The 144,179-nt window shown below is 45.8% G+C and overlaps 1 protein-coding gene across 1 annotated transcript; it reads right to left on the bottom strand.

Annotated features, from left to right (window-relative positions):
* Nucleotides 1–30,136: 30,136 nt before the first annotated feature.
* Nucleotides 30,137–141,980, bottom strand: LOC144827583 (uncharacterized). The gene is made up of 2 exons (XM_078685837.1): nucleotides 141,870–141,980; nucleotides 30,137–36,263 (listed from the first exon to the last, which is right to left on the bottom strand). The coding sequence occupies exons 1-2, from the start codon at nucleotides 141,955–141,957 to the stop codon at nucleotides 33,433–33,435; spliced, it is 2,919 nt and encodes a 972-aa protein (XP_078541963.1). The 5' UTR covers nucleotides 141,958–141,980; the 3' UTR covers nucleotides 30,137–33,432.
* Nucleotides 141,981–144,179: the final 2,199 nt, after the last annotated feature.

Below are 144,179 nucleotides of genomic sequence, written 5' to 3'. Positions count from 1 at the left end.
TCATCAGGCCTTTTGTGGGAAGCCTTTCCAGCAGTCGCCCTCTGGGACAGGTCCTTCAGGGTAGGGTTTCTGCACTCAAGCCTGCTCCTGGGGCCTTTGCGGTGTCTCCTCGGGTTGCTTCTGCTCTTCAGGCCTCATCGATCTTTCGTCCACAAGAGGATACTGTTACTACACGTGCGTGTCGGTTGCCTAGGTTACTCTGATCCAACTTACTTAGGCACCGCCCACCTCTGCGGTTGAGTATTTCTGTTTATTTTTTTGTCCATCTACAAAACGAATAAAACATTGCATGTTTTGCACAGTGATGCATCTGTGCTCAGTTGCGTTGTTCACTTTTCTCACAGTAGGTATAATATGCATGAAGGAGCACGCCCCCTTCTCGGAAAATAGTTCTTCGGTGTAAGAGTCTGACCTTGTGGGCTTCTGAATACTGGTTCTCTGGTTACACGTTCAATTATTCCCAGGTAGAGGTCATGCGTCTGTCTGCCAGTCTTTTACATTTCTAACTCAACTTTTTTCTAAGTTAGACTGGGGGGCGTATTTACGAGAAAGAAGCGCAGCGCAGTGAGTCACCTTGCCTCGCTACGTGACTGGGAAAGGTCTGGAATGTGTCATATTCAAAAGAATACAGCGCATTCCTGCCTTTTCCCCTGCACTGGTGTCGTGGCTGCCTGGCGCCAATGCAACCACCCTGGCACTGCAAGGGTGCCTGTGTTGCATGCAGGATAGTTTTTGTGCACAAAAACAATCCAGATTGGCATATTTGTCTACACGCGAGTGCTGTGGAATGCAGCATGTATAGAAAGAGGAAGTAACGAGGAGAAATAAGGATTTTTCTCCTCATTTTTCAGCCATACAAACCCTTTAGGTGCATCCTAAATCCTGCATAAATTGTGTGCTATAGTCAAGGAAGGCCAATTTCTAAAAGTGAATGACACTGTGAACTAAAAATGTGAGGGGACCTGAGGAGGAGTGGTTTCTCAGCTGCAATGCTTAATTTCCAAAAATAAATAAATAAGTGCAGTGGCCAAACCTTTTTCGAAGGAGACAATCACTGGTAGTGACGAACACCGGGGTTGCCACACACCAAGGGGTATATTTACTAATGTTTCACGCAATGTAGAGCAGCAAGAAGATTTGCTGCGCTGTGTTGAGTGTAACAGAGAGAATAGAAATGTGCCACATCTACCAAGATATGACACACTTCTGCTCACTCCTAGCACTGGTGCTCTGTGAGCTGCCTAGCACCAACGTAGACACCCTTGCGTCTGCGTTATAGGCAGGATAGTTTTGTGCAGGAAGGCATGCCTTCCCGCACAAAAACAATCCGTAGATGCTATTTCCTCTTCCTATGTGTGATGCAGAATGCATCACCCAAAGAAAGTGGAAGTAACACGGAGAAATACAGATATTTCTCCTCGTTACGCCTCCCTGTGGTAAGCATAGGATTTTGGTGTAATCTAAGGTTACTACCTTTAGTAAGTCTAGGATTATGTAAAATTCCATGGGTGGATGCACAGGAACACCTGTGCTTCACCCATGGAACGCCTACAACTATGACATGTAATGCAACGCAGTGCAAGCCGATGCGTAGTGTTACATTATTTTACAAAGTCACGAAAGGCAACACAAATCACCCCTTGCTTGGCCATTAAATCTGAATTAAGGAGTTGTGCTGCCTTTGCGTCACCTTGTGTGAAGCACGAACAAAGCGCCTTGTTGATAAATCTGCCTCAAGTGTAGATTCTAACTCATGCCTCATTCTTTCACCACCCTACAGTTCCTGGGCCCATTTCACACATCATTTGTAATGAGTATATGTGACTTACTTTTGCAGTACTCTTGGCTTACTAATAAACTCGAGCAGTACGCCAGGAATACTACAAGAAAACCTCTGTGAATCACAACCCCCCCTATATTTTCTCCTTATCTCACTTTTGCAGGTTTTTTTCATCCCTGTGTCTTCTCCATTTGTCACTGCTTTCTTATCTTCATCTTTCATTTTTTTTATCTCTCTTGCTTGTTCTGAGTCAAAGTCTGATGATGTGAAATAAGTCATAGGCCCTACAAATGAGGGCCAGTGGTGCACACCAACAGCCAGAGGATTACCGGTGAGGTGTCCCCCAGGCAGTGTGAGAATTGGCACTGATGCCACAGGCTCTCCCGCCAGCTGATTTGCTGTGAATCGGCTGCATGGATGCCAGGATAGAAAGGGGCAGATTTAGAAGCCCCTTGCGCCTCTTTTACGCCGCCGTTGCGTCACTTTTGTGACGCAGCGGCGGCGCAAAAGATGCACCATGGTGCGGGGTATTTACAACGTGATGCATCTGAGAGATGCGTCACGTTGTAAAGCCCTGCGCCACATGAAACCTGTGTCAGGTTTCATGTGGGCGTTTCCACGAAGGGGGGGGCGTTCCGTCGCAGGAACGCCCCTGAAAAGTGACTCAGTGAAATCTACAAGATTTCACTGAGTCACTTTACCAACGCTAATGCGTCAAAGCCCTGCGCCTGCTTGAAGCAGGCGTAAGGCTTGACGCACCACGTTAACAGATAGGCCAAGTTGGAAAAGTGCTGGAGTTGCGTGCCGCATGCAACACAACTTCAGCACTGCGCCAACTTCACGCCCTAGATGCAACACGCATCTGTTTATTCCTGCGGAATGGTGCGCCGCATTATAAATGCATAAAACACAGTTGATGGACAGAATGTAGAACAATGTCATACATTCACCCCAGTACAAGGATCTGGGCCTAAATCCATCGTTTTTTTGCACTCCACACCACCCTGGGTTAGACACTGGCTATATGCAAATCAGCTCTGACCCTGTGCCTCATGGGAACAGTCCAGTCCGAACTACCAAGCTATGTCTTTCCCAGACCGGAATCAAGCATCCAAGGACCGGTTTCTGGCTATCGCCTTCATTCAGCCTGGATAGCTTGACTCCAGTGGTGTGGAGAGCCTGGGACTCACGTCTGACCATACCCAGCCCACTCGGGGTGAAAATTGCAAAAAACAAAGTTGATGGACAGAATGTAGAACAATGTCATACATTCACCCCAGTACAAGGATCTGGGCCTAAATCCATCGTTTGTTTGCACTCCACACCACCCTGGGTTAGACACTGGCTATATGCAAATCAGCTCTGACCCTGTGCCTCATGGGAACAGTCCAGTCCGAACTACCAAGCCATGTCTTTCCCAGACCGTAATCAAGCATCCAAGGACCGGTTTCTGGCTATCAGCCTTCATTCAGCCTGGATAGCTTGACTCCAGTGGTGTGGAGAGCCTGGGACTCACGTCTGAGCATACCCAGCCCACTCGGGGTGAAAATTGCAAAAAACACAGTTGATGGACAGAATGTAGAACAATGTCATACATTCACCCCAGTACAAGGATCTGGGCCTAAAGCCATCGTTTTTTTGCACTCCACACCACCCTGGGTTAGACACTGGCTATATGCAAATCAGCTCTGACCCTGTGCCTCATGGGAACAGTCCAGTCCGAACTACCAAGCCATGTCTTTCCCAGACCGGAATCAAGCATCCAAGGACCGGTTTCTGGCTATCAGCCTTCATTCAGCCTGGATAGCTTGACTCCAGTGGTGTGGAGAGCCTGGGACTCACGTCTGAGCATACCCAGCCCACTCGGGGTGAAAATTGCAAAAAACACAGTTGATGGACAGAATGTAGAACAATGTCATATATTCACCCCAGTACAAGGATCTGGGCCTAAATCCATCGTTTTTTTGCACTCCACACCACCCTGGGTTAGACACTGGCTATATGCAAATCAGCTCTGACCCTGTGCCTCATAGGAACAGTCCAGTCCGAACTACCAAGCCATGTCTTTCCCAGACCGGAATCAAGCATCCAAGGACCGGTTTCTGGATATCAGCCTTCATCAGCATGGATAGCTTGACTCCAGTGGTGTGGAGAGCCTGGGACTCACGTCTGAGCATACCCAGCCCACTCGGGGTAAAAATTGCAAAAAACACAGTTGACGGACAGAATGTAGAACAATGTCATACATTCACCCCAGTACAAGGATCTGGGCCTAAATCCATCGTTTTGTTTGCACTCCACACCACCCTGGGTTAGACACTGGCTTTGGACTGGACTGTTCCCATGAGGCACAGGGTCAGAGCTGATTTGCATATAGCCAGCATTATAAATGCAAAAAACACAGTTGATGGACAGAATGTAGAACAATGTCATACATTCACCCCAGTACAAGGATCTGGGCCTAAATCCATCGTTTTTTTGCACTCCACACCACCCTGGGTTAGACACTGGCTATATGCAAATCAGCTCTGACCCTGTGCCTCATGGGAACAGTCCAGTCCAAACTACCAAGCCATGTCTTTCCCAGACCGGAATCAAGCATCCAAGGACCGGTTTCTGGCTATCAGCCTTCATTCAGCCGGGATAGCATGACTCCAGTGGTGTGGAGAGCCTGGGACTCACGTCTGACCATACCCAGCCCACTCGGGGTGAAAATTGCAAAAAACAAAGTTGATGGACAGAATGTAGAACAATGTCATACATTCACCCCAGTACAAGGATCTGGGCCTAAATCCATCGTTTGTTTGCACTCCACACCACCCTGGGTTAGACACTGGCTATATGCAAATCAGCTCTGACCCTGTGCCTCATGGAAACAGTCCAGTCCGAACTACCAAGCCATGTCTTTCCCAGACCGGAATCAAGCATCCAAGGACCGGTTTCTGGCTATCAGCCTTCATTCAGCCTGGATAGCTTGACTCCAGTGGTGTGGAGAGCCTGGGACTCACGTCTGAGCATACCCAGCCCACTCGGGGTGAAAATTGCAAAAAACACAGTTGATGGACAGAATGTAGAACAATGTCATACATTCACCCCAGTACAAGGATCTGGGCCTAAAGCCATCGTTTTTTTGCACTCCACACCACCCTGGGTTAGACACTGGCTATATGCAAATCAGCTCTGACCCTGTGCCTCATGGGAACAGTCCAGTCCGAACTACCAAGCCATGTCTTTCCCAGACCGGAATCAAGCATCCAAGGACCGGTTTCTGGCTATCAGCCTTCATTCAGCCTGGATAGCTTGACTCCAGTGGTGTGGAGAGCCTGGGACTCACGTCTGAGCATACCCAGCCCACTCGGGGTGAAAATTGCAAAAAACACAGTTGATGGACAGAATGTAGAACAATGTCATATATTCACCCCAGTACAAGGATCTGGGCCTAAATCCATCGTTTTTTTGCACTCCACACCACCCTGGGTTAGACACTGGCTATATGCAAATCAGCTCTGACCCTGTGCCTCATGGGAACAGTCCAGTCCGAACTACCAAGCCATGTCTTTCCCAGACCGGAATCAAGCATCCAAGGACCGGTTTCTGGCTATCAGCCTTCATCAGCATGGATAGCTTGACTCCAGTGGTGTGGAGAGCCTGGGACTCACGTCTGAGCATACCCAGCCCACTCGGGGTAAAAATTGCAAAAAACACAGTTGACGGACAGAATGTAGAACAATGTCATACATTCACCCCAGTACAAGGATCTGGGCCTAAATCCATCGTTTTTTGCACTCCACACCACCCTGGGTTAGACACTGGCTTTGGACTGGACTGTTCCCATGAGGCACAGGGTCAGAGCTGATTTGCATATAGCCAGTGTCTAACCCAGGGTGGTGTGGAGTGCAAAAAAACGATGGATTTAGGCCCAGATCCTTGTACTGGGGTGAATGTATGACATTGTTCTACATTCTGTCCATCAACTGTGTTTTTTGCAATTTTCACCCCGAGTGGGCTGGGTATGCTCAGACGTGAGTCCCAGGCTCTCCACACCACTGGAGTCAAGCTATACAGGCTGATGAAGGCTGATAGCCAGAAACCGGTCCTTGGATGCTTGATTCCGGTCTGGGAAAGACATGGCTTGGTAGTTTGGACTGGACTGTTCCCATGAGGCACAGGGTCGGAGCTGATTTGCATATAGCCAGTGTCTAACCCAGGGTGGTGTGGAGTGCAAAAAAACGATGGATTTAGGCCCAGATCCTTGTACTGGGGTGAATGTATGACATTGGTCTACATTCTGTCCATCAACTGTGTTTTTTGCAATTTTCACCCCGAGTGGGCTGGGTATGCTCAGACGCGAGTCCCAGGCTCTCCACACCACTGGAGTCAAGCTATCCAGGCTGATGAAGGCTGATAGCCAGAAACCGGTCCTTGGATGCTTGATTCCGGTCTGGGAAAGACATGGCTTGGTAGTTTGGACTGGACTGTTCCCATGAGGCACAGGGTCGGAGCTGATTTGCATATAGCCAGTGTCTAACCCAGGGTGGTGTGGAGTGCAAAAAAACGATGGATTTAGGCCCAGATCCTTGTACTGGGGTGAATGTATGACATTGGTCTACATTCTGTCCATCAACTGTGTTTTTTGCAATTTTCACCCCGAGTGGGCTGGGTATGCTCAGACGCGAGTCCCAGGCTCTCCACACCACTGGAGTCAAGCTATCCAGGCTGATGAAGGCTGATAGCCAGAAACCGGTCCTTGGATGCTTGATTCCGGTCTGGGAAAGACATGGCTTGGTAGTTTGGACTGGACTGTTCCCATGAGGCACAGGGTCGGAGCTGATTTGCATATAGCCAGTGTCTAACCCAGGGTGGTGTGGAGTGCAAAAAAACGATGGATTTAGGCCCAGATCCTTGTACTGGGGTGAATGTATGACATTGGTCTACATTCTGTCCATCAACTGTGTTTTTTGCAATTTTCACCCCGAGTTGGCTGGGTATGCTCAGACGCGAGTCCCAGGCTCTCCACACCACTGGAGCCAAGCTATCCAGGCTGATGAAGGCTGATAGCCAGAAACCGGTCCTTGGATGCTTGATTCCGGTCTAGGAAAGACATGGCTCGGTAGTTTGGACTGGACTGTTCCCATGAGGCACAGGGTCAGAGCTGATTTGCATATAGCCAGTGTCTAACCCAGGGTGGTGTGGAGTGCAAAAAAACGATGGATTTAGGCCCAGATCCTTGTACTGGGGTGAATGTATGACATTGTTCTACATTCTGTCCATCAACTGTGTTTTTTGCAATTTTCACCCCGAGTGGGCTGGGTATGCTCAGACGTGAGTCCCAGGCTCTCCACACCACTGGAGTCAAGCTATCCAGGCTGAATGAAGGCTGATAGCCAGAAACCGGTCCTTGGATGCTTGATTCCGGTCTGGGAAAGACATGGCTTGGTAGTTTGGACTGGACTGTTCCCATGAGGCACAGGGTCAGAGCTGATTTGCATATAGCCAGTGTCCAACCCAGGGTGGTGTGGAGTGCAAAAAAACGATGGATTTAGGCCCAGATCCTTGTACTGGGGTGAATGTATGACATTGTTCTACATTCTGTCAATCAACTGTGTTTTCTGCATTATAAATGCGGCGCATCATCGGTGGCGCAAGGATAAACTTGCCTGCCGCATCTTTCCTGGCGCATCTCTGCTGATTTGCAGAGATGCGTCAGGCAACATAAATCTGCCCCATAGTGAGTAGTGCTTGGGCCAGAAAAACATGGGTGCTGCAGACAACAGCAACACTTGTTTTACTTCCAGTGAGTTTGCTGACCCTAATTTTAGGAATTTTGAGAATGACCTAACTGCTGAAGGGAGACACTTGCAAAGGGTTTTTTTTAAGTCGTGTATTTGAGTGAGACAAGATATTGTATTTGGAAAATGTTTGCATTTTGTAATTTATGGGAAGAGCGATGGTTTCACCGTAGAGTGTGGAATGGATTGTGAGCTGGTTTACCTACGAGAATGAGGGACCAGCTCACAAAGATGTTCCTACGAATAGGTATGACTTACACTTGTTGTACTCCTAGCTTATTCCTAAATTCTAGGAACAAGCCTGGAGTACACATGAGGTACTTCTGGTGAACTCAGGATTCCAGGAATAAACCAGCAATACTACAAGAGTAAATCACAGCAAGAGCTTTGTGAATCGGGCCCTAAATGTGTTAGTAGAGCCTGTGGAGAAAGTGTCATCAAGTTACATATTAGTTGATGGAAATGTCAGGTTTACACGATAATGGGTCTAGATTGCAGCAATAACTTATCCGCTTGTTTCTATCACACTAAAATAACATTCACACTGCATCTTTGTAATATTGTGCCATTTCTCACAATATAGTTGGTGGAAATACAACTACCCCAGAGTATAAATAGAAATATCCACCTTAAAAATGTCCATATCGATTGGGTGTGTTTTCATTAAAAAAAACTGAATGAAATTTCCAGCAGAGCATGGTAAATTTATATTCTATCTAGGTATATCCAGCTTTCTCATTTTTGTATACCTTGATTTGCCAGCTCAAAGTACTGTGTCCTTGGGTATCTAAAAAAAAAATGTCACCTTTAAAAAAAAAAAATATATATATAGACTTCGTGAGATGGCACAAAACTCTTCCTACAAGTGGAGTCAACGAAGAATATAGAAAGCTTAGCCCAATGGCCATGTCAAATTTAAAGGCTATGCCTCAGTGACTCCACAAAGCAGGGCCTGCAAACAGAGAATAATGACGATCAGGAAAGTTCATCCACTTCTTAAACTTCCCAAACCAAATCCTATAGAAAAACACCCAGAACTTCAGTACAAGGTAAACTCAGGAAACGTGTTAAATAAAATCAGTTTGCTATCCTTTATAACTTATCTACAGTTCATCAACACTCATATCAACAAAATCACAAGGTCATATTTATGGATCATGAAGCTACTACAAAAGGTAATACAAATGCAAGCAAAGAGGGGCGTGGCTAGCCAGCCAAGATGGTGGTTGACTGAAGCCTGAGCTCCGGTGCTGCCTGGGGGCAAAATCCTGATATCTGCCGACTGGAGGGCCAACAACACCCACTGTGGGTCGGATCCTGTTGCGGAGACCCCCCGGAGACCCCGACGAGAAGCTGGCCGAAATCACGAGCGGTGGAGTCCCCCGTTGACGTCCGGGCCTACTGAGGCCTACTACCAGGGGAGAAGCCGGGGAGTAAAGTGAGGGCTGGACCCGGAGTTGCCCAGGTGTACGAAAATGGTCCCGGGCCTCGCGGACGCCGGAACAAACGCGGACTGCTGGGCGGCTGCCGTCGTGTGGGGCGGTGGACCGACACATTGATAGCGGCAGTCGAGGCACGGGAGAAGGACGGCACTGGAAAGCTGGCCCTGGCAGTCGGAGAGAGTCCTGGATTATAACGTGCACCGGGCCGGCTGGGGATCGAGCCTGGCAGCGCTTAAGAGGGCTCCGAGAGCGGGCTGAGGAGAGTGAGGCCCTTACAGTTAGTGCCTTGATGAGAGCGGTCCCTGCACCTACAGATTGACGGTGAGGAGGCTGGATTCCTTACCTGAGGGGGCTGCCTACTCCACCTCCCCCCGTATGTCCTCACCTCACTGGATTCCCTTCTCTCGCTGCCCCTGACTGGCCCCAGAGACTGGCAAGGAAGGTCGTGTGGCAACTGCCGGGGTACATCGGGACAGGCCTCCCCATGATCGGATATTGAACGGTGGGTGAGTCTGGGACAGGAAACTGCGGCTGGAGGGCCTAAGAAACGTGAGATTGCGGCGAGAGACGGCGTGGGGGCCCCTATAGCGACATGCTGTTTGAGGCTGCGGAGGGCTGGTCAGCAACCGGCCGAACTGGCCATGGGCCGCAAAGGGGTAAAGACGCAGGACAGCAGGGAGGACCTGGCAGGGGTGCGGCCTGCCCCGGCCACGGAGAATGGCGGGGCCTCATCCGGAATTGGTGGGTCGACCATTGCTGAGGGACAACAACCGGACAAACTGGACCTGATCTTGAAAGAAATCAGAGATTCCAGGACAGCAATGGAGCGGCAACTTGGGACCCTCACTACCAACCTGTCGCTGCTGAGGGCTGACCATGGCAAGCTGGCTGACAAGGTCAAAGACCAGGGACTGGCGATCGCCGACCTCACTCCGACGGTACAGGACCACACGACGTCGATTCAGCGGCTGCAGAAACAAGTAACGTCATTACTGGACTGCGCGGAGGATGCGGAAGGCCGCAACCGCCGCAACAATATTCGCGTTATTGGCCTTACGGAGCGCTGTGAGGGGATACATGCGGCGGAATTCATGGAACAATGGTTCCGGGACAATATTGCTGCAGAAGGCTTATCAGCACACTTCTGTGTGGAAAGAGCACACCGCATCCCCACTGGGAGACCTAAACCTGGACGCCCACCTCGCCCCCTGATAGTACGACTACTGAATTACCGGGACCGGGATGCCCTCCTCCAAAAAGTGAGAGAGAAATCTTTCATACAATATGAGAACTGCCGCATGTCTCTTTACCCGGATTACACCAACCTAGTGCAAAAGCAACGCTCGTCATATCAGGAGGTGAAAAAGAGACTTCAAAAGGCCACGCTCACATACGAGCTATTGTTCCCAGCCCGGTTGAAGATTGTGTATGACAAAAAGACGCATTTCTTTGAGAGTCCGGCGGACGCAGAGGAGTGGCTGGACGTAATGGATATTGATGGCGGCCCTGAGACCACCTGGAATACGACCACCGACGGCGCAGGAAAAGGTCGGGGTTCGACTGGAGGAGGCACCAACGCCCTGGGACGGAGACCCGTGAATCGCGGCCCATTGAAGGAGAAACAACGGGAAGTAGAAAAGAGAACTTCCCTTGGCAAACACACTAATATCCTCATACACATGTGTTATTATAGAAAACTGTCTACGTTGCAATCTATCCACACACAAATTGTAAAAACAAATTTTTCCATTTATTCTTTTAAAAAGGTGTTATTACTTGATTACACAATTATTGAACCATATAAAAACAATTTATCATAGTCACAGGACACTTCAACAATATGTTGTTGTTACAGTACAGCATTAAATACAATTCATTAGCACAATTTAATACATTCAAATGAATTAAAGAAAGAGCAGTAATCAACATTTTTGCACTACAATGTGAACAGGGAAAAGAATCACATTAAGGAAGAGACAGAAAAAGACATCAGATTTAGTCATAAGAGTTACACATCTGAAAACCTCGTATTTTTGGATCTACACCTAGGCCTAATATTTTCTAGACTTCCAGGTTAGATTGGTTCTCTTGATTGTGTGTTTGCTGCGTCGACGCGTTTCGATGGCTATTTATTGATATGCTGCCATCTTTTTCAAGACTACGTGATTCGTCTCCCTATTGGGCTGGGCACTGGATGGTTGCCACTGTTAAAATATATTCCTAAGAACAAATAATATACTGTCAGAGTCTGAACATCAGAATGATTCTCACTTCATAAGACTTTTTATACTACATTCTTAATGAGGATTTTGATTTTTTTTAAAAACACAAAAAAACACATCGTTATCTTTTTCCTGTACTCTTATAATTTTACTTTGCCCATGGGGTTCCTTCTTATGGCTCTACCTCCATGTCTTTAAAGTCCCCCCCAGAGATTGTGTTTATATGTCATCAAAGGGATGTCTCTCTTCATACCCATACTAATTTTTTCAGGGGATTACATGAGAACCTCATTGTTCCTCAACTTAGTCTAGTCAAATACCCTTCGGCCCCTTCGGTTATAGAAGCATTATATACAAATATCCCACAGGATGACACCATTGCTGTTATATCCTCCATCTTGGAAGAGGTAGACCTACAGGGTGGTAACAAGGAATTTATTATGGGATGCGTTGAGCTAGTTCTAAAGAATAATATCTTTTTGTTTAAGGAAAGCCTGTATAAGCAGGTCAAAGGGACCAGCATGGGGGCCACTTGTGCCCCCAGCCTGGCATGTCTCTACGTTCCAAACTTTGAACAGAGACACATCTACAACGAGATGGCACCCTTTTTTGAGAACATAACCCACTGGCACCGTTTCATAGACGATATCATTTTCGTGTGCCAGTGAGGATTTGGTCTCTTTTTTGGAGTGGTTGAATTTGGGGGATAAAAACCTTAAGTTCACCGCCCATTATAGTGACAGTAGCGTTGATTTTCTAGATATAAAAATAAAAGAACTAGATGGCAAATTAAATGTAGAACTCTTCACCAAACCAACGGATAAAAACAGTCTGCTTGAGTACCGCAGCAATCACCCACGTTCCCAAAAGGACAATATTCCTTTAGGTGAATTTTTAAGACTTAGGCGCAATTGCACAACTTTGGAGGATTTTTATTTTCATGCTGACATAATGGAGAAGAAATTGCGCAAAAGAGGCTATCCCAAAAAATTGGTGAAACAATCGTTAAAAAGAGCTAGATTCTATAATAGAGATGCCCTGCTAGACACCAACAGACAAAAACCGAATAAAACAGATAACAGAATAGTTTTTGTAAGCTAATATTCAGGTCTAAGTAATAGAATTAAAAATATCGTAAACCGAAACTGGAAAATCTTAAACAATGAATTAGAGACACCAATGCCCAAGCCACTTTTCTCCTTCAGACGCAATAAGACTTTGCGCACTGCCCTGGTACACACGTACAATAATCAAGCCTCTATATCCCAATCCACTCTTACTGGAGAAGGACGGGCAGTTGGCAACTACAGATGCTCAATCTGTCCAAACTGTATGGAAGGCAAAACTTTGAACTTCGATGGCAAAATTATGACCCCAAAAAACTTGACCAACTGTAGAAGCAAAAGTGTAATCTACCTCATAATCTGCCCATGCGGGCTGGGTTATGTAGGTGAGACAGGGAGAGAACTGAGCATAAGATTACTAGAACATAGATCAGCTATCAAGAATAAAAAGGAAAATGCTACACTCACAGAGCACTTCTTAACAAGTAATCATGACTGTAACCAATTTTCATGGTTCATTTTAGAGAAAGTCAGTATAAGTAGAAGGGGAGGTAACTTAGAAGCCCTGAGGAAGAAACGTGAACAATGGTTCATATGCCACCTTGATACCGTCAAGCGAGGCCTGAACTCCAGAGAGGACTGGATGTCAATAGTTATAAATAACTAGCAGTTAATAAATTGGGGAATTCTCCAACGTGACATCAAAACACTGTATACAACTAATAATGTGACATCCAAACACTGTATACAACTAATATAGTAGAAAAGAGAAATATGCTTCAGTGTTTAATTGATGTCCGGCTGTTATGTTAAAAAAAATATATATTTTTATAATTGTCTGCCCATATACAAGAGAATAGTAGAGAATAGTAGCCATGAGTAGATAAACAAACAACTAATAAACATAAAAACAACAACTATATAAATTGAAGACTGGTCTTTAAATCTACAAAGCTAAGATGGGATTGGTCCGGTCTGGACAAATATAGGTGACATGTACTGACATCAGTTGAATAACAGAAAATGAAGAGATGCGCTCTGATCCGACCTGTCAGATCGGATAATAAATCAATTTGGCAACGGTATTAATGTAGGGATAACTATCGGATAACACCGGAGATCGGTAAAAGCCGCGGTCTAATTTGATTGCGAGGCTTGAACCGCAAACACGTAAACGAAAACGAGGCTTGGAACTCGCGGTGCAGCGTAAACGGAAAGAAAGAAAAAAATACAAACTAATTGCCAAACAGTATAAAGTAGTGGATTCAGCTGTGGAACAAGAATAGGCAGCCAATGATAAAGCTGCAAGATAAGTTGAAATACGGGGAGCGGCAGGGTCGATTATTTTTTGTTCGCCGCCGCAACAGAGACGCAGGACGACTGCCGGAGAAGGGAGTGGAATGCGAGCCTGTAGAAAATAGCCGGTAAGATAACTTGTCCACCCCGACCCTAGTTACAAATACATAGGTGGTCAACTCGATTATTAAAAATACCCTACATTCTATTTATATTGCTCTTTTAGGGAGAAGACTGCATATTTAAGGCTATCTAGAGACCCGATATCACCATAAGAAGCTTGTTTTTGATACCACCTCCTATAGGGAGTTTGATCTAATGTAATGAGGTAAGAAGCGGGGCCTGTACTGGGCAACCTGAAGGGTAGGCTCCCTGAAAAACGACGTTGCTAATAAAAACCTATAAATGCATATTTCAGAATATAAACCGGGAGGCATTTTATCACAACGGACATCCCTGATAAAAGAATTAAAGTCCGTCAGAGAGAGTACTACTCAAGAAGACCATACTGACACTAGTGGTAAGAAATAAAGAATATTGCCTCCTTTTTATAATCCTTATGGTAAATTAGGAAGTATAATACATAATATAAAATATAGGTTTCAGAAAAACGGTTGATGAAGCAATCGAACATTAAAGACAGGCGGACTTGATGAATCTTCGTTTTTATCATAAGGTACCTGTTCTATTAAAAACTACATCTTAATAGAAATGCTTAGTAATGGAACAATATTAGAGAACTAATACCCTGATTTTCCCCTTAAGATTGACGACCTGAGAGGTAATAGACATCCAGAGTTAAGAGGATGCAAACAAATCATTAGAACCCTAACTGTCATGTGAACAGGTAAAAAGAGAAAAACGTGATTCTCCTACAATTCTAGTAATAAAGGCCCCCGGGTTGGCATGTTAAAAAACCGAAGGGGCCGAAGGGTATTTGACTAGACTAAGTTGAGGAACAATGAGGTTCTCATGTAATCCCCTGAAAAAATTAGTATGGGTATGAAGAGAGACATCCCTTTGATGACATATAAACACAATCTCTGGGGGGGACTTTAAAGACATGGAGGTAGAGCCATAAGAAGGAACCCCATGGGCAAAGTAAAATTATAAGAGTACAGGAAAAAGATAACAATGTGTTTTTTTGTGTTTTTAAAAAAAATCAAAATCATCATTAAGAATGTAGTATAAAAAGTCTTATGAAGTGAGAATGATTCTGATGTTCAGACTCTGACAGTATATTATTTGTTCTCAGGAATATATTTTAACAGTGGCAACCATCCAGTGCCCAGCCCAATAGGAGAGACGAATCACGTAGTCTTGAAAAAGATGGCAGCATATCAATAAATAGCCATCGAAACGCGTCGATGCAGCAAACACACAATCAGGAGAACCAATCTAACCTGGAAGTCTAGAAAATATTAGGCCTAGGTGTAGATCAGAAAATACGAGGTCCTCAGATGTGTAACTCTTATGACTAAATCTGATGTCTTTTTCTGTCTCTTCCTTAATGTGATTCTTTTCCCTGTTCACATTGTAGTGCAAAAATGTTGATTACTGCTCTTTCTTTAATTCATTTGAATGTATAAAATTGTGTTAATGAATTGTTTTTAATGCTGTACTGTAACAACGACATATTGTTGAAGTGTCCTGTGACTATGATAAATTGTTTTTATATGGTTCAATAATTGTGTAATCAAGTAATAACACCTTTTTAAAAGAATAAATGGAAAAATTTGTTTTTACAATTTGTGTGTGGATAGATTGCAACGTAGACAGTTCTCTATAATAACACGTGTATGAGGATATTAGTGTGTTTGCCAAGGGAAGTTCTCTTTTCTACTGTTTGAAGTACTCCATTCCCCTAGTATACAAGGGGTCTCTCTCAAAAACTTATACAGAAACAACGGGAAGAACAGCTAGACTTGGTCGAACTGGTGGGCAGTTTTCGGGAGGAGCAGAAGAAAATCAGCACGGACACGGAGGACAGCACAATTCACTCTGACTCGGAACATAGTTCACACAGTCACGCTGAGGGCGGCGGACGACTTGTTGGACAATTGAAAAACTGAGATGACTGGTCTGCACTGGGCGGACCGCTTGATGACATTCAGTATCCTTTTGATGATAAATAATCTCTACTTGTACCCTTGAGATGCAGGGGGAATCCGGGGGGGCTGGGAACTGTAATTACTTGTGTCTGGGGGGTGGGACTCCCCTCTTAGAGGTGGAGGATTGGAGGTGAGGTCTTCCTGGTAAGTTTCCCCTCTATACGCTCATATGCCCCCTGCTACAAAAGGACCTCCATATGGCAACAAAGGACAGCATCCTGGAATGATTGCCCCAGGGCAGGTACACCGTAGAGCTCACGGCACCCAACAGGGCAGTTAAGATGACGAGAGCAGCGCTAGGCCACCCCCCCACTGGCGAATGCAAGTGTGTTTGGTTCATTATGTTTATAATTTTCATGTTCGGCTCAGCACCGTTACAATGCTGCGCCAAGTTAGTTCTGTTCAGGGAAGGGAACGCAGGGGTCTCCAGGTTGAAACTCACTAAATATAACCGAAAAGTCCTACTGACACTCAGGATTCAGTTAGAAGGAGATTATGGCTGAAAGATCGGGAACATATACATTTTCCACCTGGAATGTGCGCGGGCTTGGTGCAATACAGAAAAGGCACCGAATCCACGCGTTCTTACTTAGACAACACGCACAGATCACATTTTTGCAGGATTCGCACCTAACGACAGCGGAGGCGCAGACACTGAGGAAGCGTTGGAGGGGTACTATATATTCCACAACCTATTCTGCCTTCTCCAGAGGGGCAACCATCTGGGTCCGATATGGGACACCCTTTGTAGAGATAGAAAGGAGAGTAGATGATCAAGGGAGATACATAATGGTAAAGGGAACGCTAGATGGTATTCTGTTAGTTATAGGCAGTATATACGCTCCGAACTTCGACCAAGAGACGTACCTGGGTAAGGTAAGCAGAGAGTTGTCAGACTGGGCTGACATCCCATGGATACTGGGAGTAGACTGGAATATGATATTAGACGTAGATCTAGATAGGTCACACCCCCCCTTCAATCGGCTGGGGTCACAAAACTGACGGAGGTGTTTGAGGCCTGGGCTGCGGGCTGGGGACTAGTGGATGCGTGGCAGGGGTTACACCCGACCCATAGGAGTATTCGTACTATTCCCCTGTACATAACTTGCACACATGAATAGATAGGTTTCTGTGCTCCGGTTCCTTAGTGGCGAAGACCGGCAGTATGGAATATTTAGCCAAAACTTTCTCTGACCATAGACCACTGACACTTGACCTCCTCTGGGGCAGAGTACCGTCCCCGGTGCCTACCTGGAGACTCGACCCACGACTCTTGGAGGACGGCCCTTTTCGGACGTCCCTGTCCGATACCCTAAACAGTTATTTTCTCGAAAATTGGGATTCTGCGACGTCCAACTTGGTGGTGTGGGATGCTATGAAGGTGGTAGTGAGGGGGGCCGCCATAGGACAACTGGTAGGGGCCCGGCAAGAAATCCATAAGAGACTCTGTGAGGTCGAGAACCGACTGAAAACACTGGAAAGAGAGGCCGGTATAGACCCTGAGAAGCGGGAGGAGCTGCAAGCAGGGAATATCGGCCATGCGGAAATTCTGGAAACATTGCGGGTCATTGACCATAGGGAATATCTAAGACGACAACACGCTGAAGCGGACAGATCCGGTACCTTGCTAGCCCGTCTGGTGCGAGATCGCCCGGATACTCCGGTGATTACCCGGATACGCAGTGGTGAGGGCAGCATAGTCCACACGCAGTCCGAGATCAATGGGGCGTTTCACGCCCACCTGCAAGCATTATACGCTCCCTTCCCCACGGAGGACCGGGAGCGAGTGGCAGAGTTCCTACGGGATATACCTTTTCCGACCCTATCTGAGGATGCTCGGAAAGACGTTAATGGTCCCATAACACAGTGGGAAATTCGGGTCGCCATACGGTCCCTGAATCGAAACAAAACGCCAGGCATGGACGGGTTGCCAGTTGAGTTCTATCAGACCTACTCAGACATCCTAGTACCTGTCCTAGAAAAGATATATAAGGTGGCGTTTGAGGAGGGTCGACTGCCCATATCTACGATGCAAGCCCTAGTTATATCGATACCAAAGCCAGGGAGAGACACACTCGAACTGATGAACTACAGACCCCTGTCCATGCTCTCAACAGAATACAAGATCCTCAGTAGGGCCATAGCCTTGCGGATACAACCCCACCTCTCTGATTTGGTACACCCGGACCAGTGTGGTTTTCTCTCGGGAAGGAGTACATCCCAAAATACGCGTAGACTTCATGCCCTTATGGCTGCTAGACCACAGGAACATCCCCGGGCGGGCTGTATAACGCTGGACCTGAAACAGGCGTTCGACTCCCTGTCGTGGACGTTCATGTTTGAAACGCTGCGGCACTTTGGCTTCCCAGACCCTTTGTTGAAATGGGTGAGATTACTCCACGTGGACCCCTCGGCTCGTGCACGTACTGGCCGCTATATATCGGATAGCTACCCCATTTACAGGGGCACCCGACAGGGCTGTCCCCTGTCTCCGATCTTGTTTGTTTTTGCACTAGAGCCCTTAGCCATAACCCTTCGGACCCATGGAGAACGGAGGGGTATATCAATAGGAGGAACACATCACCTCATATCTATATATGCGGACGACATCTTATTGTATCTTTGCGACCTGGAAGAGGATCCTACTGAAATGGCGGACGTGTTTCGCCGGTTTGAAGAAGAGTCCGGATTAGCCATTAATCCAGGAAAATCTAATGATTTTTACTTTAGAGACCAGCCGCGCCCCCCCCCCCCCTCCTTCACTTTGGGGGATACAAAATCCCAGTGGCCCAGACTACTTTCAAATACCTGGGCATACAGGTGTACAGAAAGCCGGAGGATCAGATTGAGGGTAATATACGGAGAGCCATTACTGGCCTGCGCAGCAGTGTGGGGTTCTGGACGTCCCTACCCCTATCCACTATGGGCAGAATCGCCATTTCAAAGATGGTCATGCTCCCCCGCATGCTATATTATTTCGTCAATCTGCCAGTCATTCTCCCACAACAGATATTTACCACGCTGAACACGATCTTGGTGACCCTCATCTGGGGCACGGGGCGTAGACGTATCAGTCTACGGCAGTTACAGCTGGGGACTAGATTAGGAGGCCTAGGAGCGCCTGATCTCAGAGGGTACTATTACGCCAGTCAACTCCAGTGGCTTGCACGATGGGTAGCGGGAGGGAACCTCCACGAAATAGACTTCACGGCTGACCGGTTGGCGCGTGGAGAATTACACTCTTTATTGCTGCCTAGGGGCCGAATCCCCCCGGACTGCCACCCCCTTTTGAACACGGCCCTATTGTGCTGGAGGAAGGTGCTGGCATACACCTCAAATACAGCGCCTTTTGCGGAGAATATTCCCCTGTTAGGTATCCCATCAACGCAGGGCAGACTTACGCAGTACAGGTTACGACCTTGGGCAGAGGCTGGAGTGGAGGATGTAGGTGCCTTCTTCGGGGACGACGTCCTGATGGATCACAAATCCTTCCTGCGGGTCACGGGTGCTCCCCAGAGACTGTACCTGCTGCACGCAGCGGTGTTTCATTACATAAGACGCACCTGGGCCCCGCGGAGGCTTCAACCCACGAGGCATGAACTGGTCCACTTGCTATACCACATGGGAACGGGGGGCCACCTAGTGCGATGGCTATACCTGGGGATCAGGGAACACGCTGCAATCCCACTCAACACACTCAGAGACGCATGGACACAGGACATGGGAGAGGTGATGACAGATAAAGCTTGGTTGACGATACTCGAGCATCCCAGGAGGGTGTCGAGGAATGTCAAATTCAAATTCATACAGGTCATGGTACTACATAGGGCGTATCTTACCCCACAGAGACTACATAGAATGTTCCCCGACTACCCCCACTGCTGTTCACACTGTAAAGCGGATTAAACCGGCTTCCTTCATATGGTATGGGCATGTCCACACCTGAGTAGTTATTGGGGAGGAATATGTCAGACACTGCGCTCCGTGACCTCCCTTCCAGTCCCTGAGGATGCATTATATTGCCTGGTGGGATCCCGGAAAAGATCTAAAAAACTAAAAGCTAAGTTGAAATTCCTGGATCTAGCCCTGTTATTAGCGATAAGGGTCCTTACGATGAGATGGAAATCTCCTAGAATGCCCAGGGTATCTATATGGCAGTCTGAGATGCTGAAGTGGGGCAGGGTGGAGAGTGCTGAGTTGAGACGGGAGGAGATGAGGGGGCAAAGGAAGTATCCTATAGCGCAGGATTGGGAGGTTATGTTGTTGGAACTGGAGGAGACGGAGATGGCAATTTCACCGACGGAGGGGATGTGAATGGTAGAATGGTACTGGGCCTGCTGACGTGTTGGCAACCATTGCCCGCTGGCGCAGGGGTGTTGTACCTGAGACACTAATTAGTGCTGTGTTGGCCGGACTCATTGTGATGGAGTGTCATAGTATGGACTAAGTTTGATCAGGTACGGAGACGGGGTGGGTGTCATGGGGATGGGGGAGGATCGGGGGTTGTTGATCCTTTAGTTTGTTGATAATTAAACTTGTAGCAGAAACACTGAGCAATGTACCACTGAACGTGCAAGAGCGCATATAGGGGAAGGTTACGGTGTAATTTACTCCTGTATTCCTTTTTCTGTGACAATTATACCACGTTGGACTTGTACATAACCGCACTGATGGGATGGGAAGAAAATGTGGAAAAGACTGTAGTATGGAATGTGAATGATATGACAGCTTGGTGCCAATATTGTACAGTTGCGAATAAAGAGTTAAAAAAAAAAATGCAAGCAAACAATATTGCAAGATATAAAATTTTAATGTTTTTGGGGAAAATAGTACCTAAAAGCACAAAGCTCCACTAACTCGCAGTCATCTGGTCGCACTAGACCGGCGGAAAGTCATAAGTTCCGGCTAACCGTAATGGAGTGCGGGTCAAATACAGGGACCAGGCTAGTCCCTTCAAAAAATTACCATCTAAGTCTAACACGAAGAGTTCAGTTGAATTGGAGGAGGCTGTGAGGTGGAGGCTGAGCGTTGTGGACGATTGTCGCTGCAGTGCAAACAACAGGCCAGGAGTTGCGAATGGTCATTGCTGTAGCTATGCATTGATGGTCGTCATGGGCTGTCCTTGCTTTTGCGTAAAGTGCACGTCTCGCGCTGTCGGTCTCCACGGCAGTCGTCGTTGGCGGGAACAGCATGTCTCACCAGTACTTTGTGTTGGTGGTCATCGCAGGTGGCAGAGTCTTGGCACAAAGTGGACTGTTCATTAAACACAAAGGGCCAAAACTTCAGGCGTTTCACTTTTACTTTCACAGTCCTCCTACTGTAACCTCCAAAGGTCCAGGAAAGTTCTGTTGAGAGGCTCTGGAAGTCCAATATTTATATCTGGTGCAGTCTTTGCATTGAGGGACTCCTTGTTCTACTCCTACATCTGGTGCTGTAAAGTTCTTCCCCTGTGAAGGCTCCAAACTGTCTGGGGGTGACAAAAGGCAGGACAGGTCTGGTATTATTTTCCTTTGTGCATGCAGGAGGCAAAGCCCTTTGAAGTGTAAGTGGGGATGGGTACAGCCCATCCTATGTCATCCTGTCAGGAAGACTCATCATGTTGAAACCTAGGCCATCTATGTGCCACTGTCTGGAAAGAATACACAAACCCCAACAGCATAGCCATTCACAGTCATGTGACCCAGGACAATGGCAGAAGTCACCGATGGGTGAGACAAGATAATGCCAACTTTCTAAAAGTGTCACTTTCAGAATTGTTACTTAAAATGCGATGTCAGCATTTCAATGCAAACAGTGAGTGTAAACAGCATATCTCTATTTGCTCCCAATCCACATTTAGCACAGTTAGCACTTTTAAAATGTAATAAGGTAACCCAGTGTTAGTCGATGGAAGCGATAGACCTTACCACAGTGAAACTTGACTTTATGATTTTTTTCACTGCCAGGACAAGTAAAACATAAGTACACCTGTCCTACTTATAATGCACCCTGTCCTGTGAGACTTTAGGGCCTAGCTTTGGGTTCACCTTTAAGTATTAAAAAGGAAGGTGTAGGCCTGGCTGAAGGTTTATTTAAACAGGGTAAAATGGCAGGTTAAAACCCCATACACTGGCTGCAGTGGCAAGCCTGAGACATGTTTTACAGTGCTACTTTAGTGGGTGGCAAATGACTGCTGCAGGCCCACTAGTACCATTTACTTTACAGGTCCTGGGTATTTGTGGTGCCATTTACTATGGGCTTACAAGTAAACAATATGTGCCAATCAGGTGTAGGTCAATTTTACCGTGTTTTAGGGAGTGAGCACAAAACAATTTAGCACTGGTTGGCACTGGTAAAATGCACACAGTCCTAAAGCCAACAAAAACAAATTCAGCACATAGGAGGGATGAAGGAAGATGAAGGGATGGGGAGAGGATGTGGCCTCATGGCTAGACCTGGTGACTTTGGAGCTGGGGAACCAGGTTCGAGCCTCAGCGTCGGCTCAGCATCCTGTGATTCTGGGAAAACTACTAAATCGCCCGTGCCTACCAAACAATGAATGTGTCCTTGTGTAACCAAAAAATGAATGTGTCCTTGTGTAACGTATCTGGGGCTCATGGAAAGTGCTCCAATACCTTCGGATCGAGTTTGTGCTATATGAATCTGCACAAAAAAGGAAAGCGTTTGGGGGAATAACACGCCAAGTATGTCAGGTCCAAAAGAGGCCATGCATTTTTTCAAAAAAGCAAGTGATTGTCAGAGTATTTCAAGCCAGGATAGTCATCATTAAGGAGATGCTCACTCCCAGTCTCACGTGGCTACATTTTGGAACTGCCACCCGGTGCAGCAGTGTACAGCACAGAGGAATAGCTGGATGATGTAATCTCAGTTTGCTTTACAGAAGCATTGTGCCTTTATGCTAGAGTGCCAAAGCACATTGCCTTAAAGTACAACATCTATTGTTTCTGAAAGTCAGTGGAGACCCGGGGGATGATGCAGAACAGAGTTTTCATGCAAAGCAGAATAGATGGCACTGGGCAATATGAAGGTGGGAATATGAAAGTCAACATATTTCTCTATAATAAAGACTCCATCCATTTTAAGGGTATACTCCTGATCCTACTAAGCTCACAGAAGCAGCTGGCAGGAACTGTGTCTCTGACAGTGTTGAAAGTTGATGGTAAATCAAGCCGGCTCTGAGCCCTGCCACCATCTGCTGCCAGTCTGGATGGATAAATGAGGTAAGACTCAACTAAATAATTTGCCATTGCCTCGGATTCACTTGAGATTTATTCAACAGTGGGATTACCGTTGCCTTTTTGGGTTTCGCCTGCCGAAGGCTGCGCTCTGCGCAGCTTTTCGGCGCAGGTGAAATCCTTTGTTGACAATAAGGACTTCGGGAACGTCCCCCGGCTCTCATTGGCTAGCTCCATAAATGGAGGCTAGCCATTGGGTGCCGGATCTGTCCGTCAAGGCCGGACCAGATTCGGGGGCGTTCCCGAGATTTTTTCCCTGGGCGGAGTTACGTTTTTTCCCGTTCCCTCCCCTTTCACTGAAAGTGATTTCAGATGCGCTGTCCATTCCCGCCCCCTCCGTGTGCCTCCCCGCCCCCCCTCGCTGTCCTGTGCACGTTTCCCACCTCCCTCCCGCCGTCCGTGTCCTCTCCCGCCCCCCTCCCGCCGTCCGTGTCCTCTCCCGCCCCCCTCCCGCCGTCCGTGTTCTCTCCCGCCCCCCGTGTCCTCGTAGGTGCTTGTTTTTTTTGGGAGTCGGCCTGTTTTCTTCTTTTGACAAGTGTTTGTTGTTGGAGTTGGCTGCAAGATTTGAGTATCAGGTAAGGAGCATTTTAGTTGTAAATGTGTTTTCACTTTGTAAGTTTACGTATTTTCCTGTTTTAGCTCTTACTGTATTTTTTTTCTGTTTCCTTTGTAGGTTCGGCGGTGTCATGTGTGCTTGGCTCGTAAGTTCCGTAGTAAGCTTTGGCTCCGCGTTCCCAGGAAGCGATCAGGAAGCAATCAGGTAAGGAGCATTTTGATTACAAATGTGCTTTCAGTTTGTAAGTTTATCTGTCGGGCGGACTGTTATGTTATTTTTGTGGGGGGGTGACATTTCTTTGAATTGGTATTTTAAATTGCTTTTTTGACGAAAGTGCTCTTGCTGTTACGTTATGGGTGGGGCGCGCTTCTCCGGTAAGCAGTTACACGACGCGATCAGGTAAGCAGCATTTAATTTTGTTTAAAAATGTGCTTTCAGTTTGTAAGTTTACCTGTCGGGCGGACTGTTATGTTATTTTTGTGGGGGGGTGACATTTATTTGAATCGGTATTTTAAATTGCTTTTTTGACGAAAGTGCTCTTGATGTTACGTTATGGGTGGGGCACGCTTCTCCGGTAAGCAGTTACACGACGCGATCAGGTAAGCAGCATTTTGGTTTATAACTGTGTTTTGACTTTGTTTACTTATGTTGCCGTTTCAGCTCTTAATGTATTTTTTCTGTTTCCTTTGTAGGTTCGGCGGTGTCATAAATGTGTTTTCACTTTGTAAGTTTACGTATTTTCCCGTTTTAGCTCTTACTGTATTTTTTCTGTTTCCTTTGTAGGTTCGGCGGTGTCATGTGAGCTGTTGTGTGCTTGGCTCGTAAGTTCCGTAGTAAGCTTTGGCTCCGCGTTCCCACGAAGCGATCAGGTAAGGAGCATTTTAATTACAAATGTGAGCATTTAATTTTGCTTAAAAATGTGCTTTCACTTTGTAAGTTTACCTGTCGGCCGAACTGTTATGTTATTTTTGTGGGTGGGGGGGGGTGGGGGGGGGGGGGTACATTTCTTTGAATTGGTATTTTAAATTGCTTTTTTGACGAAAGTGCTCTTGATCTCTCTGTACTTGCCCTCTCTGGAAAACACCCTCTTTGCACACGCCCTCTTTACTCATGCCTTCTCTTCACTTGCCCTCTCTACAGATGGACCTGTGCAGAGAGATCATATGGAGAGAGGCATGTGCAGAGGCTGTGTGCAGTGATGGCGCATGTCGAGAGGGCATATGCAAAGAGGAGAGGACAAGATACAGAGGTAGTGTAGGAATGAGAAAGTGCAAGAAGTTCTTTACAGGCCATTGTCTTAATATGATGTTTATGAGCGCAATATTCATAAAAAATGTATTGCTTGTTTTGCTTGCGCTTGTTATCTTTTACTAACACTATCATTTATTTACACAGGAGCAAAAAAACGTTAAACCATTTGAGACAGCTGCACCATCACCTACACATCTTAAAACTTTGTTCAGTGAACACGGTACGTTTATAATAACAAATGTTTGTTTACTTTACGCATTCTTCTTTGTATTACTTGCTGTCTGTCCTAGGCATTATTTACTGCATAATTGCACAAAAACTTTCACTCATGATGCTAACTTAAAGTATTGTTTGTGAGTGAGGTCTGCACTAGTAAGGTCGCATTTAGAAGGAGAGATAACCAGCCTAAAGGTAAGGAAAACATGTAACAAACACTTTGTTCTACATTTCTCACACTCTTGCCTTCACTCTCCATCTACCTCCACATTTTATCTTCACTCTCTATCCTGCACTCTATCTTTCCTTTTCACACTCTTGCTCCTGCCTGCTCTCCTTTTTTCCTGTCGTCCCTATCCCTTCTGCTTTCTTTCACTCTATTCCTTCTGTCCTCCTTCTTTCTCTCTTCTGCCATCCCTCTCTTCTGCCTTCTTACTCCCTCCTGCCCTCCCTTTCCAGCTCTCTCTTCTGTTTTTTTCCTCCATCTCTCTTGTTCTCTCCTTTCTGTTTCAATGTCTTCTTTTTACCCTACCTTTCAATCTCTCTTCCTTTTGACCTCCTTCTATATCTCTCACACTCCTGGCTTCACTCTACATCTACCTCCCCTTTTTCTCCTCACTTTCTATCCTTCACTCTTTATCTTTTCTTTTCACGCTCTTGGCCACCTTCCTGCACTCCTTTCTTCATATCCCCTCCCTTTCAATCTCTCTTCCTTTTGACCTCCCTCGATATCTCTCTCACTCCTGGCTTCACTCTACACCTACCTCCATATTTTCTCCTCACTTCCATCCTACACTCTTTCTGCCTCATCCCTCTGTCTCTCCTATCTTCACTCTCTCTTAGGCTCTCCTCTCTCCTTTAGCCTTTCTACTTTCTTCTCCTTCTTGCCTTCACTCTCCATCTACCCCCCATATTCTCATCACTCTCTATCCTGCACTGCTTACCTATTTTTTCACTCTCTCTTGCTCCTGTCCTCTTTACTGCTCTCCTTCTTTTTTGTTCTTCTTATCCCTTAGGCCTTCTCTCGCACTATTTCCTCTGCCCTCCCTCTTGCTCTCTCTTCTGCCATCTATATCTCTTCTTCCGCCCTCCCTTTCCACCTCTCTTATGATCTTTCACCTTCTTATCCTCCATCTCTCTCTTGTTATCTCTCCTTACTGTTTCAATCTCTCTTCCTTTTGCCCTTCCTCTACATCTCTCACACTCCTGCTATCCTGCACTCTCTTCATTTTGACTTCTTCCTCAATATCTTATTTCTCTCTCCTTGGTTTCAATGTCTCTTCCTTTCGCCCTCCCTCTACATCTCTCACACTCCTGCCTTTCACTCTCCATCTACATCCACATTTTCTATTCACTTTCTATCCCGCACTCCTTATCTTTTCTTTTCACACTCTCTTGCTTCTGCCCTCCTTCCTGCTCTATTCTTTCCTGCCCTCCCTATCTCTTCTGCCTTCTCTCACTCTATTACCTCTGCCCTTCTCTCTTCTGTTATCTCTCTCTTCTGCCTTTTTAGTCTCTACTGCCCTCCCTTTCCATCTCTCTTTCACCTTCTTGTCCTCCATCTCTCTCCTCCTCCTCTAGCCCTCCTTCTCCTTTCCGCCCTCCCTCTCTTACCTGCCGCCCTCTCCTTTCTGCCATTCTCACACTTTCCTATCTTCCCTCATGCCCGACAGGTAAACTTACAAAGTGAAAGCACATTTGTAAACAAAATGCTCCTTACCTGATTGCTTCTGCACAGGTCCATGTGTAAAGGGCAAGTGAAGAGAATGCATGAGTAAAGAGGGTGTGTGCAGAGAAAGTGTTTTGCAGAGAAAGCAAGTACAAAGAGATCAAGTGCAAATACTGTATGTTTAAGAGGGCATGTATAGAGGCTATACGTTGACAAGTGTTAATAATAAGAAAGTGAGTGCAGGTGAAAAATCTGCAAACTGCAATGGTGTTGCTTAGGTGAGGCACTGTCAACTTTTACACAACTTTTATTTCCTTTTTTCTGTTTACATTACGATACTAATACCTTTGTCTATCTCCCTTCTGTGGTAAATAAATAAATAATACCCTATTTTTGACTAGACTTATAACATAACAGATAGCTCAATAAATAAGAGTCAAGATTCGAGGTAGTAGGAGTTTCTGCAGGTTTATTACAGCATAAGGACAGGATCAGGACAACCTGCATAGGATGACCCAGCAGCTGCTGGGGCTGGGTCTGGGATGAGCGCGCTAACATTCAATAACAAAACACAGGCATATATACATAGCGCGAACACATAGCATTACATTGCAGTAGGCGTAGCAGTAGGTGGAGCAGAAGGCGTGACGCGTAGCAGTCGCGAGAGATAACAGTAAAAGTGGGTGTAACTGGGAGTTTACTTAGACATGTGATGCAAAACGTAACAGAATATGTCATGAATGGGCGGACACATAGGAGGGGGCTACCTAAGGAGCCGGGACCTCTAACCTAATGGTGCGCGAAAACTGGCAATGACGTATTACTAGGAGAAACTGGGAGCTACGAACTCTGTGCTAGGAGCAGAGACTAGAGTCTGGAGGGTCGGAGCGACATGTACCTAAACCCTATCTGGTATCTGATGTTTAGGGAACATGTTGATATAAACTAGAAGTCATGAGGGGAAAAGCTAACTTGACTCTAAGACTGGACCATGCATTATTCTACATGTAGTGCGTGATGAATATTAAATGACCATTAAATACAGTATTTCTCTAACGTGGAGACGAGAAGGCTAGACAATGACGGAAACTATTGATGCAGTTCAGTAGCTTAGGAATGCAGAGGAGGAGGACTGAACTGATAGCTGGAACTATAACATACTTTTGGCAGACTCAGAGGCAGAGCCGGGCTGCACCGGGCACTGCGAGGCAGGAAGTAAGTGAAGGGTCGAGGATACAGGTGGGGGCTGTATCGCTCCTCAGCGAGGCTTTCAGGAGACAGGAGCTGAATCTGTGGTCCGGGCCCTTTTGAGGCCTAGAAACGGGGACTTTATAATGGAGTAACGTGCACACTGGGAAACGTGGCAACATTACTTTACATAGGCCTGGTATTCGTAGTATTCACGAGGACTGGAAACTAACATACTAGAGGTGGACACAACTGGAATTGCGTCTTTAATCAGAAATGGGGAATAACATATGCATATTGATCATGCATACATAACATATGATGGATGAGGCGTAGGGACACAGAACATGGCAAAATTTACTTTTCCACATTCCCTTCTTGTCACTACGTTTCCATCAGGAAACATCAATTTTCATGATACCGTCTATCATTTCATACAGTACCATTTGCTCGTCTCGAATTATCTTGGAACGGGATTTAGAACGGGGCTTGGGACTAGGAATACAAGAGGTAGCACACATGCTGCAAATCGCAGGGCCACATTGTATACAGAGGCAGCAGCTAAATATGATCGCTACTGCAATACCTAGAAAGGACAGGACTTTCCATCCCCAGGCGGAAATTATATTCCAGAACCAACCGGACCATGTCCAGGTGCCTGGATCTTGATGTAACAGATGGGCAATTTTATGAAGTCTGGTTATAGCTGAATAAACAGACGGCGCGTTATTTGGAATGAAAATGCAGCAACTAGATCCGATGACTCTACAGGCCCCGCCCCTATCGGCCAGTATGACGTCAAGGACGAGACGATTTTGCAAAACGACAAATCTCATAGCAGATTGTTCTTCGGTTAAGTTACCTAGAGCAGAGGCAGTCTCATTTACTACAGCTTCAAGGGTTCTGGTTAACCTACGGATCAGTTTACTATTTACAATTGTACCTAAATAAGGGAAAACACCTTTATCTATATCAATGAATTGCTCTGCGGCAGTTTCAGTATAATCGACAATCGGGAGATTTCTCTTGTGTCTAGTGTGTACTAGGAAGGAATTCCTATGATAGTCAGGTGGGGCTAGAAAAACAGGTGGCAGTAGGAAGGCAATGTAACAGGTTCCCTCCCAATCGAGGGGCAGACGAACATATGCGGTTTGACCACAAACAAAATAAGAATGACGTGAAGCTTTGAAAATAGATTTCCCACTGTCACTATACTTGATAACAGTAGTACATTCACTATGACCTACATGTATGGAACCATAATTACGGACACATAATTCGCCTTTGACTGGCAGTACTGAAATAGCAGGTAAGTCTGGAGTAGTATCAGACTGAACATTCAGGACCATGAAATTCGACGAATAATTTCCTAAGTTATATACTTCATTTTCTAAATCTAAACCTGTTCTGTGGGGGAGACCTTGCTTGTCTGGGAAACATGTACTGTTAAGAAAAGACATATCTGTTGAGGATGACGTTAACGTGGACCATGCTCCACACGAACCATTATGTGAGAATGGATAAGGAAAAAGTGGCAGAACTCCCTTCGGTGTCTGAAAAGGGGGGAGTCGACCACACACCCAACAATTAGTGGCATTGCTGGTCTGGTGTGAATAATGTAACATACGGATGAATGTGTTGTTGCACATAGCGAGGCGGTAAGAATATTCGTGAGGAGGCAGATCACTAAACGTGTGTTCTACTGTAGCATTAGCAGACATATTTACATGAGGAACTGGGAAACACAGATAGAAAGCATAGCTGGTGCAGGAAATCATTATGCTGATGAATAATACGAAACTCAGAAAAACGATACATTTGATTGAGCTTTGACTGACTCTCTCACTATGGGGGTCTATTTTATACATGTCAGAAACAGTCTAACCGTTTCACCTAGGGGAGGACTTATACAATCAAACTGGCTGACTTATTAGACCTGAGCTTTTGCTTATACTCCTGTTGCGGAGTTTTCTCTAACAAGGGAGGGGTTGTAATAATGTCTTGTGCGGGACAGTCCTTAAAAACAATGTTCTGGCAATCTTTCGAATCCTGGAAATCCTTGGAAATGTTTTTGGAGACTGGTTTCGATCCTTTGAAAAGTTTTACATGAGAAAGGTGGACCCACCCCTTCCTGCCTTCCAACTTGACGGCAGTACGGGTGGTCAAGAGGACCTGACGTGGCTCCTTCCAACGTGGTTCCAGCGGACTTGATCTGTCGAAATTTCTGATCATCACTAGGGAGCCTGGAACGATTTCATGCGGTGCCACCTCGGTATTGTCTGGAAATGCGGCAGCAACCTGTGAACGACATGAGTTGAGGGCAGACATCAAGGAAGCTAGGTAATCTGTCAGCATATTACATGAAACATCGGTAATACTTCGGGGTCTAGGAGTACCCCACATGTTAGGGGGGCGGCCGAAAACGACCTCATACGGGGACAGACCTGATCTGGAATGTGCGACCATGCGCATGTAAAACAGAGCGACTGGCAAAGCTACTAACCAGTCCACACCCTTGTCTTTACAGACTTTTGCAATGCGGATTTTCAGAGTCTGATTATGTCTCTCTACGAGACCGGCTGCTTCAGGATGGCGTACACAATGGAACTTCCACTGGTACCCTAACAAAAGGGAAACATGTTTCATGAGTTCAGATGAGAATGGCTGGCCGTTATCAGAATATACGACTCTAGGGAGTCCATATCTAGGGAAAAATTCACGAACCAACTGCTTGGCAGTGGTCGCGGCTGTGTAATCTGGGACTGGATATGCTTCTGTCCATCTGGACAAAGCGCATACAACTACAAGGACATACTTGAAACCTCGACATCGCTCCATTTGAATATAATCCATCTGGAGGACCTCAAAAGGGTGGTCAGGGGGCTGGAAACCACCTTGTTCCACCGGGACACTTTTACCTGGATTAAACTGACAACATATCATACAGGTACGGACTTTCTGCTTGGCTGCAGCTCGTAAATGCTTGTTGAACCAAATGTTCTGGATACTGTCTAACATAGCTTTTTCTCCTAAATGTGCTGGACTATGTGCGGTATTGATAATGACTTGAACCATAGAATCGGGGAGAAACCATGTGGCTCTACCCTTCGTTAACCATCCTTGATCTGTCTGGACCCCTCCTTGTACAGACCATTTCTTGATTTCATCGGGAGTAGCATGTGACTGGATATCTATGACATCTTGAGTAGGGTCCTTGACTGTCATGCATGTAATCGGATCTGGAATATGTGTCATGTTAACTGAAATGTCTGGAGTCTGTGCTGTAAGCTTGGCTGTGCGGTCTGCTAGATCATTACCTTGGGAAATAATGTCAGTAACTTTCGTATGTGCTTTACATTTCATGATAGCAATGGATGTCGGTAAATGTATGGCATCTAACAGGGCTTGAATAAGGAGACCATGCTGAATCTTGGTTCCATGAGAAGTCATAAAACCTCTCTCCTGCCAGAGCACTCCGAAGTCGTGTACAACTCCGAATGCATAACGTGAATCTGTGTAAACATTAACCTTCAGGTTCTTGGCATGTATACAGGCTTGTGTCAGAGCGACTAGCTCTGCTGCTTGAGCGGACAGAGTGTCAATACGGTGTGTTTCAATTACTTCAGTGTCAGTAGTCACTGCATACGCGGCTACTAGTTCTCCTGTACTAGTTCTCATACATGAACCATCCACATAAAGTGTCAGGTCAGGATCTGGTAACGGAATATCTGTCAGGTCTTGTCTTGGCTTTGTCATAATGTTAACTACTTCCACACAGTCATGTGTGTCTGGATTTGAACTAACTGATGGTAACAGTGTAGCAGGATTCAGGACGTTGCAGCGTCTAATTTCTATGTGTGGCTGGAACAGTGTCAATTCATAACCTGTTAAACGTGCAATTGTCAAGTGCTGAGTTTGTGTTCGGTTTAAAAGAACTTCTACTGAATGTGGGACTTGTACTGTCAGGGAATGTCCTAAAACTATGGAATCACTTTGTCTGATAGCTAGTGCTGTGGCTGCAACTGACTTGAGGCACGCAGGCAACGCCTGGGCGACTGGATCTAATGTGCTCGAGAAATAAGCACAGGGTTTGTACTGTCCTGCTTGATCTTGTGTGAGAACAGATAATGCTGTACCTTCACGTTCTGTAACGAAAAGTGTAAAAGGCTTACTGTAGTTCGGTGTAGCTAGAACTGGAGCTTGGCATAGGGCTTTCTTTAACTCGTTGAAACTAAGTGTATGTTCAGATGTCCAAGGGAGGACAGTCGATACGGCTGCCTCCTGTGTCGTTAACTGTATCAGTGGCTTGGCTAGAAATGCATACTGGGGAATCCATTGTCTACAATAAGAAGTAAGGCCGATAAAAGCACGTACCTCCTTCTGGGTTCTGGGCTGGGGAAGACTCGCTATTAACTGGATACGGTCGGGTGTCAACTGCCTACCCCTCTTGGACAGCAAGTGTCCTAAGTATACCACTTGCTGGACACAGAATTGAAGCTTCGAAGGTGACACCTTGTGCCCCATCTCGGCTAGAAAATACAGGACTGTAAGGGATGCTCGCTCGCAAGCACGTTCAGAACGGGCTGTGATCAGTAGATCATCGACATACTGGAGCAGGGCAGTGTCAGTTGGCATGTGAATATTGTCTAGTTGTCTCTTGAGTGCTTGACTGTAAATACTAGGGCTTTCTGTAAAACCTTGAGGAGCGCGTGTGAACATATAGCTCCTTCCATTTAAACAAAATCCGAAAAGAAACTGGCTGTCTGGATGAATGGGAACACTAAAAAATGCATTCTTGAGATCTATGACAGTGAAAAACATGGCTTCGGAATCAATGGCGGTTAACAGGGAAGAAATGTCTGGGACAACTGGGTACTGTGGAATAATACATTTATTAAGCTCTCGTAAATCAATCACTAATCGATATACTGGGGGTGCATTTGGATCAGTACGTTTCATGACTGGAATGATCGGAGAATTACATACATTGGAGTCAGTTTCTACAACTACTCCCTGAGCCATGAGCTCGTCAATAATTTTGGATAAGGCTGCTACAGCCTCAGGTGGCAATCTGTACTGTCTGATTCGTGGTAACACTACACCTGGTTTGAGAGTCACACGGTAGGGTGTGATTTGCATATAACCTACATCAGTTGGACCTTGCGCCCATAAATGCTGCGGAACATTAGACAATCTGGAATCAAAATCTCGTAATACATAGTGACCCTTAAAGTCACGTAGGAACAGACGTATTCCCTCTGGGGAACAGCAAATAACTGCACCTAATTCTTTCAGTGTCTTAATGCCTAATAGATTTTCTGGACATGACTTAGTAAGTATCAGATCAGTAGTACGGGACAATGGACCTACTTCTAGAGTAACTGGCTTTGATATCTCATTAACTATTGGTTTTCCTGAAAATCCAAGGGAGACATTTCTTGAGCCTGAGAGCGGAGCCCCTGGAACTTCGGCGTGACTAATTGTGGTCCTACTTGCCCCTGTATCGATCAAAAACTTTCTGTCTTTCCCTAGTACTTGACTATGAACATAGGGACCTTCTTGGTCTACAGGTATCTCGATGAGAGGCAAGCCTACCTCCCTCTCTAGGCTGTTTCATGAATATGACTGGTACTCTGGATACTCAGACTGTGCATACTGGTACATCTGTGATGTAACATGCTGTGTTGCAGCAATAGGCTGCGGTACTGTAACTGTCTGTTGTGCATTCTGTGGCTGAGGAGTCTGTGAAACTTGTTCTTGTCTAGGCGGACGTGGTCTTTCTTTAGTCTTACCAGTAGCTATGTTATGTTTCAGAACTGCACACTCGTTTATAAAATGACCTGGCTGTTTACAATAATTGCAGTTCCCTCTAACGGGAGCTGCAGGATGACTGGCTTGATTCGGACCCCTCTTCTGACTGTCTTGAGGAATAGATTGTGCAACTAGCACTTTCATTTTCGTGTCTTTCATACGTTTTCTTTCGTGTTCTTGCTCTTCCCTAATTCTATTCTGGTGATACTGGAGCATCTGGAGCATCTGGGACGGGGTGTTTGCTTGCCAGGTGCTTTCGACTTTCAAAACTCGATTTTTAATTTGTGGACTTGAATTCTCGACTAATTTGGTAACAAAAAGGTGAGGGTATGACTCACTACTTGTCTTGAGACCACTGTTAATACTAAAACATTTTTCAAATCTAGAATAAAAATCACTAATATCTTCATCTTGTTTCTGTTTACAGGCTGAGATTGCATCCCAGTCTTCTTTCCTAGTTGTCAATAATCTGGGTAAAACTTGAATCAATAATTCTGGTAATTCTTTACATTTATCTCCAAGACCGGTACCTGGTACTCGTGCCTTATCTTCAGCTTCTAGAGCTGTCCAATCGATCTTTTTCTCTCCCACCTCCCATTCTTTTTCCTTTAACTTTTCATACACCCCTGCGGGTAGCAGAACTTTTAACATTTTAATGATATCTGGGTAGGTGTATTCTCCCATACGGAGCATGTCTTTTAATTCTCTATGGAACCCCGCTGGATCTTTGTCATGACAGGGAATTAATTTTTTCATTTCAAGAAGTTCCATCTTTGAAATCGGAGTGTATACAAACACTCGTTGCATTACGCCACCCGCCCCTTGGACTGGGTGGACTTCTCGTAGCGGATTCTGTCTGTCTATGTAAAATGGTTTACTTTCTGGGGGTGAGACATGAACAAAATGCGGGTTCAGGAACGTTCTATATTTGTGGCGCTGTTCTAGAATGACGCTAATTAAATCGGTACCTAGACCTCTCCATCTGTACTGGAGTAACTCGTTCAGAATATCGTGCAACGGACCTGGATCAGAGTGTTGACCCTCATACAAAGTAATGAGGTGCTGGATCATATACGTACCCACCAGTCGTTGCTCGGCTGGGGGCAGTTTCAGAAACATTTGTGCCACTATTTCGTCTGGAAAAGTGGTAGAATCAGTAATCCATCGGACTGCTGATCGGGCTAGTTCTTGTTCATGCATGGTACTTAATTCACTGTAACCGACTCGTGATTTCAGAATGTGATCGGTAGCTTGAAATACTTGTTCTAGAGAACCTTGTTCTGGTGCTGGATGATGAAAAATAGACTTGGGTTCTGGACGTAAATGGCGATCTGGAAATCTGGATTTTCCTACATACGCTATTCTGGCGGAATTCTCGTTCTCTTCCTCTTCAGGATCAGAGATACTTTCTTTCTCGCTTACTTGTGCTGCTTTACGCTGTTCGTGTAACCTTATTATTTCTTTACGAATTTTCTTGTACATACTCTCCATAGCACTAATGGTCTTGTGCTTACCCTCGGCTATATTATCACTCCACCTTGTCAGGATTCTCATTTCGGCGGGATCTTTAGACGGGTAATCTTGTTCTCTTATTAGACAATTGATCAGGAACTTTAATATCATGAGCTGAATCTCGGCTTTCCTTTGAGACATAATCTCGCCAATACTTTCTGGATCATCCCCTGTACGGATGAAACGATATATTCTGTCTAGATCTTCTTTCATATTCGGTAAGGTGACTAGATACTCGGTCACCCTTCTTACGCGTACGGAATATAAAACCATATTATACTCGCCTGGGACTGTGTCATAGACACATTCGGCAAGGGCTTGTCTGATTTCTGTGACAGACTTATTACTTTTAGGAGTACGCTGTGATGCTTGAGCATGTAATTCGAGTGCTGATAAACGCTTGTGTGGCGGCGGGGTTTGAGGAGGACCTCCTCCTGCGGCCCCTAGACTAGAATCGTCGACTGACATTCTTCGTGCTTGCAGGGTCGGTAATTGTAACGTGGGCTGGACTTGTATGGCAGGCTGACCCGGGGGTACCGTAACAGGTACTCCGGTGTCTGGAGGAGCGGGAAGTGCCTGATTTACAGGGACTGGCGGAGCGCGGACAGGATTTGCATATTCTGGAACTGTGTCGTCCAAATAGGACGAAATAAAAATATCAGCTGCGGTCGGTTTGTGACGTAGCTTGGTCGGAACTAATGGTGGCGGGAAATTACTGAGTGCCTCTGGGGTCGCTTTTGGCAAGCCTTCGGCAATGAGAGGATACATACCCTTAATGAGGGCATGCCTCTGTCTGTCTGACTGTTCGGCTTTGACTTGTTCACCTATCTCGATTAATTCTCTTTCTTGGGCTCGTTCCTGGGATTCTCTACTTAACTCTGACTTTCTGACCTCCTTTTCAGTTCTTCTATGCGCTTCCTTGCGCCATAACTCGATGGCATCTTTCTGTGACTGTCTGGCTTTCTTTTTCCATAATGCTTCTTCTACTCGCATGATACATTCGGCATCCCATGTACCCGATACGGGCCATCTATACTTTTCTTCTAACTGTTTGGTATACTCTACCCATAAATCTAGATACAATATGGCGCTTATGCCATGCTTCTGATACATAAAGTGACCTGGACTGTCCCTAGGCGGAACAGGAACTGCTGCTTCCAGCAGACCCTTTCTAGTTTTTAACTGACGTAACTTGGAAAAGAGCGGCATTCTAAACTTGAATCGGAACACAATACAGTACACGAAAAACAATAACAATTGGGAAAACAATTCAGGCATACCACGACATTGAAAATACATTAAACAACATTATAAATAACAGTTCGAACAGAATACTACCTGAAAAAACTGAAAACAGAAACAGAACAGAATTCTCGAGAACGGAACAGACTAGAGTTACTGGATGCACTGCTATAACAGTACGGAACATACCGGTCCCATAAAGGAACGCATCAAGACCCGTATCCACCTAGGTGAACACTTCGTTTGTGGGCTTGGGTACCACCAACCCACGGACCAGGAGTCAATTTAGACTGACCCTGTCTAGATACTACCACAGCAATGGTACTCACCGGGCAGCACGGAACGGAAGGCCTTGGACTGGACTGGATTGACGACGAACTTCGGACTTCGGACTTCAGTTACGGGTGGGCCTCCGGATACCTCGGACCTTGGACTCTCGGCTTGGGCTCTGGTCGGGACTCGCCGCGTTCCTCCACCGTCTCGTTCGGATGCTGGACCGCCTCCTCCGTCTCCTCCGTGGGCCTGAGGGATACTTGGAGCAGAAATATCTGCCAGTGCACGGTATGGTTCCGTCACGACTGCAGAGGGTCAGGGGGTCGGCGTGGCTTCACCGACGCGTGGGGAAAGGGCAAGTCCCTGTTCGGGCGCCATTATGTGGTAAATAAATAAATAATACCCTATTTTTGACTAGACTTATAACATAACAGATAGCTCAATAAATAAGAGTCAAGATTCGAGGTAGTAGGAGTTTCTGCAGGTTTATTACAGCATAAGGACAGGATCAGGACAACCTGCATAGGATGACCCAGCAGCTGCTGGGGCTGGGTCTGGGATGAGCGCGCTAACATTCAATAACAAAACACAGGCATATATACATAGCGCGAACACATAGCATTACATTGCAGTAGGCGTAGCAGTAGGTGGAGCAGAAGGCGTGACGCGTAGCAGTCGCGAGAGATAACAGTAAAAGTGGGTGTAACTGGGAGTTTACTTAGACATGTGATGCAAAACGTAACAGAATATGTCATGAATGGGCGGACACATAGGAGGGGGCTACCTAAGGAGCCGGGACCTCTAACCTAATGGTGCGCGAAAACTGGCAATGACGTATTACTAGGAGAAACTGGGAGCTACGAACTCTGTGCTAGGAGCAGAGACTAGAGTCTGGAGGGTCGGAGCGACATGTACCTAAACCCTATCTGGTATCTGATGTTTAGGGAACATGTTGATATAAACTAGAAGTCATGAGGGGAAAAGCTAACTTGACTCTAAGACTGGACCATGCATTATTCTACATGTAGTGCGTGATGAATATTAAATGACCATTAAATACAGTATTTCTCTAACGTGGAGACGAGAAGGCTAGACAATGACGGAAACTATTGATGCAGTTCAGTAGCTTAGGAATGCAGAGGAGGAGGACTGAACTGATAGCTGGAACTATAACATACTTTTGGCAGACTCAGAGGCAGAGCCGGGCTGCACCGGGCACTGCGAGGCAGGAAGTAAGTGAAGGGTCGAGGATACAGGTGGGGGCTGTATCGCTCCTCAGCGAGGCTTTCAGGAGACAGGAGCTGAATCTGTGGTCCGGGCCCTTTTGAGGCCTAGAAACGGGGACTTTATAATGGAATAACGTGCACACTGGGAAACGTGGCAACATTACTTTACATAGGCCTGGTATTCGTAGTATTCACGAGGACTGGAAACTAACATACTAGAGGTGGACACAACTGGAATTGCGTCTTTAATCAGAAATGGGGAATAACATATGCATATTGATCATGCATACATAACATATGATGGATGAGGCGTAGGGACACAGAACATGGCAAAATTTACTTTTCCACACTTCTATCCTCTCTTTCTTGCCCTACATCCCTCCTTCTCACTCCCTCCCCCTCTCTCCCACTCTGTCTCCCTTTCCACCTCTCTTTTCCCTTATTATCCTCAATCTCTTTTTTCTCTCCTTTGTTTCAATCTTTCTTTTGTCCTCTCTCTACATCTCTCACACCCCTGCCTTACAGCCTCCATCTACATTCCCATTTTTTTCCTCACTCTTTATCCTGCACTCTTTATCTTTTCTTTCCACACTCTCTCGCTCCTGCCTTCCTTCCTGCTCTATTCTTTCCTGGCCTCTCTATCCCTTTTGCCTTTTCTCACTCTATTACATCTGCCCTCCTTCTTGCTCTCTCTCTTCGGTTATCCCTCTCTTCTGCCTTCTTAGTCTCTACTGCCCTCCCTTTCCACCTCTCTTCTGCTCTCTTTCACTTTATTGTCTTCAATCTCTTATTTCTCTCTCCTTGGTTTCAATGTCTCTTCCTTTCGCCCTCCCTCTACATCTCACACTCCTGCCTTTCACTCTCCATCTACATCCCCATTTTCTCCTCACTCTCTATCCTGTACTCCTTATCTTTTCTTTTCACACTCTCTCGCTTCTGCCCTCCTTCCTGCTCTATTCTTCTTTCCTGGCCTCCCTATCTCTTCTGCCTTCTCTCATTCTATTACCTCTGCCCTTCTCTCTTCTGTTATCCCTCTCTTCTGCCTTCTTAGTTTCTACTGCCCTCCCTTTCCACCTCTCTCTCTCTCTCTCTCCTGCTCTTTCACCTTCTTGTCCTCCATCTCTCCTCCTCTAGTCCTCCTTCTCCTTCCCGCACTCCCTCTTACATGCCGCCCTCTCCTTTCTGCCTTTCTCACACCCTCCTACCTTCCCTCATGCCCTCACACTCTTTCATACCCTCATTCTCTATCCTGCACTTGCTTCCTTTTGACCTTTCTTCTTTATTACTCCTGCCCTCTTTCATGCCCTCCCTTTTATTTCTGTCCTCTCTCTTGCTCTCCCACGCTTTTCTGTCCTCCCACTAATTCTTGCACTTTCTCATTCCTACACTACCTCTGTATCCTGTCCTCTCCTCTTTGCATATGCCCTCTCAACATGCGCTATCACTGCACACAGCCTCTCTACACATGGCCTCTCTGCACGTGCCTCTCTCCATATGATCTCTCTGCACAGATCCATGTGTAGAGAGGGCAAGTGAAAAGAAGGCATGAGTAAAGAGGGTGTGTGCAGAGAGGGTGTTTTCCGGACAGGGCAAGTACAGAGAGATCAAGTGCAAATAGTGCATGTTTGAAAGGGCATGTGTAGAGGCTATAAGTTGACCAGTGCTTATGATGAGAAAGTGAGAGCAGGTGAGAAAAAATCTGCTAACTCCAATGGTGTTCCTTATGTGATGAGAACAAATATGCAAACTCCAATGGTGTTGCTTACGTGAGGCACTGTCAACTTTTTCACAACTTTTTGTTCACTTTTTTTTTTGTCTACATTACTACACTAATACCTGCCTCCTCTCTTCCTTCTACCCTCTCTCTTTCTTGCCCTACATCCTTCCTTCTCACTCCCTCCCTTTCCCACTCTCTACCTCTGTATCCTGTCCTCTCCTCTTTGCATATGCCCTCTCAACATGCGCTATCACTGCACACAGCCTCTCTACACACGGCCTCTCTGCACGTGCCTCTCTCCATATGATCTCTCTGCACAGGTCCATGTGTAGAGAGGGCAAGTGAAGAGAAGGCATGAGTAAAGAGGGCGTGTGCAGAGAGGGTGTTTTCCGAACAGGGCAAGTACAGAGAGATCAAGTGCAAATCGTGCATGTTTGAAAGGGCATGTGTAGAGGCTATAAGTTGACCAGTGCTTATGATGAGAAAGTGAGTGCAGGTGACAACAAATCTGCACGCTCCAATGGTGTTCCTTATGTGATGAGAACAAATCTGCAAACTCCAATGGTGTTGCTTTCCTGAGGCACTGTCAACTTTTTCATGCATTTTTTTCCTCTTTCTGTCTACATTACTACACTAATATCTGCCCCCTCTCTCCCTTCTACCCTCTCTCTTTCTTGCCCTACATCCTTCCTTCTCACTCACTCCCTTTCCCCTCTCTCCCACTCTCTCCCTTTCCACCTCTCTTCTGCTCTCTTTCACTTTATTGTCCTCAATATCTTTTTTCTCTCTCCTTTGTTTCAATCTCACTTCCTTTCGCCCTCTCTCTACATCTCTCACACTCCTGCCTTTCACTCTCCATCTACATCCACATTTTCTACTCACTTTCTATCCCCCACTCCTTATCTTTTCTTTCAACACTCTCGCTTCTGCCCTCCTTTCTGCTCTATTCTTTCCTGCCCTCCCTATCTCTTCTGCCTTCTCTCACTCTATTACCTCTGACCTTCTCTCTTCTGTTATCTCTCTCTTCTGCCTTTTTAGTCTCTACTGCCCTCCCTTTCCATCTCTTTCACCTTCTTGTCCTCCATCTCTCTCCTCCTCCTCTAGCCCTCCTTCTCCTTTCCGCCCTCCCTCTCTTACCTGCCGCCCTCTCTCCCACTCTGTTCTGCTCTCTTACTTATGCCCTTCCTCTCTTTCTTGCCCCCTCTTTCTTCTGCACTCATCATCTACCCTCTCTCGGCCTTTCTTGCTCTTCCTCTCTCTTCTGCCGCTGTCTCCTGCCCTCCCCCTCCTTCCTGACCATACTCTCTTTGGCCTTCCCTTCTTTCCTCAATCTACATCCCTCCCCCTTCCTTTTTGACTTCTCTCCTACTCCTACACACCCACCCCCTCCATCCTGCCCTCACTCTCCCTCCTGTCCTCTCTCTCATTCTTTCCTTCTCCCTTCCTCCACAATCTCTCTTAAATTCCATCTCTATCACTTATTCTCTTGCTCTCAATCTCCGTGTCTCTCCCTCTTGCCCTCTCTCATTTATCTTCACTTTCTATCTTGCCCTCTCATAGTGCATAGGGAGTGCAGAGTGCATAGTGACTGCAAAAAAAGTGCATAGATTGCAGAGTGCATAGGTAATGCAGAATGCATACAAAGTGCAGAGTGCATAGGGAGTACAGAGAGAGTGCGAAATACAGAAAACATAGAAAGTGCAGAGTGCATAGGCAGTGCAGAGTGCATAAGGAGTGCATAGACAGTGCACAGAGAGTGCATAGAGTACAAAGTGCTGCATAGGGAGTGCAGAGTGCATAGGAAGTGCATGATGAGTGCATAGGAAGTGCAGAGTGCATACAGAGTGCTGTATAGGGAGTGCACAGTGCATAGGGAGTGCATAGGAAGTGGAAAGTGCAGAGTACATAGAGAGTACAGAGTGCATACAGAGTGCTGCATAGGGAGTACAGAGTGCATAGGGAGTGCAGAGTGCATAGGGAGTGCATAGGAAGTGCAGAGTGCATAGGGAATGCAGACTGCATAAAGAGTGCAGAGTGCATAGGGAGTGCAGAGTGCATAGGGAGTGCAGAGTGACTGCAAAAAGAATAATGGCAATGTAAATGACAATGCCATTTACTTATCTGTTTTAAAAACAAAAACAGATAAACAAAATTTAGGCATATACAATGCCAATAACTCAAACTTTTCCAAAGGCGAAACCATTGCATTGTAAATGCTTGTTTGTATTTTGCCAGGGCACATCCCTTGTATAAAATTTCTTAGAGGGTTTACTATTATTGACAGAAGGACAAGCAGCTTAAAGATTTGACTGTTTTGCTCTTTTGAACTAGTGTAATTATTTGGTGCCCCATAATTTTGGTGAATGTGGAAAAGGTGGTGCCCCATAAATAATCTTGGTGAATGTGGAAAAGGTGGTGCCCCATAAATAATCTTGGTGAATGTGGAAAAGGTGGTGCCCCATAAATAATCTTGGTGAATGTGGAAAAGGTGGCTGTGCTTTCCTCTACCCAATTCTCTCTAGTGGCTCTAAAGCCATTCTGGTCATACTCCTTATTCTACTGCGCCCCAAGTTATAAATGTTCCCCATTCCATATCAGCTAGAAAAACAGGTAATTTGCTTTCAGCAATTCCCTTAAAACACATTTGTTCTAGTAATTTCTTCCTCAATTCCTGAGCTTCGAATCTATTCCAATATATTTCCGTTGTCTCACTTCGGTCCTGCAATAAAATGCCACGCGCTGATGAATGATGGTGCATGTAATGAGGCCTTTCAAGGAAATATTCAGCGTGCTACGCTAAAACGGCATACTGTATAGCATAATCTCTGTTTCAATCTGAATTTCACATTGCGGAAGCATTGTGTCCAGTTTATCTCGACAAAGATCTTCTAAACCTCATGCTCGTCACTAAAGATAATTCTACAAATTGTATTTAACCACGAGCTAGATTTAGATCTATGAATAGTGGGGAACTCTCACCCCCTGACCAAGAGCAGCTATAATTATCTAGTAAAAAAAAGAAAATAGTATTTACCTTTGGTCGAATTACAATACAGAAATTAAAAACCACCGGAAATAATATTTCACACAGACCTTACAAGTTCTCATCATGGTGGTGAGGAGCTTAGAGTCAGCACACCTTGACATTGCACAATATACATTTGGGGGCATATGTATGACAAACCCGTTTTGCGAGTTCTTAATAGCAATTTTTTGCGAAGCACTATTAAGGACTCACAAAAAGGAATGTATGTAGGAATCTCAATAATAATTGCAATTGCTTAATATTCCTTAATTGCGGATCGCAAACTGCGATTAGCAAATAAGGAATACTTTCCCATTCATTCCTATGGGCCTAGTGGCCTATAGGAATGAATGGGAAGACATTCGCAATTTGCGAGTACCCATTAAATACTCGCAAATTGTGAATGCAATTTCAAGGGTGGAAGGGAGTCTAAAGGACACCCTGTTGCACCCCTGAAATATGTTTGTGTGCACATGTGGTGCACATACATGCCAATAGGCATGCAATTCCCTATTTTGCTATGCTAGGCTTGATACATCTGGCCCTTAGATCCGAGACTACATAACCTCCCTTACTCAAACTGTAGAGAAGAATAAACTAAATGCACTTTAGAAGCATCCTAAAAGTGGATTTTACCAGAATGGGATGCAACAGAGGCTTTTTTTTTAGATGACAGTAGTAACTGAGGAAGGTCAGCTAGGAGGCATGTCTCACATATGGAGAGTTTTTAGTTAACAGTGAATTACTGCTACCATATAGTCTTTTGAACCATTGAGGGGAAAAATCATAAAAAAATATGTGACTGATATCCCAACAAACAAGAGCTGTGGCTCCAGTGTTTACAGTGCGAGTGCAACATTGTAGCCTGCCTGAACTCCATAGCTGCTGAGGCTTTATAACCCCAGTGCTGAACCCTTTCTTGGCTATTTGGGGTACTTCATGGTTAGGCCTCCATAACTGTTTTTCTCAAAAAAGGTATCCATGCCAAATGAGCGTTCTTTTTTCCAATATCCAGAGAATTCTAAACGTATCGAGAGTTTTATGATTCCCTTGAAAGGGACCGAGAAAATAGGCAAAATGTAGCTACATTTTTTGTGAAAGATGGGAAAGAAGTGCTCTAAAAAAAGTTTGTTTTTTACTGAATAATGGCATCAACAAAAGGTTTGCTATGCTAAAGTCACCCTCTTTCCAGCTTTCAGAAACATGCAGAATGGAATTAAAAAAAAAATATTTATATATTTGTATCACAGTTTTGGTATTTTTCAAAGAGGTAGCCCATTTTTCCCATTTTTTGAGCTTACAACCTACTTCCATTTTGTGGTGGAAACAGGTGTTAATCCCATAGGTGATTCACAAAAGCTATAGATTTCTAAAAGGTAGACAAAGTTCTGAATTCAGCAAGAGGTCATATGTGTAGACCCTCTAGGTTTGCCCAAGGAAACTAACTGTTGAAATAAAAAACACATGGAAAAAATGGTCATTTGTGAAACTGTTTCATCAGTTTAATAAAAAAAAGTATTCCTTTTTTCCAAATGCAGTGCAACAATTCAACAAGCAAACACTTGTCGAAGTTCCCAAAATTACATAGCCGGTTTCGCCATGTACACAGTAAATATTATATAGGACACATGCTCTCTTCTTACGAAAAAGAACGAGCCACACGCAGGTGCATCAGGAGAATCCCTTTTATTTGTAAATCAAAGCGTCGGCATGACGCGTTTCGTCGGAATGACTTTCTCAAATGCCGCTTTGCCGCTTTCAAAATTCTGATTCCCAAATGTCCACATTAAGTACTCAGAAGCCCTGTTACGATTGGGCAGGGCGTCTCAGCAGGTAGAGGGAGGTGTGTCCAAGGACTCGCTACTCCGAGTCAAGCAGTAAATTCGACGCAGGTGCTCCCCCAGTGGGCTGTGTCTGCTTCTTCTCCACTCCGCCTAAACCTGATGCAGGCAAAAGAGATTCTCCTACACCTTCACCCCGCCGCAGACCCCATGCTCCAACTTGCTGGCATCACATAAGTAAGTGACGCTTCGTCGTGTAGTCACGATTCCAAAGGTTTGGACAAATTAAAGTCTGGTGAGAGAGGCGGTTCGGCGGTTCCCAAGTCCATTAGGCATACCAACAAGCTGCCACATTTGCCGCCGAACGACTTCTGGGGTGGGGGCTCAAAAGTGCGCTGTGGCTACGCACTAAAATATAGGACACATACTCTCTTCTTACGAAAAAGAACGAGCCACACGCAGGTGCATCAGGAGAATCCCTTTTATTTGTAAATCAAAGCGTCGGCATGACGCGTTTCGTCGGAATGACTTTCTCAAATGCCGCTTTGCCGCTTTCAAAATTCTGATTCCCAAATGTCCACATTAAGTACTCAGAAGCCCTGTTACGATTGGGCAGGGCGTCTCAGCAGGTAGAGGGAGGTGTGTCCAAGGACTCGCTACTCCGAGTCAAGCAGTAAATTTGACGCAGGTGCTCCCCCAGTGGGCTGTGTCTGCTTCTTCTCCACTCCGCCTAAACCTGATGCAGGCAAAAGAGATTCTCCTACACCTTCACCCCGCCGCAGACCCCATGCTCCAACTTGCTGGCATCACATAAGTAAGTGACGCTTCGTCGTGTAGTCACGATTCCAAAGGTTTGGTAAATATTATATCTGTAACTTTTGGTCCCGATGGCCTATTTACAAAAGCAATATGCTATTACATCTGGTAAACCCTTTAGGTTGTGGGTATATATAGCCTTTGTAGGTTGTAGAGGAGCCTGAGGTCCGAGCCAACAACTGAGCTGCACCATACAATGTTTTTTCATTGTGTACCAAGTATAGACCAATACATGTGGTGAAATATGTAGAATAAAAAAAAGTGAGTATCAAGGAAATCCCTGTAATTCTGAAATGGGCACCAGACATGGAGTTTTGGAGCAGTGGCCATTTATACACATCTGAATTTGTGGGTACCCATACTAGCAAATAATTTAGAGGACATTTTTCAAATTGTTTTTCTTACATACTCATGAAAAATCTTAAGTCAGGCTCACCCTTCGATCTTTGTCCAGCAAAAGTACTGTCTTCCATAGCAGAAGTGATCAACCCGGTAGTTAACCCAATTTTAAACACCGCACTGCGAGAGGGGATTATGCCACAAACATTGAAACATGCTACAATCCTCCCTCTTTTAAAGAAACCCACGGCAGACCCCGAGGTCACCAGTAACTACAGGCCTATTGCCCTCCTGCCCTTTTTCTCCAAGTCTTGGAGAAATATGTCAATGAAGTTACCATGAAATATGCGGAGGCCAATCATCTCCTGCACTCGAGCCAATCGGGCTTTAGAGCCAACTTCAGCACGGAAACTGCCTTGTTAGAAGTTGTTGAGACAATAAAAGCCACATTGGATAGAGGAGGTACCGCGGTCTTGGTGCTGTTAGACCTCTCCGCTGCCTTCGATACCGTCCCCCACAAGAGACTTCTGCAAAGACTTGAGGAGGGCGGGATCGGAGGCACGGTATTGAAATGGTTTACGTCCTTTTAAGTAACCGTTCACAAACAATCTGGTCACCTCCTTTCACCGCTCAAATCCCCCCCACCCGAACGTTTGGGTTCCGCAGGGCTCTATTCTGAGCCCTACATTATTTAATGTGTATATGGCCCCCCTTGCCCTTCTCACTGAGAAGAACGGCGCTAAAATAGTATTGTACGCGGACGACACTCAACTGCTGTTCACGTGCAAGAAGGGTATTGAATTAAATGGGACTAGGATAAACAACTGCCTCTCGGAGGTTTTTTCTTGGTTCAGTCGAAACCAATTGAAGTCTAACTCTGATAAATCAGAGATCATTTTTTTCAGCTCTCGCCCATATGAAGCTTGGCTTACCTGGTTGCCACCAGACATGTCCCCTCCCTCGTCTGCTGTTACTATCGTGAAAAACTTGAGGGTTAAATTGGATGCTGCCCTTTCTATGGAGGCGCAAGTCCAATCAGTGGCTGGGGCCTGTTTCGGGACGCTGAAAATGCTGAAGAATTTTCTTCCCCTACTTCCAGTCTCCCATAGGAAAACAGTTGTCCAGGCCCTCGTGGTGTCGATACTGGACTATGTCAACTTTATGTATTTGGGACTACCGGAGTACTTACTCGGCCGACTACAGATGATTCAAAACATGGCGGCCAGGGCCATCTTTTTGACTAGACCTAGGACTCGTACGTCTCATCTCCTGTCCTCACTTCATTGGCTTCCCGTGTGGAAAAAAAATCATTTTAAAGCTCTAGTCCTGGTTTTCAAAGCTTTTCATAAGATTGGTGGCCCCTACCTAAGGGAAAGATTTCAGCCTTATACACCACAGCGCACCTTGAGGTTCTCTACCCAGCACCTGATCTCTACTCCTAAGGTCCTGCTCTCCTGGGTTGGGGGAAGATCCTTTCAAGCAGTAGCATCTCGACTTTGGAATAGCCTCCCTCTCCCTCTGAGACAGATCCCGGACCTCCTGACTTTCAGGCGGAATCTAAAAACATGGCTTTTCCAGCTCTAGGCCTATCTGATTCTGTGGGGAGGGCGGTTTTCTGTTTGCCGTTATGTGGTCTTTTGCTCTTAGCGCCGGGACACTCTTGGGAGTAGCGGCGCGCTTTATAAATACCAGATAACATAATATAACATACTGGCTTACATTTGGAAGGCACAATGTAATCAAATCCAATTGGTAATAACAAATGTTCTACTAGTCTATGTTCCCACATGTTTTCCAATAAAAATTGTACCTCACTTGTCTGTGTAGGCCTGGTACTCCCGATAGGAGACAGGTCAAAAAGCAACATGGACACGTTACATTTTTCCACAAAAAACAGACCCTTTTTTTGCAATGTTGGTTGCCGTGGACTTTGGCCCTAGCTCAGTCAACACCTAGTAAACATAGCAAACCTGTACATTAAAAAAAACTATACAACTAAGGGAGTCCAGGGTGGGATGACTTGCATGGCTCTCATCAGGTTTACCCATAATCCTTTGCAAACCTTTAACTTTGGCCAAAACATTTTCCTAACATTTCTGTAATGGAATGTTCTGGAATCTACGGGAAGCCATAAATTCCCTTCCAACCAGCATTCTCTCAAGTCTCTTGATAAATAAACCTATCTCACTTGTATAAGTATGCTTCATGCCCACGAAAGTAAAGGGCACCAAATGCAATGTGGATGGGAAATGCCATTAACAGCGTAGTCGGAACCACACGTGCCATAAAAAGGCAAGAGTTACGACACTTGTCTTTACCATGCATATGCCTTTACCACGCATATTCCTCACCAAGCATGCCTTTACAATTATTTCCATTGTAAAGGCGGTAAAGGCATATGCGTGGTAAAGGGAGTCAGCGCTCTGGACTTGGATCAAATGGGCGGGGGAGTGGGAGGTGTTGGAGACTTCCTGCCCAAACTTCCTGCTTCCTTCCTTCCTGCCTGTGGCTTGTGAGTAGTTTTATGGTTAGAGTTGGGATCGGGGTAGTTATCAGGGCTGGGGGCTGGGTTTTAGGGCTCAGGGCAGGGGGTTAGGATAGTTATTAGGGTTGAGAGCAGGTTTTAGGGCTCAGGGCGGGGGCTGGGAACTTTTTTAGAGGCGGGTTGGGGTAGTTTTTAGGGCTGGGCTAGGTTTTAGGACTTACAGCGAGGGGCTGGAGTAATTGAAGGTATGGGGTTGGGGTTGTTTTAAGGGCTGGGGGGGCGGGGTTTTTGGCACAGGACATGAGGCTTGGGTGTAACCTTTAATACTCATTTACCTTTACCAATTTTCTTTAGAATGAAATTAGTTGTAAAGACACACGTGGTAAGTACACAGTTGTGGTAAAGATGACATTGTTAAGGCATGCGAAGTAATCACATGCATGGTTCCGTCATACAACCAACATAGGCACATCAATTCTTTTAATCGAAAACTGTGTTTTTTTTTGCAATGTCAGTATCTGTGGATTTTGTGTCCTAGTGTCGGCAGCACCTAATGAAGCCTAGCACACCTGTACACTTTTGAAAACTAGACACCTAGGGGAATCTAGGGTGGGGTGACATTTGTGGCTCTCATCAGCTTTTCTTACCTAGAAGCCCTTGCAAACCTCAAACTTTGACAAAAATCACACATTTTTCTCACATTTCTGTGAGAAAAAGTTCTGGAATCTGCAGGGAGCCACACATTTCCTACCATCCTGAGTTCCCACAGGTCTCCTGATAAGAACGTTATCTCACTTATGTGGGTGGTTCAAGAGACCACCACACAAAAGGGACTATGTTGAGAGAAAAGCGATAGGGGTAGCTGCTGTATTTGGGGCCATGCTGTTGCACCACCCATGCACATCTACCAACCACAGACATTTTTGAAAACTAGACAATCAAGGGATTGCAGGGTGGTGTGCCTTGCCTGGATCCCATGAGATTTTCATACCTACAATGCTGTGTAAACCTCAAACTTCCCATAGAATTACACATTTTACTTAAATTTCTCTGATGAAAACTTACGGAATTAGCAGGAATCCACAACATTTCTACCACCTAGCATAGCCTCACTTGTGCCAATAACAACGCTACCCTACTTGTGTGACTGGGTCTAGTGGCTGCGATAAAAAATAGATCAAACCGCTGTCAATGTGAGCCCCACTATGGGACTCCCACTTGACCCAGGTTTGGTCCATCCCTTTAGTGGTCACAAGGCCCAGCCACACAAGTGGGGCAGCGTTTTTAGTGGGGTAAGTGGGGGAACGCTGGGTGGTAGAAATTTTCTGGATCTCTGCAGATTCTTGTTTTTTTAATATTTATTTTTATTGATTATAGAAAAATAAACAAGGCATAAACAAAATACAGAGTGCTGTTACGAGCATGAGGCCAGACAGTGAATAAGATAAAAATCAACATTACATGTAGGGGGGGTTCATAGGGGCAAACAATAATTCAAAATTACAATCAGGGAATGTAGGGCTAGGGAGACATCGGAGTATCAATATGATCTATCATTGGGGGAGTGCATATATCTCCTCGGTAAGCGTTCCACAATCCCCACACACTCTGCCATTTCCGCTGACGGCCCCGGGCCACATATACAGTTTTTTCATGAAACATGCACCAGTCCATGTTTTCTTTCCAAAGTTCGACCTGAGGTGGCCTGTGCGAGCCCCACAGTTGCGCAATGTCACGTTTTGCTATCATGGCACCCAGGGTCGCCCATCGAGTTTGAGCCACATTATAATCCGTGGGCTCCCAGACGTTCAAGAGACAGCGCCTGGCTTCCGGCAGGAGAGAGACACCCGTGACTTCTTTCATCACCTCATACACTCCGTTCCAATAAGCAACAATCTCAGGACATTCCCAAAGAATATGAAGAAACGTCCCCACCGAGCCACAGCCCCGCTTGCAGAGCCCCTCCTCAGAAAAACCCATACAGACCAGACGGGGGCCAGTGACATAGACCCTATGCAGAATCTTAAGTTGGACCAGGCGAAGTCTCGCAGGGATCCCAATCTCCTTAGGCGAGGAGACAGCGGACTGCCAGTCCTCATCATCTAATTCGAGACCGTCTTGGACCCATCGGTCACGTAGTGGCAGCAGGAGATCTGACCTGTCATTAATCAGCTTTTTGTACACCAGGGAGATTGTACTGTCTGGAATGTGACCATCTAGCAATCTATCCTCCAGCGGGGCCGATTCGGGAACCGATTCACCGCTAGTGAAAACCGACATCAAAGCATGACGGATCTGGATATATCGAAAATATTCAGAGTCACTCAGCTCAAATTCCGTTTTTAAAGCATCAAAAGACTTCACCTGTCCCTTAACCCACAAATCTCCCACCTTGTTAATTCCAATGAGATCCCACTTTTCGAACCCCTTGGATTTCCACAAATTGCCGAGCCTCTCAGAGTCAAAGAGTGGGGTCGCAAGAGTCAGTCGGCCCTTCCAGCCCAGTGAGGCGGTAGCATCGGGCCACACACGGACGGCTGTTCTAGTCGGCCCAGACAATGACCTGATCACCGATGTTGAGTATAGTGCTCTATAGTAGTTACCCCCTGGAAGCAACAGTTTATCCAGCGCGAATGCAGGGTTCAGTGCAGGGCCATACATACCATGATTGATGGCCCCAAGTTGGGACGCCCAATAATACCTTCTGATGTCCGGGAGGGCGATGCCCCCGTCGTACCACGGAAGTGTTAATTTTGCCAGAGCAATACGTGGTCGGCCATCCCATATCAATTTCCTCTGAAGGCCCTCAATCTTACGAAAGTAACTGGCGGGGACCACATCTATCGTGTTTTGGAGCGCATATAAGAACCGAGGGAGGGACATCATCTTAAATAGGGCAGCGCGCCCAAGCGGGGAGAGTGGGAGCCTATGCCAACCCGAGACATCACGCTGTAGCCCAGCCAGGGGCGGGAGAAGATTGCGTTCGTATCTAGCTACTGGGTCCGCGGTAATCCAAATACCCAAATACTGAAATCCCGCCTGTGTCACCTGAATGGGGGCATTTACGTGGAGGAAGGGGCGGGTCACCCGAGATCACGTATAGGTAGGACTTCGCCCAATTAATCATCAAACCAGAGTTTCTACCGAAGGAGGCTAGGACATCACAGAAGACCATCAAGGATTTCCGGGGCGAAATCAGATATAACAGAATATCGTCCGCATAAAGCGAAATACGATCTTCGTGTTCAGGGGACCACCGAATTCCCCTGATAGATGGCTCCCAACGAACCCAGGCGGCTAAGGGCTCCAGGGCCAAGGCGAACAGAAGGGGTGAAAGCGGGCATCCCCGACGGGTGCCGCGCCCAAGACCGAATTGAACCGAAACTTGACCATTCACCACCACCTGCGCCAGGGGGTCCTCATAAAGAAGACGTACCCATCCTATAAACCCGGTACCAAAACCCAAAGATACGGCCACTCGATAGTATCGAAAGCCATCGTGGCATCCAAGGACGCCAAAATGGCCGGTTCACGCAAGGACGTCGCCCTCGCGAGAACTCCAGGAAGCCTTCTGAGGTTCAGGACGGTATTCCGGTGCGGAATAAAGCCGGATTGATCCGGTTGAACGAGGTCACTAAGGACCGTAATCAATCGGTTCGCAAGAACCTTAGCCAGAATTTTTGGCTCGCCATTCAGGAGCGATATAGGCCGATAAGACCCACACTTATCTCTTGGTTTCCCTTCCTTATGAATAACGACAATTGTCGCCAGCCGCTGGTCCCGAGGGAGAGTGCCACATTTACGAGATTCCAAAAACATATCTCTCAAATAGGGGGCTATCTTATCAGGTCGCAACTTATACAGTTCTATCGGCAATCCGTTCCGTCCCATGGCCTTACCAGAACGCAAGGAACGAATTGCGATGGCAACCTCGTCCGCGGTTAGAGCAGAGTCCATAAGAACCCTATCTTCTTCAGTAAGCTTGGAGAGGGTTATGTCTCGCAACAATAAGTGGGAGTCCTCTTCGGTCTGTCCGAAACAGGAGAATACACAGTTTTAAAGTGGTCTGCAAAGCACTCAACAATCTTAATCGGATCAGACACCCGTGCACCACAAGCCATCTCAATCTCAGGCACCACACGATTAACTCTCTCTTTTTTGTCCAGCCATGCAATCAATTTCCCTGCCTTATCTCCCACATCATAAAGACGGCCCTGTTGCTCACGGAACATAGTCTTGGCCGCCTCCGTGGCCAACGCCTTGTAATTTAATTGTTTTAATCGCAATAGATGCGTGTTGGCGTGGGTAGGGTCTTGCTCCAGAACCAACTCGAGGTCTGCTATTTCCGTTTCAATCTTAACTACGGCCTCATCTCTTTGTTTTTTGACACCTGAGATCAGCGACAAAGCCTGCCCCCTCAAAACCGTCTTAAAGGCCTCCCAAAGCGATATTGCAGACGTCACGGAACCCTCATTTTCCAGGAAGTATAAGTCAAGTGATTTTATCAAGTCAGACCGTGTTTTAGGATTGCGAAGGTACCAGGGATTAATTGGCGCGACTCTCCCCTCTGAACCCAGGGAGAGGTCAAGTCGGAGCCAAACAGGAGAGTGGTCAGAAATTCCTCTAGCCATGTGCCTGACGTCAGCCACAGTTGCCGCTTGCGCGGCAGGTACCAAGACATAGTCAATTCTCGAAAGACTACCATGTGCACCAGAGTGAAATATATACTGTCGCTGAGAGGGGTGCAACAAGCGCCAGCAATCAGCCAGGCCCAAAGTACCAATAAAATCGTGTAGCCAGCTCTGTGAGCCCTTAAGGTCTCTCTGTGGGTGTCTATCAAAGGTACCCGAGACAACCGCATTAAAGTCACCACCCAGTATCAATGGTCCCACAGGGAGATCTAGGAGAGTCCGCCCTAGGTCCGCAAAGGTAGTAGATTGCAACCCGGGGGGAACATAGACTGATACCAGGGACAACGTCTTACCCTCCCAACGGCCAGTAAGAACAACATAGCGGCCTCTATCATCCAGTATCGTGGTGTCGATCTCTAAGGGAAATGAAGTCTTAATGAGTATCCCAACTCCTCGGGAGCCCGAGGAGAACCCCGCATGAGCAACCAAATGGTAACCCCTCCTATTCATTGCTTGACACTTGTTTCCGACCAAATAGGTCTCCTGAAGCAAGACCACATCAGGGGAATGACGTTTAATCAACTGCAGCACTATACCCCGCTTGATCCTATCCCCAAACCCATTCACATTCCAACTCAAAAGTTTCAGCCCCCTACCCCCCATCCCAGACAATGCGGATATTCCAGCCAGACGCAACAGTCAGCACTCGAACCAGACATGTAAACGATGCATTGCCTTGCAAAAACAAAACTCCAAAAACAAACAACCCCCTCCTCCCCCCAACCACATCCCGTTACAACACCCGCCACCCTGCACCCCTACGTAAGAACAGAAAGCCACCCCAACCTGCAGTGTGCCTGTCGCCCCCACATCCCAACTAAGCTACGGAAAGTCTAAGTAGAGGAGGAAAACGAGCCACCGATTCCCCCCACCCCTCCTCAAGTGTCTCGGTGAATCTTACTGCACAGTCAACGAATCATAGATCAAAGTCTGCAGGAGCCCAGGAGCCAAACAAACGTAAAGGAGTCATTCTTGATCCGGCGTTCCGCCCTCAGCCCCACCGCTCTGCCCGTCCTGCGGGTGGTGGGCCAGAAGTGTCTCAAGCCAGTCGGCCACCACTTCTGGTCGGTCGAAAAAATAAGTTCGCTCAGCGTGTTCAATGCGCAGTTTAGCCGGAAAAAGCATGGCATATTTGAGTCCCATCTCACGGAGCCTCCTCTTCACCCCCAGAAATCCAAGCCTTTGCTTCTGGACTGCCTGAGTAAAGTCAGGGTAGAAGCTGATGGTAGTGTTCTCAAACTTCGTGGGTTCACTCAAACGCGAGGCCTGTAGGATAGCATCCCTGTCACGAAAATTGAAGATCTGGGCGATAATAGGCCGCGGAGGGGCCCCGGTCGTATGCCTCCCACCAGGGACTCTGTGGGCACGTTCCACAGTGAAAAAGTTACTGAGCCCTTTGGGGGCGAGGTGGTTAGTGATCAAGTTCTCAACAAAGAGATCTGTCGCAGAATCTTCGCCTGTTCCGGAACACCTATGATGCGAACGTTATTCCGCCTAGACCTTCCTTCGAAATTCTCCAGGCGACGCACAAGGAAATCCCTAGAGGCCCTCAAATTGCGGATCTCCGTCTGAATCTCAACGACATCATCCGTCCGGGCGGAGGTTTTAATATCAAGTGATTTGACCTTCTCATTGGTTTTCGTTAGGTCCATGCGTATCAAATTCACATCTATGGCAACAGTGTCGAGTTTATGAGCCAGTGTTTCCATCTGTTTGCCAAGAGACGATCGGATCCCATCAATGGCGACCATCACGTCCTGCAAGGTGGGGTCTGCCATCAGGGTCGAGGATTCCTTTGTTCCCTCGGGCGCCTTACTCGTCCCACCGGGTGATACTTTCGCCTGAGCATAACGATCCATGTTGTTGGTTTGGGTGTAGCCACCTCGCCGAGTGGTTTTGGACCTCTGCTTGTCCCCCTCTGGCTTGACAGCCATGTCGAGGAGCCGTGAAGACGGTTATAACAAAGGCCAGATGGCGACGACACACAGGAGCCAAGTAGCAGGCCACACCCAATATACAGACGAGGTCGAAGAAAATGGTTCACCAATTCACCAACGAGGAATCCGAAATTGATCCAAGGGTGCAGTGCCAGAGTCGCCCTGAAGTCATACAGCTCGTAGATGTTCACACTGGAGCGCTGGCCAAACCGCCACGGCAGGAGATTGGAAACTGCTCATGTGGGATCGTCTCATCTGGCGAAAACGGAAGTGAAAGTAGGCCATCCGGTCTTCTCCTTCACAGCTGGCCGATGTTGTTCAACTGCATCTCGGGCACCACACATACCTCGCTGCCGGGCATCGCGGAGGCAGAAGGCCGCAACTCCCAATCGGCACAACTTCGGCACCCCGGGTCCGATTCGAGTTCTGATTGCAGTGTTCGCGTCTACCGTGGTTTGTTTTCACGGAGACGTATAGAGAAGTCAGGATTAGCTGCAGGATATATGCCGGAGGTTGCGAGGGTCTCGGGAGCCCTAAGCTCACGCGGCCATGTTGGTTGCGCGCGAAGCTCCTCCCGATCTCTGCAGATTCTTGAAGATTAGGTCACAGAAATGCAAGACAAGTTTGCGATTTTAAGCAAAGTTTGAGGTTTGAAGGCATTGTGGTTAAGAAAACGTTGAGGGATCCATGTGAAGCACACCACCCTGGACATTCTTTAAAGTCTAGTTTTCAGAAAGTCTAGGTCTTGTAGTTTTCCCCAGGTAGCAGTATACCAAAGCTGAAGTGCAGCCATTTGCCATGGCAAATGGGATGATATTATGGTTTAGACCCACTCTCCTAGCCCATTTGGAAAAACAAAACTCAAAATAGTCAGTAGTACTTTCGTTTGTCATTGGAATAGGTAGTTTTAGTCCGCAGGGGAACAGAAAGACTGTGGAGCCTGATGTCAGGATGGGCCAGATTCACCCCATATTTTATATAAAACAAACAGTCCTGCCACCCAGTGGGTTTTCAGCTCCTCCTCTGGGCAAATTGGGTGTAAACCCCTCTCTGCCCCGTGGGTAGGCCATAATACTGGTTTGTCTCTTTTGGGATGGGGAAATGGCCCAATGTCAGACTGCTAAGCCCACACCCAAGCCCCAAATACATGATCCCTGGTGTCTAGTGGGTTTCTACACCCCAGGGCAGTTTTGGGGCAAACTCCCCAATTGCGACAAATGTCCTACCAGCCCCCAGGAGTGGCAGAAATACACTATTTCTTCTTCTGGGCTGAGGTACGGTTTAATGCCAGGGTAGGGCCTTTTGTTTGTTTTGGCACCAATTTGAATTCTCTGGTGTCTAACGGGCTTTCTTCCCCCCACAAGGGCCAATTGAGGGCAAACCTCCTGTCTGCTTCTAAGGGTGGGGTGGGGAGCTCAGAAAGACTTGTCGGTCCCTTTTGCGGGTGGAGTTGTGGCCAATTCTAGAGTGCAACGTCCACACCAATTTCTTTGACCCAAATGTAAACGTCGTGGTGTCTAGTGGGCTTTCTTCTCCCCCACCCCCCCTGCGGGGGCAGATTTGGGGCAACCTCCCCATATTGAGACACATTGTCCATCTGCCTGGGGGGGGCAAAAACAATATTACCCCTTCTGGGGTGAGGGTATGACTCAATGCCAAGGTAGACTGCTCCCTCCTTTTGCGTGTTTAGAAGCCTTTTTGAATCCCATTGGTATTTAAAGGGCTTTCTGCCTCCCACAGGAGCAAATGGTGGAACAAATCCTGTGTCTGCCTGTGGGGATAGAGGGAGCAGAATGACTGTTTTATCCTTTTTGAGAGGGGGTGTGGCCAGTTCTAAAGTGCTATGTCCATGTCTATTTCTTAAGCCTCAAATGCAAAATCACTGGTGTCTAGTGGGCTTAATGCCCCCTCAGGCCAGAATTGGGGTTGCTACTCCTATTCACTTGTCAGATAATACAATTACTTAACAGAGAGTGACTAACCTGTGATAACCAGCCGGCAGGAGCAATGCATGATGCTCGTCTTTCCATACCCACTGATGCTCAACCAAGCAAGTTGTACACAACACTCATTCTGGAAGAACACCAAGGTGATTGGGACGAAAAAAGATAATAGCCAACTGCTGACTGTATGACTGCTTCCATGTATCACCTTTTAGTCTCGTCTGCCATTTGCCACTCAGTTTGTGTGTGCCTGTTACTTCACATGATAATCTGTTAAAACATTAGTACTTTCTCTTCTGTTTTTTTCTTCATTAAAATTAAACTAGTCTCTGGATTTGGCACACGCTGCATGGGTTCTTTAATGTCTGTCTCTGGTTAGCGCAGGTTGCATGATTCACCAAATAATAATTAAATACTCTGTAAATAAAAAAGTATCTTGCATTTTTGCCCACTGAGGGCCCGATTCACAGAATAAACTTAAGACTAAATCCTAAACTTACTACTATTTGGTATTCACAGAATGCACTTACTACTTTCGGGATTCACAGAGTGAACTTACTACTTTCGGGATTCACAGAATAAACGTACTACTTTCGGTATACACAGAATAGATTTAAGACTACTAACTCTAAGTCCGAACTCGGGCCGTAAATTCCGGCCCGGAGGTGGAGCTTCCGGCTTGGGGGCGGAGCTTCCGGCCTGGAGGCGGAGCTTCCGGCCCGGAGTCAGAGCTTGCGGCCCAGAGTTGGAGATTTCAGCATGGCAAAAATCCCCACCTCCGAGCCGGAAGCTCCGCCTCCAAACCGCAAGCTCCGCCTCCGGGCCGCAAGCTCCGTCCCCAAGCCGGAAGCTCCGCCTCCGGGCCGGAATTTACGGCCCGAGTTCGGACTTAGAGTTAGTAGTCTTAAATCTATTCTGTGAATACCGAAAGTAGTAAGTTTATTCTGTGAATCCCGAAAGTAGTAAGTGCATTCTGTGAATACCAAATAGTAGTAAGTTTAGGATTTAGTCTTAAATTCATTCTGTGAATCGGGCCCTAAGTTTGTTTACTGATGCTTAATCATGATTCGGTCCTTTGTCTCAAATTCCTGACTTGCATGTGCGCATGAAGGAGGTAAACATTAAATGTACTTAGGTTTCTCTTGTCTCCTTTATCTCTTGCAGATTGTTGAGAACTCTCTCCAGGAAGCACAGGGTATTTAAACCCTCCTGAAATTAAAGATGGCTGCCACTATCGCATGGCTGTTTTCAGAACCTTTTGGCTTGTTTTAGAACATTCTACTTGCAGAAGCGGGCCGTGGAGGGAGTTACGGTGGGGCAGGGAGGCGGGGAGGGGGAGGGGCGGGGTGGAGGGTGCTAAAAACAGGCATATGGATCATTGCAGGTAAGTACACAATGTAATTAATAAAACGAAATTCGTAGCGCGCACTGCATGGCAAAAAGCAATGCTCCCTCCACGGCCCGCGGCTGTCTACTTGTTCCAGATGGATTGCCATGTGCTGCCAATGTCTATTTACTCGCTTGTTCCAGAACCTTCTAGAATGTTCCTGAACCTTCTGGCTTGTCCCTGAATCTTCTGGATTATTCCAAATAGATTGCAATGTGCTTTCAAAGTCTATTTATAAGTGATTAGTTGGTAACTTTGTTTTCTTTTACCAACAGTCTAAAATTATGTTTGTTTGTTTGTTACAGTTTTATTACATTTTAACATTTGTGAATCCCCCCCCTGCCTTCAAAGCTTTGGTAACCATATTTTTTTATCTCCACGAACATTCCCAAAAAGATAAACCTGCTGGGATGTTCTGTTAAAGACCTGATGCTGTAAACTGGATGGTCATGGCATCACCATCTGGGAGCGGGGAGAGTCTATTGGGTCCCGAGTAGGGGTGGTAAATAGGCCCATGCAGGGGTGGGCCACTCGCCCCATAAAATACTGGTCCCTGGTGACTAGTGGACTTTCTTCCGGGTTGGGGGCAGATTGGCAGAAAGACTTACATTTTTCAGGGAGGTGTAAAGGGTCACAAGCCCTGGCCTTAGGGGATGCTCCTCCCAAATCCCTTGTGTCTAGAAGATGGATCCCTGCTTGGGGATTGCTCTCCAGTGGCGATCCTCAAGCAGGGATCCACTGGGCTGAGATAGCATTGGAAAGGGTAGTTTCTTCTCTTTCCAACCATACCACTCCCAAAGCTATCAGTGCCTGAGGAGTTTAGATATGCCACACCAAATGGGCCAAGTCACCAAAAAATTCCCAGTGACTAGAGGGGTCCGCCAAGGATGTGTCCTTGCCCCCACTCTTTTTCTCCTTTTTATTAATAGAGTTGTTGGATATTTTATGGACACTCCTACAGACGCTCCTAGCCTAGGTGGTATGAAGGTTCCGCTCTTAATCTTTGCGGACGACACGCTTTTACTTTCCAAAACCCAAAAGGGGCTACAATTGGCACTTAACAAATTTATAGAATTTTGTGATGCCAACGACTTACAGGTTAACACAAGCAAAACCAAGTTTATGGTTTTTACTAAGAATAGACCAAGATTGGGGCAAGTTAATCTTAATGGGGTAAATTTGGAACAGGTAAAAGAAATGACTTACCTGGGGGTGGTTTTAGACCATAGATTAAGATGGTCTGCTCAGCTGGACGCATTGTCATTAAAATTTTCACAGCTGAGTGGGACACTGGTCAAGGAGCAGAGATCTTCTTTAACAAAGAGAGTGAGCCCAGCACTCAAAATATATAATATTAAGATTAGATCGGCGATTGTTTACGGAGCTGACCTATGGGGTTATGTTAACTTGTCCCAACTCGAGAAAATACAAAATAAATTTTTAAGGAACTTGGTGGGTCTTCCTCAATCGACCCCTATGCTCCCTCTAATGTTGGACCTGGGTTGCTATCCAATAGAGGAACTAGCCAAATTGAGAATTTTATTACTATGGAGGAGAATATGGGTAACTCCGGAACTGGTTACCTTTGCTGAGGGAATAGAGGACCTTAGAAGAATAGTGGGTAGCGGCAATCTCCCTTGGTTCAAAGCGGTTAAATCCACCCTGTCAGATATGGGCCTTTTCCAGCTATGGTCCGACCCCAGGTCTAGCAAGTTCCCCGGGAAAAAGGATCTTAAAGACAAATTTTGGGCCGCATACAGAAATAGGCTGATTATGGAATATAGTTCATCAACCCTTTCTGGTAGATTTTTGAGCCATAAGGTGGATACAGTCTTGGAGAGCTACTGGGATGCAATAACAAAGAGCCTTGATAGAAAACTTTTTCATCAATTTAGAGCAGGAACATTACCCTTGAAATCGTTCACTCACAAATGGAGGGGGGGTGTAGGGAACTTTTGTCCATGGTGTCAAGCCCAAAATGAATCTTTGGGTCATTTATTTTTTGTATGCACCGCATATGCCGCCCCACGGAAAAAATGGCTAAAACCAATTTGTCGAATGCTTAAGACCAGAGGGGCCGATGATGCCCTAAGGTCGTTAGCAATTGTCACAGCACTCCCAGTGGCCATATCAGTAGCCACATTTTTAGGCTGGTCTTGGCTAATCAGAGGTAGATATTATGATAGCCCAGTGATGTACCGTGCATTATGTAATTCATGTCCTATGTTGGTTTTAATGTTATACTGTGTTTTATTCTGTGTGGTCTTTTATGGTTTATTTTTACCGAAATAAAGACTTATGAAACTGAAAAAAAAACTGATATGCCACACCATAACCAAATGCACTGAAACTAAAACAAGCCCATCGGATCGTTTAACTGTCACTACTTGCAAAAATGTTGTCAGCGCATTGATTGTCATTTTAGAAGAGAAAAAACTCAGCCTGCTCGGGAAGCCCTTCCAGAGCAGCCCAAGCTAAAAATAAATTAAATGAATCCTTCTGGTGCTTATAGCCCTCCGCAGGCCAATGGCCCACAGATGCACTGGGGAGGGAGTGTGAAAGTCATTGTCCGCAACCCACACATAAAGGATTAAGTACACCAAAAACTAGAAATAAAGCAGGATGGTTCCCATAATGCTGGGTCAAGTGAGATGAATATAGTAGTACTGTGCAGCACATGAGTGGTGTACCTGCGCTGTATGTGTTCCTGGAAAAAGTACAATACTTTGATAAGGCAGTACTATGCAGTGTGTGCATGGTGAATGCATGAGCTAGTTGTCTGTGTAAGTGGGAGGGTACAATACATAAAGGATATAGAGCTATGCGGTGAATATATGGTAAATGCCTTTGCTGGATGTATGTGTTACTAACAGTGGTGCAACCATGAAGGATACAGTGATGTGCAATGTATGTAGGTTGAATACATGTACTGGATATATGTTTGCCTATGAGTGGTACAGGACATGAAGAATACAGAGATGTGCAGTGCCTGTAGGCACTGGATGTAGGGTTATGGGTTCCATTTTGTGAGACCCAGGCCTGTTTGTTAAAACATAAGGCGGTAGATGAATCCCTTCAGACAGATTTGTGAATTGTTGCATTCCTTTAAGTTGGGTGGGACACACACTGATGAGAGGGGAGCCAGGCTTCCCCAGTACAACTCAAAGGTTGTTCTTTGATTCAGTGTGAGGTCACAAGGAAGGGGCCTGGGCACATCTCAGTAAGGAGATGAGGCTGGTATGAAAATTATAAACAGTAGGGCCTAGGCCCTTGGATAACCATTTGATATTCATATCACTGTGGTTCTCATCCAAGTGTGCACTCTAGTCACTGCCATGGCCTACATTGCGGGGCTATCAGCTTTGGAGTCACTCCTGCTGTGACAGATTGCTTTTAGGAGGAAGAAAAAGGCAGAGTGGGAACTTCAAAAGAAACAGCACCCCAGCATAAACTTCAAAGACACAGTTTCAAATTCATATTTGTCGAATGCACTATAAGAAAGGGAACGTGAGACCTTCAGTATTATCTGCAAGGCAGCCAGACGGGCTTTGTAAGGCAGGGAAGCTCTGCAAGACTTTTGCCTGTGATCAGGACTAGGGGGCCAGGCTTGCTGGTATCCCTTCTGGGTGAGGGGACATTACCCAGGGAATCCAAGACTACCGTCTCTGGAGCCTGGGGCAGCAGCGCCTGCCTGCTTTCCAAGACCAGTGTACCCAATGAGGAAGGGGAGAGCATTGGAGGGAGCAAGGTTCATTGTGCAGGATAAAGTCAGCAATCCCTGGATGCCAGAGGAGGTTTCCCACGATTTGACTGCTGCACTGATCGTGTTGTTGTCGGTATATAGGATAATGTTACTGACCCCCGTATGCCAGAGGAGGGCCGCTGTGAATTGACTGCTGCACTGATTGGGTTATTGCCTGTGTGCAGGACAAAGTCATTGACCCCCGAATGCCGGAGGAGGGACGCCATGAATCAGCTGCTGCACCGATCAGGTCCTTTTCCATGTGCAGGACAAAGACAACGACCCCCACATGCCAGAGGAGGGCCTCCATGAATTAAGCCATGTGAAGCACTGCATCAATCCGGCCCGAGGCCATGAATAGTGCCAAGCCGGCAACCCTGTATGGCAGTGCGAGACACCACGAAAAGACTGCCATGTGGTAAGGGCCGTAACCGTGTGCAGTAGTGGGCCATGTCCCTGTATGTCAGGAGGAGCCGCCACCAAGGACTTCACTGTGCCAATCGGGCTGAAGCCCATGTACTGTGAGGATACGGTGGTCCCATATGCCAGAGGCATCAAAAGGGGCAACTTGATCTGCAACCCCACAAAGAACATCCAGTTGCTTCAGGAGGACAACCGCATGTGAGGAACTCTGCACCTGCTGAGTGCAACCCGCCAGGGCAGCATGCAGCCTACTCACCTGAATCCAGCTGCTGCTTCTCCAAGCACCCGCAGATGGGGTCCGCTCAGGAACTCCGGACTCTTCATGCCTGCAGTTAAGAATGATTTTGGGCCAATCCGCTCAGTGGGATCTTGCTGCTAGTTAGTGCTGCAGCGCTGGAACACGGTTGCCTTTAGAGTCAAAATGGACTTCAGACAGGGACTACCAGTGAGGCTTACCCTGGATGTTGCCTATAGTGAATGGGGAATACCACGATCGCTAGAAGAAAGGAGATAGTGAGACCGAGGAGGGAAAAGCTTAAAGAAGCACAAGAGCCTCAACCTGAGGGAACTGTGTGGTTGTGTGTGCATGTCGTATTTTTTCTTTGTGTTGATAGCAATCAAAATCAAATACTTCTCTTTTCCTATAAAGTGAATATTTGGCTGGACAATTATTTATTGCTGCTGCTGCACCCATTTTGAGTTGTGAGCCTGTATCTACTTCCCTGCATCCACCTCCCCCTGAGGGAGCCTAGAACTGTTTGGACTACGCTGTGCTGACAGTCAAATGCAGAAGGGGTACTGGTCCTGTTCTCAGAATCCATAGGAGGTCGGCCCCCGGGACTTCAAGAGTAAAAGGCTTCAACCACCATGAATGGGCATAGTAACCCCTAAATACCTCATGGCCCTCTGAAAGGGGTTCTGACAGTAGCAACCTTGAATGTGTTGTGTAATAAAATTGTGACTGCGTAAAACTCAAAAAAATATCACAGAAAAAGATTTACATCTGTGCATGTGGATTTCTGTTAGAACATAATGCTCACACAAGAGATCCAATTTCTAACAGTGGCAAAACGTGTTCATAGTTTGAGCTATTTATTATTACTTTTTTGTTGAAGTCTCCAGATTATGCAGCAGATGATGGATTATGTGCAAAATGCCACAGCTGCAAACTTGCATAATTCTAGTGGCCCAGCTTATGACCAATGCATTGGAGGACAAACTTGAGCCACTGTTTCACCAGGCAGCACCAATCATTTTGCCTGTGTAATATAAGAGACTTATAGGTTTCAAAAGGACCCTTGCTGTTACTGCCATCATTTGGGAACTCTTCCTGGTGCTACAATTGATTTGTGGAAACAATAAATCCCCAACTGTGAGTTGTGCGTAATTACTTGTTTCTCATTACAGAGAGATCACCAGTATTGATCTAAATCCAGCCATGGAGATGAAAGCCTCCTTTTTAGAACCAAAGGGCTTGGATCAGGTGCTTCACTTAATATGTTGCTCTTCCAAAAGACTGCGTTCCAGCCCTACAATCTCGCCACAAGGTCACCACTGAAGTGTCACATATGTAGGTCACTGTACCAGAACATATAAGAATCATGCATGTTAATTGATGTGCCACAATGTGCTGGATTGTGTGTCCTGATATTTACCACAACTTGACATTGCTACAGTACTGTCACTTTCTTTTCATCTGAATAGGCTATGTTGTGGCTGGCAAACATGGTTGGATGTGGTAAATCCATAGGTGCAGGAAGTAGGCATGCGAAGGGTGGGGTGCTGCAGAACCCACAAAATCTTGAAATAGTCATGCTGGAGTTCAGAATGTGAATGAGCAATAAAGATTCCTTTACATTTTGTCTTCATCTTTTACATTTTCTATGTGTTCATAGACAGAGGTCACACGTCAGGCTAGGTCTTCTGACAAATTGCTGCTTACTCTTTTAATATGGAGGTTAGTGTTTATATTTCTTTTGCAGACTACAGAGGTAGATGATTTTGTAAAGTGATCTAATCTTGCTAGGGAACAGGGAGTGTGAAAGGAAAGAATGTCAGTTTTTTTTGTTAACAGACCACATCATTTAAATATCTGTAGATCAACTGCAGAAATATTTCAAAATATATTAGCAGTTAAAAAGCACACATGAAGCAATAATTTTTACATTTTGAAATATGTTGCCAACAGGACCAGCCTTGGGCATGGGTGAGCTGGGAATAGGCCCAGGGTTCACATTTTCCGAGGGGTGGAGAAGGAAGCTGCCTGACTTAATGTTATACAAACAGCAGCTCGTCCATCCCACTTGGTCTCAATCGGGTCCCGTTAAAGACTTTGTAATCAGTCCTTAACGTGCCTTAGCATAATTGTTAGCCCCCATATACCCACTTCCCTCCTCCCATCTTCCTTCACAGCACGACTCCACAACAAACAACACATTTTCTGTCCACCCGGGGCGCTGTCCTGGTCAATTCCATTTAGAGCCGGCCTTGGGTGTAAAGAAAGATTATAACAGGATCGCAACAAATCAAAACACTTTTTTTTGTAGTGTGCAAAAGAAATATATTTGTTGAAATATTCTTTCTACACATTATCGTTAGAGTGCTATCTAGTTTTATCAGTAAAATTGCATGTTAGTGCTAATTCTGTGTCTATTTCAATGGAAATGTGCTGTCTGTAAATGTCCGTGTGCTACCACACCATGCTTTAGTTATGTATTTCCAACAGTGTGCTCCAAAGTGCACTGACATACCATACCCTTAACACTCTCCTGCTGCATGGGCGTGGCTCATTTGCTACATTTGTTCTTGGCATGATGCTAAGAATATTCACAATCCCTATGTCTTCAATGATGGCAGCATCCCACCATGAAAAAATTTTCAGCACCACTGGGTAAATCCAACTGGCATAGCAAGGAGGAATAGTGAACCATTACTTACTGGTAATCTTCATTTCCTCAATTAAAGTCCTCGTCATCCCAGTCATTACTGTATGAGGCGGTCCCGCCTCCCCAAAGGCACTTAACACAGTAGTCTTTTTTTTTAATTCTGCTGAACAAAGCCCCCTCCCACCTGCCTCCATGCCTGCTAGTAACAAGACCAGACAACCAACAGAGGGGGGAGGGAGGGGACATGACTGGGACAAGGAGGACCTTAATTGGGGTAATGAAGATTACTGGCAAGTGATGGTTCATTCATTCATAAAGTCTTTATTTCGATGTACATATCATAAAAGACAAACATATTTAAAAAGTGTGAACATGCCAAATTTCATATCGATAACAGCGTAGCTCAGGAGGAGATTTGTTCGATCAGTTAGTCCATCCATTAAAAAATAATTTAGCTTAAGAACTCAATTAAAAAAACATTCATATAAAAGCACAAAAGGTAATCCAGGGTCAAAATACATTGCATTACAGAATAGATTTATAGCTACAAAATATATATAAATATTTTATTAATAAAAAGAACAAGATCTTAGTTTAGGCTTAATTTACGCGCACGGATTACCCACATCCAGTGTAAGAATTTGGCGACAGCAATGGCTACAGGTTCTGAACAATTAGTTTTTAAGATTCTTAGTGCCTCAGTACCTGTGGTAATGCCCATCTGCAAACAAATAGGCTTCAACCATGTATACCTTGGGTACTTGAAATCTGGGCAAATAAACAGAATATGTGCTACACTTTCTGGCTGAGATGGAAAGAATGGACAACTTGGATTATTGTTAGCATGCCATTTAGCAATAAAGGAATTTACAGGGAGCGTTCCAACCCTAAATTAGTGGTACCGTTTCCTGTCACCGGGAAGCGTGATAAAATCCCAGTATCCCTCATAGGCAGCTTCGTGTTTGAGCTCCAAGAAGTCTTTTGAGAGCGAAGGGCTGGTACTATTCCTAAACCTTCTCAAAGAGACCATTGACCAATATAACTCTCTAAAAACCTTTCTAGGCGGAAAGTAATTAGCAGTAGGATTCTCCCACAGGGAACTCAAGCCCATGGCAGTGTAGACCGCCCTTGCCTCACTCATCCAAGGAATTCTGTGGGCACTATCAGCATCTCTAACTTCGAGGAATACCCAAACATACTGGGAGAGCTCTGGAGTTACCCACAGTCTCCTCCAGTATGCCACTGGTCTATAACAAGCTATATCCTCAAATCGTTGGCAACCCAAATCATAAAGGAGGGGCAGTAAGGGGGTTGAAGATGGAAGGCCAGTTATACCCCTCAAAAACTTGTTTTGGGCGCTCGTTAGTGATGCTAAATTGCTAAACCCCCACAGCTCTGCTCCATAAAGAAATGACGCGCTGATTTTAGTGCCATAGATTTTCAGCGCTGGGGCGATAGGTTGTGTGGATGAGAAATGAAGCTCCTGCTAGTTGTGCGTGTTTGATAACCAGATGGTTAATGTGGGGTTTTCAATCAAGTTTTGAGCCCAGGGTTATACCAAGGTAAGAAAAGACTTGGGTCTGCTCTAACAAAGCCTCCCTCTTACTAGCTTGTGCTTGTGAAGCAACATAAACTCAGTCTTACTCACATTAATGGTAAGACTATAATCCTTGCAGAATACCTCGAAACGCTCTATGGCCTTCTGAAGGCCTTGTTGGGTTTTAGAGATTAACAAGGTATCATCTGCAAACATTAGCAGAGGGATCAGTTTGCCATCCAACTCAGGGACATCAGTGGGATGGTTCTCAAAATACTGGATCACCCTGTTAATAGACAGCGAGAAGAGTGTTGGTGCTAGTACACATCCTTGGCGTACCCCCCTGGATATGGGAAACCTGTCTGTTACTTTCCCTTGCTGACCCCGTCGAACTTGTTCAAAATAAGCGTTGTGAAGTTTGGTTTGAAAAAAACAGTGCATCCAGTGGCATACCCTGATCTGCAAAGACACTCCACATTTTGGCACGCGGCACTAAATCAAAAGCCGACTTAAGGTCGACAAATGCCGCAAAAAGTGTGCCTCTATTGAGTATTGCCACCCGCCAGTAAATTAAAACAAATCTAAAAACTTGATCTATAGTGCTCGTATGAGTACGGAACCCTGCCTGGAGAGGTGACAAAATACCTTCCTCCTCAATCCAGCCTTGGATTCTAGTCATAACGAGCCTAGCTATCACCTTCTGGATGCAATCTATTAAACTTACTGGCCTATAATTTCCTGGATCGGAGCGATCCCCCTTTTTAAAGATCGGAATGATCTCAGCCCCCTTTCAGGTGTCAGGTATGGGAGAGCCTTTGGTAATGGCATTAGCGAGGGACTGAATATATGGCAACAGCACTCCCTTCTCATGTAAAAACAAATCGGCTGGTACTTGATCCAACCCGGGCGCTCTACCCTTCGGGATAGTATTCAATATTCTTTCAACCTCGTTTTCACTAAAGTGTAGCGGAATAATATCTTTGGGAATAATCAAAGGGTCTGGGTCCGACTCAATATCGGGAGCAGGAAGGGCAAACTGGGTCGTAAAATACGAAACCCAGAGATCAGGTGGAACATAGTTAATGGGTTGTCCCCTAGGAAGCCCCTTACCCAATTTAACCAGATCCCAAAATGTACCCGTGTTTCTTTCTCGGCTCCAATGCTCTTCATCCCAGGCCTGTTTAGCGTCCTGCTGCGCTTTCTTGTAGACCATCCGTGCGCTTTTAATACCGTCCCTATTTTTCAATCTTATAGCCATCGCCAGGGCTTTATACGCATCCCTACACGATTTACCATACCAGCTTTCCTTCCTATTTTTAGGCCTCTTCTGCAGGTTTGATACCTTTGTGATAAAAAAAGCCCTGAGTTTATTAAAAAGGTTTGTATGGATAGGAATAACTTTAGCCACCATATCCTCCTGTGTAGTGCATTTCTGGAGATCTACTGTCGCCTCTACTGCCAGCTCCCTCATTGCTACTAGATGGTCCTCTTTCAGTAGACAGTTTGACCATTTTACTCTCCTAGTGTCATTGGAGAGGAAAGTGTCGGTCCCTTCTACGCATGCTTCACGGGGATCACATGGGGTCAACTGGAAAGATAGTACTAGCGGATCATGGTCGCTTTCCACTCTTTCTAATACAGTGATGTCCTTAATGGAAGACCAATTTTCTTTATTGAGGAGGATGTAATCTATACGGCTCCTACACAGTTCGTTATTAAAAGTAGGAGCGCCCTGTTTATCAGATTCCATTCTGCCATTCATTGCCCTTAACCCTTGTTCAAGGCATAAAACTTTAAGCTGAAGTGCAGCCTCTGTCCACTTTTTAATTGGTGGTAGGGACAGTTGTGGGATGTTCCAAGAGCGGTCTTCCTCCAAAGTAAGGTCTATGTCATTACTATCTAGTGGTTCGAAACAGCAGTTAAAGTCTCCAGGTACTAGAATGTTCCCCTTCCCATTATAAAAATCAAGATGCAATTCTAACAAAGTAATGGTGTCTGAGGCTTTGCCCCCGGCTTACCCCTTGCATAGATGTTAAAGATATAAAGGTCCTTGAACTCTGGGCTCTGGATTTGAAATATTAAAATGTCACTGCTCTTAGAGTCCAGCTGTTTAACTTTATAGCTATCCTCCTGTCTAACCCAAGTTTTTAGGCCCCCGATTGATCTACCCCGCAAAATTGGAGTAGTGGGCTTAAAAAAGTTTAAATAGAATAGTCTATACTCCGGTTCGGTAAACCATGTTTCCTGAAATAGTACAAAATTAGTAATATCTATGAAGGTAAGCCAATCAAAAGAGATTAGTTTACTTCTTAGCCCTGTGATGTTCCATGAAACCAGGGATGGAGCACTACAGTCAAGACTGGGAGTGCTACATGACAGATGTCCACTGGCACCCGAATTTGGATTTAAGGCAGTTATCCCTGGTCCAGGGGATACAGGAGAAGGACTTAAAGCTATATTTTCCGCCCCTGAATGGTCTACCCTCGTGTTAATATTGTTAATACCTTGTGGAGCAATGGTTGTCGAAGTCGTAGTCACCACAAAACTCTTATTAAGCCTTGTGGCTACATTCTCCCAGTGACCTAGGGGTGTACTTACCCCTAGACTTTCCCAGTCTATTCTGGGGGGCAGTCAATCATTAACATCCAACGTGCTGAGCACCTCAAATCTATTAGTCAACGATAATGGACTATTAGTGGATCCTTGCCAATTCCAAGTTTGCCTTCCTTCATTACCCCTTTGGTGCATATCAGGTCGATAGAAATATCCCAATGGTAGTACATCGATGCCCTCAATGCTGGTCCTGAGCGCACCTGCCTGGTCCAAAATACACCGGACCATATTCGGGGACCTGAAGCTTAGCACAACACAATCTCCATCTAAACCTTTTTGTGAGTGGCCAACCCATGCAACCCATCTCACCATTTTGAACTCCCTGAATAGATGATCTCCAAGACCTGTTTTACCATTCAAGAAGTGGAGTGCCTTATTTTTAAGTGAAGACCAATGCTACTCTTCTTGACTTGGGAGTTTCGGGACATTTGCTAAGATAATGGTATAAGGGCTCGCCTCGGGTGGAAGATAAAGGAACGCTCCTGGAGGTATAGGGGTTTCCAATCCCTGTAATCTCCCTGTTGGACCCTTGGGTCCTATTCTGCCTCTAGAGTCTGTATGTGATAGGGGGTTCGGGCGGGTTGCCATTGATGATAGTGGGGGTGCGTTGTACCTGTGGAAGATGTTCTAGGTACGGTACTCAACTCTCTAACGGTTTGCTCATCAGCAGGTCTGATCCCAGAGAGGGTGGATTGTTCTTTGCATAAGTGCTTTTCTAATTTACTTAATCTATGGTTGATTGCTTCAAGTTTCGCCAGAACCGGATTAATCAAAACGAATAGCTTTTCCTCCAGCTGTTTTATAAGATCGAATTTATCACAAGGAAAGCTATAGCCGGACACAGGTGCGGAGTGGTTATCACAGCCCTCTACCCCCTTATTGCTGTCTGAATCAGTCAAAGTGTCCATAGACACCCCGACCCATGAGCAGGGTTCTTATTCTTAGCCTGCTTAGAAATCTGATGGCTTGTTTTAGGTGCACTACGCACTTTCCTTTTCATAGGCTGATCTCTCCCAGTAGGGGCTTTTGAGGCCCTTAGCTGCCTAGTACGATTAGTTGGTGGAGAGGTGAGCGGGGTTGGGCAGGATGTATTACCCATCTGTGAGGATTGCGAAAGACCCTGCTGTGGGATGGATGTAGTCCTATGGGGAGTTAGGGGGATCACTGCCACCATAGCGGTGGACTCCGGCACAGGAGCAGGGTTTACAAATGGGTTTAGTGGATCTAGGGAAAGCCTCCGGTCAATGAGCTCAATCTCGTGTATTAACACGGATTCGGCCCGTGAGAGGAAGGCATCTAAAGTTCCCACTACCCCTGCCCCAGTTCCCCCTTTGCGTGTATTTTTACTCATAGCATAAGATGTATACTTGGATGTAGAGTGGTTTAACGAGCTACAACCGCCGGACTGTAGGCTATAGTACACTTCCCAACACAATAAGAAATACAAGCAAACAAACAGTCCCCCCTTATGCCCAGTGACAAAATTAATCGCCGGCTTACTTTTAGTTTACTTTAGAAAGTTAGAGGACTGGCCCAGCCCAGCCTCTGCCAGCAGCTGATGGGCACGGACGGGCCCGCCCTTGGCCCGGGTTTTGCCCAGTCATGCCAGCGCGCGTCCCACGCTGCGTGAGAGTTGGCGTGCTTATAAGAGCCTCCTGGCGCTTACAGGTGATGCGGGTCAGGTGCGGCCGTGAGAGCGCTAGGAATGCTGGGAGTTGTAGGCTAGACCGTCCCCGCTGCCACCAGCGGAATGGTCTCCCCTGCAGAACTCCGACGCTGCTAGTACGCCTTCCAACAAGATGTCAGGTAAGTCCAAGCGATTAGCCCAGTGTCCACACGAACAAGAATCAAAAGAACCAGCGCTGCGGGAGAGTCGGCATGCGTATAAGAGCCTCCTGGCGCTTACAGGTGATGCGAGTCAGGTGCGGGCCGTGAGAGCGCTGGGAATGCTGGGAGTTGTAGGCTAGACCGTCCGCGTTGCCACCAGGGGAACGGTCTCCCCAGCAGAACTCCGACGCTGCAACTACGCCTTCCAACAAGATGTCAGGTAACTCCAAGCGATTAGCCCAGTGTACACACGAACAAGAATCATAGGACCTCCTCGTCCTAGTCATTATATGAGGACTTCACAAGCCCAATAAACCAAGCATGACACAGAAAAAGCATAAAAACCAATACTTTAATAAATGAAGCTTATATTGTTGCTGCGTTTACAACACCAACAGCAAAATTATCTACAGAAGTATGCAACACATCAAGACCATAGAGCTTAACAAATGTGTTATGAGTCTGCCAGGTGGCAGCCCAACAGCTATCCCGTACAGAGACACCTGCAGCCTAAGCCACAAAGCTGAAACAGACCTGGTAGAACACCCCTGAACCTGAACTGGAGGAGCCAGACCCAAGGACTGATAAGACTGACAAATCGAATGCTGTACCCATCTAGTGAGAGTGGAGACAGCAACTGTCTTTCCTTTATTAACACTGCCAAACATACAAACATGCAAATATATCTGAAGAGCCATCCACACATCCAAAGCGGACAGAACCGGATCATGACTGCCCTCAGGAAAAAGTGGGAGAATAACCTCCTGCTGTAAATGGAAACTAAACGATATATTTGGAACAAAAGCCAGATCCAACCTGAGAACAACCTTATCAGGCAGTATTTGCAAATAGAGATAGGAAATCAGTAAAGCCCCCAACTCCCCCAACCTCTAGGCTGAAGTAATAGCTAAAAGAACAGCCATTTTAGCTGATAACGAAATCAAGTCTGCGTTAAGAAAAGGCTCAAAAGGGTGCATTTGTAGACCCTAAGAACAGAACGCAAGTCCCATGAAAAAATGCTATGCGCCGGAGTCGAAAACTCAACAGATGAACCAGCGAAGAAACAATGCAATCCAGATCTTCCATAGAACCCCATACAGACCCTAATAGCTGCCATTATAGCGGGCAAATAGAGGGACATATTTTATTTCTTAAGGCATCCCTCAGAAACACAAGAATCTGAACCAGATCTCCCTTCACCGGGTCCACCCTATGAACCACACACCACTTAAGAAAGGAGCGACAGTTCTTGTTATAGGACTTAAGAGTGGATTCTTTAAGGGACTTTTGGAGATTTGCTGCCAACAAAGAAGAACACCCTATAGTTTGTAATGCTAATCTCTCAATAACCAAGCTGTCAATTTCAGTTGGAGATGGGGTAATGACACACCTAAATACTAAAGCGGGGTGTATTCACTGGCAACCTAACAAAGGTTCCCCAGGACAAACAATGTAACAGCAGGATCCAAAGATGATGAGGCCAAGGGGCAATGAGCAATGGCAATGAGATGAGTCTCCCTCTAAGAACAAATCAGTGTCGCAAGTTGATTGAAAGGGGTGTTCCGCGTACCCCTTGTCGATTCAGATAGCAATGCGCCACATGATTGTTGGCATGAATCAGCATATTCGCACCCAGCAACTGGCAATGAAACACCTGAACTGCTTCCCAGATTGCAGCAAACTCCCTCCAATTGGAGGAACAACCCCTGACCCTCTAAGACCACTGACCCTTTGCCTCCAGAGACCTCAGAATGACCCCCAACCCCACAGATGGGCATCTGTTGTCAATAACAAAGGAGGAGGAAGTTGAAAACTAAGTGTGCAGCCACCAACTCAAGGTTTGAGCCAGAACAGGAAAAGAGGGAACCAGAAGTTGTAATCTTCAAAAGAGGGATTTCAGTGGGACAGCAGGTGATTGACAAGTGAAGATACGGACTGCAGCCAATTCCCCCAGGGAAATCTTCCAGATCGCGAAAACACTTATTAAGATACCTCAAAATCTCCCTGACACTAATGAGGCCCAAGACCGCTGTGATAAACAGGCGGAGTACTTCCATCAGAAAATTGAACTTATCTCTCTCTCTTTTGCCTCCTTTAAGAGTGCATCTAATCTCTCGCCCGAGGACACTACTGTAACTACTTACTGCCCACTCACGGAATTCCCTCTGCTTGACGATGAGTCACTGCAAATTTTAATACTAAAAGTGCTATCTGGCTCCCCCACTGACCCAGCCCCTCCCCGCCACTTGCTACCAGTTGCAGACATAATTAGACTGGCGATTCTTAGCACTCTAATCGCTTCTATTGTCGCAGGAATGGTGCCGTTGGCATGGAAATGTGCACAAATCAGAGCCCATCTGAAGAAACCAAATCTCGACCCTGCAATCATGGCTAACTACTGCCCGATCTCTCTCCTGCCATGGCTGGGCAAACTGTTCGAGAAGCACATCAATTCCTCCCTGGTTAACCATCTGGAGCCCCACAATCTTCTCCAAGATTCCCAAGCAGGCTTTCGTCCGAAGCTCAAAACGGAAGTTGCCCTTTTGGCAGTGACAGAATCAGCCCGGAGAGACATGGATCAAGGCGGCACCACAGCAATTATTTTGCTAGATCTGAGTGCCGCCTTCGACACAGTGGATCACAACATCCTGTTAGTACGCATTAGGCGGCTCGGAGTAACAGGGCCAGCTCTCTCCTGGCTGCAATCCTTCCTAGAAGACCGGGTGTTCCAGGTCTCGGAGGGCTCCACTCAATCTAAGCCATGGCCCCTCAACTGCGGGGACCCACAGGGTTCCTCTTTAAGTCCGACCCTATTTAATGTTTATATGGAACCCTTGGCAGATATTGTGCGCCCGTTTAACATTGAAATTGTCACCTACGCAGACGACACCCAACTGGTGGTCGGCTTAAATCATCCCGAGGGTTCGTCGAGCAATCTGGGCACCTGCTTAGAAGCAGTAGCCAGCTGAATGGCACTTTCCCATTTGAAATTGAATGGGGAGAAAACGGAACTGATGTTCCTGGGGAAGTCCCTCTCCCCCGGACCAAGCATTGACTGGCCTTCTTGTATGGGCACCATGCCTGAACCAAAAAAGCAGATTAAAAGCCTTGGAGTATGGCTTGATAGCACCTTAGGGTTTAACCACCAAGCCACCAAACTCTCGGCAACATGTTTCGGGCTGATGAGGATGCTGAGGAAAATCTTGCAGCTCCTCCCATTCCATGCCCGGAGGATCTTGGTGCAGGCTATCATACGGTCCCGCCTTGACTACGGGAATTCCTTGTATTTAGGCGCTCCGGCTGGTACCATAAAAAAACTGCAGGTTACTCAGAACTCTGCAGCTCGCCTATTGCTCGGACTTTCTCGTAGACACTCAGGGTCAGCCGCCCTGAAAACACTCCATTGGCTGCCAATGCAGGCTCGGATAGAATTCAAGGTGATGTGTATAGCCCATAAAGCGGTTCCATGATGAAATATCGATTACAAAAACACCAACCAACAAAAATATCGTCACAAAATCATCGTCTACAAAAATATCGTCACCATATACTTAAACAAGGATTTACACAAATATCGATAATTTTTTATCGACTACATTATTATCATTTACTATTATATCGAGTACATAAATATCGACTACTACATTATCGACAATCCTTGAAATAACATTACCATCTACACTAATATCGATAACACAAATATTGAGTAACTTAGTACCTAATTAAATATACTAAAAATATCGCCTTCCTCTCTATAACATTAAATACACAATACCTTCAACTAATTTTCTTTTTTATTATTATTTAAATTATAAAAAAGCCTTTCAAACATATATGTATATACTATATATTTTAAATATTATATAATATTTAAATAAACATTACTAATATAAACGTAACAAAAATTATTATACAATCATTTTCGATTAGTTTTATTAAGATTTAACATATATTAACATTTTTAACATTATTAACTATTATAATAAAACACATACAAAACATTTTCTAATATAAAGTAGAACAAAATAATTATTACTACAGGCTCATTACAAAATAACAGTTTTCAAATTCAAACTAAGGTTCTCATCCAATGATTTTAAAATACATGTAATTGAACCAATCAAAATGAACAATTACTTAACTCACAACTATAAAAACAATTACATTGTTAACGAAAATTACCATTTTTGGCCCAAACTTGGAGAAAAACGGTTACTTTGCTGAAGAGAAGAGAATACACACCTACAACAACGACTACAACACAGTCTACTACAACTCAAGTAAGTGAACTCCCATTTTATGTAGCATAAAAAGATCACGAAAAGTAGCTAAACTCCCTGAACTAAAGAAATGCTCTCTCTTTTTTGTAAAATATAACTAAAACATCCTATCAAGAACAGCCACAATAAATTAATAAACGAAAATATGAACAGCCTTATCAACTTCTACTTAGAAAATTTTTAATTAACTAAGAATATAACAAACAGAAGTTCCAAATGACTTGATATGGTATAATCTACAAATATCTCCAATTATAATAAATAACTAATATTAACTTTTTTTTCCAGAATATACAAACTTCATCTACCAATCTACAACCACACAAACAACATCTTCTACTAAATTAAGTAAGTATACCCACTGTGTCTATTAATAATCAGAAAGTAGAAACAAACAAGTATCAAACTATATCATTAATCACTACTATTCTCTACCACAACTACAGGACATTAAACAGTGAAACTCTGAATATAAGAACAGAAAACATCTGATTAGCAGAAAAACAACATTGTAAGTACATTTTTAAATTTCTCATTTTAGCCTAGACATTTAAATACATGTTTATCACTTTTACTAAATACACATATATATGTCTTCACAGATCTACCTTAGACATGGCAGAAGGAGCTACTTTTATAACTTCTCAAAAGGGGAAAATAATGCTCAGCTACATGGGTTATACCTACACCCAAGAAAGAGTCAAAGAGAATAAAACCCATTGGAAATGTTGCAAATATTATTCACATGCATGCTATGGTAGAGCAACAACTGTTGATAACAATGTTGTAGATGTACGTGAGCATAACCACCCATCACCCAATGTAACAGAAGTCGAAGTAAGAGAAGCACTAGAGACATTGAGAGAAGCTAGTACAGGCTCCCAAGAAACAAGCACCACTATTTTGAAAAAAAATTTAAGCAAAGTCCCAGAACATGTAACAGGACAGTTACCTTCAATCCCCAACTTGAAAAGATTAATAGCTAAAACTAAACGAGCTTCTGATCCAACTCCACCAGCACCTGAAACTTTTCAAGAGATTAAAATATATCCAGAATATACTATCACCCACAATGAAGATAAATTCTTAATGTATGATAATCAAAGTCATGATAAAAGAATTTTACTTTTTGCAACAAATAGCAATTTGCAAAAACTAAAATCATGTGAAACATGGATGATGGACGGAACTTTTAAAGTTTGTCCCAAACCTTTCTATCAACTTTACACCATCCACGGTGAATACCAGGAAACTAATATCCCTTTAATTTATACACTGCTGCCAAATAAAACAAATGCAACCTACATAGAAATTTTAACAACTATCAAAGATTTTACTGATAATTACTATCCACAAAGAATCATAATAGACTTTGAAATAGCTATGATTCAAGCTATACTTAAAATATATCCACACACTTCAATAAAAGGGTGTTATCATCACTACAACCAAAGTATATGGAGACACTTACAAAAATCTACTTTAAGCATTGAATATTCTACTAACAGTAACTTTGCTTACCAGATTAAAAAGTTAATAGCACTGGCATATGTGCTAACAACAGAAGTCACTAATCATTACAATTTATTACTTGACAGCCCTTTCTACCGCAGTAATGAGAAAAAATTAACTCCCTTCTTAGACTATTTTGAAGACACCTGGGTGGGAAGATTACATTGTTCTGGTCATCGCAGACAACCTAAATTCCAAATTCCATGGTGGAATGTGTATGCTAGTACTATAGCACAGAAAGCCAAAACCAACAACGCGGTAGAAGGATGGCATAATGCCTTCCAAGCCACAATAGGAAGAACACAACCAACACTTCATAAACTAATCCAAAGCATCAAAAAAGAGCAAATCTACAAAGAACTAATAATCGAGCAATCTCTATCAAAAATCGGACCAAAACTAAGTAAACAAACATTAAATATGTACGAATACCTACAACAAAAAAACAGAATGTACCCAAGTATCCAAGGTCTAGAATACTTAGACCTAATTGCAAAATCTATCCTTTAACAAAATACAAATAAGAACGCATCAAACAATAAATAAAACAGACCATATTTTTTTAACTTAGTTAAATTATGTCATGTAAAAATAAATGTAATTTATTATTACAAGACATTATGGAACTAAATTAAAAAAAATATAACTATTTTGCATAATCCACCCCAAAATAAAAAATATTAATAACTTATGGTTCTGCAGCTGTAGAATGTGTTGCAAGTAGATGGTTTCAACACGAATACAACCAAAAGCAATCCACATTGTAAAAAATATCCCCACAAAATGCTAAAAATACAACTGTATAATAAGGGTCCAACGTAGCAATCCTCTAGATAATGGAACCATAAAAAACCCGAAAATAAATCACGAGAAAAAACGCTCCAAAATCCCGAAAAATAAGGAAATGTATTTAAACATTTGCCTGTATGTAAAAAAAAAAGAGATGAAATCCATCTAGTCACCAAAACGAACACCTGTAAATAAAGTACAAACAAAACCCACCCGCAATAAATACGAAACCCACAAAGCCTAAAAATAACATATAAAAAACAGTAAGATACATAAAGTAATACTTTAATACAATAAATTAACATGACATCCATATTAAATATCAATCAAAGTACGCTATCACTAACGTCCTTAAATAACACGTACTTTTCACATAAACAGTAAAATAAAACACATAGCAACACGTACACACTAAAACTAGATCAATAATTTCTTAAATTTTACTTAAAACTAATGAAAATTAAACTTACATTCACCAACACGAAGCAGCTCCCAACCGCGAGGTTCCATTTTCTGAAATGACCCAAACAACGATGTAGATAGACTAAAAAGTGAAGTACACCAAACAAAATGGCAGCATAATAAAAACAAAAATAGGACTTAATCCCCATTATAATAAAGAAAAAATGTGTCATAAATTGCAAATAATTTTCCCTAAATTGTAATAATTTTCTAAATGTTTACAATAAACATATGAATAATGTTAAATATACAATATTTTTTTATATAATTATATATTAATACATTATTGTATATTTAAAATATGTTTTTATTGTAAAATATTTATTTTAATTATATTAAAATGTGAACTATTTCATGTATATACTTTTGAAAATGGCAATTATATGTAAATTAATTAACATATTAATTTTTAAATAAAAAAATTAAAATTTAATATGCTAATTAATATAATATTACAATGTATATGTTACAAATACTGCAATGTAAAATGTGAAGATATAAAAAAAATTGTGTAATAAAATGTTTAAATATTTCCATCTACAAAAGAAAGTAATAAAAAAAAATTCACAAGACTATATTACTATTGTACTTAATAAATGTTTTAACTTGTGATTAAAATGTTAAAATGTATAAAAAAATATATTTGTTTCTTTATAAAATTAATATGAAAAATATATATGTAATAATAATTACAAATATAAAGAATATTTTTTTTGTTATATATATATATATTTTTTTTTTAAATTAACAATTTTTAATAATGTGACTCCAAATCCAACATAACTCATTGAAAATGTTGCACAGTAAACCACAATAATTTACTATTCTAACTCCAAATCCAACATAACTCAGAGAAAGTGCTTGACAGAAAACCATAATAATTTACTATTCTAACTCCAATTCAACATAACTCAGGGAAAGTGCTGGACAGTAAACCATAATAATTTACTATTCTAACTCCAATCAAACATAACTCAGGGAAAGTGCTGGATAGTAAACCATAATAATTTACTATTCTAACTCCAATCCAACATAACTCAGGGGAAGTGCTGGACAGTAAACCATAATAATTTACTATTCTAACTCCAATCCAACAAAACTCAGGGAAAGTTCTGGAGAGTAAATCATAATAATTTACTATTCTAACTCCAAATCTAACATAACTCAGGGAAAGTGCTGGACAGTAAACCATAATAATTTACAATTCTAACTCCACATCTAACATAACTCAAGGAAAGTGCTGGACAGTAAACCATAATAATTTACTATTCTAACTCCAATCCAACATAACTTGTAAAAACCTCAGTCGGGTCGGGGACAATCGATATTTGCCCGGCGGTATTGCCTCTGTGACCCTCTAGTTATTTAATCAATGAAGAGGCAGGCGCTGGAGACTGGAAAGCAGGAAACAAGGTTTTTATTTTCTCCGGAGGAGAACACAACGAAACGGACAGAAGGTATCGTTCTGAGGTGCTCTAGATACATTTCTGAGGCCTGGCCTCTTATACACTGTTTTACGACTTTATTGTAGATTACACATTCATGTTAAAGCTTTGATGTATGGAAAAGATATTCCCGGAAATCCCCTTTGGGCCCGTTCCCACACACATTTACAGTTGAAGTCCCCACCCTAGTCACAACAGGTGATGAGTATCACGCAGCTGGATATTCCGCCGATTCACGGAATGTGGGGGGTTCGATCGGATCTCATGGAGTGGGGGCTTTGATCAACCCGGGGATCCTTTGATGGGGGAAGCTTTCTATTGTACGGGGAGGGGCAAGGAATGGTATCGGCAGAGCTGGGTGTCGGCCTGGGAACAGGGAAGACAAAACGGGCACACAGGGAAAAAGGGGGTTTGCATCTAAGGGCCGGAGATCATGAAAGGGAAGCAGGGAGGTGTCGCGCTGGGAACAGGATGAGGGCCTGGGGCAGAGCAGCGCCGAAGAGGGGTTTATGACTCAAGGCAGGTGCAAGCAGGGGGTGGTCAGCGTGCAGGCTTAGTGAAGGCGAAGGGCTATGTCAGGGGCCAGCAGCATGCAAAAGGGTTCGCTCTGATCGGGGCATCTTAAAAAAATGGCGGGCGCGCACGACAAAAGTGTGGCATCAGGGGAAGAGGCAAGATGGCGCAGATAATGTTCACCAAAACGTACTAATTTTCAACAGTCCTCCCTTTAACATATTCAAGACATCTTGCTGGTTCATTTTCTACTCGGTTCTATTGTGGTGGGCATGAGAAAGAAAACGGTAGGAACCCTAGAGGAAAAGAGTTGTAAACAATACATTTTAACGTTTCTAGTTTTTAGGAGGTGGGCCTATTTGATAAACTTTGATCAATTTGTTTAGCAGGAAAGTCATAGGAATGCAATACAAAAACGATTCTGTAGCGAGAGCAGCAAGCATATTTCATACTGGCAGGTTATTACATATATATCAGGTTCGGATTGGAGCATGATCAATACGATGGCGGCTGGGAGAAAAATGAGGTCTAGCAGAAACGGCGATTGGAGATGTCAAATGTTCGAAGTTTAACGAGTTCTCATCATTCTTTGTTGCCTTTCGTTGGCGCTGTTGAGCACCGGCGGTGGAGCTATAAGTCCAGCTCTGTTCTAAGTTCTGCGTTGCAGGGCACGACCCTTTCCTCGCGTTTCTGGTCGAAAAGGTCCTTTTCGCCCTGTGTCCTTTGAGGTGTTTGTCAGAAAGTTCAGATGGAAGAAGAGCGTACAAAACAGTCCATAGGGTAGGTCAGAGGAAAAGGGGGATGGAGCAAGGCCAAATTAGGAACAAAACTAGGGAAACGAGAGACTTCAAATAGGCGGGCGTGTGACCGAATTCAGAGAGCGGGGACTTGTCGACAGACACTGGACATCGAGCAGGGGCATCAGGTCGACCCTTTCTTCTCATGTTGTCGAAAACAGTGCCTCGTCCTGCAGCTCTTTTCTGTCGTGGTCTCGCCTTGGCTAATGTCGCAGGTGTTCCTTAGTCTGTAGTCAGGCCTCGTGCTCCCACATCCGGTCCTTCTCTCCTCCAACAGCAGTACCCTTAAACAAGTTTGAAAAGACAGTCTTTAGAGAATTTGCAGATGAAGATAATCAAAAAGTCTATTTCTCTCCCAGCTCCAGGCAAAGAATGAAAAAATGCCCGTTATATTAGTGTTCACAACTGGCATATGAATGACCGGTGACGGGCCTGTTGGATTTACTATGACTTTCCTTTACAATTATTTATTACAGTCACGACAGTTCATCTGATGGTGACCCACCTCCGTGAGACGAACCTGGAAAAGATATGCCGTTCTCTAGAGTTTTACATTTACAAAGGGTACTGTGAGTCGTCAACATGGTACTACACAGGTATTTTGCTGAGAGACGAACATGACTAAACATTTCCTTTCTATCGATGCATCCTGCCTTTCAACTACTACGGGGTTCATTTCGATGACTTCTTTACCTTGGACTAGTCTGTTAACCTTGTAAAACATCACTCTGGATCCTACGTAACCTTTTACAGCCCGATTACTTAATTAGGAAGGACAGGGGTTTTATGGGGAACAACCAGGGACATAGGAAACTTATGGTAAGGGCATAAATCGACCCATCTCTCACAACCGGAAATGAGGGGTAGTTTCATAATCAGTTTTTGGGCGGCTGATACAGGGGAGGTAACAGGGGTGATCATTTTTCCGGTTTGGGTATTGCGACAATTCGGGGAGGGGAGGGTCGCGTATTCTGAGGTCCTTGTTTTATACCATAGGAGCCGTTGACAGGTAGTTCCCTTATTTCGGGTCAGATTAGGGAACCTCTGTCGTCTTACCTGTCCTTTCCCTTACGGCCCAACCTCGGTTCATTGACTTCTAGCGGAAAAGGAGAGGTAATGACGCGGCTTCAGGGTGATTGTATTAAAGACAAGTTTTTGTGCAAATACTGACGGTATTTGAAGCCAATTAGGTGGTGTGCTAGGGGTGGCAGTCTGCCAATTTTCGGGGCTAATCACTCGGAAGAGTGGGAGTGCAAAAATAGAGGGAGAGAGAGAGAGAGAGAGAGAGAGAGAGAGAGAGAGAGAGAGAGAGAGAGAGAGAGAGAGAGAGAGAGAGAGAGAGTGCAACGGCAGGCTAAATAGTACACGTGCAACAGAGAGGGTGGCGGTGTATTCAAGAAAGGCTATTTAGTGCATTACACAGTAAAGGGCATTCACGGGTCTGCGTTAGAATCTTGTAATCATGCAGTTTGAGCATTAGACAGGGTAGAGGGGACGTGCCTTGAGAAAAAGGAAAGAAGAAAGGAGGTACCATTTTGTCGCACTTCTCGCATTCTCGGTCCTTCGACCAGTTGGGTCGACGCCTCAGTCACACACACACATTCCCTCATAGTTTCGCATCATACGTGACATGGGTTCATTCGTCCGGTCTGGTTTAAGGGTGATCACTTTTTATCAGGTTGCGCTAATTTTTCGGGTTTGTTCGATACGTGAGTAGTTTGCAGGCGCGCTTAGACACCACCTTGCGGCGCTAGTCAGCTTCGTGTATTAGACATGGCAAGGCTTCAGATCTTCGCCACACCTCGGCTGTAATCTCTGATGTAACCTGTAGAGGGAAAAAAAGGGGGGGTGGGGGAGACAGCATTCGCGCATATTCAAATGCATGGATTCATAAGTCCTTTACTTACCTCTTACTCGTCTTTCCTCCTCGGGGCAGGGTCCCCGGGGATATGGTTTCTGGAGTCGAGGGGGGGGGTAGTGTGTCCATATAGGTCGTGTGCGGGGAAACGTAAAAAGGAAACCAGAGGTGCTTAGTGCGAGGTATCTAGTCAAAGGATGTATCTCACTATCGGGATCCTTAAAACCTCGTTCAACGCTGTGGCGTTCTAAGGTTCTTCGGTTCTTGGGTCAGCTCCGTTCCCTGATACTTTGGAACGTTGTACTTTATAACATTTACATTATTTCATTTCACCCTCCTTTTACATTCCCTCATTTACACCGTTCGTTTTACCCATCCTTGGAAGTCAAGGTCTTCCTCTACGCGAGGGCTCATGGGTCAGTCGCGTACGTTGAAGGCGGAGTGTCGTGTTGTCGATCCGATCCGTCCTCCAGGGCTGGGCAACCATCTTCTTTTAACCTTAAAGAGAGAGCAGAGTAGGGTGCACAGAAAAGAACTTTCCCACTGATCCCACATTTTTTTAAAATAACGCATGCAATACCCGTCCATAGTTTCAAAAACTTTATTTTGCAAAATCATGTCAGCATGAGGATTATGAGGGTGCGGTCGTATTTGGCCGGTCGTGGCAATGGCTAAAGTGCGTACAGTGGGGGGTGTCGTTTGCAGCAATAAAAACATCGGAAAGTTTTACTCATTCATTTGTAAGAGACTAAAACGTCTATTAATTGGCTGGGGGTTCGGGGGCATTTATTTTCATAATTTAGAAGCATAATCATAATAGTGGTAATCAGATTTCCTATATGCATACCGTACGTGTGCGTCGTAAATGAGGTTTACATCAGTTATAAAAATATAATACATTGTACATTTGTAATCAACATTTGTAACGGGGATCCTTTCATACTGTTCGTCGAGTGAGTTCTCCTTGTCTTTTCTAGCCAAGTGTACAAAGGATCATATAAAATCTCGGAACATCAAGTTTATATTAGTGCGAAGGAACACCACGAGGTGTTCGTAAGTTCCGATTGATACCAGCGCCATTTTGGGCGGGGCCGGCTCAGTCCGGAAGCAGCATCAGGGGGAAATGTTTCCCATTACTGGCAGTTTGGACCAGAGTCCTTTTCGGCAGTTCTAGAATTCATGCTAACAGAAGGAGTGGCAATGTCATGTTTGTTTCGTTGGCGATCAAGGCAGCCGTCCCTTACCGGAAGCCTGCAGAGGCCGAAGGTTCCGCCGGGGACCTTTGTAGGATCTTCAAGGCTGCGGAGATGCTGTCGGAGATGGGGGCTCGTGCTCCAGGGGGCAAATGTTCGAGTTATATTGCTGGTCAAAGTTACTCTAGTGGCCGGGGCCCGCCTTCCAGCGGACCCAGACGCCATTTTGAGGCCCTACAGGGGCCACTCTCGTCGAGTTTGCAAGAGTGGGAGAGATCCTTCGGAGTGAAAGGAAGAGGTCCCTGTTGTGTGAAAGCGGGACGTTCAGCTGGGGTGCAGCTGTGATGCCCCCACCTGGGGGGGGGCGAGGGAGACTCGTCCGCATCGTCTCCTTCTCCCGGTGCACTCCATGCCGATCCTTTTCATCGCCCCGCATGAAGGTCTCTCCACATCCGGTGTTCCCCAAGTCCTGGGCTCAGTGCTGTGGGAGTATGGCCACCTGTGGCGCGCATTCGGCGCGGCACGAGTATCAGTGCAGTCATTGCAGGTTCGGTGTTCCGAAAATATGGCCACCATTGCACGTTCGGTGCTGCGCAAGTACTGGGGTGCCACCATGGTGTGTTCGGTGCTGTGGAAGTATTGGCACCATCGCCTGACTGGGGGTGTTCGGCGTCGGGCCGGGGGCTGGGGGACCTCCTATCGGTGGAGGTGGGAGAGGCTCGTCCGCGTCGCCTCTCCCTCCCAGCCCAACTTGGACAAATTGTGGTGGAGGTACGTGCAGGACATCCCGCCGTCCAGAGCTGCTGCGGCTGTTACGGAAGAGAAAAGGAAAAAAGGTGCCTCGTTCTCCTCTGGACATGTGGCGGGACTACTTAAGTCTATCCAGGCCCGTTGCGGCTGGCTGAAGAGACATGTGGCGGGACTACCTACAACTGCCCCGGCTGCTGGCTCCTGCCTCTCCTCCGGCTCCCCCATACGTTAAGATTTCCTGACCAAGAGTTGGCGGCCGGGCCCGCCTTATATGGGTTGTCGTTGGTTGGGCGTAGCCGTAACCCTGCCCTACTTTGGAAGGTTCCAGAATGGGGGGGGGGCGAATGTTCTGTTTGACTTTCATTTTCTACAGTTTACCGTTATTATTCCTTGTTTGTTGTGCTAAATTAAAAGTTCAAGTTCATTAATGGTCTACGGATTTTGTTTTACCATTTCTTTCTTTCCAGGTTGCTTTTATGCTAAGTTTCTGCTAACAGAGGTTGAGTAACACGGAAACACGTGTAGAGGGATGACGCAGATTTGTACATTACATACACACAAACTCAGACGGGGGACAGTACAAGTACGACATACAAAGACCCAAGACGAATATAAAACAGTTATTGATCATAATTATCTCTTTCCGTCTGTGAATTTGAAACGAGGCTGGGTTCCCGTCTTGATGTTGCCCGACCTAGGAGAACTTGAGCATGCCGCTGAAATTGTCCTGGCGAAATCTGTGCCATCGGGCATAATCAAACGTGGTGGTTCTGTCTGGTCTGTCTATGTAAGTCGGGTTCTTCTTTGTCTCGCGCTTTTTCTCGTACTGCCGGTCTGTCGTTCCTGTCGGCCCTTTGCCTTTACTCACGCTCAGTAGAGTCGGGCATTGGGCTTTCCAGTGTCCGACATACCTACAAAAAGCGCATTGGTCTGGCCCTAAGTCTGGTCGTCTTTTGCATAGTGTCGGGGGATAAGTTGTGGGTAGCGATGTCCTGGGGTTGTCCTGTCGGTATATTTCTCTACTTGGTTTGTCCTCGTCTTTTCTCTGTCGTTGCATAGCCTCTCTGCGCCACATACCGAGACTGTCGAGCATAATTGGCGTTGTCTTATTATTTCGAAGGGCTATTTCTAACGTTTCTATTTTATCAAGGTCAAAGGATCCTGCCAGTGGCCACTGTTTGTCTTGACTCTCTTCGGTATACCTGTGCCACAATTTATTATAGGCTATGGTGACTAATCCATAGTTTATGAACATGTCCTTATTAGGGGTGCCTTCTAGTGGAGCTATATGGTCCACCTCTAATACACGGTCCGGGCTAAACAGGCTATTAATCAGTGGGGAGAAGACAGACATGACGGCTCGTAACGAGGGACTAAAAAGTCAGCACTGCCTATCTTATCACTAGGTGCAAAGACTGGACAGAATATTTCTATTCAACGTTGTTTGCAGGCAGTGAATACCTCATGGATCAAAAATAACAAAAAAGACCAATAAATAACAATGGGGAGAATGAGTAGGTCCGCAAAGATCTGCGTTACCTACCCTTTTCACTATCTGCAAAAAGGGTGGTCTCTTCCCTGTTTGCAGACAGGGAATCTCCAGGAAACAATAGTTTTGCGAACAACAGTTCAGTTTCAAGTAATTATTGAGTGGGGGAGAAAAAATAAGCACGGCTGCTGCCCTACCTATCCTCCACTGCTTGCAAAGAGAGAGCCCGTTGTTTCTCCGTTTGTAGACAGTGAATCTCCAAATAAATAAAGAGCAATACTAGTATTTTTAAACAATCAAACAATCAAGCAATTGTTTCGCAACTTGTCGTGATTACACGACCTTACCCGGACCATGTGGACAGTTTCTTGTCTTCCGAATCCAGCGCCCGATCGTCCTCTTTTTCTCGTATTTCTCACGGCACTCCTGATGGTCCCCAGTCAGGACCGTAGATCACTCGAGAGAGGTCTGTTCGGAACTAGTGAAGTTCGGATGATCGGCTGCCAGACGAGGGTCTATTGGGCAAGAGCTCTCCCGATCGTTGCAGTCGTTCACTCTGTCGTCGGGACCTCTCCCACTGGATCCACGAGTCGCTGATGGGCCCCACGCTTGGGACGCCAATTGTAAAAACCTCAGTCGGGTCGGGGACAATCGATATTTGCCCGGCGGTATTGCCTCTGTGACCCTCTAGTTATTTAATCAATGAAGAGGCAGGCGCTGGAGACTGGAAAGCAGGAAACAAGGTTTTTATTTTCTCCGGAGGAGAACACAACGAAACGGACAGAAGGTATCGTTCTGAGGTGCTCTAGATACATTTCTGAGGCCTGGCCTCTTATACACTGTTTTACGACTTTATTGTAGATTACACATTCATGTTAAAGCTTTGATGTATGGAAAAGATATTCCCGGAAATCCCCTTTGGGCCCGTTCCTACACACATTTACAGTTGAAGTCCCCACCCTAGTCACAACAGGTGATGAGTATCACGCAGCTGGATATTCCGCCGATTCACGGAATGTGGGGGGTTCGATCGGATCTCATGGAGTGGGGGCTTTGATCAACCCGGGGATCCTTTGATGGGGGAAGCTTTCTATTGTACGGGGAGGGGCAAGGAATGGTATCGGCAGAGCTGGGTGTCGGCCTGGGAACGGGGAAGACAAAACGGGCACACAGGGAAAAAGGGGGTTTGCATCTAAGGGCCGGAGATCATGAAAGGGAAGCAGGGAGGTGTCGCGCTGGGAACAGGATGAGGGCCTGGGGCAGAGCAGCGCCGAAGAGGGGTTTATGACTCAAGGCAGGTGCAAGCAGGGGGTGGTCAGCGTGCAGGCTTAGTGAAGGCGAAGGGCTATGTCAGGGGCCAGCAGCATGCAAAAGGGTTCGCTCTGATCGGGGCATCTTAAAAAAAATGGCGGGCGCGCACGACAAAAGTGTGGCATCAGGGGAAGAGGCAAGATGGCGCAGATAATGTTCACCAAAACGTACTAATTTTCAACAAACTCAGGGAAAATGCTGGACAGTAAAACATAATAATTTACTATTCAAACTCCAAATCCAACATAACTCAGGGAAATTGTTGGATAGTAAACCCTAACAATTTACTATTCTAACTCCAATCCAACATAACTCAGGGGAAGTGCTGGACAGTAAACCATAATAATTTACTATTCTAACTCCAATCCAACAAAACTCAGGGAAAGTTCTGGAGAGTAAATCATAATAATTTACTATTCTAACTCCAAATCCAACATAAGTCAGGGAAAGTGCTGGACAGTAAACCATAATAATTTACTATTCTAACTCCACATCTAACATAACTCAAGGAAAGTGCTGGACAGTAAACCATAATAATTTACTATTCTAACTCCAATCCAACATAACTCAGGGAAAATGCTGGACAGTAAAACATATTAATTTACTATTCAAACTCCAAATCCAACATAACTCAGGGAAATTGTTGGATAGTAAACCCTAACAATTTACTATTCTAACTCCAATCCAACATAACTCAGGGGAAGTGCTGGACAGTAAACCATAATAATTTACTATTCTAACTCCAATCCAACAAAACTCAGGGAAAGTTCTGGAGAGTAAATCATAATAATTTACTATTCTAACTCCAAATCCAACATAAGTCAGGGAAAGTGCTGGACAGTAAACCATAATAATTTACTATTCTAACTCCAATCCAACATAACTCAGGGAAAGTGCTGGACAGTAAACCATAATAATTTAATATGCTAACTCCAAACCAACAAAACTCAGGTAAAGTGCTGGACAGTGAACCATAATAATGTACTATTCTAACTCCAAATCCAACATAACTCTGGGAAAGTGCTGGACAGTAAACCATAATAATTTACTATTCTAACTCCAATCCAACATAACTCAGAGAAAATGCTGGACAGTAAACCATAATAATTTACTATTCAAACTCCAAATCCAACATAACTCAGGCAAATTGTTGGATAGTAAACCCTAACAATTTACTATTCTAAATCCAATCCAACATAAGTCAGGGAAAGTGCTGGACAGTAAACCATAATAATTTACTATTCTAACTCCAATCCAACATAACTCAGAGAAAGTGCTGGACAGTAAACCATAATAATTTACTATTCTAACTCAAATCCAACATAACTCAGGGAAAGTGTTGGACAGTAAACCATAACAATTTACTATTCTAACTCCAATACAACATAAGTCTGGGAAAGTGCTGAACACTAAATCATAATAATTTTCTATTCTAACTCCAAATCCAACATAACTCAGGGAAAATGCTGGACAGTAAACCATAACAATTTACTATTCTAACTCCAATCCAACATAACTCAGGGAAAGTGCTGGACAGTAAACCAAACTAATTTACTATTCTAACTCCAATCATACATTACTCAAGGAAAGTACTGGACAGTAAAGCACAATTATTTATAAATCCTACTCACCCTTCACCCTATACAATCAACTAATAAATACTAAAACGTAATATTTTATTTGTAAATATTTTTTTTAAATATTAAAACTTTGATCTTGAAAAATGTAATTTTGTTAATTTTTAAAATTTATTTTTGGTCAAAATTTAGTTATTATGACACATTAACACACATTTTTAAATATTACTACCCACTCTTATCCATCATAATACAAATTACCCACTATTAAAAAATTCACACACTAATTTTTTATTAAATAATCATTTTACAGAATTTATTTCACATTTAAATTTCGCATTTAAATATTTTTTTTAAATGTAACAACAATTTCACTTTTTTGAAAACATTCACACACATTATTATTATTTACTACCCAACCTTAGCATCTATATAACATACAACACACTAATAAAATATACACACTTAACTTCATGTAAATTAAAATAGAAATTTAATTTCTATTTTCAAATTTCAAATTAAAATTTTCGAATTTCAAATTTTATATTGCGAATTTTTTATATAAATAAACACTCTAAATAAAAATTCACACACTTAATTTAATGTTAAAATATATTATATTATTTTCAAATTTAAAATTTCGAATTTCAAAAATCAAAAATTTATTTAAATTTAAAATTTATAAAAATTAAATTAACAAAATTTTAATTACTACCCACCCTTATCCCCTATATAACCAACAACCTGCTACTAAATCTTTTACATACTTCATTAAAAAATGTAATTTTTAATATCTAAATTATTTAAAATTTCTATTTTCTAATGTAAATATTCTTTTTCAAATTTTTTTTTTACAATTCTAAAATAATATTTACCCAAATTTTTTAAATTACTACCCACCCTTATCCCCTATAAAACCAATAACCCGCTCCTAAAGAATTTACTAATATTTTATATTTTTTAATAATTTTTTTTGATTAATAATTACAATAGACATAAAATTACTAAAAATTTAAAATAAAACATACATTTTTCAACATTTATACAACACATCTAATTATAATAGCGATATTATGTACAACGATATTTCTCTCAACTATATTCTATACAACGATATTTTTATTTGTCGATATTTATGTTATTATACAAAATCGATATTTACAACAACGATATTTTTTTGATGATATTTTACAAAGTCGATATTCTTACCTCGATATTTATGCTAGTCGATATTATCCCGTCGATATTCCTGCTGTATACCCCATAAAGCCATGTGGCGCACTGGTCCAGCATTAGTTTGCACCCTAGTCTCCCCTTACCATCCGCCTAGAGCCCTACGTTCTGAGGGTACATGCCGGGCAACAATCCGTAAAATCAAACGAGCAAGGTGGGGAGGACGCTCGTTTTCGTGGAATGCCGTCTCACGCTGGAACTCCCTACCCCTTTCCCTCCGCAATGAACCAGATCTACTCAAGTTTCGCAAACGGCTGAAGACCCTTCTTTTTCATTAACGTGTACTTTCTGGCAGTCGCCTCTCCTCTCCCGTCCTAAGCGCTACGAGGCCTCAGGGCAGAAGAGCGCTCTATAAAATTCCATTCCATTACACTACATTACATTAGATGCAGATGAGCCCAAGGAATTACTGCAGTGGTGAATGCTAGCAATCCCAGGATGCTCAACCAATCCCTTGCGTGAGCAGCCTGCTGGGACAAGAGAACCCTCAGGTGTCTTTGCAGAGTCTCTACTCGAGAAGAAGGAAGAAAAACCACCCCGGTCATTGTGTCAAAAATCACCCCAAAAATCTGAGACTGTTGGATTGGGTTCAGGTGTGAATTCACAAAGTTCAGTCTGATTCTGAGTTGTTGCAGTAGCTCAATTGTTGCCTCCACTGCCGTCAGAGAGGAAGCACAGATTTAACAATCATCAAGGTATGGAAATACTGAGAACCTCTGAAGCTGTAAAACACCCACAGCCGGAGCCAATACTTTGGTGCAGGTCCACGGAGCAGTCAACAGACCAAAGGGCAACACTTGGAATTGGAAATGAAACTTATTCATAGAAAATCTGAGAAACCTCTGGCTTTCTGCATGGATTGGGATGTGGAAATAGGCATCCTCTACATCCAAGGTTGCCAAAATATCGTCCTTCTGGATCAGAGCAATGATGGACTGCAAGGTGTTCATGCGGAATGGCTCGACCGTCACCAACCTATTAAGATTTTTTTAAATCCAGGATTGACCCGAATGAACCATCTGGCTTGTGAACCAAGAAAAGAATGGTGTAAAACCCCAGACCCTCTCCTGTAGATGGCACTTGGACAATCGCCTTCTCCACTCCTGACAACATTGCAACTCATTTCTGAGGGTTTCTTGACAATGGAGTAGCACAAAACTGAGCCACTGGAGGAAGGCCCATAAAAGGAATCTGATAACCTTTGCTGATGTTTGAAATAACCCACTGGTCTGCAATCAGCTGAAGCCACTTATCCAGGAAAAACTGAACCTTGGCCCCAACTTTATGATAGTCCTTTCTGACCAGCTCTCTGGGGCTGTAGATTCTGAGGTCATGATTTATTGGTGAACGCGGCTCCCTGACCACGAGCATGGCCACAAAAGGGAGGTGAAGAGGCCAATGTATTCTGGAAGTTCTGTTTGTGGGAGACAGACGACTTCTTTTGGTCTGAATAAAAAGGTTTTAAAATATTCTGCTCCTGGTGGCTGACTGCCGAGGAGAATGGTCATGCTCTGAGGCGGCTCTTCAGCCCATAAGGCCAAACGACATCCACACCACCGCTAGTGCTGCTGCCTGGCCCAGGGTCGCCCCGTTATCTATCGGTGCCCCTTCTGAGGCCCCGGCTGACCTTTGGCGCCTCCTGGCCCGCCGATATCGCCGCGTGCAAATCCCGACGGCCGGGACACATCGGCCCAAGATGGCGGCCGCCACTTAAGCTGCAGCCGAGGGACAACTACGAGGCTGCCACGGCCCGCGCCCAACCTCCGGCACCTTCAGTTTGCCTGGTCGAGTGTTGGGGAGGTGATTCCCTGCAGATCCAGCCTACTATCAAGCCGCTGGCTCCCACAGGTGAGGAGCGAGACGGCCCACACCAGCCTCCCCCTCCCGCCCGGCATCGACATCTAGGCGATCTTGGGCCTAGCACCGGTAATAAATACAGCCTACCTGTAAAAAGTTCAATCGGGTCGGGGACAATCGATATTTGCCCGGCGGTATTGCCTCTGTGACCCTCTAGTTATTTAAATCAATGAAGAGGCAGGCGCTGGAGACTGGAAAGCAGGAAACAAGGTTTTTTATTCTCTCCGGAGGAGAACACAACGAAACGGACAGAAGGTATCGTTCTGAGGTGCTCTAACTGTATTTCTGAGGCCTGGCCTCTTATACCCACATTTATGACTTTATTGGAGATTACACATACATGTAAAAGCTTTGATGTACGGAAAAGACATTCTCGGAACTCCCCTTTGGGCCCGTTCCCACACACATTTACAGTTGAAGTCCCCACCCTAGTCACAACAGGTGATGAGCATCGCGCAGCTGGATAATCCGCCGATTCACGGAATGTGGGGAGTTTGATCGGATCTCATGGGGTGGGGGCTTTGATCAATCCGGGGATTCTTCGATGGGGGGGGAGCTTTCTATTGTACGGGGAGGGGCAAGGATGGTATCGGCAGAGCTGGGTGCCGGCTTGGGAACGGGGAGGACAAAACGGGCACACGGGGAAAAAGGGGGTTTGCATCTAAGGGCCGGAGATCATGAAAGGAAAGCAGGGAGGTGTCGCGCTGGGAACAGGATGAGGGCCTGGGGCAGAGCAGCGCCGAAGAGGGGTTTATGACTCAAGGCAGGTGCAAGCAGGGGGTGGTCAGCGTGCAGGCTTAGCGAAGGCAAAGGGCTATGTCAGGGGCCAGCGGCATGCAAAAGGGTTTGTTCTGATCGGGGCATCTTAAAATGGCGGGCGCGCACGACAAAAGTGTGGCATCAGGGGAAGAGGCAAGATGGCGCAGATAATGTTCACCAAAACGCACTAATTTTCCACAGTCCTCCCTTTAACATATTCAAGACATCTTGCTGGTTCATTTTCTATTCGGTTCTACTGTGGTGAGCATGAGAAAGAAAACGGTAGGAACCCTAGATGAAAAAAGAGTTGTAAACAATACATTTTGAGGTTTCTAGTTTTTTTAGGAGGTGCACCTATTTGATAAACTTTGATAAATTTGTTCAGCAGGAAAGTCATAGGAATGAAATACAAAAACGGCGAGCAGCAAGTACATATCATAACGTGAACTGGCAGGTTAATACATATTTCAGATTCGGATTGGAGCAGGATCAATACAATGGCGGCTGGGAGAGAAATGAGGCGTAGCAAAACGGTGGTTGAGGATGTCGAATGTTCGAAGTTTTATGAGTTCTCATTGTTCTTTGTGGTCTTTCGTTGGCGCTGTTGAGCACCGGCGGTGGAGCTACAAGTCCAGCTCTGTTCTAAGTTCTGCGTTGCAGGGCACGACCCTTTCCTCGCGTTTCTGGTCGGAAAGGTCCTTTTCGCCCTGTGTCCTTTGAGGTGATTGTCAGAAAGTTCCGATGGAAGAAGAGCGTTCAAAACAGTCCATAGGGTAGGTCAGAGGAAAAAGGGGGATGGAGCAAGGCCAAATTGGGAACAAACTAGGGGAACGAGAGACTTCAAATGGGCGGGCGTGCGACGGAATTCAGAGAGCGGGGACTTGTCGAAAGGCACTGGACGTCGAGCAGGGGCATCAGGTCGACCCTTTCTTTTCATGCTGTCGAAAACAGTGCCTCGTCCTGCAGCTCCTTTCAGTCGTGGTCTCGCCTTGGCTAATGTCGCAGGTGTCCCTTAGTCTGCAGTCGGGCCTCGTGCTCCCACATCCGGTCCTTCTCTCCTCCAACAGCAGTACCCTTAAACAAGTTTGAAAAGACAGTCTTTAGAAAATTTGCAGATGAAGATAATCAAAAAGTCTATTTCTCTCCCAGCTCCAGGCAAAGAATGAAAATGTCCGTTATATTTAACGTTCACAACTGGCATATGAATGACTTTCCTTCATAATCATTTATTACAGGCATGACAGTTCATCTGATGGTAACCCACCTTCGGGAGACAAATCTGGCAAAGATATGCCGTTCTCTAGAGTTTCACATTTACAAAAGGGTACAGTGAGTCGTCAACATGGTACTACACAGGTATTTTGCTGAGAGACGAACATGGCTAAACATTTCCTTTCTATCGGTGCATCCTGTTTTTCAACTACTGCGGGGTTCATTTTGATGATTTCTTTACCTTGGTCTAGTCTGTTAACCTTGTAAAACATCATTCTGGGTCCTACGTAACCTTTTACAGCCCGGTTACTTAACTAGGAAGGACAGGGGTTTTATGGGAAACAACCAGGGACATAGACAGGGGAGGTAACGGGGGTGATCGTTTTTCTGGTTTGGGTATTGCGACGATTCGGGGAGGGGAGGGTCGCGTATTCTGAGGTCCTTGTTTTATACTATAGGAGCCGTTGACATGTAGTTCCCTTATTTCGGGCCAGATTAGGGAACCTCTGTCGTCTTACCTGTCCTTTCCCTTACGGCCCAACCTGGGTTCATTGACTTCTAGCGGAAAAGGAGAGGTAATGACGCGGCCTCAGGGTGATTGTATTAAAGACAAGCGTTTGTGCAAATACTGACGGTATTTGAAGCCAATTAGGTGGTGTGCTAGGGGTGGCAATCTGCCAATTTCGGGGCTAACCACTCGGAAGAGTGGTAGTGCAAAAATAGAGAGAGAGAGAGAGAGAGAGAGTGAGAGAGAGAGAGAGAGAGAGAGAGAGAGAGAGAGAGAGAGAGAGAGAGAGAGAGAGAGAGAGAGAGAGAGAGAGTGCAACGGCAGGCTAAATAGTACACGTGCAACAGAGAGGGCGGCAGTGCATTCAAGAAAGGCTATTTAGTGCATTACACAGTAAAGGGTATTCACGAGTCCGCGTTAGAATCTTGTAATCATGTAGTTTGAGCATTAGACAGGGTAGAGGGGACGTGCTTTGAGAAAAGGAAAGAAGAAAAAAGGAGGTACCACTTTGTCGCACTTTCTCGCATTCTCGGTCCTTTGACCAGTTGGGTCAACGCCTCAGTCACACACACACACATTCCCTCACAGTTTCGCATCATACGTGACATGGGTTCATTCGTCCGGTCTGGTTTAAGGGTGATCACTTTTTATCAGGTTGTGCTAATTTTTCGGGTTTGTTCGATACGTGAGTAGTTTGCAGGCGTGCTTAGACACCACCCTGCGGCGCTAGTCCGTTTCGTGTATTTAGACATGGCAAGGTCTCAGATCTTCGCCACACCTTGGCTGTAATCTCTGATGTAACCTGCAGAGGGAGGAAAAAAAGGGGGGGGGGGTGGGGGAGACAGCATTCGCGCGCATTCAAATACATGGATTCATAAGTCCTTTACTTACCTCTTACTCGTCTTTCCTCCTTGGGGCAGGGTCCCCGGGGATATAGTTTTCGGAGTCGAGGGGGGGGGTAGTGTGTTCATGTAGGGCGTGTGCGGGGAAACATAAAAAGGAAACCAGAGGTGCCTAGTGCGAGGTATCTAGTCAAAGGATATATCTCACTATCGGGATCCTTAAACCTCTTTCAACGCCGTGGCGTTCTAAAGTTCTTCGGTTCTTGGGTCCCTGCTACTTTGGAACGTTGTACTTTACAATATTTACATTATTTCATTTCACCCTCCTTTTACATTCCCTCATTTACACCATTCGTTTTACCCATCCTTGGAAGTCACGGTCTTCCTCTACGCGAGAGTTCATGAGTCAGTCGCGTACTTTTAAGACGGAGTGTCGTGTTGTCGATCCGATCCGTCCTCCAGGGCTGGGCAACCATCTTCCTTTAACCTTAAAGAGAGAGCAGAGTAGGGTGCACAGAAAAAGAACTTTCCTACCCATCCCATATTGTTTTAAAATAAAGCATGCAATACCCGTCCATAGTTTCAAAGACTTTATTTTGCAAATTCATTTCAGCATATGGATTAGGAGGGTGTGGTCGTATTTGGTCGGTCGTGGCAATGGCTAAAGTGCGTACAGTGGGGGGTGTCGTTTGCAACAATAAAAACATCGGAAAGTTTTACTCATTCATTTGTAAGAGACTAAAACGTCTATTAATTGGCTGGGGGTTCGGGGGCATATATTTTCATAATTTAGAAGCATAATCATAACAGTTGTAATCAGATTTCCTATATGCATACCGTACGTGTGCGTCGTAAATGAGGTTTACATCAGTTATAAAAATATAATACATTGTACATTCGTAATCAACATTTGTAACGGGGATCTTTTCACACTATTCGTCGAGTGAGTTCTCTTCGTCTTTTCTAGCCAAGTGTACAAAGGATCATATAAAATCTCAGAACATCAAGTTTATATTAGTGCGAAGGAACACCACGAGGTGTTCGTAAGTTCCGATCGATACCAGCGCCATTTTGGGCGGGGCCGGCACAGTCCGGAAGCAGCATCAGGGGGAAATGTTTCCATTACTGGCAGTTTGGACCAGAGTCCTTTTCGGCAGTTCTAGAATTCACGCTAACAGAAGGTGTGGCAATGTCATGTTTGTTTCGTTGGCGATCAAGGCAGCCGTCCCTTACCGGAAACCTGCAAAGGCCGAAGGTTCCGCCGGGGACCTTTGTATGATCTTCAAGGCTGCGGAGATGCTGTCGGAGATGGGGGCTCGTGCTCCATGGGACAAATGTTCGAGTTGTATGGCTGGCCAAAGTTACTCTAGTGGCCGGGGCCCGCCTTCCAGCGGATCCAGACGCCATTTTGAGGCCCTACAGGGGCCACTCTCGTCGAGTTTGCAAGAATGGAAGAGACCCTTCGGAGTGAAAGGAAGAGGTCCCTGTTTTGTGAGAGCGGGACGTTCAGCTGGGGTGCAGCTGTGATGCCCCCACCTGGGGGGCGAGGGAGACTCGTTCACATCGTCTCCTTCTCCCGGTGCACTCCATGCCGCTCCTTTTCATCGCCCCGCATGAAGGCCTCTCCACATCCGGTGTTCCCCAAGTGCCACCATTGTACGTTCGGTGCTGCGCAAATACTGGGGTGCCACCATTGTACGTTCGGTGCTGCGCAAGTACTGGGGTGCCACCATGGTGTGTCCGGTGCTGTGGAAGTATGGGCACCATCGCCTGACTGGGGGTGTTCGGCGTCGGGCTGGGGGCTGGGAAACCTCCTACCGGTGGAGGTGGGAGAGGCTCGTCCGCGTCGCCTCTCCCTCCCAGCCCAACTTGGACAAATTGTTGTGGAGGTACGTGCAGGACATCCCGCCGTCCAGGACTGCTGCGGCTGTGACGGAAGAGAAAAGGAAGAGGTGCCTCGTTCTCCTCTTGACATGTGGCGGGACTACCTTAGTCTTTCCAGGCCCGTTGCGGCCGGCCAAGGAGACATGTGGCGGGACTACCTGCAAATGCCCAGGCTGCGGGCTCCTGCCTCTCCTCCGGCTCCCCCATACGTTAAGATTTCCTGACCAAGAGTTGGCGGCGGGGCTCGCCTTATATGGGTTGCCGTTGGTTGGGCGTAGCCGTAACCCTGCCCTACTTTGGAAGGTTCCAGAATGGGGGGGGGGGCGAATGTTCTGTTTGACTTTCATTTTCTACAGTTTATCGTTATTATTCCTTGTTTGTTGTGTTAAATTAAAAGTTCAAGTTTATTAATGGTCTACGGGTTTTGTTTTATCATTTCTTTCTTTCCAGGTTGCTTTTATGCTAAGTTTCTGCTAACAGGGGTCGAGTAACACGGAAACACGTGTAGAGGGATGACGCAGATTTGTACATTACATACACACGAACTCAGACGGGGGACAGTACAAGTACGACATACAAAGACCCAAGACAAATATAAAAACAGTTATTGGTCATAATTATCTCTTTCCGTCTGTGAATTTTAAACGAGGCTGGGTTCCCGTCTTGACATTGCCCGACCTAGGAGAACTTGAGCATGCCGCTGAGATTTTCCTGGCGAAATCTGTGCCATCGGGCATAATCAAACGTGGTGGTTCTGTCTGGTCTGTCTATGTAAGTCGGGTTCTTCTCTGTCTCGCGCCTTTTCTCGTACTGTCGGTCTGTCGTTCTTGTCGGCCCTTTGCCTTTACTCACGCTCAGTAGAGTCGGGCATTGGGCTTTCCAGTGTCCGACATACCTACAAAAAGCGCATTGGTCTGACCCTAAGTCTGGTCGTCCTTTGCATAGTGTCAGGGGATAAGTTGTGGGTAGCGGTGTCCTGGGGTTGTCCTGTCGGTATATTTCCCTACTTGGTTTATCCTCGTCTTTTCTCTGTCGTTTCGTAGCCTCTCTGCGCCACATGCCGAGACTGTCGAGCATAATTGGCGTCGTCTTATTATTTCGAAGGGCTATTTCTAACGTTTCTATTTTATCAAGGTCAAAGGATCCTGCCAGTGGCCACTGTTTGTCTTGGCTATCTTCGGTATACCTGTGCCATAATTTATTATAAGCTATGGTGACTAACCCATAGTTTATGAACATGTCCTTATTAGGGGTGCCTTCTAGTGGAGCCATATGGTCCACCTCTAACACCCGGTCCGGGCTAAACAGGCTATTTATCAGTGGGGAGAAGACAGACATGACGGCTCGTTACGAGGGACTAAAAAGTCAGCACTGCCTATCTTATCACTAGGTGCAAAGACTAGACAGAATATTTCTATTCTACGTTGTTTGCAGGTAGTGAATACCTCATGGATCAAAAAAAAATATAAAACCAAACGACCAATAAATAACAATGGGGAGAATGAGTAGGTCCGCAAAGATCTGCGTTACCTACCCTTTTCACTATCTGCAAAAAGGGTGGTCTCTTCCCTGCTTGCAGACAGGGAATCTCCAGGAAACAATAGTTTGTGAACAACAGTTCAGTTTCAAGCAATTATTGAGTGGGGGAGAAAAAGAACAAGCACGGCTGCTACCCTACCTATCCTCCACTGCTTGCAAAGGGAGAGAGAGCCTGTTGCTTCTCCGTTTGCAGACAGTGAATCTCCAAATAAAAATAAACAAAGCAATACTAGTATTTTGAACAATCAAGCAATCAAAACAAATTTTTTTTTTTCGCGACTTGTCGTGGCAACACGACCTTACCCGGACCATGTGGACAGTTTCTTGTCTTCCGAATCCAGCGCCCGATCGTCCTCTTTTTCTCGTATTTCTCACGGCACTCCTGATGGTTCCCAGTCAGGACCGTAGATCACTCGAGAGAGGTCTGTTCGGAACTAGTGAAGTTCGGATGATCGGCTGCCAGACGAGGGTCTATTGGGCAAGAGCTCTCCCGATCGTTGCAGTCGTTCACTCTGTCGTCGGGACCTCTCCCACTGGATCCACGAGTCGCTGATGGGCCCCACGCTTGGGACGCCAATTGTAAAAAGTTCAATCGGGTCGGGGACAATCGATATTTGCCCGGCGGTATTGCCTCTGTGACCCTCTAGTTATTTAAATCAATGAAGAGGCAGGCGCTGGAGACTGGAAAGCAGGAAACAAGGTTTTTTATTCTCTCCGGAGGAGAACACAACGAAACGGACAGAAGGTATCGTTCTGAGGTGCTCTAACTGTATTTCTGAGGCCTGGCCTCTTATACCCACATTTATGACTTTATTGGAGATTACACATACATGTAAAAGCTTTGATGTACGGAAAAGACATTCTCGGAACTCCCCTTTGGGCCCGTTCCCACACACATTTACAGTTGAAGTCCCCACCCTAGTCACAACAGGTGATGAGATCGCGCAGCTGGATAATCCGCCGATTCACGGAATGTGGGGAGTTTGATCGGATCTCATGGGGTGGGGGCTTTGATCAACCCGGGGATTCTTCGATGGGGGGGGAGCTTTCTATTGTACGGGGAGGGGCAAGGATGGTATCGGCAGAGCTGGGTGCCGGCTTGGGAACGGGGAGGACAAAACGGGCACACGGGGAAAAAGGGGGTTTGCATCTAAGGGCCGGAGATCATGAAAGGAAAGCAGGGAGGTGTCGCGCTGGGAACAGGATGAGGGCCTGGGGCAGAGCAGCGCCGAAGAGGGGTTTATGACTCAAGGCAGGTGCAAGCAGGGGGTGGTCAGCGTGCAGGCTTAGCGAAGGCAAAGGGCTATGTCAGGGGCCAGCGGCATGCAAAAGGGTTTGTTCTGATCGGGGCATCTTAAAATGGCGGGCGCGCACGACAAAAGTGTGGCATCAGGGGAAGAGGCAAGATGGCGCAGATAATGTTCACCAAAACGCACTAATTTTCCACATACCGGCTCCGATTTCCCTGGACTTGCCCCACGCTGAGACAACTGGTCTCTCTCCACAACTGTTGGCCTGCCTCTGGTCCAGATCTAAGGGACCACGACGAGAGCGGGTTGCTGCGTCGGAGGGGCCAGCCGGGGTGCCGTGGGTGGACTTCCCGGGGCCCATTAGGACGCTCTGCTTCCCCTCACCCCTTCGACTCCTACACATCACGGCTTCGACTACCGGTGACTCCGAAAATATGCGATACTTGGTCCCCCCCGGAGTCCCTCTGATTAGCCCAACCAGACGCCTCCTGTTGGCCCACACCCAGCTTCCTGACTCCGCGGTGGGAGAGTCCTCCCGGCTTCCTGCTCCTCACCGACATCTTGCTCCATGGGGCCACTGCCAGTCGGACCTTGGAGGTTGCGGCCCCCTCCCCAACCGAAGCTTCGCGAGCGTGGAGCACGCTCCCCCACCTCCCCCAGGATTGTCAGTGAGGGGCTCCTCCTCCTTCCCTCTTCTCCATCTTGAGTGCCTCCGTGTTTCCGTCACCACAACCTCAGACGGGGACCGAATCGGCGATGACCTCCAATAAAGGAAACCGACCCCCCAACCAAAGGCAAATCAATAAACTGTCGTGGGGCGCCAGGGGGGACCCTAAGGATGTGGCTCCGGACGCCGCCCTCAAGGCGACAACCCCCCCTCCGCAGGGGAAATCTTCCCCTACACTGGACGACGTCATGGAGGCAATTGCGGGGGTCCGCTCTTCACTCGAAACCCGTATTGACTCAGTGAACGTGGAGGTAACGCTGCTGCGCGCCGACCTCCGTAAAATGGACTCCAAGGTAAAGGACATTGAGATTAAAACTCTGGCTCTCGTCGATGACACCTCCACACTGCAGCAACAGGTGACCCAACTACAGAAACAGCAACACCAGATGGAGGTGCTCCTGGATGATTACGAGGGACGCGCCCGACTCAATAACCTCCGCATCCTTGGTGTTCCCGAGCGCCTTGAGGAGCCGGCCACCAACCTCTTTGTGGAGAAATTGGTCCTCCAACACCTTCAACCAAAGAACATTTCCAACTATTTCTCCATAGAACGGGCCCACAGAGTTCCTGGGGGCCGACCAAGGCCGGGCGCTCCCCCCCGCCCCATCGTGGCCCGTGTCTTCAACTTCCGCGACCGCGATATCATCCTCCAAACGGCGCTTGCGGGACCACCTTTGCGAATAGACAATGCGCACATCATGATCTTCCCGGATTTTACTGTGAAGGTGCAGGCCCGTCGACGTAGCTTCCTGGAGGTGAAGAAGGCACTCCGTGCACAGTCCATCAAGTACTCTATGTTATTCCCCGTGAAACTCCGCGTCGAGGCGGAGGGTAAGACCTGTTTCTTTGAATCTCCTGCTGATGCTTGGGACTGGCTCGAGGGATGGCGCCAGTCGAACTCCATCCATAACCGGCGTAGGAAATCCACAGATCGCTCCAACGAGGTGGTGCCACCGGAAAGTCAAGACCTATTCACGGACAATGTGCAGGAAGAGTAACGCCGTACAACCCGAGTTGGATTGCACAGTTCAGCTGCTCCTCTCCACTTTGACAGTCCGACTCTGCTATCAGACAGTAGATGTTTATCGGACCATCTTCCTCAGAGACTCACTAGCTTGAAACACAATCCACCTCCTACCTCATCCACGTTCTGGCTCCAATGTATCCTTTACAGTTTTTCTTTAGGTGTGGGTCAGCATACCCGTTGTTGTTGCTCGACCTGTTCATATCACTGTTGGACTCATCCTACTTGTGAGGGGCGGCACCCTCTCAGTGCCCACAATGGGGGGAGGTACTCAACCCCAGGTGTTGCTCCACAGGCAATGTGGGGTGCTGGTCGATAAGCCTGAAGTCATCGGAACTGGTTGTAGATACTGCTTCCCCCTGTCAGGTGGATTGTTGAATGTTTTAAGATAGACAGAGCGGCGCTCTTTGATATGGTCCCTCCGCTTGCACTAATCACCGTGTGACCCCGGGCACGGGACCGGCTTCCGACTAAATCTTGTCAATGACTCCTACCATGTGAATGCTTTTGTTGATATTGGTTGTTTTTTGCACTAGATGATTTCATCCTACTATTGGCCGACGAGGGCACCCTTGGCTCTCCACACTCCTCTCTAATGTTCGGGTGGGCGACAGGCACTCTGCCTAGTTGGGGAGTGGATAGTTCTAAGTCCTCGGGCAGGGACGCAGGGTGGGGGGATGTTGGGAGGATAACAGTAGGGGGGGCGGGACTGGGAGAGGTGGGAAGTGTTGGGAAGTTGAAGTCGAGACTTCTATGGTCTCTGTTCTTGTTCTTGCTTATGCATTGCAGTGGATTCTGGATCGTGGAGCGCGCCGCGCAACGCGCCGCGACCTCCCGTGCTACCTCTGGCGAGTTCTCGCCGTTGGACCCACCTATATGCTACCTTACACCACCGCAGTATACCTATTGCTCAGATTTCGGCCCTGCTAGGCCCCACATAGACTCTACGGTGACCCACTCCCTTGGAACCCCTTTTTATGGTCAATATCCTATGCACCACAACTCATTAATCCGTGCACATTCTCACTTATTTAGACCGCCATGACGCACCCTTCAACAACGTCCCTGACCATTATGATGTGGAACGTTAATGGTCTTGGCAATAAGATTAAAAGAGGGGTGGTTATGCAATACCTTAAACGTCGCTCTCCAGACCTGGTTCTCCTCCAGGAGACGCACCTCATGGGTAATGCATGCCAGGCGCTGAACCGAGGTGGTTATAGATTGCTTGTGCATGCCGGTTTCACTTCCGGATCTAGGGGCACCGGTATTCTGGTGCGTAGGAAACTGGCCTTGACATGCACGAGAACGCGGGCTGATCCCCTCGGTCGATGTGCAGTGGTGGAGGCCGCCTGGGAAGGCAAGCCACTGAATGTTATTTCAGTCTACATCCCTCCAGCCCTAGGTACATCTGCACTCCAGACCCTACAACACCTAATGCTCGATCTTCCACAGGGTCCCCTTCTCATTGGGGGAGACTTCAATATGACAATGAACGATACCGAAGATAGACACCCCCACCGTCCCTCACACAAGTCACGTTCAGACTTATCTAACTTTGCACACATGATGGGGCTCGAAGACCTCTGGCGCCTGTCCCACCCTCGCACATCCTACTATACGCACTACTCCAACGCCCACAATAGCAGCTCTCGTATAGACTATTTATTCTCACCCGCAACTGATTTACAGTTCTTCCGCCATCCAGAGGGGCTCCCCAGAGGGATCTCCGACCACTCCCCCCTCATGGTGCAATTCACACATCACCTTCAAAAGACACGCGGTCCCATAATAATCGCGCCTTGGCTCTTAAAAATCCCTGACATACACGATAGCTTGCTTGACCACACCGAATACTACTTTGCCGAAAATGTGGGATCAGTACCTTCGGCCACAACAATATGGGAGGCATACAAAGCAGTAATCAAGGGTACAGCGCTAGCCCTCAAGAACGGTTACCTCCGCAAACAGAGTGAACAATTGTTACAAATAGAAACGGACCTACTTAACTTGGAATCCCTCCACAACACGCACCCCACAGATGAGATATCGGCCCGCCTGCAAGCGAAACAAACAGAATATAGGGCACTGGCTCTTGAAAAGGCGCACACCAAACTCCTGAAAACCGGCCACCGTGTTTACGAGCTGGGAGACAGAGCTGGTAAGATGCTCGCATGGCTCGAGAAGCGAGAGCAGGGTTCCCGTTGGATCCCGGAATTAGCCCTTCCGGACCAATCTATTGTCACAGATCCGGGCGAAATAGCAGAGGCTTTTGCCACCCACTTGGAGGGGGTCTATACCGCCAGAGCCCACTATAACGCGGAAGAATCCAAATTACTCTTAGCCGAAATGAGGCTCCCCGCTCTCTTTGAGACGGAGATGCAGGAGCTCGAGGCCGACCTTACAACGGAGGAAGTTAGAAATGCCTTATTCTCTATTCATTCTGGCAAGGCAATGGGCCCCAACGGCGTCCCTATTCAGTTCCTGAAGGGCATGGCGGGCGAGATCCTTCCACATCCTAAAGCGATGTTCGAGGACAGCTGTGAAGTAGGCCGCTTGCCACAAGACCAACGATTGGCTTCGATCGTGGTTATCCGTAAGCACAATAAGCCAGCTGCTAACTGCAGCTCTTATTGACCGATCTCTCTCATTAACGCTGAAGTAAAAGTCCTTGCCAAGCTCCTTGCCACTAGACTCATGACCGTTCTCCCCGCCCTGATACACGAAGACCAGTCGGGCTTCCTGCCGGGTTGCAACACTGCGCTCAATCTCCGCCGTGTCCATAATGTCATGAGTAGGATACTGCACCCCCGAGAAGACGCAGCTATCCTTTCTCTCGACGCAACACTTGCCTTCGATTCTATCGAATGGTCCTACCTCTTTGAAGTACTCCTTCGTTTTGGATTTGGCCCCAGATTTATACGGTGGGTTCGATTACTCTACACCGATCTCTGGGGACAGGTCTATGTCAACGGACATACATCCAGGCGTTTTCCCCTTCATAGAGGTACAAGACAAGGGTGCCCGCTGTCCCCCCTGTTATTCACCCTCACTCTAGAGCCCCTAGCTAGGGTTAGAACCGATAATTCCATTCGAGGCCTCGATGGAATGCTGACACAGTCGATAAGATCTCGCTGTACGCAGACGACATCCTAGTATATCTCTCCTCCCCCAGATCCTCCCTTAACAGCCTGCTACACGTAATTACTAACTTTGGCAAATACTCGGGCTTCTCCATTAATTGGTCGAAATCAGTGCTATATGTTCTCCATGGTCCACCCCCACCTCTCCCGCGAGGCTACTCAGTCGAAATTGCCCAAGACGGTTTTAAATATTTAGGGATTTTTGATACCCCGGACCCCCACCTGTTCCATGACCGCAACCTTAAAGGCCCCCTACAGAAACTCCATACAGACGTCTCACACTGGAGGTCGCTTCCCCTTTCTCTACCCGGCAGAGCTGCCCTATTTAAAATGCTTGCACTCCCTCGGTTCCTCTATGCCCTACAAAATTGTCAGTTCCCCATACCAGACTCCTACTTTAACTTAATCGAAGGAGACCTCCGCCTCCTCCTATGGGATGGCGGCTCCCCCCGCATTGCCCTCATCTCTCTCACGCAAGGTTGGTATGACGGAGGTATCGCCCTCCCGAACATCCGTCTCTATTATTGGGCAACCCAATTGGTCGCCACCAACTCGTGGATCTATGGCACACCCACAAACCCAGCCTTCCATTTGGAGAAATACCAGACGAGCTGTGGCGGATACCTCGAAGCTCTCTACGGCAAACACTCCCGTACTCGATATATTGGCCCAATGTCCCACACACTGTCAATATGGCACCGCGCAAACAAGCAACTCGGGTGGGCCAACACCCTCACACTGTCCACCCCACTCTGGACCTCGTACAGGCTAGGCACCCTCTGTCATTGTAGTGGCTTTGATAAATGGGACGCAATAGGCATATCCACTATTGGCGACTTGCTCCACAAGGGCAAACTACTGACATTCACAGAACTCCTAAACACATACCATCTGGCAAATTCCGAGACCTTCCGATTCCTCCAAATTAAACACGCCATACTCACCAACATCCCAGATCTTGCCTCCCTCCCACAGTCCTCGCCCCTCGAGGACAGACTCTTGTCCGAACCCCTTCAAGCTAAGGCGATCTCTTACACATACCGTAAACTCTGCAACAATATGCTAAATTCTTTTCACCTCCTGCGGGACAAATGGCAGACTGACGTTGGCGATATGGAGGATGCAGAATGGCAGTCAGCATTGATGTCCTCGCGCGAATCAGCCATCAATCATAGATTCCGGTTGATACAGTTGAAAATATTACACAGGACTTACATGTCGGGTCCCCTCTTAGCCAAAATAGGCAGACGCCCATCTGACCTTTGCCTCCGTCACTGTGGCTCAATGGCCACTTTCTATCATATCCTGTGGGAATGCCCGGCAGTCCAAGACCTTTGGAACCGCGCTGTCCTGAAAATGACTGATGCCCTAGGGAAACCGGTCCCTCTGACTCCCAAATGTGCGCTTCTTAACGTATGGGACCCCACAGGTCGGGTAAGGGGGACGGTGGCAGCTTTCCCTGAACCCGCTTGGCGCCATTCTCAAAGCATTGTTGCTCGCTATTGTTTTAATTGTTTTTACTGCTGAAAACCAGCTCCGTGAGCCTGTGATTATTTTTACTCTGCCATTTGGAGCAGCGCTTTAAAAAGGGGAACAATTACCTGTTTGTGTGAAAACTGACTACTAGTTGCACATTGTGAAAATAATTCCGCTTACCCACACGCACTGAGGGACCAGCTCCTGTTGTTGTTCGACCTGTGCCTGCACGCCCAGTCCGACCCTCAAGCCAATCACGGGTGCGGAAGGCGGGGCAGAGCCAGGAACATCCAGGGAGGCGAGCGGTTAGCGCTCTAGCTCTCCCAGACTCAAGGGCTATAAAGGTAGCGAGGAGGCACTCGCCCTCGCGGTAAGGAGGACGGTGGCAGCTTTCCCTGAACCCGCTTGGCGCCATTCTCAAAGCATTGTTGCTCGCTATTGTTTTAATTGTTTTTACTGCTGAAAACCAGCTCCGTGAGCCTGTGATTATTTTTACTCTGCCATTTGGAGCAGCGCTTTAAAAAGGGGAACAATTGCCTGTTTGTGTGAAAACTGACTACTAGTTGCACATTGTGAAAATAATTCCGCTTACCCACACGCACTGAGGGACCAGCTCCTGTTGTTGTTCGACCTGTGCCTGCACGCCCAGTCCGACCCTCAAGCCAATCACGGGTGCGGAAGGCGGGGCAGAGCCAGGAACATCCAGGGAGGCGAGCGGTTAGCGCTCTAGCTCTCCCAGACTCAAGGGCTATAAAGGTAGCGAGGAGGCACTCGCCCTCGCGGTAAGGGGGACGGTGGCAGCTTTCCCTGAACCCAGTTGGCGCCATTCTCAAAGCATTGTTGCTCGCTATTGTTTTAATTGTTTCTACTGCTGAAAACCAGCTCTGTGAGCCTGTGATTATTTTTACTCTGCCATTTGGAGCAGCGCTTTAAAAAGGGGAACAATTGCCTGTTTGTGTGAAAACTGACTACTAGTTGCACATTGTGAAAATATTTCCGCTTACCCACACGCACTGAGGGACCAGCTCCTGTTGTTGTTTGACCTGTGCCTGCACGCCCAGTCCGACCCTCAAGCCAATCACGGGTGCGGAAGGCGGGGCAGAGCCAGGAACATCCAGGGAGGCGAGCGGTTAGCGCTCTAGCTCTCCCAGACTCAAGGGCTATAAAGCAACTCGTCGGCTCAACGCGCAGTGTTGACGCGCAGTGTGGCGCCTCATTCTGCGCCTAAGACGAGCCAAAGACCAGCCCGTCTGCGCCCGTCCGCGACAGGACGGGGCTAGGGGCAGGGGGCTATGGCGGATACCACCATGTGCTCGGAGTCATTCCGGCGTCTAGCTCCCTCGTACACCAGCCAGACCCTAATGGATATGGGCAGGGATGTTACTACTCTGTGCTCCCACAAGGTAGGGAGTAACTTGGAGGGACCGTTTACCTGCAGGGAATGCCTAACACAATTTACCATAAGCGCGGTAATTACCCCGTGTCAGTTAAGATCTACTTTATCTGTCACTGCTAAAGACCCTATAAAGTCAACTATCAGCCCATCAAACGATGCTCTTTTAAACTGTAAGAGCCTACTGTGTAATGTTCGCTCCTTGGTTACTCATTCCACTCAGGTTTGGGATCTCCTAACATCAGAGAACCCACATCTTTGTTTTCTAACTGAGACTTGGCTTAAGCCCCACACTGTTCCGGCTATTACACTGGGGGTGCCGTCAGGATATAAAATGGTCAGGATGTACCGCCCTATTAAAACTGGAGGTGGGCTAGCCATTGTTTTCAGACAGGAAATGGAGGTGGTGGTTACCGAGACGGTATGCAACCCACAAATGGAGCTCCTAATTTTCACTATTAACCCTAGTTCTAGGGAAACCAGGAAGGGAGCTTTGGTCTATCGACCCCCTGGTCCTCCGGGGAATTTCTCCATTCATCTTGTTGAAGCTTTAGCTCCCCATATGCAGGTGAACTCAGATTTTATTCTGGTAGGGGATTTTAATGTCCACAGCGAAATAGATACCTGCGTGGAGGCACAGACATTATTGGCAGATTTGGCCACACTTTGTTTTAACCAAATGAATCAGGGACCCACACATATAGCTGGCCATACACTAGATCTTGTGCTTTATACTTCTTCAGTGATTAAATGTCTGCCCCCCATTCAAGTGGACTGGACTGACCACTCCATCATAGAGTTCTATGCTCGTTCTAATCAGAGGGTAAATGGCATTCAGAGGACTATGGCGGATGTCAGAAGACCCTGGAACAAACTAACACCCGAGAGTTTTAGGGGGAAATATATAGAACCCAACTGGGCTGAATGTGGCGACAACGCCACCACTGCATTAGACAGGTTTAATGAAGCTGTAATCACAACTATAAATCATGTTGTCCCTCTTAGGACTTATAAACCACGGCCCGCCCCTAAACAAGAAGTCTGGTTTACGGACGATCTCAGACAACTAAAGCTAACTGCGAGGAAGTTAGAAAAACGATGGAGAGTCACACGCAAGGCTGAGGATAGAGATAACTACAATATCTCCCTAAAAAGCTACCATAAAGCTATTCGGTCTGCACGGAAACATCATATAGCAGCCCAATTATCAGCAGCTGGGAAAAATGCTAAAGTTCTCTATCAAATTTTACAAACGTTTACTAAGCCCATAGCATGTGAAACTGAGGGGATTGAGTCCCAGGAACTCTGCAATAACATCTCACAGTTCTTTGTTAGAAAAATTGAAGGTATCTATACTAAGATCCTGACCTCAAAAACCATCCCCAACAACATTGGAACTGTTGACAGTCTGGTTCATCCACAACTCAGTATAGCAGATAACAAGGCCAACAGACTTATTGAATTCCCACCAATATCTTTGAAGGAGATAACCATTTTAATCACTCAAATAAAAAGTGGGTGCCCTTCAGATATTATTCCAGCACGGGTCATGTCACTCTTGAGTGACGATCTGGGTGTTGGAATTCAGAAGGTCGTTAATCTATCCTTGAGTACAGGGGTAGTTCCCCTTGACTGGAAGCATGCTCTGGTACGACCTCTGTGGAAAAACAATTCCATTCCGTGGACCGACCTGACAAACTTGAGACCCATCTCTCTCCTCCCTTTCTTAGGGAAGCTTACTGAGAAGTTTGTAAACCAGCACTTATCTAAATATATTGAAAGTACGGGGGGACTGGATCCATCCCAATCAGGGTTTAGGCCAAGGCACAGCACTGAGACCGCCTTGCTGTCCGTCGCTGACGATCTTCATATGCTACAGGATAAGGGTTACTCCGTTGTCCTGGTGCTTTTAGATCTGTCAGCGGCGTTTGACACTGTGTCACATGAGATCATGACCTCCAGACTAGTTGACATCGGTCTGGGAGGCAAGGCGCTGGCCTGGTTAAGGAGTTTTTTCACCGAACGTACCCAAAGAGTCATACTGGGTCCCTACCAGTCTGAGGAGGTGGACATCTATAAGGGGGTGCCACAGGGCTCCTGCTTGAGCCCAACGTTATTTAACATCTACGTGGCACCCCTAGCTAACATCATGAGATCCCACGGGTTCATTCCCGTATCGTATGCAGACGATACCCAACTCCTCTTTCCGTTTAAAACCATGACTCCGGAAGTACGTAGCTCCTTTTCCCAAGGGATGAAAGAAGTGGCACACTGGATGGCAGCAAACTTTCTCCAGTGCAACGTCTCTAAGACTGAGGTGATGCTCTTTGGGGAAGCCAAACGTTTGTGGTTGTGAAAGATCTAGGAGTTAAACTGGACCAGGAGCTCAACCTTAAACATCATGCTAATCAAGTGGTAAGCTCCTGCTTCCATGTAATTGGGCTTCTCCGAAGGGTATTTCCCCTGCTACCTGATAACACCAGGAAAACTCTAGTTCAGTCGCTTGTGTTGAGTAGACTGGACTATTGTAATGGTTTGCTGCTAGCCGCCAATGAGGGGATTACGGCCAGACTGCAAGTGGTGCAGAACACGGCTGCCCGCCTTGTTCTCAATGCCCAGGCTCGCATTCCCTCTAAACCACTACTAAATAAACTCCACTGGCTCACAGTGAAACAGAGAGTGCTGTTTAAAACTTGTTGCATCATCCACAAGTGCATCACGGGTAATGGTCCCCATTACCTATCACAAAAATTTAGTCCTTACATCCCCTAAGATCTCTGAGATCTGGAGATCGTGAATTGTTAGTTGTTCCCAGGTTCTGGAAGACAAGACAAGGGGGAAGGGCGCTATCAGTAGCAGGCCCGAAGTTCTGGAATGAACTTCCTTATGAACTTAGATCATGTAAGGAACTCTTTCCCTTCAGGAAAAAATTAAAAACTTTCCTGTTTAACTACTAGCTCTGGTTGGACAATTAATAAATTATAGGATAGGGCTTTTGTGCTCTGAGATGCTGCCAACGGCGCGGAGATACTCCTTAGGGAGTCGATTCCCAGCGCGGTACAAGTGTGCAAATAAATAATAAAATAAACCGGTCCCTCTGACTCCCAAATGCGCGCTTCTTAACGTATGGGACCCCACAGACCTAACTGCAATAGAACAGCGCTGGGCGAACCTAAGCTTCCTCCTAATAAAGCGTGAGATAGCCATGCAATGGGGTTCACCACACAAACTGCTCCTGATCAGGTGGGTGGCTGCAATGGACGTGTGCATGCTGTCCGAAAAATCAGTTTACAAGACTAGGGGTTGTCCCGTAGTCTGGGATAAGAAGTGGGGTCGATGGAATGCCTATAGGGGCGAATTGTGTACTTCCCCAACGGCAGATATGGCTATGACCAGGCAGGTCTTCCCTCGGTGAGTGTGGATGTGATTGCTGCCGTGCCGTGCGTGCTCTGTGGAGAGAATGCTGACTGCAATTGTTCACATAAATGTTTCCTCTGCTTCAACTAGTTATGTTTGTTTTAAAATGGAAATACCATAGACCTGTGGATTATCCGATACAATGCTTTGACGACTCTATGCACACCTTGCTACCACGCCGCCGAACCTCCGGGATGTCGGCTAAATGGCTGTGTTATTTTGGGACTCTTGCTAAGTACCTATATGTACCGCAGCCGGCCCTCGGGGTTGTAGGCTCTATGCTGTGTCAATTTGAAATGTGCAATAAAGGTCTTGGAAAAAAAAAAATATTCTGCTCCTCAGCTGACCTCTGAACCATAGTGCTCAAATTGGCCCCAAATAACTTAGGACCTTCAAACGGGGAGAGGAGTTGACCTAACGGCTAGGGCGGTCGACCTCAAATCTGGAGAACTGGGTTTGAGTCTCGGCAATGACGCTGAACATGCTAGAATTCTGGGCGAATCACTTATCTCCCTGTGCCTAACAAAAATGAATGTATCCTCATGTAATTCAACTGGTGCTATGTAAAGCGTTTTAGTACCCGATTCGGGTCAAGTTCGCACTATATAAAACTCTGTAAAAAAAATGGCAATTTGTGAATAAATACCTGCTGTGTCGCTTCTAGGTGCCGTGGATTAGGTCACAGGACTTGCGCCCTGCCACAGCAGCCCATGAAGAGGAGGAAAAGGCTCACATCGAAAGTAGCATCAGAAAGGTACTGAGCCATCACCTCCATATGAGCCAGGACAGGAGTAGGATCCCCTTGGTCCTGAAGGCAATCAAACAACTGCTCAAAGTCCTTAATGAGAACCTGTGATGCATATGCTGAATACGTACTGGCCCTTACACCAAAATTAGAGGCGGCATAGGACCTCTTTAGGGCTGACTCAACCTTCTTCTCAACCGGATCCGAAAAGGTCGCCTTCTCAGATGACTAAGAGGAAGATGACATGGAAGACAAAATGGAGTTCCCACTCCAGTGAGTGCAACAGTAGGGAAAGCGTTGGATAGCCTAGGGGTAAAAATTACTATTCCCACTCCAGTGGGTGCAACAGTAGGGAAAGCGTTGGATAGCGTAGGGGTAAAAATTACTATTCCCACTCCAGTGGGTGCAACAGTAGGGAAAGCGTTGGATAGCGTAGGGGTTAAAATTACTATTCCCACTCCAAACAGTGCAACAGTAGGGAAAGCGTTGGATAGCGTAGGGGTAAAAATTACTATTCCCACTCCAGTGAGTGCGACAGTAGGGAAAGCGTTGGATAGCGTAGGGGTAAAAATTACTATTCCCACTCCAGAGAGTGCAACAGTAGGGAAATTAAATACTTTATATAATATTTCAATAAATATAAATTAATATCTATAAAAGATAATTAAAAGTAATTACCAATTTAATATAATATAATAATTAATCAATTAAAAATACAAATTAAAATTATTTATTACAATTATTTACCTAATAGAAATGTAATTACAAATGAACAATTAATAATTTAACATTTAAAAAGTAATTAACAATTAATTAAAATTAAATACAATTAAATACATTTATTTATTTAATTAATTATAAATAAATTACTTCCCACCCTATTCCCCTATAAACCCACAACCCACTACAGAAAATACATTAGTAAAATTAACATAATTAGCAATTAATCAATTAAATTAAATTAATTGGCAGTTCAAATTTAATTATTTACCCATAAAACATTAATTAACAATTAATTCTAAATAAATACCAATAAATAATTTTACATATTGTGATGTGATGTGATGTGATGTGATGTGAAAGGTTCTTGTAAAGCGCGACTAACACCTGAAGGTTTCTTGGCGCTTGTGTGGAGAAAGCGGAAAAGAAGAGGGATAGAGAGCTAATTGTAGGCTTCAGTGAACAGAAAGGTTTTAAGGAGAGATCTAAACCTAGTGTAAGGGGAAGGTAACCTTAGAGAGAGAGGAAGGGCATTCCAGAAGGAAGGAGCTAAAAAAGAAAACCTGAGGCCACCATGTTTCTTCCTCTTAAATCTGGGGACTGTCAGTAAGGCCAGCTGAGACGAACGAAGGCTACGAGAAGGAACATAAGGGTGAAGAAGGGAAGAGATAAATGAGGGGCCTCCGCCTGCAAGGGATTTGAAAATTATGCAGCCTAATTTAAACTTGCAGCGTGCAGTGACCGGAAGCCAATGTAAGCTTTTCAAGAGGGGACGGACGTGTTGATGTCTGGGTTGGTGAAAAATGAGGCGGGCGGCCTGGTTTTGGATCAGCTGCAGTCTTTTGGCTTGGTAGTCAGGGATGCCTACATAGAGCACGTATGCGTAGTCAATTCGTGAAATGACTAGCGCCAGCAAAGCCAGAGTGAGGGCCTCGGAGGTGAGGAGGCGGGAGATTTTACGGATCTTCCTAAGCTGGAAATGGCTGGAAGAAACTACCGCACTGATCTGGGACTTCATTGAGAGGTCACTGCTAATAATGACCCCCAGGCTTTTTGCAGAGTTGACTGGGCAAGGGGGACTGCCCAGTCTTGTCGGCCAGAAGGAAGATTGCCAAGGGTTAGGGGATCCCCCGACAAGAACCAGCTCGGTCTTGTCGGGGTTGAGCTTAAGATGGTTTAAGCTCATCCAATCACTGATAAAACAGAGGGTGGTTTGGAAAGTGGAAATTGACTGATCCGAAGGGTCGATGGTAAAGACCAGTTGGATGTCATCCGCGTAATTAAACGTGGTGACATTCAGGCTGCGGAGGGAGCGGATCAGGGGAGCCAGGTATAAATTAAAAAGAAGAGGGGACAGGGAAGATCCCTGGGGGACGCCACAAGTTAGCCCAACCTGGTCAGCTGAAAACTGGGACAGCCTGACCGCTTGTTTGCGGTCAGACAGGAAAGAGTGGACCCAGTCAAGGGCGATGCCCCGAATGCCGGCCTCTCTGACACGGTCGACAAGGATACCATGGTCGACCGTGTCAAAGGCGGCCGACAGATCCAGCAGTACCAGGGCCTGGCAGATGTTAGCGTCGGCCCCTCTGCGCAATACCTCCATAACAGAGAGTATGACAGCCTCTGTGGAATGCGCAGGTCTAAACCCGGCCTGCTGGGAGTCCATAAAACCAGATTCCTCAATAAAGGAGCGGAGGGTGTTGGTGACATGTGACTCCAGCACCTTACTGAGGAAGGGAAGAAGAGATATAGGGCGAAAATTGCTCATAATCGAAGGGTCTGCCGAGGGTTTCTTTAGAATAGCCACCACCTCTGCCTGCTTAAAAGAGCAGGGGACCTCACCCATGGCCAGAGAGTTGTTCAGGAGGGCCAGGGGGGGTTCAGGGCAGACGGTGAAGGCTTCACGGAGAACGATGGGGGGGCAGCAATCGCTCGGTGAGCCAGAGGAGACTTTATGTAACAGAGTAAGAAAACCTTCCTTCGAAATGGGAGGGATCTGGGATAGGGTATGGGAATCAAGTGGGAAACAAGAAGCGTCCAGTAGAGGGAAGATGGGCAGGACTTGAGCAGGGATACTGTTTTTAATCTTGATTATCTTATCGATAACAAATTGGTTAAGGGAGTCACAAAGTGACTGGGAAGGGAGAGGTGCAATGGTGACTCTATTGGGGTTAGATAGCTCCTCTACTATAGAGAAGATATCTTTAGATTTATTGGTCGATTCCAGGATTTTTTTTGAGAAATACACAGTCTTGGCTGAAGATATAGCTGCCTTGTACTCTTTGAGTAAGGTGGAAAATGTCAATTTTGTATCTAAGCTATAGCCCCGGCGCCAACGCCGTTCAGCCTGTCGGAGCCCAAGTTTCAAGGCTTTAAGGTCCTCAGTGAACCACCTTTGGGCATCATGGCGGCGCCTGGCTCTGACCGACTTTAGGGGTGCCACAGAGTCGGAAGCGAAGGTGAGCCAGCTGGTCAAGTCCTGGGCTTGTGTGTCAATAGATCCAGAGCTGGAGGGGGCAGATGTGCTAAGGAGGGAGGTAAATTTACTAAGATCCGCCCTATTCCAATTACGAGCAGAAAAATTGGTCTCTAGGGCATTAGTGACAGTGACAGTGACAGTGACAGTGAGGGGCATGGCTAGAGTGAAGGTGATCATGAAGTGGTCAGACCATAAGCAAGGAAGAACCTGGGGGGTGGAGATATCCAGACAAGAGGTCCAGACCTGGTCCAAGATATGGCCCTTAATGTGTGTAGGTGAATCTATGTGCTGGGAACAATTTAAACCCAACATGAGGTCTCATGAGGGTCAGAGGGCCAGTAATTGAAATCGCCAAGGACCAAGATATTCGTGTTATTGATGGCTAGTTGAAACATGAGATCACCGAACTGAGCCGGAAAATTGGGCATAGGCTGGGGGGGCGATAGACCAGGACACATATAAGAGACGAGCCTGGCTGCTCCAGCCTAAGTACCAAACAGTCGGTCATGTGAATAGTAGGGGTGACTACAAGAGAGAGAAGCGAATTGAGTGATTAATAATGGCTGCCACGCCTCCACCTGGTTTACCAGGGGGGCGGTTTGCCTGGAGGATGTAGTAACCCGGCGGAGTAGCCGCCAGGATATCGGGGGACGAGTCCTCATTGAGCCAAGTCTCAGTAAGGAGTAAGAGATCAGGTTGCTCAGATCCCAGAAGCTGGAATATGTCTAGCTGATGGCTCACCAAGGAACGAGTATTAAGATAAATTACTGAGAGCTTGGGTTTGCGGGTCCTTACGGAGAGGGGGGAGCTAGGCCTAGAAGGCCGAGCGGGCGGATTAGGAGCATCAGAAAGGGGTAGAATTTCAGGAAAGGCTCTTCTAGGCGTAAATAAACCCGGTGAAGTAAGTCTGAGTGAGGGCTCAGGAGGGGGGAGTACAGGATCATGGAGATGGATAAGAACCGAGCGAGTATATGACGGGGGACAGGCAGAGTGGCATCCCCCGTGCCCCGGTCGGATGCGGACGGGCGCAGACGGGCTTAACTCAGGCGCAACTCCGGCGCGCATCCGTCGCGCCCGCTGCGCTCGTCTGCTGCGCCGACACATAGGGTACGTTTAAGTAGGGCAGGATCTCGGGGGGTGTGGCGATGATGTCACTCGCCTGACCAGCCCGCCCCAAGATGGCGCCCACGGCCGCTGTGAACCCGCCGGGACGATCAGCACACAGCCGGCCGCCGGGGCTCCCTGGAAGAAGAAAAGCAGGTTAGTGTCCTGTCACAAACTTTGAAATACAGGAGAGTTAGTGGGGCTGACAGAAAAAAAACATATATTCCCTAGTTAAAAACGCGCGTCTGCTATCAACTCAGCAGAGCGCTAGTAAAATAATCCACAAGATGCACTATCGTGAACAGCTTCAAATAAAACGCGTCCGCTTCTCCCACCACAGGCAATTTTTAATTAATTATAAATAAATTCCTTCCCACCCTATTCCCCGATAAACCCACAACCCGCTACAGAAAATAAATTAGTAAAATTAACATAATTAGCAATTAATCAATTAAATAAAATTAATTGCCAATTAAAATGTAATTAATTACCAAATATAAATTAATTAACAATTAATTAAAAATTAATACCAATAAATAAATTTACATATTTCATTAATTATAATTAAATTACTTCCCACCCTATTCCCCTATACACCCACAACCCGCTACAGAAAATAAATTAGTAAAATTAACATATTTAACAATTAATTAAAATTAATTGCCAATTAAAATTTAATTAATTACCAAATATAAATTAATTAACAATTAATTAAAAATGAATACCAATAAATACATTTACATATTTAATTAATTATAATTAAATTACTTCCCACCATATTCCCCTATAAACCCACAACCCGCTACAGAATTAAATTACGCAAAAATTAAAAAACAAAATTCATTAATTAAAATTAATTATAACATAAATACACACTTGTAACACATATAATAACATAAAAAACACTATAAAAAATTCGATATTATTAAAAATTCAATAATTTTAATAACCTATATTATATACTTCGATATTTTAACTGTCTATATATTTAACATTCGATATTACATTACTTACCTTAAAAACGATATTTTTGATGTCTGTATTCTGTCCATTCGATATTTTGTCCATTCTATATTTTGAACTCGATATTATGTCCATTCGATATTTTGTAGTCGATATTTTGACTGTTTACCGCTTCCTCTTAAAGCAGATTTGCAGGTGCAATTAAAGACTCATCAACAGGCTCCATTGAAAATGACCTCAGAAACGAACTGCCGACAAACCAAGCAGTTAGTCAGTTGTGCTACAGGCTCCACTTCCTATTTATACTTGTTGATAAGCAACCCAGTCTCATATAATGACACTTAAAAAAAAATGGCTGCTGCATTCCCTGCAGCCGCACACTATTGAGACACAGCCGCGGGGTCCAAGTGCTGCGGGAACCCTCAGCACTCAGTTGGCCCACCTGCAGATCGCTGACAAGACTTCCCATCCCAGACAAGCACATATGAATGGGGAGCGCAGCAATGGGTTGTGCAGAAGTAAATCATACAACGAGATAAATGTGTAGCACTGCAACATCGGTAAACATCAAGAAATGCAAAATGTGCAAACACAAATTTAAGTAATTACTCACTGCATACTAGTACGTACTCTTACCTGGCTTTGGACAGGAAAACAAGCAGGCATGGAGACGGGTGGAATGTGCCTTTATTCAGTGGAATTTAAAAAAGGCTAGTATGTTAAGTGTCTGTGGGGATGCGATACTTCCTCACATGGTAAGGACTAAGAAGAGGAGGTCCTATGAAGGGGTAATGGGGCATATTAACAACGGCCAGCTATAATTATCGCTGGCCGTGCTTAGCGATAATTTTATTATCGCGGCTGTCTCTGGAATTTATCGCCCTGGGAGCACGTTATTAACAACGTGTTACTCCATAGCGATAAAAATTCCAGTGATATCGAGGTTATCGCCCTTTTTCAGGGCACATCGCTGGATTTCCAGCGATGTTCCCTGCAAAACGGCGATAATCTTGCTGATACGACCCACAGGGTCGTGTTCGCATAATCCACCCCAATGTTGGGGATAGGTAAGTCTGCATTTTAGCAAACTAGCGTGTGCTAAAATGCTGGGGCAGCCTTGTAAATATCACGATGTGAACATCTGCGATATTTGCAAGGTTGTCCATTCCGGGTACGCCCAGTTACGCCCACTTTGCATCTCATTAGAGATGCAAAGGGAGGCGTTGGGTAAAAGTGTGCTATCATGTGATTATGGATGTTAGCACCCTCTTGTACATAGGGTGATAGTTTTATCTCTGCTTTTTTGGCTTTTTAAGCCAAAAAAGCGGAGATAAAGCCCTTGTAAATATGCCCCGTAGGCTTTTGCTAGTTTTGAGCAAAGCACTGATGAACTGCGCTTTGAGGGGTATTTTCTGGCATGGCCACTATAGAGGCCATTGACCTGAAGCCAGTAGGTGCAAGAAACACAATTTCTTCATATGTGTGGGAAGAGCATGAATACACCCAGTGTGTCTGAGTACCAAGCATACATATCAAGTGTAGTATGAGGCCATAGATGTTTTGCCCGGGGACCCGCAATACCACTCGTACACTTACGCTCTATTAGATTCAGACTGCCATTGGTGGCAACTGGATTTTAACCCCTGCCTTCACTTCTTTTTCTGTCCCAGGAGCCACACGTTCCACTTTGCATCTTTTGAGAGTGGGTGACATTTATCCTGCTTTTGTCATGTTTTTGAACGTAAACTCAATTTTGCTGCATTTCCAATATATGTTGGCCCTTGGTATTTGGGAGTGGCTAACCTTTTAGACTGTGATGTACGCACGGAAGTCACAACTTTTCCAGTACTAACTTTGTACTGAATCGCAACTACATGATTTCACTTGTGTTGTACTTTAAAAAATCAGTTAGCAAATGTACATATTTTAACAAACGTGTTGTGGTTTATGTTGTATGTTATTTTTCCTGTCTTTTCAGGACCTTGTTAGGGGCAGAGTACAAATTGTGTTGATTGATAATTCTGCAGATTTTCTGTGGAATTGCTACAACCCACATTTCTTAGAACGGTGTTGAATTACACCCGGAAAACCCACATGTGGGTCCGCTCAATTTTTCCACCTGTTAAAAGCAGGTAGAAATTGTAACCAGAAAAGGGCCTTGTATTTGAAAAAACATATAGAAGATGACCTGGCAGTCCAATCACTCCCGCTTTTAGGCCTGAAACTCATAACTTCCCAATAATTTGTAACAATGGTGATACTGCACAGTAAGAGCAATTTTAGGTCACATGGATTACCCACTCCACTATACCCAGGGCCATTGGAATTATGCAATGTTGCAGCCACTGTGTTTGCCACATATTTCTGAATTTTCTGCAATTGTCCCATAATCCATCATTTGCTTCAGAATCTGTAGATTTTAACAAAACATTTTTGTTTCTAGCTCCAACAGATTAAAATGTACTAAAAACAAGGCAACATTTGTTGCTGCAAAGGTTGACTGTCATTGCTGTTAAACTGATGCTAATGATGCAACAGCTTTGCCCAGACAAAGTTAGTATGCGTAAAAATAACAAAATAATACAGTAATACTGTAGTGCCCTCCCCAGCCTGAGCACCCGCCAATGACTATGCTCCACACAGAGCTTGGTAGTACATGTCTTTATACATCTGTGTGCAACTGCGAACTCAACATTCTAAACCTGCATTCACTTCACTACACTCTAAAACGTATGTCACAGTTCTATGGAGTCCCTCAGAAACCAAGGTTCAGTTGTTGCCAACTCACACAGCAAATACTATCACAAAGGGCCATATGTATCAACATCCTGATTTGCGATTCTCAAATAGCTATTTTTTAGAAATCGCTATTTGAAAATTGCAATTAGGGATGTATGTAAAAAATCACAATTTTTTAGCGACTTCTTAATATTCCTTAATTGCGAATAGCAAATTGCAAATCGCAATTAAGGAATACTTTCCCATTCATTTCTATGGGCCAGGAGGCCCATTGGAATGAATGGGAAGTTATTCTCAATTTGCGATTCGCAATTTAAGAATCGCAAATTGAAAATAATTTCAAGGGTGCAGGGGTGTCAAAAGGACACCCTTATGCACCACCAAAATAAAATAAGCATGGGTGCACATGTGGCGCACATACATGCCCTAAGGGCATGTATGTGCTTCACATTGCACTTTGAAAAATGCATCGTAAATTACCACCAACTTGAAATTGGCCAAATTGCACTTTTTTGGTGCTTCTTACATTGCATTTAAGGAATTGCAAAATTTGTGATTCCTTAAATGCAATCGCAAAATAAGGAATCGCAAATTTTGCGATTCCTTATTTTGCCTTACTACATACCATTTGGCAAAATTGCATTCACAAACGCCGAAATTCCGTTTGCGAATGCAATTTTGCTTGATACATATGGCCCAAAATGTGCTGCGTTAGGACATAATTCGGCTTTTCTTGCTACATAATTTATTCAACCCAGCCACATAATTCCAGTGGCCATCATTATACCCCACAATTTGTAACCACCCACTTATTCCGAGTGATTAACGCTGTTGCCAACTCCTCACTGCTGCTCTCAAGCCAGTTAATACTGGACAAACGCGCAAGCCACAGTGGCATCACTAACAGAGGAGGTAATTCAATTTAGTTTTATGACTTTGGCCATGGCAGAAGAGCACTCCGCTTGTCAGTTGTACCTATATTATTAAATCTAACCGTATTAATGCACATCCCTCCTACATGTAGCCATTAATAACGTATTGGCTCCTAATTCACTGTAATCGAGTTCCATTGACAAAGTGCTGGCATCCACCTTACCGTCCAGAGCTCGAGACGCATAAACAACTGTGGCGTCATTCGTTAACGTCTTCCCGCCTCGGAGAAAAACGGCTCATGAATAAATGAATATTTAGATGTGGCGCTGAAGACGACCCAAGGGAATCTTCGAAAGGCTAACAGACCGGAAAAGTGGAACAGTGCCCGGAGGAAAAAGACGAGACTAGAAAATATAAAGCTTTACCGGAGGCAGGAGCTGAAAGAAGCGGGTACAGTCAGGATATGTGTGTTTCTGCACAGAGAGCAATTTTCGCTCCGAGGGCCTATGAGAATTAGGCAAAAAAAAAATCTCTAGATTAAGGGCGTTAGCCACTAGTCATCGTTCAACCCAGCAGCAGGGAATAACATATGCATTTCATTGGAACATTTATACTAGCTCAGAATCAAATAAAACGTTCCGAAATCTCTCTGATGCTGTGTTAATTTCTACATACATTTACTTAGAAGGCATATCATTTTGTAAATACTTTTTTATGCATTGATAGTGGTGTTACTAACTATTACTTTGACTACCTTAAGACTGATTACAAGGATCCCGGTGATGTAATGTGTCCTGGGCATGGTAATACCCAGCCGCGCCGGCAGTAGGAGTTCCTGCAGGGCGGTGACGGGAGGGGGAGGGGCAGGGTGGGGGGTAGTAATGTATGGATTACGGAGCTTCCCACGTAAGTAAACATTTAAATAAATAAAACGAATTTCGTTGAGTGCACTGCATCACCAAATGCGATGCAGTGCGCGCAACGAAATTCGTTTTATTTATTTAAATGTATACTTACCTGTAAAACTCCGTAATCTATACATTACTACCCCCCACCCTGCCCCTCCCCCTCCCCACGTCACCGCCCTGCAGGTACTCCTACTGCCGGCCGCGGCTGAGTTGCAACGAACTGGGGCCATGGTAAATGCGCATGTGAATTCACAGTAACCATTCGGTAAGGGGGGCTTGGGGGAGGGAGCCGACCGCCGGGAGGTCTCCTCCCCCGGGCGGTTTGGGAGAGCTGCGAGGGGTGTCCCTTTAAGAGGGACAGAAGTTTCTAGAATTGGGCTGGTCCAGTAGGACCAGAATAGCCCAATTATAAACCCCCCGCCCACTGCCTACCAGCCACCATTTTAGGTTTGGTGACCTGGTGGCTAGGTGGGCTCATAGCTTTTTGTGTGAGGATTTAGGAATTTGTAATTTTTATTACTGTTTCTTGAGGCGGTTTTTCTGTGGCTATTATGGAAGACTCGCGTGTAGTGGAGGCTATGAGGCTGCTGGCTGACGCGGGACGACTGGATTTGTTGGTGGGTGGGGGGCCGGCGCACCCCCAGCGCCAGGCCTCCGCTGGTGTATCTGCCGCTGTTTTGGCGTGCGAGTCGCCGAAGAGAAGACGCTCTGGTCAGGTGAGTGAGAGGGGCCGGTCTCGTACGAAGAAACCGGCCCCTCCGGGCCAAGCGCGCGCTGTGGTGGGGGCGGGGAAAGCTCCGGCGCTGCCTGGCGCTTTGGTCTCGGGGGCGGGTGTAGTGCGACCGACCCCCTCGTTTGCAGCGGGAGGGGCGCGTGCATTGGGGGTAGCTCTGGAGGTTTTTGTTTCCCCCGCCGGGCTTTCGCGAGAGGTGACAGGCGCGGTACCTCACGCGCTGTCTAGGCAAGCGGGCGGGGCTCGGCTGGGGAGTGCTGTGTCAGCCGTTGTACCGGCTGCGGGGAAGCCGGCGGGTAAGAGGGGGGGGCGGAGAGCGGGCGGGAAGCGCTCCGCCTCAGACCCTGTTTCTGAATCAAGGGCAGAGCTTGTGAAGGGGCAGTCAGTGCGGGGAGCGCGAAGGGGCTCCCTGCAGTTTGTAGAGGTGCAAGGGTCTTGGCAGCAGGTGGGGGAATCGGTGGGTCGACCATTAACCCCTTCAGTTCAGGTAGTGGGGGAAACGCAAGGTGAATTTGGCTGTGAGGAAGGGTTTGGCTTACTCCCTGCAAGGCAGTTAGTGTCACAGAGACAGGTGGTTGCGGAGAACTTTTCTGGACGGTTTGCTGCAGAGGGGCCAGATGTTGTGGGGGGTCCGGGTTCACAAGTGGGCCAGGCCGGAGCTGATGATCAGACAGGTATGCCTGTTCAGGATTTAGGAGGTAATTTGGGGAGTCCATTGCTTTTTTCTACTCCTGGTTCTCTCAGGGGTGCTGCTTTGTCGGTAGGGGGGGGTTCCAGGGGAGAGGGGGAGTGGGCACAAGTAGGGGAGGGGGGGTCAGTTTCTGGCGCTACTCTAGATTTGGAGGGCCCCCGGTTTGAGGAGGCTGGGACTTTTGGTTTTCTTGATGTGTCTGACCGTTTACAGGGGAGAGATGGGGGTATGTCCCAGGTGCGGCGCGGAGCATTTTCTTGTTCTGGGCTTGGCGCAGGTCATGTGGACGAGACAGGCAGATCAGGGCTTGAAGGGGCCGTGTGGCGGGAGGCGGTAGGTGTGCCACATCCTGTTGTTGGAGGTTCGGAAGGTGTTGGGTTTCATGGTATGGTGTATCAGCCGGAGGGGGATTTGAGGAATTTCAGTGGCTGGCCGGTACAGGGGACTGGGGCGGCTGCCCATTATGGGCAAGTGGGTGCTGGTGGCCCCTACTTGATGTTTGGCTCTCCTGGGTGGGAACATTTTGGGGCTGCAGGTTTGGCGCAACGTGGTCTTCGGAAAGATAGTGTTGGGCAAGTTTTGGCTTCAAGGGCTCCGGTTCCTGTTTCCTCAACGGTGGCGGTTGATAATTTGGATGGCAGTGAAGATGAGGAGATGATTGGCGACTCTCCGGTCAGGGAGGTGCCTGGCAGGAGGTTTAGGGGAAGTTCTTTAGATAGGGGGCAAGGCACGTTTCTAGGTGCTACTAGACAGGAGATGAGGGCTGTGTCAGGTATTGTAGCCGTGGACCCTAGTACACCAGTCCAAACTTTTTCTTTTCAGGACAGGGATAGGGGCGCCGGTCCAGACTTGGCAGGGCGCGGTCCAGTCCACTTTCGCCAAGGTGAAGTGAGGAGAATGCCTCGCGCGGCCGTCTCTGTTCCACCGAGGGATCCCGCCGCGGCTAGCACACGAGGGTCCGGCGTGACCCCGCTGGCCCCAACGAGTAGCAGGTATAGGTGGCAGGCCTTGCCGGCGGCTATGGAGCTGCAGAGTCAACGCGCAGGGAGGTACAGGCGGGTACAGTCTGCTCCCCCTCCTGGATTTTTAAAATCAGTTAAAAGTACAGTGGTAGATACCGGGTTGGGTAAGACCCGTGATGAATTGTTGCATACCAGTGTTGATTCAGTGGTGTTGGACTACGACGACGAGAGTCCTGAAGAAGGTGAAGTGCGGGATCCGGTAAGGGGGGTGCCCTCTCATGTTTCTTCTAGTGTGTTACAGGCTCCAGTGGTCCAAAGTCAAGTGCAAGGGAGAAGAGAGCACGGCCCATCGAGTAGGGCGCCTCGCAGACCGGATGCATTGACCTCGGAGACACGGGCGGAGCCATCGAGAGTGGTCTCTCTGTTGCCAGGTGAGCAATCAGCCACACAGGCCAAACCTAAGATGGTGTCTGTGGGTACCGGTGGTGAAACTGAAGTGATTAGTAGTGATGGCCGTCTGGTTAAAGGTCGATATGTTAAAGACACAGCAGTTGGTACAGATGATGTGGTAGACATTCAGAACACAGTGGTAGGTCATGTTATGGCTGGTGCTTCCAGCAAGGTTAAAGAGCCTGTGGCCAGTAAAGAACTAAAAATCAAGAAAATGCCTTACATGGGGGTTACGAAACCGTTAGGTGCTCATCTCATGTTAAGTACAAAGGAACGAATTTGGAATGGTGAGTATGTGGAACTACTGAAGCTACTCCACAGGGAAGTCCGGTCTAAAGAAGGGTCTAAGGAATAGGAGTTTGAGCTGGCTAAACGCCCCAGAGTGCCTTTAACTATTGAAAACTGGACAGCTGCATTTTTGATTTATGCTAGTGTATATTGCGAAAAGTTCCCTGAGCGCAGCGTGTCCCTTTTTAAATACATGGACGTCATTCGCAAGGCCCAGATCACCGGGGGTGGTTTTGCTTGGTCTCAATATGATGAGGAATTTAGGGCCAGAATGGCTTGGGACCCGGAAGCTAAGTGGGGGGAGATAGATAATGACTTGTGGCAACACACAATGGGGTCAGCGTCAGGGGGGAAAACCATTTTCACGGCAAGTGGTTTGCCGTTAGTTTATCGGCCCTTTCAGGGGAAGCCCACCCGGGGAGGGGTGGGGGCCACTGCAACCTTGTACTCAGGGTCTGGTTTCTGTTGGGAATTTAATAGGGGCTCCTGTACCAGGGAATATTGTAAATTTAAACATGAATGCTCAGGTTGTGGTAAGAAACACCCGTTGTCCAAGTGTTGGAACAATCAGCCATCGGACGGTACACAGGGAAAGCAAACAGTTTCAGGAACATCAAATACGACTTCACAGTTTTCAGGAGGAAGGGGATACAGAGGTGCTAAGGGTGCTGGGTCCAAGGGCTCGTACGCCAGTTAATTTAGAAAGGCTGCGCATTGCCCTCCATGGTTTCGAAGATCAGTCAGCAAAAGTTACACTGTTGGAAGGTTTTCAGTTTGGGTTCCGACTCGGTTACTTAGGTGCTAGGGACCGGAGGTGGTCTGCCAATTTAAAATCAGCTTCTGAACATGCCACAGTGGTACAAGACAAACTTACTAAGGAAGTACATGAAGGGAGGATGGCTGGCCCGTTTCACGATTGGCCGATCCATAACTTGATTGTTTCACCGGTTGGAGTTGTCCCGAAGAAAGAACCGGGACAGTTTCGCCTGATTCAACATTTGTCATGGCCTGAAGGGTCGTCTGTTAATGATTTCATTGACCCAGAGGCAGTGTCTGTCTCTTACTCTTCGGTTGACGTGGCCATGTCACTTGTTGTGACAGCGGGCGCAGCCGCTGAGATGGCTAAGTGTGACATCAAGTCTGCTTTTCGGCTATTGCCTGTCCACCCGGACGATTGGAGCCTTTTAGGTATTCAGTTCAATGGTAAGTGGTACGTGGACAAGGCTCTGCCGATGGGCTGCTCCATATCATGTGCCTTGTTTGAGTGTTTTAGTACTTTTCTGCAATGGTATTTTTCCCATCAGTCCGGTCATACCCTGGTAACACACTATCTCGATGATTTTTTCTTTGTTGGATCCCCGGGCTCCGCGGAGTGCCAGAAGGCTCTGGACACATTCCAAGGGCTCATGGAGGATTTGGGAGTTCCTTTGGCTCCCGAGAAAACAATGGGCCCTGCCACTGTCCTATCCTTTTTGGGTATTGAAATAGACTCTGTGAGTATGTCTGCTCGACTGCCGGAAGACAAAAGGGTCAACATGATTGAATTACTGGATGTGATGTTGTCAAAGAGAAAAGTGTTGGTGAAAGAGATTCAAGTGCTTTTGGGTCATTTGAATTTTGCCTGCAGAGTGGTGAGAGCGGGCAGGACCTTTTGTAGGAGACTGGGCAGGGCTTTGGCAGGTCATCATTTGCCCCACCATCGTGTTCGTCTGTCTGCTGGTGTCAAGGAGGATTTGAGAATGTGGAAGTTTTTTCTGAACTCCTTCAATGGTGTCCCCTTGGTCAGAGAGGTTGACTTTCAGTGGGATGTACAAATGTTTTCGGATGCTGCTGGCAGTGATGGTTTTGGGCTCTTTTGGAATGGCAAATGGTGTGCAGAACGTTGGCCTGATGAATGGTTGAATGGAGGTCGCAGCATCACTTTTCTGGAACTGTTCCCCTTATTGGTCGCCTTGACATTGTGGGGGGAGGAATTGGCGCACAAGAAAGTGCTGTTTCGTGTGGATAACATGGCGGTGGTGGAGATAGTGAATCGCCAATCGGCCAGGGACGGACAAGTGTTGAAACTTATGAGAGTTTTTGTTCTTGGTTGTTTGAAACACGATATTCATTTTCGTGCGTTGCACATTCCTGGTGTGGACAATGACATTGCGGATGCTCTGTCTCGTTCACAGTGGGAGAGATTCCGTGGTCTGGCGAGGGATGCGGACAGATCCCCGACTCCGATGCCGAGTCATCTGTGGCACGTCGGCGAGGTCGGGTCGTTCAATTGGTGGTAGGTTCTCTGTCTGTGTCCACGCGTTCTGCGTATTCCCTTGCGTGGAAGGAATTTCTGGAATCTGGTGCTGTCAGAAGGGAGGATCTGTCGAGTCGGTCGGATGATGTGGTCAACTTTATACTGGACCTCATGGATAAGGGTTTGACCAAAGTAACCATTGCTGGGAAACTGGCGGGGATTGCTTTCATGGGGAAGTTGTGGTGGGGCTATCCTCCATCTGCGGGGGAAATTGGTAGAAGGATGCTTGAGGGCTGGGCCAGGGAGCAAGGGCACATTGGTAGATCCAGAGCCCCTATATCTTGGCAAGTTCTTACCAGGTTAATTACGGTTTTGCCTTTAGTTTGTTCAGATGATTTTGAGGCATGTCTTTTCTCTATGTTGATGGCTTTCATGTTTTTTGGTGCTTTCAGGGTATCTGAGTTGTTGGGTTCAAAGTATAAGTGTGGTTTGTTTTGGAAGGACGTTTTTTGTTATGATGAGGGAGTTCATGTATGGTTGGCCAGTTCTAAAACGGATCAGACGGGTAAGGGGAAAGGTGTATGGTTACAGGCATGTGCTCCGAAGCTTACTTGCCCTCTACTGCTTGCGCGGCGCTGGCGTTCCTTGTGTGGGGGTGGCGATGAAGTCCTGGTTTTCCAACATATCAATGGCACCCCTGTAACACCTTATCAATTACGTATGGTTTTGCGCAAAGCGCTACAGCACATAGGTCTCGATGGCAATATTTATGGTACTCACTCTTTCAGAATAGGTGCTGCCACTGAAGCTTTTCACAGAAATTGGTCTGAAAGGGATATTAAGCGATTGGGGCGCTGGTCTTCTAACTGTTTCCAGCGTTACGTGAGGAGCTCGGCGGAGGAGGCGCATGCGTCATCCTCCTTCACAGGATTCTAACTCTCTTTTCTTTTTCAGGATCCGTTGCTGGGCCTCGCTCCTCGGTGGTAACGGTCTGGATAGTGGGGCATTCATTTGTCAAGTGGGCCAGAGTCCAGGCGGCGAGGAGTTACTTTGGAGATCTACTTGGTTTCAATGATCGAATGTTTAACGTTCTTTGGAAGGGTAAAGGTGGGATGCTCTGGAGAGAGTTGATCCCTTGTTTGAACAACAACATGGTGGGCGGTGTCTGCCCGGATATTTTAGTCATTCATTTGGGAGAAAATGACCTATGTGCAACGAAAGGTGTGGTCTTGCTGCGAGCTATGAAACGAGATTTAGGCCTCATTAAGGAACGATGGGCTGGGTGTCATGTTTTTTGGACAGAGTTAATTCCTCGCAGGATATGGAGGGGAGCGGTGAATCCCAGGGCTGTCGATCGGGCTAGGAAGAAAGTGAATTCGGAGGTGTCTCGTTGCTGTAGGAGCCTTGGTTTCAGTAGGATTTCACACAGGGACATTAAGTTTGAGGCTGTTGAGTTCTTTAGGGATGATGGAGTTCATTTGTCCCGTGTGGGCATGGAACTTTACTTGTTGGAGATTCGTGAGGTTTTAGCCCGGGCATTGGCCATGCAGCGCTGATTTTCTGGTTGTCTTTCGCTTTGCGGTTGGGGGGCAGAAAGGGAGGCGTTGCTTCCCCCGCCTACCTTTCTGGGTGGCGGTGTTTTTGGGTATCATTACGGTTTTTAGGCAGATTGCTGGTTGAGTATTAGTTCAAGTATTTCTTTGACAAGTGCTGGGGTATGTTGGTCATGGTTTGACCGTTCAGTTTTGTGAGGGGGGGGTATCTGCAGGAGTGCAGGGTCAGGCAGGGTTTATGGTTATGGAGGACCTGACCGTTGTTATTGCAATTGTGGTTGGACGAATAAAGTTTTAACGATGACGTATGTTTGTTTAATGACGAAATGTTTTATTGATGATGTAATTTTATTGATGACGTAATGTTATAATGCTGTTATATTGTTATTGATGTATTGTTGGGAGCGGGAGGGCTCAAATGTTTTAGGGGTGGGGGAGGGTTCGGGGGGCTGAGTTTGTAGTTATTTATTTATTTAGTGAGGTTTAGTTTTGTAAGGCGTTGCCAAGGTTTGTGTTTGTAATGTGCACCTGTGTCTTAATAAAGCGGCCTTTTACACACACAAACAACTTTTGGTCTACTTTTCTCCCACCCCTCGCCCTCTCTCCCAAGGGGGGCTTGGGGGAGGGAGCCGACCGCCGGGAGGTCTCCTCCCCCGGGCGGTTTGGGAGAGCTGCGAGGGGTGTCCCTTTAAGAGGGACAGAAGTTTCTAGAATTGGGCTGGTCCAGTAGGACCAGAATAGCCCAATTATAAACCCCCCGCCCACTGCCTACCAGCCACCATTTTAGGTTTGGTGACCTGGTGGCTAGGTGGGCTCATAGCTTTTTGTCCCACCCTCCCTCCCTCAATTTTTCGCTTTAAATGCTCCTCTTTTCCCCTCGCTGCTCAGTTTTTCCCCATTTTTTGGGGGTTTTTTGCCCCTATTTTCTTTTTTTAAGTAAAAGGCTGTTTTGTGGGCTACCGGTGTGCAGGGGTTGTTTCTCTTGTATTTGTATCCGTCGCTAGACACAGGTGCTGTGCGGTGTTTTTGGGTATCATTACGGTTTTTAGGCAGATTGCTGGTTGAGTATTAGTTCAAGTATTTCTTTGACAAGTGCTGGGGTATGTTGGTCATGGTTTGACCGTTCAGTTTTGTGAGGGGGGGGTATCTGCAGGAGTGCAGGGTCAGGCAGGGTTTATGGTTATGGAGGACCTGACCGTTGTTATTGCAATTGTGGTTGGACGAATAAAGTTTTAACGATGACGTATGTTTGTTTAATGACTAAATGTTTTATTGATGATGTAATTTTATTGATGACGTAATGTTATAATGCTGTTATATTGTTATTGATGTATTGTTGGGAGCGGGAGGGCTCAAATGTTTTAGGGGTGGGGGAGGGTTCGGGGGGCTGAGTTTGTAGTTATTTATTTATTTAGTGAGGTTTAGTTTTGTAAGGCGTTGCCAAGGTTTGTGTTTGTAATGTGCACCTGTGTCTTAATAAAGCGGCCTTTTACACACACAAACAACTTTTGGTCTACTTTTCTCCCACCCCTCGCCCTCTCTCCCAAATCCCCCCCAGTCCGAGTCGCATGCAAGTACAAGCTAATCCCTGTAGAACGTGGAATTACCATGAGGATCCTATTTTCTCAATCGTGAAATTGTGAATTCTGTGGGTTTTACCGTATAAATTTACCACCTGCTCTGAGCAGGTTGCAAATGTATGTGGGGAATTGTGGTGGAGGTGGGGGATGGAAGTGAGAAACAGGGTGAAGACAGCAGGGGAGGGAAGGGGAGGGTACATTATGGCAGGGGAGCATTGTATGCCTCCAACAAGAAACAAATACATAGGGTGAGGCTTGGCTGTTGCTGCAGCCAAAGCCTCATGAGCTTTTACCATATGGAAATATGCTCTGTAAAATCGAATCTAGTTATCCTACAAGCTAGAAAATTGGGGGGCGTAGATGACCCAACCTATTCATAATCATGCCACTAGCCATCAGTTAACCCCGTAACAGAAAATAAAATATGTATTTCATTGTAATGCTTATAATAGAACAGAATTAAATAAAACTTCCTATAAACTGTCTGATGCAGTGTACATTTCTGAATTCATACATACATTTACTTAGAAGACGTATCATTTTGACCATGTTTATATCTGCATTGATAGCTGTATTACCAACCACTGTTTTTGTTACCTTGAGACTGATTCCGCCAGTGGCAACTCAGCCCAGCACCCTGTGACTCTGGACAATAGCTCGCTTAATCTCCCCGACAGCCCCCAGCGCCTTGAGACCCTTAGGTGTGATTAGTTTGCACTTTACAAATACCAGGTTATTTTTTAATTCTATTATTAGAAGTTGATGGCAATACCACACATGGAGCCGAGTTGCAGGGTACAGGGGAGCATGGTAAATTCTCATGTGCATTTTCTGTTCCAGTGTGGTAAATCCACCCTAGTAAAATGCAATTATAAATTAAGCCCCATGGAAGGTGGAGTTACCTTCATTTAGTGTAACCAGACATCCCAGATTTTTCGGGAAAGTCAAGGTTTTCAGAGGACTTTCCTGAGTCCCAACACGTTCCTCAATTTTATACAATGTTCGGTTTTTGAGATAAAGGTCAAGACATCCTGAAAAGCAGAAATTAAATGTGTGTTTCCAGAGGCCACTCTAAAGTCTGAATATCTTAATTTATCTTGGTCTTCCAGGAAGCTCAAGCACATACTGGGGGTCATGCTATGTAAATGTAGCTTGCTAAATAAAGAGTTTAAAAGAACAAGAGTGTTAGAATTGTTTTCAAGTCTTCAGTGCTTGAAATCCACTGCCACATTGTGTGATGTATATATATATATATGTATATATATATTCACAGAAAAAAACATAGGTTTCAGGGGTGTTATAGTTAGCTGGACATTTCACTCATACAAAACCATAGAAATTCCTCTGTTGCGGGCGCGCGAGTTATAGTTAGCAGAACTAACTATAACCGAGGAATTTCTATGGTTTTGTACGAGTGAAATGTCCAGCTAAGTATGACATCCCTGAAACCTATGGTTTTTTCTGTGAATTTCTAAGGTTTTTGAAATGCTAATTTCTAACTATAACGTCTCTGACACCTATGGTTTTTTCAGTGAATTTCAAAGCTTTTTTAAATGCTAATTTCTAACTATAACGTCTCTAAAACCTATGTTTTTTTTCAGTGAATTTTAAAGGTTTTTTAAATGCTAATTTTTAAGTGTAATAGCAGTTATAAATATTTTTTGTACTGATTTTCTACAGTTTTTTTAACTGTTTATTTATAAATATTTTATTTATTAAATAACATTATCTTTTTTTTCTGGGAATTGCAAAAAAGAGTTTTGGGAATTGCAAAAAAGAGTTTTTAAAAAAAATTCAAACTAAAATATTCTTTACATTTTTCTTTTCTTTTAATATATTTATATTATTTTCTTTTTTACTTTTTTTCCGGAGTCGGGCAGCCAAAGCGTACACATCACTGTGGGTGTGCGGATTATAGCCGACATTTTAGAAAAGTCGTGAAGGGTCTGCGTACGGTGCGCGACGACTGCGTGTTTTTCAGTTACATCACATACCATTAATATTACGTGATGTGCACGATTGGTATGCGACCAGTCAGCTAATCCTGCTCCCGCGCATTCTCAACACATGCGCATTACGGTACGTGACGCTTGGGTGGTGGCGGGTCCCGCATGATGCCATATATGTGCTGGGGCTCGATGGGTGCTCGAATCCCGCAAAAACAATTTATGTTCTAAAATTATATTTATGTGTCTTTAATAGACATATTAGGGCAAGAGATTATCTAAGATATTCATAAAAATAATATATTTGTACTTATAATATACTTATATTATTTTTAAATATATTTTCGCGAAGTCGCGTCAGGTGCGTGCTTCGTGAGCGCAGAGTGCTGTGGTAAATAAATAAATAATACCTCTCTTTTTGACTAGATATAACAATAACAGATAGCTCAATAAATAAGAGTCAAGATTCGAGGTAGTAGGAGTTTGCAGGTTTAATACAGCATAAAGGACAGGAACAGGACAACCTGCACGGAAATAGGATGGCAGCGCTGCACAACTTTAATAACAATGCACAAGTATATATACTAAAACAATTGCATTACAGTACATACAATAGGCGGAGCAGTGGGTGGGGTGCATAGCAGTCGCGAAAGATAAGGGTGAAAATGGGTGTAACAGGAGGTGTGGACAGGGCGTATACATAGACATGTGATGTAAACGTAACAGAATATGTCATAAATGGGGCGGAAACATGGAGGGGGCTACCTAAGGAGCCGGGACCTCTAACCTAGTGGTGCGCGCAAACTGGCAATGACGTGTTACTAGGAGAAGCTGGGGGCTATGACTTCTGCGCTAGAGGGAGAGACTGAAGTCTGGAGAGTCAGAGCGACATGTACCTAAACACTATCTAGTATCTGATGTTTAGAGAACATGTTGATAGAATCCAAAAGTTATCGGGGTAAAGGCTAACAGATTCTAAGACTGGTGCATGAATTATTCTACATGTAGTGCGTGTTGAGGAATATTAAATGACCATTAATACAGTATTTCTCTTACATGGAGACGTAAAGGCTAGACCATGACGGAAACTATTGATGCGATTCAGTAGTTTAGGAATGCAGAGAAGGAGGACTGGACTGATAACTAGAATCATAACATACTCTTGGCAGACTGGCAGGCAGAGCCAGGCCGAGCCGGGCACTGTGAGGCAGGAAGTAAGTGAAGGGTCAGGAATACAGGTGGGGGCTGTATCGCTCCTCAGCGAGGGCTCAGGAGACAGGAGCTGAATCTGGTGTCCGGGCCCTTTTGAGGCCTAGAAACGGGGACTTTTCAATGAAATAACGTGCACACTGAGAAACGTGGCAACGTAACTTTACATAGGCCTAATACTCGTTGTATTCACGAGAACTGGAACTGGCATACTAGAGATGGACACAACTGTAATTGCGTCTTTAATCGAACATGGGGAATACATATGCATATTAATCATGCACACATAACATAAGATGGGGAACACGTAGGGACACAGAACATGGCAAAATTTACTTTTCCACATTCCCTCCTTGTCACTACGTTTCCATCAGGAAACATCAATATTCATGATACCATCTATCATTTCATAGAGTATCATTTGCTCGTCTCGAATTGTCTTGGAATGGGATTTAGGACGGGACTTGGGACTAGGAATACAAGAGGTAGCACAAATGCCGCAAATCGCAGGGCCACATTGTATACAGAGGCAGCAACTGAATATGATCGCTACTGCAATACCTAGAAAGGACAATACTTTCCATCCCCAGGCAGAAATTATACTCCAGAACCAACCGGACCATGTCCAGGTGCCTGGATTTTGGTGTAACAGATGGGCAATTTTATGAAGTCTGGTTATGGCTGAATAAACAGACGGCGCGTTATTAGGAATGAAAATGCAGCAACTAGATCCGATGACTCTACATGCTCCTCCTCTATCGGCCAGTATGACGTCAAGAACGAGACGATTTTGGAGCACGACAATTCTCATAGCAGATTGCTCTTCGGTTAGGTTACCTAGAGCAGAAGTAGTTTCAGTCACTACCGCTTCAAGGGTTCTGGTTAATCTACGTATCAGTTTACTATTCGAGACAGTACCTAAGTAGGGAAAGAAACCTTTATTGAGATCTATATATTGTTCTAGAGCAGTTTCAGTATAATCAACAATCGGGAGTCCTCTCTTGTGTCTAGTATGTACTAGGTGGGAGTTCCTATGATAGTCAGGTGGGGCTAGAAAAACTGGTGGCAGTAGGAAGGCAATGTAACAAGTTCCCTCCCAATCGAGGGGCAAACGAACATATGCGGTCTGACCACAAATAAAATAAGAATGACGTGAAGCTTTGAAAATAGATTTCCCACTGTCACTATACTTGACAATAGTAGTACAATCACTATGTCCTACATGTACGGAACCATTATTTCTGACACATAATTCACCTTTGACTGGTAATACTGACATAGCAGGTAAGTCTGGAGTAGAATCAGACTGAACATTCAGGACCATGAAATTCGAAGAATAATTACCCAAATTGTAAACTTCATTTTCTAGATCTAACCCTGTTCTGTGGGGAAGACCTTGCTTGTCTGGAAAACATGTACTGTTCAGAAAGGACATATCAGTTGAGGATGACGTTAACGTGGACCATGCTCCACATGAACCGTTATGTGAAAATGGATAAGGAAACATTGGCAGAACTCCCTTCGGTGTCTGGAAAGGGGGGAGTCGACCACACACCCAACAATTGGTGGCATTGCTGGTCTGGTGTGAATAATGTAACATGCGGATAAATGAATTGTTTCGCATAGCAAGACGATAAGATAGTTCATGAGGAGGCAGATCACTAAACGTGTGTTCTACTGTAGCATTAGAAGACTTATTTACATGAGAAATTGGAAAACAAATGAAATGCATAACTCGTGCAGCTAACCATCAGGCTGAGAAACAATAGAAAACTGAGAAAAACGATACATCGGATTGAGTTTTGACTAACTCTCTCACTATGGGGTCTATTTCCTACATGTCAGATACCTATTTAACCGTTTCACCTAGGGGAGGACTTAGACAATTAAACTGGCTGACTTAATTTACTAGACCGGAGCTTCAACTTATACTCCTGTTGCGGAGTTTTCTCTAACAGGGGAGGCTTGGTATCAATGTCATTTGCGGGACAGTCCTTAAGAATAGTATTTTGGCAGTCTTTAGGTAAAATGCAGTCCTTGGCAAAAGTTTTAGGTTTTAGTCCGTGAAACTTCTTGACGTGAGACAGATGGACCCACCCCTTACGGCCCTCCAACTTCACGGCCGTACGGGTGGTCAGAAGGACTTGCTTCGGTTCCTTCCAACGAGGCTCCAGCGGACTTGAACGATCAAAATTCCTGACGAGAACCAAGGAGCCAGGAAGGATCTCGTGTGGCTTGACTTCAGTATTGTCGGGAAATGCAGCGGCAACCTGTGAACGACAAGAGTGTAGGGCAGACATCAAGGAAGCTAGGTAATCTGTCAGCATATTACTGGAAACATCTGTAATACTTCGGGGTCTAGGTGTACCCCACATATTTGGGGGGCGGCCGAAAACGACCTCATACGGGGACAGACCTGATCTGGAATGTGCGACCATGCGCATATAAAATAAAGCGACTGGCAGAGCAACTAACCAGTCTACACCTTTTTCTTGACAGACTTTGGCAATGCGGATTTTCAAGGTTTGATTATGTCTCTCTACGAGACCGGCTGCTTCTGGATGGCGTACACAATGGAACTTCCACTGGTACCCTAACAACAGGGAAACGTGTTTCATCAGTTCAGATGAGAATGGCTGGCCGTTATCAGAATATACGACCCTAGGGAGTCCATAACGGGGGAAATATTCACGAACCAACTGCTTGGCAGTGGTCGCGGCTGTGTAATCTGGGACTGGATATGCTTCTGTCCACCTGGACAAAGCGCATACAACTACAAGGACATACTTGAAACCTCGACATCGCTCCATCTGAATATAATCCATCTGGAGGACTTCAAAAGGGTGGTCAGGGGGCTGGAATCCACCTTGTTCCACCGGGACACTTTTACCTGGATTAAACTGGCAACATATCATACAGGTACGGACTTTCTGCTTGGCTGCAGCTCGTAAATGCTTGTTAAACCAAATGTTCTGGATACTGTCTAACATGGCTTTTTCTCCTAAGTGTGCTGGACTATGTGCGGTATTGATAATGACTTGAACCATTGAGTCGGGGAGGAACCATGTGGCTCTACCCTTTGTCACCCATCCCTGATCTGTCTGGACCCCTCCTTGTTCGGACCATTTCTTGATTTCTTCGGGAGTAGCATGTAACTGGATATCTATGACATCTTGAGTAGGGTCCTTAACTGTCATACAAGTAGTCTGTTCTAGAGTGGATGTCGGTGTCTTGTTAACTGGTATATCTGATGTCTGAGCTGTAAGCTTGGCTGTTCGATCTGCTAGATCATTACCTTGGGAAATAATGTCGGTAACTTTCGTATGTGCTTTGCACTTCATGATAGCAATAGATGTCGGTAAATGTATTGCATCTAACAGAGCTTGAATAAGGAGACCATGCTGAATCTTGGTTCCATGAGAAGTCATGAAACCTCTCTCCTGCCAGAGCACTCCAAAGTCGTGTACAACTCCGAATGCGTAGCGTGAATCTGTGTAAACATTAACTTTCAGGTTCTTGGCGTGTATGCAGGCTTGTGTCAGAGCAACTAGCTCTGCTGCTTGAGCAGACAGGGTGTCAATACGGTGTGTTTCAATAACTTCAGTGTCAGTAGTCACTGCATACACGGCTACTAGTTCTCCTGTACTTGTTCTCATACATGAACCATCCACATAAAGTGTCAGATCGGGATCTGGTAATGGGATATCTGTCAGATCTTGTCTTGGCTTAGTCATAGTGTTAACTACTTCCACACAGTCATGTGTGGCAGGATTTGAATTAACTGACGGTAACAGTGTAGCAGGATTTAGAACGTTGCAGCGTCTGATTTCTATGTGTGGCTGGAACAGTGTCAGTTCATAACCTGTCAAACGTGCAATTGTCAAGTGCTGAGTCTGTGTTCGGTTTAAAAGAACCTCCACGGAGTGTGGAACTTGTACTGTCAAGGAGTGTCCTAATACTATGGAATCACTTTGTCTGATAGCTAGTGCTGTGGCTGCAACTGACTTGAGGCACGCAGGCAAAGCCTGGGCTACTGGATCTAATGTGCTAGAAAAATAAGCACAGGGCTTGTATTGTCCTGCTTGATCTTGTGTGAGAACAGATAATGCTGTACCATCACGTTCTGTGACAAAAAGTGTAAAAGGCTTACTGTAGTTCGGTGTTGCTAGAACAGGAGCTTGGCATAAAGCTTTCTTTAACTCATTGAAACTAAGTGTATGTTCAGATGTCCAAGGGAGAACAGTCGATACGGCTGCCTCCTGTGTCGTTAACTGTATCAGTGGCTTGGCTAGAAATGCATACTGAGGAATCCATTGCCTGCAATAAGAAGTAAGGCCGATAAAAGCACGCACCTCCTTCTGTGTCTTGGGCTGAGGAAGACTCGCTATTAACTGGATACGGTCGGGTATCAACTGCCTACCCCACTTGGACAGTAAGTGGCCTAAGTAGATCACTTGCTGGACACAGAATTGAAGCTTTGAAGGGGACACCTTGTGCCCCATCTCGGCTAGAAAATACAGGACTGTGAGCGATGCTCGCTCGCAAGCATGTTCAGAACGGGCTGTGATCAGTAGATCATCGACATATTGGAGCAGGGCAGTGTCAGCTGGCATGTGAATGTTGTCTAGTTGTCTCTTAAGTGCTTGACTGTAAATACTAGGACTTTCTGTGAAACCTTGAGGAGCTCGTGTGAATTTATAGCTCCTTCCATTTAAACAAAAACCGAAAAGGTACTGGCTATCTGGATGAATTGGAACACTGAAAAATGCGTTCTTGAGGTCGATTACGGTAAAGAATATTGCCTCAGAATCAATGGCTGTCAAAAGGGATGAAATATCTGGAACTACTGGATACTGAGGAATAATACATTTATTGAGTTCTCGAAGGTCAATCACTAATCGATATACTGGGGGTGCATTTGGATCAGTACGCTTCATGACTGGAATGATCGGAGAATTACATACATTGGAGTCAGTTTCTACAACTACTCCTTGAGCCATGAGCTCGTCAATAATTTTGGATAAGGCTGCTACAGCCTCAGGTGGCAATCTGTACTGTCTGATTCGTGGCAGGACTATACCTCGCTTGAGAGTCACACGATGGGGTGTGATTTGCATGAAGCCAACATCAGTTGGACCTTGCGCCCATAGATGCTGCGGAACATTAGACAATCTCGGATCAAAATCTCGTAATACATAGTGACCCTTGAAGTCACGTAAAAACAAACTTATTCCCTCCGGGGAACAGCAAATGACTGCACCTAGTTCTTTCAGTGTCTTAATGCCTAACAAATTTTCTGGACATGACTTCGTAAGTAATAGATCAGTAGTTCGGGACAATGGACCTACTTCTAGAGTAACTGGTTTAGAAATCTCGTTTACAATAGGCTTTCCTGAAAATCCAAGGGAAACATTTCTCGAGCCTGAGAGCGGAGCCCCTGGAACTTCGGCGTGACTTATAGTAGTCCTACTTGCCCCTGTATCAATCAGAAACTTTCTGTCTTTCCCTAATACTTGACTATGAACATAGGGACCTTCTTGATCTACAGGAATCTCGATGAGAGGCAAGCCTACCTCCCTCTCTAGGCTGTTTCATGAATACTGTTGATACTCTGGATACTCAGACTGGGCATACTGGTACATTTGCTGTGTAACATGCTGTGTTGCAGCAATAGGCTGCGGTGCTGGAACTGTCTGTTGTGCATTCTGTGGCTGAGAAGTCTGTGAAACTTGTTCTTGTCTAGGCGGACGTGGTCTTTCTTTAGTTTTACCAGTAGCTATATTGTGTTTCAGAACTGCACACTCGTTTATGAAATGACCTGGCTGTTTACAATAATTGCATGTCCCTTTAACGGGAGCTGCAGGATGACTGGCTTGATTCGGACCCCTCTTCTGACTGTCTTGAGGAACAGATTGTGCAACTAGTACTTTCATTTTCGTGTCTTTCATACGTCTTCTCTCGTGTTCTTGCTCTTCTCTGATTCTATTCTGGTGATACTGGAGCATCTGTAACATCTGGGACGGGGTACTAGCTTGCCATGTACTTTCGACTTTCAAAACTCGATTCTTAACTTGTGGACTTGAATTCTCGACTAATTTAGTAACAAAAAGATGAGGGTATGACTCACTACTCGTCTTCAAGCCACTGTTTATTATGAAACATTTTTCAAATCTAGAATAAAAATCACTAGTGTCTTCGTCTTGTTTCTGTTTACAGGCTGAGATTGCATCCCAGTCTTCCTTTTTAGTGGCCAATAATCTAGGTAAAACTTGTATTAACAGTTCTGGTAATTCTTTACATTTCTCTCCAAGACCGGTACCTGGTACTCGTATCTTATCTTCAGCTTCTAGAGCTGCCCAATCGATCTTTTTCTCTCCCACCTCCCAATCTTTTTCCTTGAGTTTTTCATATATCCCTGCGGGCAACAGGACTTTTAACATTTTAATAATATCTGGATACGTGTATTCTCCCATACGGAGCATGTCTTTTAATTCTCGGTGGAACCCTGCTGGATCTTTGTCATGACAAGGAATTAATTTCTTCATTTCTAAGAGTTCCATCTTGGTAACTGGGGTGTAAACAAATACTCGTTGCATCTCACCAGCCGCTGTCCTAACTGGGTGTACTTCTCGTAGCGGATGCTGTCTGTCTATGTAAAACGGTTTACTTTCTGGAGGTGAGACATGAACAAAATGCGGGTTCAAAAACGTACTATATTTGTGGCGCTGTTCTAGAATGACACTAATTAAATCGGTACCTAAACCTTTCCATCTATACTGGAGTAACTCGTTCAGGACATCATGTAACGGACCTGGATCAGAATGTTGACCCTCATACAATGTAATGAGGTGCTGGATCATATACATACCCACCAGTCGCTGCTCGGCTGGGGGCAGTTTCAGAAACATTTGTGCCACTATTTCGTCTGGAAAAGTGGTAGAATCAGTAACCCATCGGACTGCTGATCGGACTAGTTCTTGTTCATGCATGGTACTTAATTCACTATAACCGATTCGTGATTTCAGAATGTGATCGGTAGCTTGAAATACTTGTTCTAGAGAGCCTTGTTCTGGTGCTGGATAATGAAAGACTTTCTTGTGTTCTAGACGCAAATATCGGTCTGGAAATCTAGATTTACCTACATACGCTATTCTGGCGGGATTCTCGTCCCCTACCTCTTCAGTAAAAGAGTCATTTTCTTTCTCGCTTCCTAGAGCTTCATTGCGTTGTTCGTGTAACCTTATTATTTCTTTACGAATTTTCTTGTACATATGCTCTATACTATTGAGTGTCTTGTGCTTACCCTCGGCTATATTATCACTCCACTTTGTCAGGATTCTCATTTCGGTCGGATCTTTAGTCGGGGAATCTTGTTCCCGTATTAAACAATTGATCAGGAACTTTAATAGCATAAACTGGGTCTCGGATTTCCTGTGAGACATGACGTCAGCAATACTTTCTGGATCTTGTCCTGTACGAATGAAACGATACATTCTGTCTAGATCTTCTTTCATGTCCGGTAGGGTGACCAAATACTCGGACACCTGCCTTATACGCATGGAATATATAACCATGCTATCCTCGCCTGGGACTGGATCAGAACAGCATTCAGTAAGAGCTCGCCTGATTTCTGCAACGGACTTAAATTTGGGCGTACGCTGTAACGCACGTTCATGTAACTCTACTGCTCCTAAACGCCTACTTGGCGGCGGGGTACCAGGAGGACCTCCTCCTGCGGCCCCTATACTAGAATCACCGACCGATACTCTTCGTGCTGGCAGAGTGACTGATGTGGCGGGAAGTTGTACTACGGGCTGAACCGGGGGTACCGTAGCAGGTACTGCAAAAGGTGCCCCGGTGTCTGGAGGAGCAGGAATTACATGATTTACAGGAACTGGCGGAACAGGATTTGCATATTCTGGGACTGTGTCGTCCAAATAGGACGAAATAAAAATATCAGCTGCGGTCGGTTTGTGACGTAGCTTGGTCGGAACTAAAGGTGGCGGAAAATTACTGGATGCTTCCGGGGTCGCTTTTGGCAAGCCCTTGGCAAGAAGAGGATACATACCCTTAATGAGGGCATTCCTCTGTCTGTCTGACTGTTCGGTTTTAACTCGTTCACCTATCTCGATTAGTTCCCTTTCTTGGGCTCTTACTAAGGATTCTCTACTTAATTCTGACTTTCTGATTTCTTTTTCGGTTCTTTTATGAGATTCTTTGCGCCATAACTCGATGGCATCTTTCTGTGACTGTCTGGCTTTCTTTTTCCATAATGCTTCTTCTACTCGCATGATGCACTCGGCATCCCACGTACCTGATACGGGCCATCTATACTTTTCTTCTAACTCTTTGGTGTACTCCACCCATAAATCTAGATATAATATGGCACTTATGCCATGCTTCTGATACATAAAATGACCTGGACTGTCCCTAGGCGGGACAGGAACTGCTTCTTCTAACAGACCTTTTCTAGTTTTTAACTGACGTAGTTTGGAAAACAGAGGCATGACTGAACTGTAATCTAGACACAATACAATACACAATAAAACACGATAATTACACCACTTTCATACTACGACATTAAAATACATGAATGACATTTAAAATAACAGTTCTGACAAAATACTACCTGGAATACAGAATACATGAATCTCTCGAGAACAGAACGGACTAGAACAGAAACTAGATGCACTGCTAAAACAGTACGAACTTACCGGTCTCATAAAGAGACACGTCAGGACCCGCATCCGCCTAAGTGGACACTTCGTGTTGGATCTGTGTACCCCAAACCCACGGACCAGAGACAATTAGATTGACCCTGTCTAGATACTACCCCAGCGACGGTACTCACCGGGCAGCAAGAACGGAAGGCCTCGGACTGGACTGGACTGCTACGACGCCGGACGGACACGAACTTCGGACTTCTGTTACGGGTGGGCCTCCGGATACCTCGGACCTTGGACTCTCGGCTTGGGCTCTGGTCAGGACTCGCCGCGTTCCTCCACCGCCTCGTCTGGATGCTGGACCGCAACCTCCGTCTCCTCCGTGGGCCTGAGGGATACTTGAAGCAGAAATATCTGCACGTGGCCGGTATGGTTCCGTCACGGCTGCAGAGGGTCAGGGGGCTTGCGTGGCTTCACCGGCGCGTGGGGAAAGGGCAAGTCCCTATTCGGGCGCCATTATGTGGTAAATAAATAAATAATACCTCTCTTTTTGACTAGATATAACAATAACAGATAGCTCAATAAATAAGAGTCAAGATTCGAGGTAGTAGGAGTTTGCAGGTTTAATACAGCATAAAGGACAGGAACAGGACAACCTGCACGGAAATAGGATGGCAGCGCTGCACAACTTTAATAACAATGCACAAGTATATATACTAAAACAATTGCATTACAGTACATACAATAGGCGGAGCAGTGGGTGGGGTGCGTAGCAGTCGCGAAAGATAAGGGTGAAAATGGGTGTAACAGGAGGTGTGGACAGGGCGTATACATAGACATGTGATGTAAACTTAACAGAATATGTCATAAATGGGGCGGAAACATGGAGGGGGCTACCTAAGGAGCCGGGACCTCTAACCTAGTGGTGCGCGCAAACTGGCAATGACGTGTTACTAGGAGAAGCTGGGGGCTATGACTTCTGCGCTAGAGGGAGAGACTGAAGTCTGGAGAGTCAGAGCGACATGTACCTAAACACTATCTAGTATCTGATGTTTAGAGAACATGTTGATAGAATCCAAAAGTTATCGGGGTAAAGGCTAACAGATTCTAAGACTGGTGCATGAATTATTCTACATGTAGTGCGTGTTGAGGAATATTAAATGACCATTAATACAGTATTTCTCTTACATGGAGACGTAAAGGCTAGACCATGACGGAAACTATTGATGCGATTCAGTAGTTTAGGAATGCAGAGAAGGAGGACTGGACTGATAACTAGAATCATAACATACTCTTGGCAGACTGGCAGGCAGAGCCAGGCCGAGCCGGGCACTGTGAGGCAGGAAGTAAGTGAAGGGTCAGGAATACAGGTGGGGGCTGTATCGCTCCTCAGCGAGGGCTCAGGAGACAGGAGCTGAATCTGGTGTCCGGGCCCTTTTGAGGCCTAGAAACGGGGACTTTTCAATGAAATAACGTGCACACTGAGAAACGTGGCAACGTAACTTTACATAGGCCTAATACTCGTTGTATTCACGAGAACTGGAACTGGCATACTAGAGATGGACACAACTGTAATTGCGTCTTTAATCGAACATGGGGAATACATATGCATATTAATCATGCACACATAACATAAGATGGGGAACACGTAGGGACACAGAACATGGCAAAATTTACTTTTCCACAGTGCGCGGATCCCATGTGACCTAAAAAAAAAAGATTTCATTGGTTCATAACATTTTCCACTGTAACTATTGAAGCACCTCACCCATTTTAATCATTCTTGTTGGAGCATCTTTAGAGAGACATCTCTTTTCCTACAAGAATCCTTCTTGCTTGTTTTTTTTTTTTTTTTTTTTTTAAATCAAACAAAATGGCATCTGGACAGCAGCAGCAGCAGGAGGAAGTATCTTCTGAAGAAGAATTCTTGCAGGAGGCACCACGTCCAAGGAGGCCGGAATTGGTCATGTTGAAATGCTTCACTTTTCCACCTGGAGAAAAGAAAGTAAATGCGAGAAAGGTGACGTGCAAAATTTGTGACCAAGTCCTGTCAAGAGGCAGTGAAA

Source organism: Lissotriton helveticus, chromosome 4_1 (assembly GCF_964261635.1).
Source record: "Lissotriton helveticus chromosome 4_1, aLisHel1.1, whole genome shotgun sequence".
NCBI lineage: Eukaryota > Metazoa > Chordata > Amphibia > Caudata > Salamandridae > Lissotriton > Lissotriton helveticus.
Note: the sequence above shows the minus strand (reverse complement) of the source record. Positions and strands in the feature narration are given on the sequence as shown.

Excerpts from the sequence above, each read along its gene's own strand:
- LOC144827583 (XM_078685837.1), bottom strand. The coding sequence starts at position 141,957 with ATGCCTCTGTTTTCCAAACTACGTCAGTTAAAAACTAGAAAAGGTCTG. Across the intron at positions 36,264-141,869 it reads CCCGCCTAGGGACAGTCCAG|GTCACTTTATGTATCAGAAG; the intron begins GTCATTTTATGT and ends GGGACAGTCCAG.